General features: G+C 37.4%; 2 protein-coding genes and 1 long non-coding RNA gene across 3 annotated transcripts; 1 reads left to right on the top strand and 2 right to left on the bottom strand.

Moving 5' to 3' along the window:
* The first annotated feature begins 2,651 nt into the window (after positions 1-2,651).
* On the top strand, positions 2,652-9,734 carry LOC134743372 (uncharacterized). Its single transcript, XM_063676764.1, has 2 exons — positions 2,652-2,847; positions 9,016-9,734. Exons 1-2 carry the CDS (start codon positions 2,652-2,654, stop codon positions 9,732-9,734), a joined length of 915 nt encoding a protein of 304 aa, XP_063532834.1.
* Positions 9,735-45,425: 35,691 nt separating this feature from the next.
* Positions 45,426-105,602, bottom strand: LOC134743439 (uncharacterized). Its single transcript, XR_010128011.1, has 3 exons — positions 105,360-105,602; positions 56,875-57,081; positions 45,426-45,435 (listed from the first exon to the last, which is right to left on the bottom strand). It is a non-coding gene; the product is annotated as an uncharacterized LOC134743439 (long non-coding RNA).
* A 19,683-nt stretch (positions 105,603-125,285) lies between these two features.
* On the bottom strand, positions 125,286-136,192 carry LOC134743430 (uncharacterized). The gene is made up of 5 exons (XM_063676825.1): positions 135,994-136,192; positions 134,870-135,074; positions 126,540-126,632; positions 125,775-125,885; positions 125,286-125,448 (listed from the first exon to the last, which is right to left on the bottom strand). The coding sequence occupies exons 2-5, from the start codon at positions 135,050-135,052 to the stop codon at positions 125,326-125,328; spliced, it is 510 nt and encodes a 169-aa protein (XP_063532895.1). The 5' UTR covers positions 135,053-135,074; positions 135,994-136,192; the 3' UTR covers positions 125,286-125,325.
* Between the last annotated feature and the right edge of the window lie 7,987 nt (positions 136,193-144,179).

Here is a 144,179-nt window from a genome sequence, read left to right as displayed (position 1 = left end):
GTTTTGTTTTTTAAGCTTCATTTCAGTGTGATGTACCAAATCGTAAGGACGTGTATTTTATACACATTCACATGTCCAAAAGTATAAAAATTATATAGATATATATAGGCATACTTTATAATCACCGGCACAGTCAAGTAGTGATACTTGAGATGATAACACACATTGGTGGGGTTAGTGTTAAACATAATCCCAAACGACGTAGACGACAGCAACCTCATAATAGCTGTAGCGGTGGTGGTATAATAAATAGTTTAATTAATAATCTACCATTTGAAGTGCACATACCCGGTTACAATTATTGCGGTCCCGGTACTAGATTGAAGGAGAGATTGGCTCGCAACGATCCTGGTGTGAATCCGCTTGACGAAGCTTGTAAATTACACGATATAGCCTACTCGCGTGACAAGACATTGGAGGGACGACATCAAGCAGATTTACTATTGGCCAAAGCTGCTAAAAATCGTTGGCTTGGTGGCCACAATCGTCCAATTGGTGAACGTATTGCCGCGTTGGCGGTAGATAAGATTATGAAGTATAAAGTTAAACACGGTATGGGCATGATTCCCATATCAAAAGTCATAAAAGCAAGTCGTGATGCTGTAAAGAAACACATTGCGAAAAAGAAGGATACAACTACTAATACACTACTCAAAGTGGGTGTAAAAGCGGCAAAACATTTTGTTAAAGGAAAGATTGTCAAGGGACAACACAAACAGCGAGTCATCCCGATACCCAAGAGAGGCGGTTTCCTGCCAGCTTTGATACCGCTACTGGGTGCTTTAGCCGCCACGGGAACTTTGGCCGGTGGTGTTACCACTGTTGCTAAAAATATTTATGAAATGGTAAAGAGCAGAAATAATAATAATAATAATACCGAAAGCAAGATTGTCGGTAGAGGTTTATATTTAGCACCTTATAAACGTGGAATGGGACTCTACATTACACCGGCTAATGGAGGCGATGAAAAAAAAAAAACAAGAAATTAAATTTACCCCCAATGGGTAAAGCTCTCACCGATGTGGACATTGTGAGATTTGAACGTAGAGTGAAAATCCCCTACTTTAGAGGTGTTTTCATGCGAGATAATCTCCCAAAGAAACCTCACTATTATGAAACTGGTATTATCAATTTGGACTCTCAGCGGGGTGAAGGTACGCATTGGTGTGCCTATGCGAAAAAGGGTGATTATTGTCTATATTTTGATAGCTTTGGTGATTTGAGGCCACCTCGAGAGTTTATTGATTATATAAATGATGTCAAACAACAACAACAACGCAACGTGCGAATAGAGTATAATTACAATCGATTGCAGAAATTTAATACTGTAAATTGTGGACACTTGTGTTTGGATTTCCTATATACCAATGCTAAGCGTTTGTTTTAAATAAATATCATGAGCATTACATGTGTAGTTTCATTCTTACATTAAACGTGGTAGACGTCAGCAGGTATCATCATCATCATGTCTATGACATCATTCACAATTAGTGTGAGCGGTAACGAGCCTGTGTTGAATGTAGACTTTCAACCGGCTCTAGAATTGGACATTGATGGTTTTTACGAGTGTGCTCTTGATAGATTATATTGTTAACTAGCTTTCTATCAAAGAATTACGTTGTGATTAAAAATGGGTAGGTAGATTTCTTTTACTTGACATTCCAAATCAGTACAATACAAATACTATTTTTAGTATACCTTTTTATAAATACTTATGATTCCTGGATGTAAATAAATTATCGAATTTCCATATCTAAAGTAAACTATTGTTGTGATAATTGCATTTCAAAATGTAGCCTATTTTTATAATATGTAGTAAATACAACGACTGACAAGTCGACTGTTAATATTTCGGTTTAGTGTCATATTAAGTCTAAGTATAACTTCATGATATTGTAAAGTAATAAAAATTAAGGATATTATTTTTTAATGTGATTCGAAATAGAATGATAATATTTATGATTAAGTTTTACAATGTATTTATTTTGAAAGTTGCTTTGCTGATAACTAGCTTGATTGCTCTTTGCCACTATAAAATGCCAGGGAGCTCAGTTTGCAGCTCAGTTCGTTTCCAGCAAGCTACTAGTAAACAACAGGTATGGTCCTGCCTTATTAATCTGTATTTTATTGTGTATAGTTTTTATTAAATTTCTGCAATTGATTTATTTCTGTAAATAATTTCAATTGCTATCCTCAGTAGTTGCCTTTGCTTTGCTAATTATAAATAAATGGTCTAGGCATATTATGAATTGAAATATATGAGATTCTCGGCCTAAAAACCGTTAACCACTGTTTAACATAAAACATGTATAAATCTGGTTCTCATAATTATACTAGTAATATTTTTCTAATTAAAATACCTTTCAGTAATTTACTTATTGATTTGTTTTGAAACCAGGTATATACAAAATAAGACCCCATTTAGCTAACTATTGTTGATGTATAAAGTTGTTTAGAACAATTGTTTCTAAAAGAGTGTAAAATATATAAATACCCTAGATCCTATACTTTTTATTTGATCATTTGAAATAAAACAACATGATTTATAATTCATTTCTTATTATTTTCTATACCTATTTCCCTATTAGCTAACATCAGAAGTGTTGGAAGAATGAACCCTTGTGCTAATACAATTTGAAATAAGTTTCAGGATGAAGTCAGAAGAATTAAAATCTTTCATCAAGGCCATCGCGGATGCTGTATCCAAGCGTCGCCCAGACGACGACGTGGCCCTACCTGTCTTCGACCCAGCTACAAGCGACAATGGCGCAGAGACCTGGTGCAACAACATAGCTGAGCTTACAGAGGAGTTTGGATGGAGTAGCATCGCAACTGTCGCAAAAGCCGGTAAGGCCCTGAAGGGCTCTGCTTTAACTTGGTTTGAATCGTGGAATCCGACTGGTGGACGTACTTGGGAGAATTTCAAAAATGACCTTACTGATTTGTATCCTGAAAAACGTAACCTTGCTGAAAAACTATCCAAAGCTGTTGCTTATACATCAGATCTTGCAGATTCTTACTGTGAATATGCTAGAGAAAAGGTTAGGTTGCTACGAAATACCAAGATAGCGTTTACCGAAAGTCAGTTAATTGATATTGTCTGCGGAAGTATCAGTGACGTGAGCGTGAAAATGGCATCCCTCAATAGCGGCGCTAAAACGACAGCAGAGCTTATTTCTCTTTTCACTGCTTATGTAAAACCCAAGAAAAGACCTTTAGAGCAAAGCGTGTCAAATACTAATAATAACAGCCCAAATAGATTCAAACGCTCCAAATTAGATTCTCGTGGTGATTCGATACTCCAATGTTACTCATGTGGCAAGTTCGGTCATGTAAAATCTCAGTGCTACAAAAACACAAATCAAAGTACTGATGTAAAAGTAAAAAGTGAGCCCTCGGTTAGTAAAATTGTACAAAAATCTTGTGAATTTTGTAAGAAAATCGGTCACACGGAAACTACATGTTTTTTCAAAGCACGTGCTTCGGCGAACCCAAATCAACGTACCAGTACCTCTCTTGCCAGTACGTCAAATCCTAGTCAGACTGCCGATTCAAAAACTAGTCAGGTTAATTTTTTAGGGCAGAATTGAAGTTAACAAAAGCGTCAATTTACGATATGATTGTACAAACTTTAATTGATACAGGAGCTGCTTGTAGTATTATTAAACATTCTATTGTAAATAACCTAAAAATAAAAATAGAACCACACATCTCCAGAATAAGCGGACTTGGTGATGGCATCCTTGAGACCATAGGTACAGTTAATATTCCTGTAAAGTTTGACGATCTGTGTCTTGAACTTGACGCTTATGTTGTACAGGATCACAGTTTAAGTTTTGATTTTTTGATTGGTAGAAATATTTTACTACACTCTGGGATTAAAATAATCGCCGATATTGACGGCAGTAAAGTTGTCCGTAGATGTTGTTCAAACTCTAATTCCGAGGTTAATTTTATTGAGAATATTTCCGATAGTGGAATTAGTGAACTAAAGACAAGAATCGAGAATTTAGACGTAACATTACAAACACAAATTTTAAATATTTTTGCGAAGTATCCTAATGTTTTAAATAATAACGGATGTGTCAATACAGGAGAGTTAAAAATACAATTAAAAAATAATACTAACGTTTATTATAGGCCGTATCGATTGTCCCCCCACGAAAGAGATAAAGTTAAGGCGATAGTGCAAAATTTGCTAGATAATGAAATAATTCGCGAAAGTGATTCCTCATTTGCCAGTCCAGTTCTTTTGGTACGAAAAAAAGATGGAAGTGATAGACTTTGTATTGATTATAGGTCATTAAATAAAAATATTGATAAGGACAGGTACCCTCTTCCTTTAATTGAGGATCAAATCAACAAGCTTGGGAATGCCAAATATTTCATTTCGATAGATATGAAGAATGGGTTTCACCAAATTCCAGTCTCGACTGATTCAATTAAATACACGGCTTTTGTAACACCGGACGGACACTACGAGTACCTAAAAATGCCCTTTGGAATTTGTAATGGTCCGTCCGTGTTCCAAAGAGCAATATCAAAAGCAGTGAAAAATTTGGACTTCCTACTTGTATACATGGATGACATTCTTATACCATTCACGACTATTGAAGAAGGTCTAAAATATTTAGAGCAGACAGTAGCAACCCTTAGTTCAGCTGGATTTACCATAAACCCCAAAAAATGTAAATTTTTCGTTGATAATATTGAATACTTGGGTCAGCACATATCACAACATGGAGTAAGACCTAGTGACGCGAAGATATCTGCGTTAGTGAATTCTCCGATCCCTCGTACAGTCAAGCAAGTACGCCAGTTTATGGGGCTTGCAAGCTATTTTCGAAAGTTCATTCCCGATTTTGCTAGCCGGACATCTTGCATAACTATGTTGACAAAAAAGAATCAAAAATGGTTTTGGGGGCCTGAACAGGATTCCGCTAGAAAATATGTTATAGATCAACTGACATCTTCTCCTCCACTATCCATTTTTGACCCTAATTTATGCACTGAACTCTATACTGACGCTAGTTCTTTGGGATATGGGGCCATATTAATACAAAAGCTTGACAAAGAATCAAGAGTTGTTGCTTATTTTAGTAAACGAACCACACCGGTAGAGTCAAAATACTGTTCCTATGATTTAGAGACCCTTGCGATTTATAACGCCCTTAAACATTTTCGTGTTTATCTACTCGGAATCAAATTTAAAATAATTACAGATTGCAATGCTATTAAAGCAACAATGTCCAAAAAAGATTTATCGCCTAGAATTGCACGTTGGTGGACATATTTACAAGATTTTGATTTTGAAATTATGTACAAAAAAGGAAAGTTTATTAGCCATGTTGATTTTCTGAGCAGAAATCCTGTTGATGAACCCACTTCACATTCAACACTCAATAATACTGTTAATGTAATCCCCAACAATAATCCAGAGTCTTGGTTAGAGGCAGCACAGCACAGAGACCCCGATACTCAAGCTTTAATAGATAGAGTACAGACAGGCGACCTAGACCAAACCCAATATATCGTCAGACGAAATTTGCTACATTATAAAAATAGCCCAAATGAAGTACCAAAACTATATATACCAAAAGGAAGTCGTCTTAATATTCTTCGTTTATTTCACGATGAACACTGTCACGTAGGATATGATAAGACGATTGGTAAAATTCGGGAGCACTTTTGGTTTCCAGGGATGGCAGCTTTTGTTAGAAAATATTTATTACATTGTTTGGTTTGTGTTGAACGAAAAAGCCATCATGGCCCAAAACAAGGTTTTTTACACCCAATCAAAAAAACTGCCATTCCTTTTCACACTGTCCACCTAGACTGCACAGGTCCGTTTCCACAATCAAATGAAGGGTATAAATATATTTTATTACTTGTTGACGGATTTACAAAATTTTGTTTACTGAAACCCATAAAATCATTAAATGCTCGCGAATTAGTACCAATCATACGTGAAATAGTCACAACTCTTCGAACACCTACCTTAGTAATAACAGATCGGGGCACAAATTTTACATCCGGTGAAATTCAAGCACTTTTCAGAGATTTACATATTGAGCATCATTTAATTGCTACGGGAATTCCCAGGAGTAATGGCCAGGTCGAGCGATATGTCTATACAGCAACCGATATGCTCAGTACTATTTGTAATGATTTGTCAGATTGGCCGAACGAATTGTGGAAAGTCCAGCAATCAATAAATACGACCGTTCAAAAATCTACTGGATTTTCCCCACTTCGGTTACTCATAGGAATTGATGCCAATATCCCATCATTGCAAGCTCGTTTAGATGGCATATTAGATGAAAACCCTCTGGCTTCTCTTATTAACACACAGGCAGATAGAGCTTTAGCAGCACAACGTCTTGAGGAAATATCAAAAAAATTTAAAGACCGGTTCGATGCCACTCGACGTAACAATTTGGCTTTAGCTGTAGGTGATTTGGTTTATGTTAACCAAGATCATAGACGTAATAATAAATTAATGCCAAAATTTAAAGGACCCTATGAAATAACCGCACTTTTACCTAACGATCGCTATGCTCTGAGAGGTCTGGGAAATTTAAGAAATGTTATAATTGCAAAAGAAAAATTACGTTATTGGCCAGGAGAATTTTTGGACGATGAGGCAACAACGTAATGTATCTTTCAGTAACCAAGATAAATAAAATACAATGTATGTTAATCCTTATGCAAATAGTGATTATGCGAAGATAGTGATGCTGATTGGTCAAATCGCTAGTATTTAAAGTGATTGATTAAAGTTTGATTATTTTGTCAATGGTTGATTATTTTCGTGACGTAGTCGGTATAGCAAAAAAAAAAAAAAAAACGTCGAACACTCGCTGGTCGGCCTTTCATTTGATGTTTTTCTGTCTCACTAGCAGCGAGTGAATGAGATTGACATGTCGAGATGATTGGCAAGTGTTGAGGCTTGAGGCAGTCAAAGCACTCCGCTGGTCGGCCATTTGTTTGGTGTTTGTCCATTTCATTAGCAGCGGGTGAATGGGACAAACATGTCTAGATATCTGGCAAGTGGTCAAGTTAATATATTTTAATCAATCACTCTCCTATGATTATGCTAGGGTGTACTTTATTTATTTATTATTAATATTATTGATTGTGTACTTCGAGAACGAAGTACTTGTCAGTATGGCCGTGATAGATTATATTGTTAACTAGCTTTCTATCAAAGAATTACGTTGTGATTAAAAATGGGTAGGTAGATTTCTTTTACTTGACATTCCAAATCAGTACAATACAAATACTATTTTTAGTATACCTTTTTATAAATACTTATGATTCCTGGATGTAAATAAATTATCGAATTTCCATATCTAAAGTAAACTATTGTTGTGATAATTGCATTTCAAAATGTAGCCTATTTTTATAATATGTAGTAAATACAACGACTGACAAGTCGACTGTTAATATTTCGGTTTAGTGTCATATTAAGTCTAAGTATAACTTCATGATATTGTAAAGTAATAAAAATTAAGAATATTATTTTTTAATGTGATTCGAAATAGAATGATAATATTTATGATTAAGTTTTACAATGTATTTATTTTGAAAGTTGCTTTGCTGATAACTAGCTTGATTGCTCTTTGCCACTATAAAATGCCAGGGAGCTCAGTTTGCAGCTCAGTTCGTTTCCAGCAAGCTACTAGTAAACAACAGGTATGGTCCTGCCTTATTAATCTGTATTTTATTGTGTATAGTTTTTATTAAATTTCTGCAATTGATTTATTTCTGTAAATAATTTCAATTGCTATCCTCAGTAGTTGCCTTTGCTTTGCTAATTATAAATAAATGGTCTAGGCATATTATGAATTGAAATATATGAGATTCTCGGCCTAAAAACCGTTAACCACTGTTTAACATAAAACATGTATAAATCTGGTTCTCATAATTATACTAGTAATATTTTTCTAATTAAAATACCTTTCAGTAATTTACTTATTGATTTGTTTTGAAACCAGGTATATACAAAATAAGACCCCATTTAGCTAACTATTGTTGATGTATAAAGTTGTTTAGAACAATTGTTTCTAAAAGAGTGTAAAATATATAAATACCCTAGATCCTATACTTTTTATTTGATCATTTGAAATAAAACAACATGATTTATAATTCATTTCTTATTATTTTCTATACCTATTTCCCTATTAGCTAACACTCTCGTGTACTTTAAGACTTTCAACACTATTCCCAATGTTGATAAGAGCAATAATCTGTTTCACTATGGGGATGATATAATCGCAATTCCTGAAGGTTCATACGAGCTTTCCAGCATAATACACTTGTTGAAGGAGGAAATGTCAAAGAGGACTAAAGGGTCAGAGGGTGAAGGAATGGTGGCAGTGGCAGACATCTTGGTAAATAACAATACCTCCAAATGTATGATTTTCTCGCCAAAGTATGATATTCACTTTGACAAACCAAACAGCATAGGGTCACTGTTTGGTTATTCACCGAAAAAGCTCAAAGCAAAAACTGCACATTGGTCGGATAAAACAATTAACATAATCATAACAAACACTATAAGAATAGAGTGCAACATTGTGGAGGGCTCATTCGTAAACAACAAGCCGTCACATGTTTTACACGAGTTTTCACCTGACGTCCCGCCCGGCTATCAAATTATTGAACAACCCACCAACATTATATATCTGCCTGTCAAGAAGAGTAACATTCGCATACAAAACATTGGTTTGCGCATTGTAAACGAGCACGGTGATACGGTGAATTTTCGAGGTGAAAGCATTGCACTTCGTTTGCATATTCGTAAAAAGTAAAATGATTATTCATAACAATAAAAGCCCTGGTAACAACACCTCTACAATTAGTCGAGATCTTGCTCTCGTTGAGAGAACTACTACTCTTCGTCCTCATCGTCATCGTCGTATTAACAAGAGACAGCTGCACCAGTCACTACAGAAACAACAACAACAACAACAGCCAAAGAAATTGACTAGAGAAAACAGTGCATTTTTACAGAGTATCGGTTTCAAAGTATGTCCTCGTCATCTATATTAGACATTGGTGAGAAGGTGTTATTCGACGATAGTATAGAAAGTATAGAATTTCACCCATACACTCCGTATAATGACTCTTTCAAAAATAACGACAACATCCACATTTGTATCAACCGTCAAGATCTAATTCTACTGCCGAGTCAGAGTCAAATATTAGTGGAGGGCACAGTGGAGAAAGGATGTCTACTGGTGAACAATGGTGCTGCATTTTTATTTCAAGACATTCGTTATGAATTGAACGGTGTGGAGATTGATCAAGCGAGAAACTGCGGTATCACGTCCACCATGAAGGGACTAGTCTCCTACACCAAGGAAATGGATCATAGTCTTCAGACGGCGGGGTGGGAAGTTGGCGCCAAAAAGATACATGACAAGTTTACTGTAACTATACCACTATCTCATATCTTGGGTTTCGCCGAGGACTATAAGAAGGTTATAATGAATGGGAAACACGAGTTGATATTGAATCGCGCCAGTACAGATGTAAACTGTTTAGATTTAGCAGCCGTTGATGCCAACACGGTACCGCAACCGCCGGTTCCAAATGGTGAGATTGAAATCACCCGTGTCACATGGAGGATGCCTGTCATAAAAGTATCAGACAAGGAGAAACTGCGCTTAATGTCGTATGTTGAGAGAAGCATACCGGTTCAGATAGTTCCGCACGTGGGAGCTGTATGAATACCCCATACTACCTGCCTCAGAACGTCATATTTGGTGCATCAAGACGAGTACTCAGCTGGAGAAACCTCGCTATCTCATTGTTGGTTTCCAAACGGCTCGTAGGAACGACAAGAGCAAAGATATGAGTATATTCGACCATTGTAATCTCACCAATTGCAGGGCGTATTTGAACGCACAGTATTATCCATACGATTCCTTTTCGGCTGAATTTAAAACAAACAACTATGTGCTTTTATATGACGCATTTACCAATTTCCAACTATCCTACTACAACCGTGATCATACCAGCCCCCAAGTAAATTATGCTCATTACAAGACACAATCTCCATTGGTAGTCATCGACACGTCAAGACAGTGTGACAGCTTCAACTCGGGAGCTGGGGCTATTGATATTAAATTGGAAATGGAGTTTAAAGGGAACGTGCCGGCTAACACCACGGCATACTGTCTCATTATCAGTGATTCACTGTTTGAGTACAACGCACTCACCAGTACCACGCGTAAAATCATTCAGTAGACCATTGACCGTCTTCACTTGTAAACGTGTCTTGGAGCTTTAAAAAAATAATAATTAAAAAAATGAATTATTCAAACATTTTTTCACCTTCTTACACACCGTCAATTGATTGTTCCGGTGCTGCTGCTGCTGCTGCTGCTAATGTTGTTGGTTTCGGTTGCTGTGAGCTGAGCAAGAGTGTCTACAATCTTAAACGCTGTCCTGCTGATGCAAGTGCTCTGATTGAAAATATCCATGTATACTTAAAGTTGCAGTTTATTGAAGCTAAAATCAGATTAGATACCTGTGTCAGTTTTAATGGACAATATGAACTCACCTGTGAAGAATGGAATGCAATGTTTGCGGAAAAAGTTGATGTAATTGGAAACTACTTTCATAACCCAATGAGTGTTTCACCAGAGCTGCTTCAGTGCGATCGTCTTCGGATGTGTATCTCTCCAGTACCGTTGCTTTTACTCACATGTGACGGTGACGATGATGATGAATCTATGACAAACTCACACCCCTTGGTGATTAACCACATGGAATGGAGTCTTATCGAATGTGTTATGGAGTGTATTAACGCACGTATCGGATACTTGAACAAGATAAAGTCTACATATGAGAACCGTCTCAACTTTTTCAAAAAGCATTTCAAGATATATTACCCCACCAATATTCAGCAGGCACGCAATATTATAAGTAGTTTGTGCAACGTAAACGATATTGTCGACTCTGAAATAAAGTGTTATGCAGCCGATATTTTGTGTAATACCTATATTTTCATTGAATAGATTAAAGATTGATGAAAATAAAAAGTATCAATAACTAACCAATTTTTTTATTTTAACATAAACCCTTATTATTCTTTAAGCAAAAAAAAAATGCAGTCTCTTCTTTGACTTGTCTTTGATTGATGATGCAATAATCACAATAATAATAATATGTGCGTGGGCGGCACCCGCCGTCCTGCACCTGCCGTCGCGACATTTGTGTGTGTGTGTGTGTGTGTGTATGTGAGTGTACCAGGCAGTGCCAGCGCACCTCACCGCCGCATTCCTGAGTTACGTCATCTTTCTAGACACTTCCACGTCCCCCGCTCCCCGCGCCCCGCAGACGCACGCCCAGTTGCCTGCGAGTCAGCCGTCACGTGGCACGCCCCGTACCTCGTAAATAATTTCCAGCTAATAATAATTTCGTCAGTCTGAGTGTATGTAGATGTGTAAAAAGTAAACATGGTCATTGTTTGTGAATATTGTAACCAAAACTTTACTCGGAAAGATAACATGCTTCGACATGTGGTTTACTGTAAGAAACATTTAAAGTCGGATAAGTCAGCGTGTTCTAAACGTGATAAGACCTTTCCAAAGCAAGATATACCTGCCAAATGTGAAAATTCATATCAGCGGTTGGGGGAGAAACGCAGTCGAGTTAGCGATGAAGAGCTACCACTACGAGCTAAAGATGACGCATCAACCTCCAAAAAGCGAAAATGTGATATATGTGAAACAGATGTCACGTCATTACATAATCACCTGAAGAGTGCAATGCATAAACAGAGTCTAAAATGTGAGATGTATGATGGAGATACGGAAATAGTAACATCCGCTTTCAAGAGCCGGATAATCTCATATAGACTGTTTTCGAAGGATGAATATCTCACTCCTGAAGATTTCATGGAGAGTGTACGCCTGCGAGTTATTAACCTCATAGAGGAGAACATTTCTAGGGTTAAGAGCGCTGTTAAGGTGAATTTAGAACTCTTCGGACGATACAGTAAATGGATAAAGGTTAATGATAATGATCAGGAGGTGGAGGAGGTGAAATCTTTCAATACTAAGAATAAAGTGATTTCATTAGATGCTAGCAAAATAAATAAAATATATCAATCGTTTATGGAGGAGATCCGAGTCAAGGCTGAAGACTTTCAAGAACGTGACAGTGGGTGGGCTATAAGTAAAGTGTTGCATCTAGAAGTGAATATTAATAAGTATCAACCCTTGCAAGGATCATCGTACATCCCCCTTCCAAAGTGGGTGCAAGCGAGGAAGGCCTGTATTAATGTTAAAAATGATGATAACGCATGCTTTGCGTGGGCCGTTGTTAGTGCTCTCTACCCTGGTGATAAACATGTGGATCGCCCCACATCATATCCCCACTATAAGGAGATACTAAACCTTGAAGGAGTGTCTTTTCCCATGTCATTGAGTGGGATTAAACGTTTTGAAGTATTGAATAATATAAGTGTAAACGTATTTGAAATCATTGAGGAGTCAATAGCGGGACCTGTGTATCATTCGAAAAAACGACGCGACCGTCATATAAATATGCTTATAATCGAAGATGGTGAGAAGAAACACTTTTGTTGGATAAAAAATTTAAGTAGATTGATAAGCGCGCAGCTTTCAAGACATCATCATAAGATGTGGTTTTGTGATGGATGTCTCTTACCTTTTTCTAATGAAATTAAATTCAAGCAGCATATAAAACATGACTGTTCCCATGTTAAAACAATTATACCAAATGATGGGGATAATATATTAAAGTTTAAAAACTTTCGAAATCAATTACGAGCACCAGTTGTCGTGTATGCTGATTTCGAGGCTTTATTAAAGCCTATAATACCTACATGCTCGCCGTCTCAATCTTCCTCATATACTCTAGACTATCAGTCACATGAACCGTATAGCTTTGGTTATTTTATTAAATGCTCATATGATGAATCAAAATCGAAATATGTTACATTTCGCGGTGAGGACTGTGCGAAAGAGTTTATTAAATCATTAGAGACAGAGTTAGTGCCATTTGTAAACAAGATTAATACTATAGAACCAATGCGTTCTCTTACACGAGAGCAGCAGGTAGAATTCCAATCTGTTATAAACTGTCATATTTGTGGGGGTGTGTTAGGAGATGATAGGGTACGTGATCATTGTCACCTCACAGGTGAGTTTAGGGGCGCTGCACATTCTAACTGCAACTTAAATTATAAGATTATTAACGCAATCCCCATAGTGATGCATAATTTCAGTGGGTATGACTCACACTTTATAATTAAATCATTGAAAAAGTATGATAATGTTAATGTTATACCTCAGAATAAAGAGAAATTTATATCACTTAGTTTAAAGAGTGAGGTTCTAAAGTTAGATCTTAGGTTTATAGACTCTTTTAGATTCATGGCATCCTCATTGGATACATTAGTGCAAAACCTTCCAAAAAATCAATTTAGCATTATCACCTCGCATTTCCCTCATGATAAAATAGATTTACTAACGCGCAAGGGGGTTTTCCCATATGAGTATGTACGAGGGTGGGCCCAGCTTGAGGAAACTTCACTACCTCCTGTGACTGCCTTCTATAACAGCCTCGCCAGCTCCCCCATTTCCGATGAGGATTACCAATATGCCCGAGATGTTTGGGATGCCTTCAATATCGGAACTCTGGGGGAGTATAGTGACCACTACCTTAAGACCGACGTCATGTTATTGGCAGAAGTTTTTGAGAACTTCCGTGATGTTTGTCTTAAGACGTATAAGCTTGACCCGGCTCATTATTATACCGCCCCCGGACTCAGCTGGGACTCTATGCTAAAGCATACTAAAATCGAGTTAGAACTACTTACTGACATATCTATGATAAAATTCATTTCATCTGGAATACGAGGGGGGCTGAGTCAGTGTTGTGGGAAATATGCAGTAGTAAATAATAAATATATGAAAAATTATGATTCGGATAAACCTTCCAATTACATCGTTTATTTAGATGCTAATAATTTATATGGATGGGCTATGTCCCAGTATTTGCCTACAGGAAGTTTTCGCTGGCTGTCTCAAGAGGAAATCATCAGTTTCGATATGAGTACATTATGTCCTGAAAATGATAAGGGTTACTTTTTTGAAGTAGATTTAGAGTATCCTACGAGCTTGCATGATTTACACAACGACCTCCCGTTTTGTCTTGAAAATAAGGTTCCATCGATAGGTATGAGTAAAACAAAGAAATTATTAGCTACACTAGAAGATAAAAGCAATTATAAAATTCATTTTATAAATCTGCTACAGGCTATAAGACATGGATTGAAAGTAAAAAAAAATCACCGCATCCTCGAGTTTACTCAACGTCCATGGCTTAAATCGTACATTGATCTCAATACAGATAAAAGAATACAGTCTAGAAACAAGTTTGAGAAAGACTTTTATAAATTAATGAACAATGCAGTCTTTGGTAAAACTATGGAAAACGTTGAAAAACGACAGGATGTTAGAGTTGTTAGTGCTTGGGAGAGTCAAGGAAGACGGTTAGGTGCGCGCGCTCTAATCGGTCGTCTTAATTTTCATAGCTCATGCATAATCAGTGATGATATCTCGATAATACAAATGACTAGAAATAGTATAAAGTATGATAAGCCTATATATGTAGGGTTTACAGTCTTAGAACTAAGTAAAACCCATATGTATGATTTCCATTATAATTACATGCTACCTAAATATAATGAAAATATACAGCTATTATACACAGATACAGACTCATTCATCTATAACATTAATACTAATGATTTCTATAAGGATATCAAACCGGATGTAGAAGGTAGATTCGATACATCAGATTTGCAAATTGATAATATTTACGCTTTACCTAGAGTTAATAAGAATGTATTGGGAAAAATGAAGGATGAAGTTAGTGGGAGAATAATTTCAAAATTTATAGGGATAAGATCCAAATGTTATTATATAGAGAAATCAGAGAATGCTTTTATGGGGGAAATAGGGGGTAGAGAGAAGGAAGAGGAAGAGGATAATGTTATTAAAAAAATCAAGGGCATAAAAAAATATGTCATAGCTAAAACTGTACGAGGTGAGGATTTTTACAACTGTGTAATGAACGCTCCACCTCAATATAGGAACATGAATGTTATACGAAGTAAAGGTCATCAGTTATATTCACAAACTGTCAACAAAATCGCTCTAAAGAATTATGATGACAAGCGATTCCCAATCCCATCAAAACCACATCAAACATTGGCATTAGGACATAAGGAGATAGATGCATATTATAGTTTATTTATAGATTTATGTTAGATATTATATTCTAATTTTACACGTGTTTGTTTTAGATTTTAATATTTGATAATATTTTTTGTATTTTACATATATATGGTATAAATTTAGTTTTAAGTCTATTGACTAAATAAAAATGTTTAGTGAGTGAATACATTATTTTATTATGCATCCAATCACCCACGTGGAGCATGAACCACGCGATCAAAACGTCGTAAAATTCATGAATTCCACGACGCTTACACGTTTATGCCCCGTGGTTTCACGCGCCCCGCTTCCGTAACGACACAAGCGCCATGAATTTCTTGACTCCTGATCACCTGCGCGCCCACGCTGTAGATGTACGTATCCACTGACGAGGCATTAGCGGCATCTATACTACACTATACATTTCATAGCGGATGTTTTTGGAACTAACTAGCAGCGTCCACTGACGAGGCGGCATCTATATATTTAATAGAGAACCTTTAAGCGAATCGATAACTAACTTACCGTGACCCCCCTCTAACTAGCTGCGGACTTTTTTAGAACTACTCGGACGGCACCTCATCTATACCTTTTTGTAGCGGATGTTTTTGGAACTAAAACTTCCACGTCCACTGACTCTAGCGACATCTATACATTTCTTAGCGCACTTTTGAAACGTAGCTTCCTCTAACGGATCTTTGCCTAACTAGCTGCGGACTTTTTTAGAACTACTCGGACGGCAGCTCATCTATACCTTTTTGTAGCGGATGTTTTTGGAACTAAAACTTCCACGTCCACTGACTCTAGCGACATCTATACATTTCATCGAGAACCATTAAGCGAATCGATAACTCGCATACAAAGTGGCGCCATCTAGCGGTGATCATTGCGGAACTAACAAGTGGCGCCATCTCACGGATCTTTGCCAAACTAACTAGTGGCGCCTCTGGCGGATTTTTATGGAACTCACAAGTGGCGCCATCTAACGGATTTGCTATGAAAATAACAACAGGCGCTCTTACACATACACAGTGGCGCCATCTAGCGGGGATCATTGCGGAACTAACAAGTGGCGCCATCTATACATTTCATAGCGGATATTTTTAGAACTAACTAGTGGCGCCTCTGGCGGACTTTTATGGAACTAGCAAGTGGCGCCATCTAGCGGATCTTTGCCAAACTAACTAGTGGCGCCATCTGACGGATCTTTGCCAAACTAACTAGTGGCGCCCCCTAGCGGAAAAGTTTTGGTCTAGAACGGGAGGAGGAGGAGGGGCTAGAACCGGCACAAACTAACTACTAACGTCAGTTACAAAAGAAGAACTTTTCATAGGCTTTTTTGGTACCTATATACCTATACCGCTAATGATAATGACAACCTCATACCTTCAAAAGCTGTCATTAACACCGATATTTTTCCTCCATTAGATCCCTCGAAGTTTTTGCGACGCGTTAAGTTTCAATTCTCCTGTCATTAGAGTTGTCGTAAAAAATGTGGGGGGACAATCAAAAATACGTTTTCTTTGATTGAGGGGTGATTCCACCCTTGAAGGCTGGATGGGGCTTAATGTTTCAAGTTTTTAGGGCAGGTAGCTTTTGAGTGTTGATAAGTGGTCTTGTGAAGAGTGTAAATTTGCTGCGTTAGATTATTATCTCAAGATTAGTGAAGTGCATACTTTGTGGCATTTTTTTGGGATATCCTTTCTGATCTATATACTGGCTAATAAATGGTTGGTGTTTAATTATCACCACACCACCCGTTTATTCATTTAACTTATTTTCTGATAATGAGCGACTTAGGCAGGGACACTTTCTAGACTGTTGACTTGGACTGAGAACTTATGAGTTGAAGTCACATATTGAGTATACTTAAATAAGTAGGTACCTACTAAATAAAAAAAACCCAAAATTATTTTTTAGCTGTATGCGTGATTCCATTTATTCCGTTTTATTAGCCTTTCTCCAAATGAATTAGTTTTCAGCTAGATTATCCATATACAAATTATTCAGCTAGATTATCCATATATAAATATTCATCGAAAATTCGTGTCCCGAGTTTGATACAGCGCCCATATGTTTTGTTTTGTAGCATCTGAATTGTCAAAGCTTAAGTTTTTCTGCATTAGCTTTCCAATTCGAAGTACTTTTATTATATACTAGTTCACCTAATGTAACCTTATTTTCGTAGTTGCAAGTTATGTTTAAGGGTCCTTCTGAGATAGCGTTCGTCCCTAGCTCAACAGATGGCGGTTAAAAGGTTCCCTAAAATATTAGTGCAAACATTTTGCGTAAGAGGAGTGTAAATGTAGGTAGTCAAAATTATTAATAAATATATGGGATGTGGGTATTCGGCTTGTTCGCAAATAAATGGCGTAAGAACGGACGTGCTTGTTATATTACGGCCTTGGATTTTCTGCACCTATTCTTACAATCCATGAATCTTTATCTAGTCCACAACTAAACATTGACAAATACAACCTGTTAATACCTAAAAGAAGAGTCAGAATTAGAACAGAGCAATCGAAAAGCGATAGACAAACTTCGTTCCAATAGATAAACACGTTAAGACGAAAATAAAAGTCGAATAAAAACAGGTACAAAGTGAAATTGAATAAGAATTTTTTACCTCGAACAAATAAAGGAGAAAAAAATAGAGAGGACCCTTTTATTAGGGGTCTATTAGGCACGGGCCGGGCATCGAACGCCGGGAATTGGCTAATAACTGAGCTATCAGGTGAAAGAAATTCACTTGGCTCGCTTCCCTTCTTATCGTTAGTGATGGGCGGCTGCGATGTCGATACCAAAATTGATACCAAGGGTTCGATAACTCGAATGCAATGAGAGGCAAACCATAAAAGAGTGCTCTTGGATAACGTGTTTGAGATCTAGAAGTCATGGTGCAATTGATTAGTACTTGCTAGTCTTATTTTTTGACTGCCCTTTACGCGCGGCGCTGATAATCGGAGTGATCAAGTCTTTGTTTTCCTTTTTGGCACCTAAGTACTGGACTTGAGAGGAAGTTAAAACTGGCTAATCAACCAGTCACTACTATGTCAAGATAGTATTTTTATTTTGCTGGTTATAAGTTATCTTGGATCTGTTTGTTGTATCATTACTAATGGCAGTCTGCATTTTCGCGTCATCATAAAAGTTGTTAGTTGCCAAGCGGACCCCAGGCTCCCATGAGCCGTGGCAAAATGCCGGGATAACGCGAGGAAGATGATGATGATAAAAGTTGTTGAGATACCTATGTTATTTCAATAATACTGTAAAGCGAGCTGCAAAAGTGCACTTTATGATATATAGATAGATAATAAAAAGAAATAAAAGAGATACAAAAAGCAACATTGACAAAAAACAAAACAAAAAATAAATATGAGTGAATTACATTTATAAAGGTAATGCACTTTTGCGGCTAAGCTGTGTTCGGAAACTTATATTTATATATGGAGATCGAAATTAACTTCCTTTTAAATTTTTCTGAAATTTCCGAGATCTTTTCCAGCTTTTTTGATACTTTTCGCAACTTGCACAGCACATCTGCAGGTTAGGTACAAGTTTGTCACACTGACAATCAATATGAAAGTTGCTAGGGACCCCTCATACTATTGTCACTGTGACAAGGTACGACATGGTACTGAAATTAAACTCCTTCACCGTACAGTTTTATTGGTACCAATATCGTACACCCCACCCCACATACACCCCATCCCTAGCCGTTATCGCTTCCTCGCAGGGTTTGTCCACCTTGGCCGTTTGCTTCACACCGACGTTACTACGCGTTTACTGCCTTTTCATTCACAACCAACTTCGTCGCAGACCAGCTTACTCTGAACTTTGAAGACGTAATCTTTCTACGAAGCTAGGGGTCTTATTATTTAGTTAGTGTTTTGCGAATAGACTGCCCTAGTGCCGATGTCGTATTTAAGCTTTATTTCTTACGCTACGTGAAACTGCAAGAAGTTTTAGTTCATTTCGTTTAATCATATTCTTTAAGCTTACTCTTTTGCAGGCATGTTTTTAGGTACCCAAAGGGTAAATACGGGACCCTAATACTAAGACTCCACTGTCCGTCTGTCTGTCACCAGGCTGTATCTCATGAACCGTGATAGCTAGACAGTGAAATTTTCACAGATGATGTATTTCTGTTGCCGCTATAACAACAAATACTAAAAACAGAATAAAATCAATATTTAAGTGGGGCTCCCATACAAAAAACGCGTTTTTTTTGCCGTTTTTTGCGTAATGGTACGGAACCGTTCGTGCGCGAGTCCGACTCGTACTTCGTACTTGGCCGGTTTTTTTAACAGTTGCTTTCATAGAAAAGCTTGCACTGCTGGTCCATTCAAATCAGAAAAAAATGTCAGTCTTACTTTCCTGCAATCTAAGCGATTAGTGTTATTAAAGGACGCTATTTTTTTATAATAACGGCTTGAATAGTGTCAAGTTATTAAACCAACGGCGCGATTCGTGAAATGAATTAGATATTCACTAGATATGAAATAGTAAAGTGAATCTCTAATTAATTTCTCGAATCGCGCCGCAAGTTCCATGTAGAAAACTGTTTGCTAGCTAGCCAGGACAGTCTGGTGTTTGACGTAGTTAAACACCAAAATGTCCGTGGTCGCGCCATTACCGTATTTCAGCGGCCATTCGTGCGTCACCTGCCTCCGTGACGCATGTCGCACCCGGAGCGCTATTCTGAACATACGGTAACTGATATAACAAAACTGTGGGGTCCCTTTGTTTGACATAATTATTGAAAGTCATAATGTAATGATTTTATTTATTTTATTTTTTATTCATTACATTTCACAGCATAACAGTGATCCAAAGCACTGTGAAACCAATAGACATTTCATACACATAGTACACAAATCTAAATTAACATATAACAGAAGAAGGCCGTTCATTCCTCGTCTCGCAGAACCTCAAGCATTCATAACACACGTCCAACCATCCACTCGCAAACACATCACAGTTTGGTGCTGATTCGAGGAGCGAGTTTAGCAGGTGCAAGGCTTGAACAAGCGGTGATTTACGGCGGGACACAGTTCGTACTGGTGGCAGCGCTAACAAATAGCGACAACAATGATTGTCATATTATCATTAGTCATAATTCTGAAACCAGTCGACGGCGCCGAGTTCGCTGAGGTCTTTCTGCACTTCGTCTCTCCAGCGGTACCTAGGGCGTCCACACGGTCTTCGGCCACTTGGTACTCCAGAGTACGCCCTCCAGACTGCGCGATCTTCCCCCATCCGGACTACCTGCCCGAGCCATCGGAGCCTGGCGGCTTTCGTTTCAGAAACGGCTTTGGACAGAGTAGCATGGCGGTCTTTGGTGTCGGAGGCCAAGATCCACTTCGGGTCGTCGCGCCACAGCAGTAAGTATAATTCTGAAACCGTTAACTTTTCAGGATTTTCCTCGGGTTATCCTATAGATAGATTAGGTTAGGAGGGGATAGGTTAGGTTTGTTTTATGGCAATCCTCAAAGTTACGCGTTTCTGAGAAAAACCAAATTATGACTAATGATAATATGACAATAATTACATTATGACTTTTAATAATTATGTCAAACAATAGAGACCCCAAAACTGTACCCGTACCATGAGTCACTGACAGTGTCAAAACTGCATGTACGCTAACGTCTATGTAATTTACTTTCTATACATCTCACTCGCACTAATAGCCGAGTACGAGCGAGATACAGAGAGTAAGTTACATTCTCGATAGCGTTTAAGTATGTCAGCGCTAAACTGGTGGTAGCCATACAGTAGGCTTATTTTGGCCTATTATTTGTGATGTTTTCAATTAAAGCTACCACTTTGTCGCTTACCATAAGGACATTGGATTGTATCTTTATACGAATAACCTGTCAGAGCATCCTTATGGCAAGCGACAATGTGGTACCTTTTTGATTACAACACATTTATGACCGATAGCGGTACTCATTTCAAGAGCAAAGGAGGTCTCCACTTTCAAACACTTCTTTTCAGAATGCAGATAAGTTTTTAAAATTTTAAACCAATCAATTATCAAAATATTTATCAGTACGGTTTTTACTCACTATTATTTTTAGTCGCTTTCCATCTGCGGACTGCCCCGCGCCCCCCGCCCCCGCTCCATCAGCGCGTGCGCAACGAGCGACGAGGCGGGCGGCGCGGGCAGTGCACGACGTACAACCGCCGCGGACACTCGTGCCTGAGGATGGATTCCCAAAGAATCCGAAACATGTCGCCAAAGCGACTAAAAATAATAGTGAGTAAAAACCGTACTGATAAATATTTTGAAATATGTCTCACGATAGTTTAAGTGCGTTCAATCAATTATCATATACACAGATATTATTACTTTTCTTTAATAAGGGGTATTACTGCAATGTTCTGCCACCAGAGCGCAGTAATAGCCCGCTTAGTAAACCATAGAGTAACTTATACATACTGTACCTTTAACTGGTTTTTGACAAGTTTTCAGAGATAATAAAATATGACATTGATGCACCAAGGCGGTTTGTTTACAGAGGACCTACCGGGAAACGCGAATCCGAAGTTTCGCTGTCTGCCTCTAAATCGCTCGAGTTACAGAGATGTTAGATAACGAAATTTCAATTTTCTTGTTGTGCGATAGACCCTCAGATTGTGGTAGTGGCGCCCCCTTCGCAGTTTCGCGTAATATTCCCTATTAAATTATAAAATACCCATCGTAAGTTATCATTCGCCTGTAAAATCTGCTTTCGAGATTAAAAGTCAGCACTCGCAGCAAAAACAATAACCAAAGAGCTCGTATAAATTAATCCATCAGAATCGGACTTTTAATGTAGCCGGTAATGTATAGCGGCCGGTAATGTACGTTTTACGGCCCGCTTGACATTATGCACTATGCGCCGAATTAGTTGTTATAAGTAACAGATGGATCGGTAGTTGTCCGATGACGAATTACCTGCAAGTTTGTGAACTCGGGCTGAATTTCTAGTAGGTACAGTCGCCATCAGATATATCAGAGCGGTCAAGGCGCTCACAAATATCTGAACACACCTCTATTGTCAAGGCGTTAGAGCGCGTGTTCAGATATTGTGATCACCTTGGCCGCTCCGATATATCTGATGGCGACTGTACCTGAATTAATATTTAATGATGACACCGGGTACTTACCGGGACTATTAAGTACTTATAGATACTTATCTATAAGTACTTAGTACTTATAGATACTTATCTATAAGTACTTAATAGTCCATTAAAAGTGCTGCATTTTGAGATTAAACTCTCACACCAGTGAATGGATTGGGTTTGGAACGTAATAATATAAAAAATATAGACATCACAGATAATAAAATTGTGTATCTGCACATTTAGTGCCAGCCGGCGCGATTCGGGAAATTAATTAGAGATTCACTAGATATGAAATAGTAAAGATATGTGACGTCCCGCGGGTAAAGGTACCTTATGGCGGTTGGCGCTTACGCTAATTATTAACGCCGCTCCAATTAATATTGGATGGCGCTTACGTCGCACAGCGCAAGCAATAATTTGTGGCGCTATGCGACGTAAGCGCCAGCCGCCATATGGTACCTTTTGCCGTGGAACGTCACATATCTACAGTATGGGGGTTCTTCAAAAAAGGAGTGTACAAGTTTTTAAAGGGTCGGCAACGCGCGTTTAATATCTCCGGTGTTGCAGGCGTCCATAGGCTACGGTAACTGCTTACCATCAGGCGGGCCGTATGCTTGATTGCCACCGACGTGGTATAAAAAAATATATCTTTACTATTAAATAGTAATTAATTAAAGATTTACTAGATATGAAATTTTCATATCTAGTAAATCTCTAATTAATATTCCGAATCGCGCCGTGTGACTCGCCAGGGGAGTTCTCATTTCGTAGGCGCTTTTCGCTACATACGGTATTTCCCGTGTTATCGGCTACGCTCGTAGCGCGTAGCCCGGGTTGGCATTAAAATGGTGTCACGCACTGAAAACTCAGTGGCCATGTATCACCCAGGTAAGTGATGCTCGAAACCTACTGATTTACGATAATGCGGTGTCGACCACCACGCGTGCATGTTTGCTGCAATTTGTGTAGTTACAGTCACTATTACAGGTGCAAGATACAGCCAACTCATCCTAGCTAGAGAGGGCAACACAAAATACTGATGAAAAACTCACATAACAGCAATCAGAAAAAAACATGTACACAAAGTTTAAATTCGATGTTTACATTTCTTCAAAACTTCTTACAACTTGTTTTCTAAATTAGGTTTTAATTTGTCATTTAATCTCGTGTTCATAGCTACTAAGGACGTGAATAATAGTTATTTGTTATACAAGGGTGCAAAGTTGTATTTTACCCGCGAGTGTGGAATTGAAAGACGAGCAAGCGAAAGGATTCTATAGTTGAACCACGAGCGAAGCGAGTGGTTCTAAAATAGAATCCTGAGCGTAGCGAGTGTTTTAACGCACGAGGAGTAAAATACATTTGCACCCGTGTGTAACACAAAACTTTTCCCCTCACTATAGCGAGGAAAGTGCAACATCCACAGGCGTTAGATCATCTTCATCAACTGGAATCACTCATTTTTTTATGATATTATAACAAAAAACTCGGAAATTCTGTACTATTACGTGAGAAGTTTTTAAGTAAAATTTTTGTTGACAATGTTGACATTTCTGACGTATGAAATGTCAATGATGCGTTTTGAAATTGCATCGACTTAACTTGTGCGTTCAGAATTATAGTTAACATAATTATTAAAAAACAATCGTTTATTATGGAATTTTAAGGTTTATGACTTAAAATCATTAAATAAAGCTAAATCTGGTATTTTTTATTAAATTCTCAAACCATTTATTTAATGATAATTAATATCGAACGAACCATTATTATGAGCGTTTTACGTTTTGTTATCTGTCAAGCTACTTAAACACGCTCCATCCAAGGTCCAATTACTTTCCCCACTAGTGGATAAAATGCGTTTTTCCCCGCTTGTTTTAAAGGATAAAAGACGGCTTTCCGAACTAGTGAGGGGAAAAATTCATTGTTTCGAATATTTCATGATTATTTCGTTTTATTGGGTCTTTTTTTGGCATTTCTCTAAACTTGTGTGTAAATAAGTTAATATTTCATTGCTGGGCAAAGGCTTCCCCTCATTTTGTATAGGTAAGTTAGTCTAGACCACAGTCTAAAATTATCTGGGGGCACGGTAGTGCCCCCGCCAAGACGAGCAAAGCGAAGCGCAAGGGCACTACCTACCTTTTCTCGAAGCGCTTCGTCGTTTTTTTGAACCCTCATAACTTCGGTTTGGATTACAGCAGTCAAACAAAATTCTCGGGATATGATAGTGGACTTATTAAGCATAAAGATTTTCAATTGCATAGCTCTTATACTTTAGATTTTATTTATATCTAAAAAAACCACGATTTCGTCACTCGCTTACTCACTCACTCACTCACTCACTCATCAAAACCTTTAAGGTACTACCTGAAGCCCTAGGAAGCTGAAATTTGGTATGTAAGATAGTCTAAGTACACAAACAACAAAAAATTAAAAAAAATGAAATTTGGTTGCCAAGCCACATATTTCGACTAAGGTGTAGAGTTTGTTAAGTTAGGGCTTGTAGAGTTAGAAGCTTGGCTCTACAAAAGATCTTATAATTTTTTGACAGAGCGAGCCTTATTGTTTCGTCTTGGTAACATTTTACATGAAATGTTATTGGTGGGATATTTAATACAAAAAAATAGTCTCTAGAAACTCATTAGCACGAGCCAAGATTTGACACAATCACCTGAATTAAAAAGTTAAGGTACTTGCTCTTCTTAAACTAAAACAACCACCATAAAATTACCATTTTTAAGCAAATAAAGAATTCTCTTATCTTATCTTAAGAAAATATTTGCAGCCTTCCAAAATGACCGCTGCTAGAAACATCCACATAAAATTGAACAACAAAAGGTAAACAAGGAAACTATTTACTCAAACGTAATTCCGAAAAAACAACTGACCATCACCATTCTTATCTAGGGTAAGTCAATTTTCTCCACTCTGCCTTTCCAAACCACTTTACCTTTATGAATATTTACAGGAACATAAGTCTAAGCGTGTGGTGATAAGGATTGTGGATGGTGCAGGTGTAATGTGGTAGTAGTAACATTGTCCGACCGGTGTTACGTTGACAAGGTGGAGGCAGATCGTATAATCCTCATAAAATAAGGTAGCAAAAGAAATGAGGGGTGATGTACAGGGAGCAAGATGTCAGCGGAAATAGTTATTTACGATACAAGTTCGGAAAAGAGGAAATTCGGAACGAGTGGCGAATTACCTATTCGCACGTGTATCGTACAACGTTTTACAGTACATATGGCCCTTTAAACTTTCGACATATGCACGAAAAGTGCTCTTTTACGCACTAGTGCGAGAAAGTAGCACCATATGTACTGTAAAAATAATTATTTGTAACGTTTATACACTTAATAAGTAAATAAATAAATGTTATAGTGTTAGCTCACACCCACAGTAAGCTCAATAAGGCTTGTCTTGTGGGTACAGTCAAGGGCATAAATATATATACTTTCCCAAAGTTTCAAAAATATGTGTACGCTCTTACACCTTAGACAATAAAGTCGTGTTCACATATTTTTGAGCCATTTGTCTGGATCGATAGTTTTGCCTTCGACTATACTAGACGACGATATAGATATATAATAGATAGATAAAGATAAATACTTAAATACAAAGAAAAACCCAATTGCCAAAACCGACAATCCAGGACCGACGGGCCTGGCGCAGAAATGTGAGAAGACCCGACCCCAGATAACGGGAGCAGGGACGGACAAAGAAGAAGAAGAAGACTTAAATACAAAGAAAACATCAAGAAGAATATTTATGTAATTTTTCCTTGGTGGAAAACTATGACACTTTTATCCGTTTTGATATTCTATGTCGATGCTCATTGGTCAAAATGGTAACTTGTCAAGCGGACCCCAGGCTCCCATGAGCTGTGGCAAAATGCCGGGATAACGCGAGAAAGAAGAAGAGAGCTCAAAATAGGGTTGATTTGTAAAGTTCGAATGGGATTCTGGAACAGTTCTCCCTGTGCGTCGCCGGCATCCCATAATCCGGATGCTATCGTTCCGGACGGACGGTCACGGTCCGGACTCATCGCTTTCCTATAGCGGGCTGAGGTGTTCCGATACCATACTTAACGGGGGATGCATTTATGGTGTGCCGTTTACATTGACATACTAAAAGTCTTACAAAACTGGGACAACGCAAACAATTGGCATCATGGCTAGACCCCCAGTTCTCAGACTTCTCACTGCCTTTCTACATTAAAGAGACATAATCGCAGTTAAGTGAGAGTTGAATCCAACTAAATCCGATATTTAACCTGAAGTAAGATAGTTGGAGCTGAAGTCAATCGTAATGGCCCTGTCCGAAGATTGCCCGCGGGATTCATTGGGGACCCTGTCCATTGCCGCCGACACAAAAAATTGTCGAAGTTACCAAGGGTGGGGTATACACTATCTTTCTGTCTGACTTCCTAACTTTCTTACTATTCACCCGGCAACATACAATTCTGCAACCTATAATTTATGTGCCGACTATTTGCTTGAAAATCCACACGCAACAAAAATATAGATGATTTTTCTTTGGAAAATGGTAAGGGTTCTCAGAACTTTATTTTTTATTTTTTTATTTATTTATTCACTTTAAATATTCATATAACTTTTGCTAGCATGCCACTATTGTAAACCTCTTTGGTTTATGTAATAGTTGGCGAGTTCGCGCGGTCCGATCCGCGTTTGCTTAATACTATTAGGTATACAATTATATTATACTATTATATATATATAAAACTAATCTATACACATCAAATCTCTGCATCTATTTTATACACTATCTTTCTGTCTAATAGCATGGACATTAACGCTGGCGTTCCGCAAGGCTCTGTGCTATCCCCAACGCTGTTTTTGCTGCACATCAATGACATGTTGTCTATCGACGACATTCATTGCTATGCAGACGACAGTACTGGGGATGCCTATTACGCAGGCCGTGCCAACATCCCTCGTTCCGTGGTGCTAGAGAGTCGTGAAAAGCTTGTGTCGGATATTGAGGGCACTCTATCCAGAGTTTCGGTGTGGGGCCGGGACAATTTAGTGCGATTCAACCCCACCAAGACACAAGTTTGCGCGTTTACCGCTAAGAAAACCCCATTTACTGTGGTCCCACAGTTCGAAGGCACAGCCCTTACCATGTCAGGGAGTATTGGGATCCTCGGTGTCGACATCTCCAGTGACGTCCAATTCCGTAGCCACCTGGAAGGGAAGGCTGATCTGGCTTCCAAAAAACTCGGTGTGCTCAATAAAGCACGGCGATACTTTACTCCGGGGCAAAGACTGCTGCTATATAAATCGCAAGTCAGACCCCATATGGAGTACTGCTGTCACCTTTGGGCAGGAGCACCTGGATGCCAGCTTGGACCCTTCGACTCGGTCCAAAGGCGCGCTGTACGAATCGTCGACGATCCCAAACTCACAAGCGGTATCGAACCTTTAAGTCTAAGGAGAGACTTCGCCTCCTTGTGTGTGTTCTACCGCTTGTACAATGGGCTGTGCTCTGAAGAATTGTTTGACATGATGCCAACGGCCGCTTTCTATCACCGCACCGCTCGCCATCGGCAGGGTGTTCATCCTCACACCCTAGCACCTAAATGGTCGCGTACTGTGCGGTTTAAGAGGAATTTCCTCCCGCGTACGCTTCGGCTGTGGAATGAGCTCCCTGCCGAGGTTTTCCCGAGGGGCTACAGTATGGGGTTCTTCAAAAAAGGAGTGTACAGGTTTTTAAAGGGTCGGCAACGCGCGTGTAATATCTCCGGTGTTGCAGGCGTTCATAGGCTACGGTAACTGCTTACCATCAGGCGGGCCGTATGCTTGATTGCCACCGACGTGGTATAGAAAAAAAAAAAAAATACATTACTCTAGTGGACCGCGAGCCAGGCGCAAATTTCGTCAGTCATCGCCTCCCGGGCGAAAACTCGTATAGCGGTTAACGGCTATGTATGATGAACCCTCGTGAACGTCAGCTGCCGCTGCGTTGGTGGTATGATTCTACTAATGATATATTAATTTATTATTTTTTCGCAATTGTATTAAAAAACGTCGTTTACAACACGTGTGAAATGTCTTTTTACCACTCGTACCGAGTCTTGTCATACTTAGGTAGTATTTTTTTAGTCTTGGCATACATCTGCCGTGGTTTTCAACAATGTTAACAACTTACTATGCATTATAATGGTTATAACCTCCTTTTGCTTCACCGTAGTCCGGTAAAAAGGAACTTAAAGTTATCAACTTGAGCCTATTAGTTAGTCTAGTTATCATAGAGAGAGCCCAAGATAAGGCGTAGAATGAAGGAGCCTTACACCCACGTGGTTGAGAAAGGGTAAGAAGTAGAATAGCTATTGGTAGGTCCCACATCTCCTTATTTATAAAATTTGCAGTACCTAGTCAAAATGTGTCGGAAACATTGGAAAACGCTCAGTAGCAATAGCGCTGTGAATTCCGCTCCGAACTAATCTTGGTTGTTACACCTCTTTGTGGGGCCATAAGAAGCGCTTGTGACTACCCATAGTGTATAAATAGTGGCTAGAAACATAAAGTGAATGTGAATGTCGTTTTGTAACGAATGTTAATTAACATTTTATTCACTTTATTACATACATTTTGGTATTTAAAAGTAACTTAACACTACATAATAAAACTAAAGAAAAACACTAAAACTAACTAGAAAATACACATTATCTTTACTAAACATAAACCCCATTCCGACCCCCACCCTGTCCAAAAGTGCCAAAAATACTTGCGGCATTGCCCCGCTGGATAGCAAGCGATATTTGTTGGACCAAGTAGGAGCCTGAACGGGGGTCGCAACCTCTATCACGCAAACGCCGCCCCAAGTCCCTTACCAACTTCTTCGCTTCCAAGCACCACGGCCCAGCCGTCTCCACCGCGACCGGGACAAAGTCGTACGCCGGTTCCAGATTGGCGTATTTGGAGTGCTTTAGCCTCGCGGCATTTTCAGCGGCCGCGCCTGCTAGCCTACTGGCGGGAGCTAGGTGAGTAGGTGCAAATGTACTCACGCACGTAGCGTCCCACAGCAGGCAGCGGCCGCTGCAGCGGCAGTAACGAATGTAAATAATACCACTGGTTTTAATCCTACACTATAGCCCCGAGAATCTTCTGGAGGCTGTGGTGGTGGTGGTGGTTCAACGTTGAAAGTATTGTATTTTCAAGTGATTTTTTATAGGTATGAGCAAGAGAGAGAGCAGGGAACACTAATAAGACCTACGCATACTCAGATAAACTAGGTATATAAATCTAGCGAGACATTCAAACAGATATTAGTATCGCATATGGTCACACAACGTAATATTTAGTGTAAGTAAGCGATATATGCACTACATATTCAGATCTTTAAAATGTTAATGCTGCTTCTCCCGATATTTGAATAATATTGGAATCACATCAGTAAGCTGTCATTCAAGCGTTCATTTCGCTCTGACTTGTCCGTACATGTATTAGTCTGAGCGAGACGCCCGCGCGAATGACAGCTAACTGATATGATTCCAATATGATTCAAATAGCGGTTTAATGTCAGGTGCACGTTCGAATTGGCCTATGTGACAGGTTCGTAGGCTCGTAGCACATCGACCGCCAAAAGCGGAATTTAAAAAAGATAAAAGTTATTTATTCGTAACCATCACAAAACATGTACGAATCAGTACAGACAATAAAAACAGAAAAAAAAATGATGTATGAAATAACTTTGATTCCCACTGTTCTCCTAGCCCCAAATGGTTCGAGCGCTTCGTCTCAAGTCCGATCCGATTGATTCAAGATCAGTCCGATTGAGTCCAGGCCATTGACTGGATTAGAACACCTTGTGACGTCGGCCATGTTTATGCCGACCGTGTGTTCTGAATTTGAGATTGGAAATGAGGAAAAGGTTCGCGACGCCTGCCTTTTGTTTTTGAATAAAAAATTGCGGCGAGTTCTATATGCAGGGATCGTGAATATTTTGCTGATGAAATTTGATGATGTGGAATTTATAAGCTGTGGAGTGCAATTCACGGCCGGTGCGTTCGATCATAATCGTCTGTTTTCAAAATTTATTATCTCGCTGGTTTACTGGCCCCAATCGAACCATTTGCGCCACATCTTTAGTCCGAGCCGACAGATTCAACTGGCCATTGACTGGGCTGTTGCGGCAGATGCATTAGACCCTAATGGTATGTTTTTAAAACTTCATATTCCGCTGGCTTACTGGCCCCAATCGAACCATTTGCGCCACATCTTTAATCCGAGTCGATTGATTCAACTGGCCATTGACTGGGCTGTTACGGCAGGTGCATTAGACCCTAATGGTATGTTTTCAAAACTTTATATCCCGCTGGTTTACTGGCCCCAATCGAACCATTTGCGCCACATCTTTAGTCCGAGTCGATTGATTCAACTGGCCATTGACTGGGCTGAGTTACGGCAGGTGCATTAGATCCTAATGGTATATCACTCGCGTGTCCTCTAAGAAATAGCCCAAGTGTTTTCAATAGTTGCTAACTGTAGAAAAAAAAAACATTTTATTAATGCCACGTCGGTGGCAAACAAACATGCGGCCCGCATGATGGTAAGCAATCATCGTAGGTAGGTGCAACAAGGTTCTTTTGTAAAGGCAGGCTCGAGAATTTCAAGACCTACATAATGTACCGTTGCACACGATATTTTTTCTAAGAAAATAGAAAAAACCCATCATGATAAATACAAAAGTAGATACCTTTATAATTTGTTTTGTAAATTTTTGCCTAGAAGTAAGCATTTAAAGAAATATAACACTTGCACTACATTGTATGAATATTCATAACATGACTGCTAAGCAGTTATATTATGTTGCACTTCAAATGAAATTGATTTAGATATCACTGGCAGACATTTAATAAAATTATGTGCTGGAGTAGAAAAAAATATTTACATTATAGCCCAGTGACATCGAGTCGCCAGTATTCGCAATCTCCCCTCATTTTCGTGCAGGTGCACGTAAATCTTCCGTCTAGACAACTTTACGGCCTTTACGCACTGCCACAGGCCAGGAATCTAAACGACTTATGTCTATAATGATAGCAAATAAGCTTACGTCATTTTTGATATCTGTGGGAGGGGTCGATTCGAAAGTTGCGGTATCATATTTGATTTTTTGTAACTTAGCGATGTCACTGAAAAATTAAATACTATTTGAAACAGTTGTAGGTATTTAAGGTAAAAGGAATCATAATCGAAGGAATAGCGCCAAATGTTTTGTCGATTTACTTACTGTAATTACTTACTGTAATTTACTTACTGTTAATACGTCTTTCAATCAGTGCTGCCGAATAACATTAATTGTGATTAATAAAGGACTAGAAATAAGGTCAATACGGGTAAGTGTGGCTGGCCTTGACATAGGAGCCCTTTTATACATACATTGATAAGTTTTTATTGTGAGTTCATACATTTTCTACGCCACTAGGTACGCCATTTTATAACCTTTTAATCATCATATTCCTCGCGTTGTCCCGGCTTTTGCACGGTTCGAACCCACGACCTCCGGATTGAAATTTAAAGTTGCACGCTCTTACCGCTAGGTCACCAGCGCTTCCACCACGCAGTGATATTATAACCTTTTAATAATTATAATAACTCCTAACGTAGACGCCACAAAATTAGTCATATTCCAAAGTAAAAATATAATAACACGAATACCGGTCCGTATTGTATTACTTTATTATATTGCTATTGTGGATTCAGGAATGCGATGAACAAATTTTTGATTTTCGTTGTCTCCTGGTTTCAATTTTATGAAGGAATTTACTACTTGTTTCAGTTATGAGGTTTTGGTCATATAAGTATAAATTGATAGTAGTATTACCTATTCATAGAATTAAAGTAATAAATGGAAGAAATTATTCACCGTGCCAGCTCGTAAAGGCTTACTTTATTCTTCAAAAACTAATGAAAATGTAGAATTGTACCCACAAGAGTAGCAAAGTAGTAGCTAACTAACACGCCAAAATATACCAAAATGAAATCATTCGTAAGGGTAAAGTATATCTTTGCTCTAAAAATATTTTCGACAACTTTAAAGAGACTGACTCATATCGTTAACTACTTTAAATTCTTTAAACTAAAATTATTTATAAGGACAATGACCAAAATAAGGAATTCTAAAAACCACTTGACTTATAAAATTTTAATAGTTTACACCATTTTGTGAATAAAACTAAATATTGCTTTCCATAAACATAAACTTATTAAACTCAAGAGGTAAATCATATCACCTGAAAAATTGTAAAAGCACATCTGCATTGAATCGCACTCCACAGCTTATAAATTCCACATCATCAAATTTCATCAGCAAAATGTTCACGATCCCTGCACATAAAACTCGCCGCAATTTTTTATTCATAAAACCCCGCGAATAGCCAAAACAAAAGGCAGGCGTCGCGAACCTTTTCCTCATTTCCATTCTCAAATTCAGAACACACGGTCGGCATAAACATGGCCGACGTCACAAGGTGTGCTTTATAAAAATAAAGTGCGATTTATTAAAGGGTGTCCTCATTTGGGCCCCGGTCACGTAGCAATGCCCAGATTTGAGCCCTCGCGAAGGTACGCCGCTAGTTTCTTTGATATAAAGATCCGGTCTTTCTTTCTATATTGAAATCGTAGGGAAACTATTGGGCATGTGATTTTGCCTGATATTCGGTTTTATTGCGTTTGACCGGTGAAATAAGTCCGTTTGTTTTGGGGTTGAGGAATTGTGGTTTTAATAAAATGTTACTGTTTCAAATCAAACGTTGGCAGACGTAAATAACTGTAAAACAAGAACTTAGTGGCATAAAATAACAAGAATATTTAATACCATTAAATTAAAATAATTATATTACATAAACATAATAAGCCTATATCACTTCCACGCATATCTACTATGAGTATGTATATTGTATAGTAAACGACCTAACACTAGATAATAAAAAATTTAAACCTTTAAATAATAAATTCTTGTACATTATATACCTACTTATACCTATATTTCGGGGATCTCGGAAGCGGCTTTAACGATTTAGATGAAAATGCTACATGGGGGTTTTCGGGGGCGAAAAATCGATCTAGCTTGGTCTTGTCTTTGCGAAAACGCGCATTTTTGAGTTTTTATATGGTTTCCGAGCATAATTACATATGCAAGGCAAGTCAAAAGAAACATTTATTTGAAAATGAATAGATATATTGCCGGCGCAGGGAGTAAAATTATCTAAACGGCGATTTTAAGTGAATCAAATAACGCAGTGTTTTCCAGAAAATGTTTTATTAAGATAAGATAAGATAATTTATTGACCATGTAATATACATTACATTCAGCACGTTATACATTATTGTAAAAATTATGGAGATGTTACTTACTTAGGTATGGTATACCCACAGGTTTCTGTGGGTATACCTATATGGTAGGAGCACCTACTATTTCTAAATAGCATAGTTAGATAATACGTATAAAGATTAACACTTAACAGCATAAAATAATCCCACCCACTCCAATCTCCCTAACCTTTGCCAAAGCCAAACAAAACGTAATAAATTGATTCCCACAATCGAATCCCATACTATCTGTCAACAGCATTATCTTAACCCTTATACTTACGCTCATCCCCGTACCTGATGCCGTGGCACGTCGCACTTTGAATGGCAAATCACAACCTTCGGGGCCTCCGGGGCCCGTATGAAAATAAAATGATTGCGGAGGGTTTGTATTAAAATATTCCCGAAGGTTGGGGACGGCTGGCCGCACCTGATGTTGACTGCGTAAAAAGATCGCAAGTGCACAACTTACTCCTCACATCTGAACACAATTGTACAACGCTTTCAATCGAAATCGGACCTAAAATGTATTAGTATAAGATTTGAAATGGAGAATTAGCAGCTTTAGTCATAGGTCGTTTTTTAATTGAGTGTGCAAATATGTTCCATTGACGCATACGTGATTTTTAGTAGGTAAAGTCAGGGGTGTTTATTCGAAGTAAGCGATATTGAGGAGTCATTTAAAAGGGGCATGTGTTATAATGGTTTGTAATGATGGACGGTGTTAGAAATATTGTTGTTGGGCAGTTTAAGATAAGATAAGATAAAAAACATTTATTCGTGACGATCACAACACAAGTACGAACGTGTACAGACAACAACAGCAAGAAAAGAAGACTTTCGCCAGAAGTTGCGGAGATATTGATTGGATTTCTTGACGAATATTCTCCTTTAATTCTGCTGTGGTTGTTGGATTATTGGAGTACACTTTACTCTTCAAGTAACCCTACAAAAAGAAGTCTGCTGAAGTTAAGTCAGGGCTCCTGGGAGGCCAAGCAATGTCACCTCGCCTCGATATCAATTTTTGAGGAACCATTTCACGCAAAACTTCCAGGGTCACGTTACTTGTATGGCAGGTGGCCCCGTCTTGCTGAAAACATGTGTTGTTGTTGTAACCATACGATTCGTGAAGTTTCGGAGCCAGGAAATCTCTTAACACGAAAGTCTTGTTAAGTCTTTGAAAATGTACAAGCAAGACTGGAAGAGTGCCACAACCGCTATGGACGACATCTTAATGATTTAATTTTTAAAACGTAAAATTTATTTGTTTATCCCAAATTCTAATTATAATTTTTCTTTAAAAACATAAAAAATTATTATTTATTAATTTTTTTAAAATGCATTTATGACTGGCCCTGTACTTGCTCGCGACCTCATTATTAAGAGGCAAGATAAGAAGACGTGCTAATAGAAACCAGTACTTGTTATTTCAATTAGGCAATAAAAGGTGTACAATTTCACCGACTAAATCTATCAATTTTACATTTTTGCGACTAAAATCGACACCGGCCTCTTAAGGCGTGACATAATGATAATGGCATACATTGAAGATAATATTTAATTTATATAAAAAATAGGCTAATGTTTCCATTCCCCTTATCTTAATTTATTCGTACCAAATGTTTATTTGTTACCTTTACTAAGGTGATGTTGTAAGTTGTAATTAAGTTAGCATCAGATAACCGATACCGACTGCACACTCAGGTGGCGAAGGGTTGCATTAGTTAGCATGAATTAAGATATCTGCTGGATTAATGAAGATCTTGCACTCTTGCCGCTATACAGGCTGATTTCAAACAAGTAAGTCCCAAAATTTGTTTGATAAACTTTTATTGCTGACTGTGCTTCTCACTTTTGACTGCTACTTTGCTTTTTACAGTCATAGGTTTACAGGGCGTCCCAAGACTATGCGTCATGTAGGGAAAGTACCTTAAATATCGTATAGATATAGGGTATTTTGCTGAAAGAAGACTATGCTTTTTTTTTTATTTGTACTGTAATCATATGTTGTGAAATAAATATATCTAATCTAATCTATGTTATTTTTAAAAGTTAGTTATACTGCATTCAAAGATTTTCTAAAAATTACTTGCTTCGTCTGGGAATCGAACCGAATTAAATGTGAAAAAAGAAAGAATGGACAAAAAATTATAATTCTTCTTAAGTACATAGTATCTTAAAAGAAAGTTTTTTTAATGATATAGGAGGCAAACAAGCAGACGGATCACCTGATGGTAAGCGATTACCGCCGCCCATGGACACCCGCAACACGTTGGGGGGTGTGTGTGTGTGTGTGTTTGAGGGGTTGTAAGTGCGTTTCCGGCCTTTAAGATGTGTGACACATAGTTCCTCGTCGTCTAACGACGCACGAACGTGCACGTGAAATCAAAATGATAAGTATCTAACGTACGTTCTATTGTCCTCTAAGGCTTAAGGTGCCCACCCATTACCACGATATCAGCCTGTGAGTTAGAACAAAAATTTGACAGTCGAACAACTGATAGGCCGATATCGTCCAGCAGATTGGTAATGGGTAGGCCCCTTTAGAGTCTAAGCCATAGTCGTAGCGTAGTATGGGTTTCCCGGCATGCAGCAAAAATAGTTCGTAGTGGCGAAACGGCAATGTGTCGTGATTAAATATGGCACTCAATTCTGATTTTAATAACAAGAGGGTTTAAAGGACGGAGGAGGGGGGAGGGTCTAATTGTTTTATAACTGTAAATAAACTGATATCAAATTTGAATCATCCTCTACACCTCAAAGGTACCGCGCTGTATAAATTACTCCAAATAATTCCCGGATTAACATTTTTAATCTCCGAGTCGTGTCTCCGGAATAAATTACCTCCAGACAGATAAAGATAACTGCACTTTAGGGCCTAACTTATAACTTTATTTGTTTTGACTTTTTAAATGGTATCTATACTCTGGCCAGCCAGCTTTGTCAGTAAACGCGGCAAATTTGTAAAAATGTAGGCACGAAAGAACGATTACCATGCAAAATTATGAATTTCACGCCCTTTTTCTTCTGACAAAGTTGGCTGGACAGAGTTTTCGGTACCCAACAAACATACCGTGTATGTATTGTTTTAGTAGGCAATGTAGACATGTTTGTAGGTACAGAAGGTTCACTCTCTAACAAAACGCGTCTATAACGACAGATATGACCGCTAGGTGGCGCAAGCGCGAGCAGGCGTCCGTTCCGTAGCGGTGCGCGGCAGGCAAAATTGGTGTGGGCTGCATGTACTTGTAGCGACGCGACTAAATCCCGGAGTGAGCCACGCCTGACATAATAAAGGATATCTTTCAATCACGAAGTCCTTTACTTCCCCACATTGGCTCTGTAATAATTAGGGTTCCGTACACAAAGGGTAAAAACGGGACCCAATTACTAAAACTCCGCTGTCCGTCTGTCCGTCTGTCTGTCACCAGGCAGTATCTCATGAACCGTGTTAGCTAGCTGTTGCCGTTATAACAACAAATACTAAAAAGTACGGAACCCTCGGTGGGTGAAGCCGACTCGCACTTGGCCGGTTTTATTTATTTATAATGCTGAGTCCACCTATTTTGAGCATCAACACTCAAGACCATGGCTTACTTTAATAGTATAACAGTTTCTACAAAAATAAACCCATTTTAAAATCTTTTGAGTATATTCTGTATACAAATATTTAAATGCGTGCCGAGAGAGAAAATTTATCTCCGAAGCGATTCAATTTCGAATGGTAGCGGCAGGTTAAAGTTCAGGAAAGTTAGACCTGCACAAGTTGCTTAAAGGTCCTCCCACATGGCATGCTTGTAGCTGTAACAATTTATTTAATGTTGAAACTCTTTCACGAAAGCGTAAGGCAATTTCCTCACTGAAGCTATTTATATGCCAGCTGGTTGATATCATAATTTTCATCATAACTGAACTGAATTGGTATTGATTATGTATTGATGGAATAACAATATATAAATCCCATCAAAAACATTACATTTAAAAAGATGCAAGTCTCGCAACGCAATTCTTCTACTGCAAAAAAAATGTAAGATGTAATGCGAAACCAAGTCGGTTATTTTAGTCAATGTCAGGGGGTGTTAAAACTAAAACCGTATCAATACAGTTAACTAATATTGATACGCGATATCTAAATATCTTGAATTTTTAATTAATGACATAAGGATCATCGTAAATAATTTTAACGCTAATCACATGCAGTTTGTGCATTACACATATTTACGAGTACTGTACGAGTAAAGCATTATGTGCGATCGCCAAGTCATTATAAGTATGTATTAAAAAATTAGCCCTCCCCCCCCCTCTCTAGGGCCCAAGTGGGGGGGTTAAGGTAACGCTCCGTCCGGCTTCATTCTAAAAATTCTAGCAGTTCCTATTGCAGGTCTTCATGAGCAATGGCATTTGCTTACCATCAGCCGATTCGTCAGTTCGTTTATCTCCGATATACATAAAAAAATTGCACTTATGAAGCTGCACCTTAATGCGAGTTACCTAACATCACAACATGTAATGCTGGCACCACACTTCGCCTTTTGTGGCAAATATTAGTGTTGCATCTCTTTCCTTTGACATACAAAGCAAAAGGGATGCAACACCAATATTTGCCAAATACAGCGCAGTGTGGTGCTGGCATAACAGTTTCAATCGGATCGGGACGCACCACGCAGGACTGTTGCCAAAGTGAACACTTGTCTATCGTGTTGTTTTCTGGTTTTATTCTAGCAAGTTTCCGTTTAAAGCAGTTTAGCTGTACCCCTAGTGACGTGACGTATGCACGCGTTTGCTGTATGTGTCATTGTCTGGACTTGATTCAATGCATCATTGTATTCATTGTCAATTGCTGTGAACGTCTAAGCAATTTGTTTCAATTTTGAAGCACGTTCCATCAGCATAGATAACTGTGTTTGTTCTGGTTCGGTTTCTGGTGGTACTTGTGTTCTGCTTTCTTCTGCATGTTTTGAACACAACTTCCGTTTACGTACAACTGAAGCCTGTTGGTTAATGGCTTGTTGCCGTTCTTTTGTTTGGATCGTGGCGTTGTTTTGTAAGATTGGTGACTGAACGGTCGGAGAAGGGTGTTCTGGCACAACTTGGTTAATGTTTGCTGGTTGTTTAGTCTTAGATTTATTGGGGTTGTTTTCCTTGAAGGTTTGGATTGTGCTGTTGACTGACAGGGGTTGGATTGTAGAAGCGATTGGCATTGATGGCTCATCATCATCGATGCTGAATGCGTGCTGCCAATTGTATTCCACTCGTGCGACCACTGCGTGCGTGCACTGTATCATTAGGAAGCAGCACATTCATTGACTCGCTGGGTGGCAGCAACTGATCCCCCACCAGCAAGAGCAGTGGCCCTTTCATCTTTGTTACACGCCGCACGCGGCCCGCCAGCCAGCGCACTTTGCGGGCACGTCGGGGCACCCACACGCGGCATTGGGCTTGTGCGTACATGAAGGCGCTTAGGTCCACGATTAGTAAGAACCCGCCTTGTTTGGAGTCAGGCTCGTGTTTAGCATCATTTTCTGTGTTAGGGTCGCCGGCTCAACTTGATACACTTGTCGCCGCCATTCTACTGGTCTCAAGAGTTTTAACTTAGTTTTTAAAGGGTAATTAATGAACAAACGCTTGAGTTATCCGATCTTCTTTCTTCCTTAATTCCGACAAAATTAGCAACACGTGCGATCTCAGAGCCAAAGCAGATTCCGCGTCTTGTTGGTGGGGGATCATGTCCGACCTCGTGGGCCGGCACAATTTTTTTGGATACAGAAATTATACAAAGTTGGTTCAATGTGCAAAAGATGGAGATTTTATTGCGAATGAAGTCATTTTGTTTTCTTTTTTTCTTAAATCTAAACCGAGCTGTTTGAGGTATCAATAAAAACTTAAGACAATACATATAACGCTCAAACAGTCATTTTGTATGAGATTTTGACTTTCCAAAACGTCCCGCTTGGTGCGCTGTTCAGAATATCATACAAAAATAGACATAACGCAAACGCGAACGCTCGTCACGCTATCAAATTAAATTTACACTAGGTGTTCTGATATAAAAGTTGATATGCTAAATAAATACTATCACCTAGGTACAAAATACCTACCTATATGATGAATAAAACACACCGAGTTAAAGTATTTTGGGAATCGGCTCATAACCAATTTTCAGAGACACGAGTTAATTTTATCTTCACTACTAATTTTCTTACTCACATTTCTAATAAATTATTTCACTTCATTCTGCTTTCACTGCCCTGCGTGTTATTTACAATCCACTAAAAGCAGCGGAAAACAATCTAACCTACCTAATTCCCATCCAAACTTGCCGGTAAACACGTATATGGACGATTAGAAAACTTTGGGAGTCAATAACCGAACGCCTAAACTTTTTCGATTAGCACCTGAGCAGTAGGGCTTCACCCAAAATACACTATTTTCAAAAGGCGCTTAATTATTAGGAAACTCTTATACGCTTACGACATTTTTGAAATAAAGATATCGTATAGTAAAAGAGCTTAAGTGTAAAGGAAATAGTGATGCACTTGTGTCTTTTTTATTGGATCTGTTCATCGTCTTAGCACTATTTCCAAAAGGCGCTTAGTGTGTAGTATATTCGTAAGCATGTATGACTTTATTAAAGAACGGTACCTTTAATTTAAAAGATCGTAAGTGTGTAATAAATAGCGGTATATTTGTGCCTTTTTTGTTAGGTGTATCACACAGTGGAGAATGTAGTTTGAATGTTAATTGTTCTGCAAGTTTTGGGTGTTTAGCGGTTTGCATACTTACAAAGTGCGATCAGCTTTTGAAATTGATTTATTATTGTGTGGTGTGTTATGTTACAGGGGATAGGTTGTAAAAGGGAGTACCTAGTTATTAGTTGCTACTTTTATTTAGTCCCACGGTAAGCCCAAGAAGGCTTGTGTTATGGGTACTCAGACAACGATATATATAATATATATATACTTAAATACATAGAAAACAACCATGACTCAGGAACAAATATCTGTGCTCATCACACAAATAAATGCCCATCGGCTTCACAGGCAGGGTCACTACCGACCTAGGCCAGACCGGTCGTCAAATTAATTATGCCTAAAAATTCTTAGATTCTGGTCAGAGACCAGGAGATCAGGGGCAGGGCAGGGCAACTGCCCCACTTTGTCCCACCGTGGCTACGCACATGTAACTTAACGTATCGAATTTGATGAAGTTAAAAGCGCTAGAAGTTTAAAGTTAGACTAGTGTTATAATCGTTGTTGAAATGGTGATAGTACTAGTATATCGCATTAGTAACATGTCTCGGCGACACAAGTATACAGGGTACGAAGCGTATCAACGTGGCAGGTTACTTTGGCGCTGTGCCACTTGTGATAGGTGAGTCTTTCCAGGCACATTTCGATGCGTTACAGAAGGGATAATATTTTTTTATAATATACTAGCGACCCGCCCCGGCTTCGCACGGGTAGTTCAACTAATTTACACAAAACATTTACAAATTATACATATAAACCTTCCTCACTCACCACTCTATCTAATAAAAAAAAGCGCGTCAAAATCCGTTCCGTAGTTTTAAAGATCATACATACATAGGGACAGACATACAGACAGCGGGAAGCGACTTTGTTTTATACTATGTAGTGACTTAGTGAGGAGGCAAACGAGCAGACGAATCACCCAATGGTAAGCAATTGGCGACAAATGCAGAAATACATTTCCGTAGCCACACAGGAGCGATGACGGACTAACCAGTGGTAGAACTACTGTCTAAAACCATCAACGAGTGCTGAGGCCTTCTAGAGGAGCGCCGTAGGATCACTATTTTTTTTTATTTTTTTTTATGATGAATAGGCAGGTGATTGATTGATCATTCACTATCAGCATTGTGAGCGCTAGTTGATCAGGCATGGGTCTTTTTTGTCTGGCAATAAAAGTTTCAATAACATTTGAGAATGTCCCTACTGCATTATCACAATGTAGCAGCGTCGGACCGTCTTGAGCAAATAAAGAAATTTCCCTGCGAAATTTATATGCTCCGGAATAGTCCCGTAATGTCGCTACTGAACAAAATTTGGATTGTTTGTAAAGCTTTTATTATAGTGTTCTCGAGTGATTTATACGATGGATATCTAGGTGTGAGAGGAATAAGAATGGAGAAGATACTAAGTCGAGAGGCTATTTTGAAAAACTAAATACAGATAGGTACCTAATAAGTACATAAAGTGGACTAGGCATGGGATTTATTATAATTTCTTCTCTAAAAGTACTGTTCGGATTCCTTTAACCTAATCTAAAATAAGAAACAATTGATGATCAAACGAACTTCTTGAAGTGAAGTTCGACTGAAACTATATGAGTTACTTTATTTGAAGATATAAAATATTAACCATGTAGTTTCCCTATTGTACAGGTAGCATCGCACACATAAACAGCAACTGTTTTGATTAAAACTGCCAAAGCAACTTCCAGTTACCGCTCACCGGCGCTCCGCTGTTCATTATTTTAGAGTAGACAGAAACCAAAACTTATATCAGGGTTCTAGGGCGAGAGGGACCTTATATTATATCTTCGAATGATGTGACTCATATAATTTCGATCGAACTTCACTTCAACAAGTTCTTTGATCATATTGTCTTCGGTTACCGCGATAGTTACTCATGAAATAAAACTATCACCCGTGTCACCCGTTGACCACGAACGCTGTAAAGAGTTCGAAACGTCGGGATGTATTATAAATTCAATATACGCGATATAATCCGTTTTCATAGTTTTATTTCATAAGTTCTTTGATCATCAATAATATTTCGTCACTTCATTTTTCAGTTATAAATTTCTATTAACCATGTAGATGTTTAGAGATGTTTTGGTTAAAAAAAGATAAAAGTTTTGGTTGTCTTTTTCTTTTCTTTTTCTTTTATTTAATGTTTGGTCTAAGTAAAGAGATTCCTCCTAACTATTGCATGGACGCGGGCTATCAAAGTTGTGTAGACCGCGCTCGGTCTACCCTCATTCGTGCGCGTCGGTTGCGTTCTCTTTCAACGTTACCACCAGAAAACGATACAGTAATCACGGTCCATATCCCGGTCAATATAAGTCCAGCATGTATTACCGAAAAATATTCCGCGGCCTATCAATTTTCAAACCCTTCTGGTTCTCATGGATCCTCCCATCACTGGAATTATTCTTAAACACATCAAAGAAAATAATATAAATCTTTAACGGCTCTACACTTTCTGGTATGTACTTGTGATCTTATATATATTGTTCATTTCTTATTTTTCTCCTTATGTTGGCATGCTTCTTAACTGTCAAAACTGTTCCTGTTCCCACTCTTTTTTTTAAATGTACATAATGTCCTGTATTGTCTGTGATGTCCATAACAATAAATGTTTTTGTTCTAGGTTCCCATCATAATTCCTTTTATCAAATCAAAATTAATTATTCACTGAACATTCTCTTCGTGCGTTGTACGTCATAAAACTTCGTCATTGGCAAGATCTCTCTACAAGAGCGGAAAGCCATTAAAAAAAAGTCTAGCAAAAATAAATTGACATTAAACCATATAATGAACAAAGATGCGCATAATATAATCTTCATCGATTTTCACTGTATAATCGTTTAATAATTACCAAAATGATTGGCACCCTTTTTTGAAGCACTAAAGGAGAGCCGGCACGAATCATTTGGTAAAATTATCAATTACCAGTGTATTTATCTCATGAATGGTCACCAAGGCTTTATTTATAAGGTGCTGTTGATAATTAAGAACCAATTACAATCCAATTCAATACTTGTTAACGAGATTCCAGAGTGTAGTGGAGCCACATTTGCCGTATACAAGATATGCATAAATAGGGCATATTGCGCGATAATCACATTAGCATATAAATATTTATCGATTTTTTTTATTGGTATTTTTCGTAAAGCGAAGGTTCGGTTTTGCTTTATTTTCCGACGTAAGTCCGTAACCTGCCAAAACTGAAACCGTAACTTCGGTCGGATACTACCGAAAATACAGTTTCGGCGTGGCCCAAAAGTTCGGTAGTTTTTGGGCCGAAACCGAAGCTTTAGCCGAAACGTGATTTTTAAGTCGGAACTTGCCGAAATCGAGATTACACAAGAGGACGGTAATTTCATTTCATTTATTTATTGGATTCCATGATACTTACATACAATATGATTCCAATATCGGTTTGACATTGCTCATTGCTCTCGACTACATTGCTGCCTCAAATGTCAAAAATCCAGGCAACAACATTGATTTCATATATTTGCGGCAGTAATGTCCCGCTGCAATACTACAGTAAAAAATGCTGGTGTACATGGCCAGGATTACACTTGTAAGTATTACTTACGTAAGTAGGGACAAAGCTATTTGCTAGAATGAGATAACGATATTCATATCTCATTCTGTAGTATAGCTGTGTCCCTCTCGACTACATTGCTGCCTCAAATGTCAAAAATCCAGGCAACAACATTGATTTCAGATATTTGCGGCAGTAATGTCCCGCTGCAATACTACAGTAAAAAATGCTGGTGTACATGGCCAGGATTACACTTGTAAGTATTACTTACGTAAGTAGGGACACAGCTATACTACAGAATGAGATATCAATATCGTTATCTCATTCTAGCAAATAGCTTTGTCCCTACTTACGTAAGTAAAACTTACAAGTAAAAGACACTCACTAAAACTCCAAATTAGTTTACAATAGATTATTTATTTTGAGTTTTCTATAATTAAAACAATACAAATCTCTTATCCAACAACTTGCGTTTTTCTCTCTCTGTCTTAACTTAATCTCCTGTCAATGTCATTATTGTCCAAAACCGCGGCAAACCATCTGTCACTTGTCAGATATTTAAAAAATAGAACTAAAAGACCGTTTGAGATATCCTCAACATCTAACACAAGTGTAATCCTGGCCTAAGAATCCGAACAGTTAACACGTTCGCTTCGCTAACCATACTTTGCACGGGGTCTTTCCACCCCCTACCGCAGTTCTATTGTTTTAAATATAATTGGATTTTTGAATCATTTACCCATTGAGAGATCCCCAACCCACCCAAGAAGGCAACATGAAGGCAGGCATACTCGTAAGTAACATTTGGTGGCTTTTTAATGACGCTATGGCACAGGCGTTTTCCATTGTCCGTCGCCCGTTAACCTTTATGATCAAATTTGGCAGAGTCCAGCCGCCACATTCACACCACTCTCGAGACCATAAGTTTGTATCCATTATAAATTGACCCCTAGATATCTAACCAGTCTTCAATAATAAATATTTATATACGTAATCGCCCCGAATGGAGTTACATCACCCCGCGGCGGCAGATTGACTTCAGGAGCCCATTTCTCGAACGGTATTAGACTAATATTATTAGTGTGTTGCCATGGAGACTAATGCGATTTGACAGTTCTGGAACTAATAATATTAGTCTACTACCGTTTGAGAAATGGGCCCCAGGTTGGTAGAGGCCTACTAGTGATCAATTCGAAGAATATAATGATCTAACATGTATCGGACATGAGACAATATGAGATGGTTCCAATCTCCTTTAGAGGACTTGCTGAATTGCCCATTGCGGTTGACACCTTCAACCAAAAACGTCACTTTTGAGATCAGCATCATATTGGAATAAGATCTAATAACTAAAACTCGAATCCAGAAACGTAATTCTTAACACTGACAGATCAGCTTCATATTGGAATGAGATTTAATAACTAAAACTCGAAATGGCTTGTCAGTTTGATTAGCAACCGCACTGCTGGAAACTTGAAAGGTGCGCGGCAACTACTACTATGGCTAGACACCAACATTGGTGTGGGACGCATGTACTTGTAGCGACGCGACTAAATCGCGGAGTGAGCCACGCCTGACTTTAGTAAATAACAAAACTGTGAATATTAATATTCACCGACCTATTATGTTAAAAAATTTCAACTAACTAACCTAAGGAACTTATACACACACATCACACACGCGTGTCTTGCTTAACCAATTTTCGTACTATGGCGTGTAAATATTGTGTTTTACAATATAGAAGGTCAACAAGCAGACCGATGGTAAACAATGACCGTAACCCATGAACATCTGCAACACCTGGGTTTGAAAGTGCGTTGCTGGCATTTATTTATTTATTTATCGTATGCCATATGTACATATGTCACTGGATTATATTTTAAAAACAAAACTTATGGTTAGTTATAATTTCGCCCTTCCCAGGTACGCGATATTAAAGATGGTAGTACTCTCTTTTTAACAGAGAACACATTTAAGGGGCCCACTGATTACCAGTCCGCCGGACGATATCGGCCTGTCAGTTGTTCGGAACTGTCGAATTTTAGTTCTAACTGACAGGCCGATATCGTCCAGCGGACTGGTGATCAGTGGGCCCGTTTATACTGGTAGCTAAAGCGACACGCAGTTATAAGAAGAACAGTGAAACGCATTTGGCAGAATGCCGCGTCGCAGGTACAGGAATGGTCTTTTGGAAGTTTCTATTGCATTTCAAGTAAAATGATAATTAAATTATGCTAGACCACTTGACGGTGATCGGATTTGTTTTTTAATTAAGGTGTGCAATAAAAAAACCGGACAAGTGCGAGTCGGACTCGCCCACCGAGGGTTCCGTACTTTTTAGTATTTGTTGTTGTAGAGGCAATAGAAATATATCATCTGTGAAAATTTCAACTGTCTATCACGGTTCCTGAGATACAGCCTGGTGACAGACAGACGGACAGCGGAGTCTTAGTAATAGGGTCCCGTTTTTACCCTTTGGGTACTTAATCCTAAAAAGTAATATTGATGGATCAATAGTAGCGGATATATCGGAGCGGCCGAGGTGTTCACAATATCTGAACACGCACTCCAACGCCCTGACAATAGAGGCGTGTTCAGATATTGTGAATCTTAAAACAACCACGATACAGCCTTTATTTAAACATTGTTGCTTTCACAAGTAGTTTGCGCGCTTAGACACAATGGCTGATCGCTCACAGAAAAGAAACAATGGCTTTTGTTTAAGGCCGTTCCCTGAGCCAGAAGGCGAAAAATCTCCTTATATGATCATGTCTTTTTAAGAGGCGTTGATATTCGTAGACGTGGAAAAAATATATGTAGTTGTTGACTATATTATCTTTAATAACATAGCTTCCGATACACGGATTATGACACTTCGCTCGATACAATTAATTCCCAAAGTAACCTCTAACTCGGACTTTTAATCAAACTTTACTCGGTTATTTATTATGTGTAAACAAAAAAAGAAGAAAAAAATAATCTTAACTCAAATAGTAATTTCATAGCTTTCGAATTTCGATATTATAAGGTAACGTTTTTAAAATAAATAAAAATCGACAAAATTCGATCTTTGACACTTGGCGCTCATGATCTTTCCCGTTCTTTCTTGCGAAATGTGACAGTGACAGCGGCAAACCGATGGAACGGCCTTAACAGATTAGGCGTAAAAATTATTTAAGAAAATTCATACTATACACATTTTGAAACTGTCATAGTGACTGTCATTCGACGCGAGAGCACAGAATAAGTAATAGTATTATCATACAGAACGGCCACGCACCGCCCCGCCCCGACTCGAATTACCTCGCCCCGCGACACCAAATTGACGGCCGTTTGCCGGCCGCTCAGTAGTATTTTTAAGCAACTTACTCACACTATGACGCATGACACGTGTACAGACGTGCCGTTCACTCATAGAAACGCAAATGATTTTTGATGTATAGCGTGTCCGCCCTGTGGCGAGAGTTAGGTACCTATAGTTACAAATATGTAACATACAAAGTAAATCACCCAATTCGCCATTGCCAACATTTGGCAGGGCTCGCCAACCTTTCATCAGCCGTCTGCATTATGCAGGTGTTAGCACGGGGCGCACGTCCGCTGTAATTAGATGAGGCTCATTACGGCCCTCAGACTAACGCGGTTATTGGGGCATTTGCTTGTTCCGTTTTATGAGGTGTTGGGTGAGGTGTCTGGAAGAATGGGGAAAATAAAAGTGGCATAATGCAATGTAAGCATTTTCCTCTTTATTTTTGATATGTAAGCACTAGGGATTGGTTTGTCAATGGTGTTTTTTATTTTATTACTATATCTTCAGATTACGACTTAAAAACGTAGTAAGCAGCGCAGCGTCTGCTCGTGAAATTACAATTTATAACTGAAATGAAAATAGAAAGATTTGAACGTGCGACTTTTCGGAAGATCGGTTCTATTCACCAACCAATAATAATAAAATTAAATATAAAATGTGTTAACAGAAACATAATTATATGTTAGACCAGACATCGTTTGTATAAAAATCTTGTTCTACATTAACGAAAAGTAATATAATAAGATATAATATTGTTCTAATTATGAATCAATTGCTTAGGCTTGCACTGTTTGAGAAATTTTAAAGCCAACTTGGAAACATTTACATACGCAAAGTAGAAACGACTCACCTAGACTCTTTAAGTCAGGTAATTTGTCTTCGACCCACACGACAATATAAAAACGCACGTACCTAATCCGAACCCGCCGTGATCCATTACGAGTTCCGAAGCAAGACAGCGACCCTCGCCTTCCCATCACAGTAGTTTAAGCACCCATTACACCCCAAAAAAGGCAGTATATCTCGGCCCGCATCATCAGACCCCTCATTCCCTTCTTTCACCAAACACTCATTTAAGAAAAACCAGTTAATGTATGCTCTAAGATGACGTAGATTTCTTAGGGATTGATATTCCACCTTTTACTGGTTTGGGAGATAGGAATGCTGGGGAATACAATGCCAGGTCCAGTAAATCACGCACCTGACCGAAGGCACTTGTCTCGGACATAAATCTAGCAGCGACCCCTAACTCATAAATATTGAACTATTGACTCGGCCTAAGCCGGCTTGTTAATGACGCCGTGATTTAAAGGTTGGCGAGACCTGGATTTGGATGTTTGATTTGAGTGTTTTATTGCGCGAGTTTTCAGATTATGGAGTGAATGTAAAAGTTAGGTGTACTATTTTGAACCGAGAAGAGACAAAAGGGTGAGTTTCTAAATACGACGCATACATTTGTAACCAAAACATGATTAAATAATTATTATGGTATAGTGACATTACTTGCAGTGGATCCCGCTCACACGAATGCATAAGTACGAATAAGATACACTATAGCTAATATGAAATCAGGAGCACATTCTGAAGTTTGATAGCATTTAAAATATGTATGAGCTACAAAAAGTCATTTAGTGTTCATTTAGTAAATCAATCTGAAATTCAGTTAAAATAATTGTTTCGAAAGTATAAAAAATAAATGAAAAACAAATAAATTATCATACAAAAATCAATTCAAGCACCATTTTTACCATGCAAAAGTCATATCCACCCAAAGCAAAAGTGTGCTAAGTGAAAAATTGCAATTTTATGAAATTGTCCTCAATAAAACATGGCCGCCGCTCGTCGGCTGTCACCGGCGACGTGACGAATTGTAGATAATAAAAATTACCACTCGGGGTTGAGAGGTAAATCGACACGACGTAAATTACTCTCAGGCGTTTTAACTTGTCATTTTTAAGCCTGTCAGGCTGTTGAGCGTTATTTATTAACCGATTTCAATTTTTAGATGTATCAGTTGGATGATTTTTAGTGATTTAGCATTTTATGCGGTGGTTGAAAATGATTTGGTTGTTTAAATATAGGTTACAAAAATTATTCTTATCTTCTTACTAATTTTGTGAAAATGTTAGACTAATAAAAATATTTTTATACATAAATAAAACTATGATTAAATTTTCTAAGACAGCGAGCGTGCGAAATATAATAAAAAAATTCTGAGTGGAATTTGCTAAAAGATGCTAAAAGATAATTATCAATTTTAAACCTACCTATATATTTTTTACTCTTTTAACTTATCTTAACGTCAATATAACTTTTGTAATTAAAGTCCACTCAGACATGAATATACAAATACAACAAATTGTAAGTATGTACTTGGCAATTAATTACACCGAATTTCTAATTATATCAAATTCATCTCTTATTTACTAACAGGCAGGCTATAAAACTGTCAACCTGGCAACCCAACACAACGCGACGCGCAAAATACAAAATTCCATTTAAAGCAACATGTCACGTCACGTTCGCGACAGGTAACGTCGTTCCGCCAATTTTTAACGCGGCAACATTTAAATTAAATTCCCGCCTAAGCGCCTCACCGCACGTCCAACACGTTCATTTAAGCAATTTCAGATAAAATGCTTATCTTACTTATGCTATTTTGCTACACGGCGGCTAATCCTTTTTGTGAGCGCATAAATATAAACTTTTTGGGGTAGGTAAGTTTTTTGCTGACGCTTTAAGTATGTACTTAGTTAATTTGTTTGTTTTGGAGGCCTATCAATCTTAAAGTTTTTTCCTTAGCATTTACCTTTACGGGAAGTAATGGGATGTTGTGCTGAAGGCACATTTCGTTGACTAACTATAACGTCTCTTTCATCAATACAAATTTTTCGTAACACAACATTTTATACTTAGTTGTTTTACGAAACTGGCCAAGGGAAAAGCGAAAATGGTTGCTGATTTAGGGAGTATGAGATTATTTAAATAAAAAAATTATTGACTATACAGATGTATTGGTTAGCATAAGAGGATTTTTTATTTAGAAAAATAATCACCTTAGATACATCCTGCACCAATGCCGCCTTATACATCAGTTTATTTGCTTAGACAAGTTCAAACACATCAATAAATTAATACCAAGTATTATCTTTTTAAATTGGATGCAAGTTAGACACCAAAGTAATATTAGCTTTAGCGCATCTAGGGTTGGGAAAGTCATCCAGTTACTTAGGTATAAAATGGACTAGAACTTTCTCCATAAAACCTAGGTCTTATCTTAAATGGGGCTAAATCATACCTGGCAGGTAACGGCCCTGGGACGCGGTGAGCCGTGAACTGATAATTTTGCGGAGGAGGTTACTCGATCGTGAATGTAAGGTATGGCGACGGTTGGAAATTAGGTTTTTTTGGCTTTGTTCAGTTGGAAATGAATTAGATGGTTTACAAGACTTGTAAAAAGTACGTCAGCAAAGTTTGAACGTCAACAAACTATACATATTTGTATACGTACATATCGTTATATGTGCTAAATGACACAGGGAACCTTACTGTATTTTATGTAAATGCGTACGCAATATTTCTAGTAATACCTTCGTACTGATCCTGTGCCGCTCACAACCACCGAATTCCCGCGACCTTCACCAGGTCATCGCTCCATCTCGTTGGAGGCCTACCGGCAGTTCGTCTTCCGGTACGAACTCCAGAACCTTCCGGCCCCACCGGCCCCGCCCACTGCCACTTAAGGTTTGCAATTCTGCGAGCTATGTCGGTGACCCTAGTTCTACTGCGGATATCATCATTTCTGACTCTATCACGCAGAGAAACCCCGAGCATAGCTCTCTCCATTGCCCTTTGCGTGACCTTGAGCCTTCTTATGAGGCCCATTGTTATCGCCCACGTCTCAGATCCGTATGCCATTACTGGCAACACACACTGGTCAAAAACTTTTGACTTAAGACACTGCGGCAATTTGGACGAAAAGATACTGTGGAGCTTCCCGAACGCTGCCCAACCGAGTCGGATTCGACGAGTGACCTCTTTCTCGAAGTTGGACCTACCTAACTGGACTGTTCAACCATTGATTATCGTGAAATACAGGCATTAATAAAATTTATTATGGTTGAAATGTGTTAGAAAAAAAAAACAAAAAAAAGGATCTGGCCTCACTTCCTATTCGGACCGGTGGTTTGGGCATTCGGCGCGAGGGATGGGAGCCGCGTATAGTATGAAGTTTCTCAAATGATTTTTACGCCTCACACTCTGATCTGTTAAACAAAAGCCTTTGTTTCTTTTGTTCAGCGGTTACCAATGCTACCGCTACTGACTGAACGGGAACAAACTCGTTTAAAAAAAAAATACCGTCCTATTTATATGGTTCAATTTTATGTAACAGCTCATTTTGCGGCCACACACAGGCAACTGATCGTCCTTCATTACCCAAACTCGTCGTTACATAAATTTGAACCTTGTTACTATCACGATAGTTGCTTTTTAACTACATGGTTGCTTGGCACGCGCTCGGCACGCGACTAAGGCGTCTCTACATAAAAGAAACAAAGACTTTTGTTTAACGGATTAGGGTCTGAGGCCTACAAATCATTTGAGAAAATTCGTACTATACCATCATCCGCTGGTTCCTCAATATGCGTCTTTGTTTTAAGGCGATTATAAATACCGCAAAATTGACGTTGTTTCAACTTGCCTACGTTTTCTCACCTCGGATGAGCGGATGAGCGAGTGCCTAATTTGGAAATTAATGACAGCTGACAAAATCGATCAAAGGCTGTGCAAGAAGTAAGAGTAGGTATGTATTATAGTTAGTCAAACCAAATTGTCAGTAAATAAGAACAAAAAAAACTATACTCATCCTTTTGAGTGCTAGTACTAGTGTTAGACAAAGATAGTATGATTCTCTCTGTCTATGTTTGAAATGAGACAGTCCTTTGACAAACTATACAAGTCGAAATTAAACTATCGTGAGACCTATTTCAAAATATACCGCCGCGAGCAGTCGTGCCTGAGGAAGGATTTCCGACGAATCCGAAACACGCGCCAAAAGCGATTAAAAATAATAGTGAGTGAAACCGTACTGATCTTAATATTTTGAACTAAGTAGGTATACAAGTGCAAAATTTCTTAATCAATAAAATGTTATTAATCAATTCACGTAGATATATTCTTGCTACACGCACAATTTTTAACACTACTTTGCTTTACATACATACATACATACATATAATCACGCCTATTTCCCGGAGGGGTAGGCAGAGACCACGGATTTCCACTTGCTACGATCCTGACATGCCTCTCTACTTTCTACTTTGCTTTAGTAACATTAAATAGCTTTTCAGATTGATGAAATGTATTTTTGTTACTTTTTTAACTGACGAACAATGAACCAACCTAAGCTAAGGTAGCTCCAAACAAATCAATTACACTCTCATCTGCTAAAAAGCACACCTCGTGTGTTAACTTCAAAGGGCAAAGCTGAAATATGATGTTTTCACTCCACACAACCCTTTCCATACCATCTATCCACCCCAATTTCAACCCTATCTTTAAGCACATAAAAGTGTTACGGACTGTAAATAAGCTTGGTACAGCAGTGGACTAAACACCAATCCAATTTGAACCTTAATAATAAACACATAAGGTTGATAAAGACTGTAAATGAGGTTGGTACGTCTGTGGTCTAGACGCATTTCCATCTGAGCAATGAGGTTATTCCGGTGATAGGTGCGGTGCTCGACGGCAGAGATATGAGGGGTCCGAGCGAAGTTACCTGTGACTAATAAGTCATGTTGGTGTGGAGTGAATTCCTGTACAGTCGGCCAAGGTGTTCAAAAATATCTGAACACACCTCTATTGTCAAACCGTTAGAGTGGGTATTCAGATGTTTATGAGCACCATGGCCGCTCCGATACATCTGATTCCGATTGATACTTTATTATAAGCTATATAAGGTGTGTTACATGTTATGCGCATGTACCCTTAGATTTTTAGACATCCACAGGCTTATGGTGACCGCTTATCATCAAGCAGACCATATGCTTGTTTACCATCGAGGTAAACAAAGTATACCATAAAGGTTAGGTAGAATAACCACTTTAACAAAGCTCTTTTCTAACAGTATTTGACTTTCTACAAAACTTTAACTACAAACTACAAAGAACTTCTCCAATTCTATATCTTTAATTTCATAACGAATAAGTGAAAATACTCTCACCGAAGAATACTTTCCCACAACTTCCGGATTAAGATCCTAACGACTTTCAATATATTCAATATACCTAGACGTGAAACTTAACATTATCTTGGACATTTTGAAACCTCGAACTTACAACTGGTCAAGATTTTAGATTCCTTTCCTTGAATTTATTAGGTAATAAGAACTACTTAGCTTTTATTCATAGCTTTGTCTGCTATTCTTTATATTTTAAATAGCCTCTGTTTGTCTGTATTGGAATTGTAAAATTATTAAAAATAAAAACATCATCAACATCATCTTCCTCGCGTTGTCCCGGTATTTTTGCCACGGCTCATGGGAGCCTGGGGCCCGTTTGGCAACTAATCCCAAGAATTGGCGTAGGCATTCGTTTTTACCTTCTAACCCAGAGGGGAAACTAAGCCTTGTTGGGATTAGTCCGGTTTCCTCACGATGTTTTTCTTCACTTAAAAGCGACTGGTAAATATTAAATTATTTCGTATATAAGTTCCGAAAAACTCATTGGTACGAGCCGGGGTTTGAACCCGCGACCTCCGGATTGCAAGTCGCACGTTTTTACCGCAAGGCCACCAGCCCGTTTTTTTGTTGTTGTATGTAAAAAATAAATACATACAACAAATTACGTAAGACTAGCAGTGAGTTGGTTCCTTTAAAGCTAAAAACCGCGGGTTTAACGCCGCTTGGATATAGGTTGTTAAATTCGAATTCAGCCCTTGTTTAGGTATAATAGAAAGTGAAATTTATCAATTTTTTATAAAAATAATCTGGTACAATATCTATATATTTCAAATGAAGACAAATCACACGAAGTAAACTCAACGCAACGCGATCCTCTCATCCCTGACCACTCACACTAAGAGGTAACAAACAGTGCATTTTGGCAAACACGGTGGCTGCCAAGTCGTAATACCTTCGGTAAAAAGTGGATATTGGTCGGACGTCTTAATTGTCCGTCAATATTGAAGAAGGGTTAGTTTCACGGAGTAGAAAACTTACTTATAGGTATGTACTTATGTTTGCTAGCTGCGTATGAAGCGGGATTTACATTACGAAATTAGTGGCGTGAAATTAATGTCGTGACAGTAGTTTTACCAACAGTTTCACGTGTAATTTATAACTTTCGTAGTGCAGGCATAACTTTCGTAATGCATGCATTACGAAATGCCAGGGAGGTTTTGGGATTATAGTGACCAAGTTTTACTATGGAACCAATCCCGAAATTGCGAAAAAAAATTTGGCTGTTTCATACATTTTGGCTGGTCCATTTTTTATGGGAGGGTAATTTTTTTTCTGCGATTTCGTGGTTGGTCCCATAGTAAAAGCTGCTTAGTATAATCCCAAAACCTTCCTGTTAACGGGAATGCACTTATTTTTTAGCCACCCTGTATATACTGACAAGTAGTAAGTAAGTAAGTATTTATTTGCAAATAATAAGTAGTTACAATAGTGTCTTAGGTGGTAAGTGACAATTGGTTGCTTATTCTGCTATTTGTACTATACAGGTTGTACTATAGCATTCAAAAATCTTAAAACTAGAAACTACTACAAATCTGGCTGTATATCTTGAGAAAGGAAATCTTTTACACTAGTGACGAGAGATGTGATCTATGGGATGAATATTGGGCCTACAAAAAATAATAATTAGGTAATTTTTATAATTTGTTTCCATTTTCTTGTTAAGTAAAAACAAAATGCTCTCATAAACGTGCCTATTCCCGCCTTTCAACCCACTTTTCAGCCACGTGACGTTCTAAACGCGCCAACACGTCGCCTGTCACCTGTCACCTGTCACGTGTCGTGTGATCATGTCGCTAGCGTGACACGACAGCGTGTGGCGTGACATAACTGTAGAGAGCTTTAGCTACAGGTAAAAGGCTTTATAAAGTGGTGGCTTTAAAATATTACACTGCTATTTTTAGGGTTCTGTACCCAAAGGGTAAAAAAGGGACCCTATTACTAAGACTTGGCTGTCTGTCTGACTGTCCGTCTGTCAACAGGCTGTATATCATGAACCGTGATAGCTAGACAGTTGAAATTTTTACAGATAATGGATTTCTGTTGCCACTATAATAACAAATACTAAGACAGAATAAAATAAATCCGCGCGTGCGGCGGGCCGCCATTTTTAATATGGAAAACACGACGCATTGCGGCTGCGCGCCGCACGGCGCGAAAATTTAAAATATTGCTTTGCCGCTCGAGGGGATATTTAAGGGGGCTCCCATAAAACAAACGCGATTTTTTTGCGGTTTTTATATATATAACGGTACGGTATAGATAACGGTAACGCCCCCTTTAGACTCTATTCAAGCATTCGCGTGCAATATTCTAATATACATTGCTGTCTTTGGCCGATCAACTGTATTAATTGTACTCTGTAGTTAGCAATGTACCTTTTATTGAATATAGTATTATGGTTGTTGCGTCGTTGTCCCCGCCGCTGTATCTGTCAATTTCATTGACAAAATGAGTGACGACCTAAGTACTTACTTATAATCAATACACATAAAATCTATTCAACCTTGATTCACAGGCCTAAAATAATATGTTATATTTTAGTCATACTTCTGGATATAAAAAAACCGGCCAAGTGCGAGTCGGACTCGCGCACAAAGGGTTCTGTACCATTAAGCAAAAAACGGCGAGAAAATCACGTTTGTTGTATGGGAGCCCCACTTAAATGTTTATTTTATTCTGTTTTTAGTACTTGTTGTTATAGCGGCAACAGAAATACATTGTCTGTGAAAATTTCAACTGTCTAGCTGTCACGGTTCATGAGATACAGCCTGGTGACAGATGGACAGACAGACATACGGACGGACAGCGGTGTCAGTAATAGGGTCCCGTTTTTACCCTTTGGGTAAGGAACCCTAAAAACGAATTAGTGACTTCGTAATCGGGGAAAGGGATTGTGATACCTACAGACACGAAGTCCTAATTAAAACACATACTCAGAAAAGGCGCACGAACTAAGCTAATCAGAAAAGCCAGGATTCTCATCCAGGTTAACTACAGCTATAAAAGAGGTACCGTCCCGCGGGCCTCATCGTACCTTTTCGTTCTAGAATTGTTTGTTTTGCTTTGTTGGTAGGTCTTATTTCACTCTTTATGGCGGTCTTGTTTTCTGAAAATAGTCGATTCAAGAATTAACGCTTTCCTAGTGCCGTAGATTAAGATCCTGTCGAATTTAAACTGTTGTGAGACATACTAACATTAAATAATTTCACGGTTTAAACTCACTCGTTTTAGTCACTCGCGCGACGCAATACACGGTCGTCGTGAACGCTGCTCGCACTACGAGTATTAGTGCTTGAGAAAGGAGACCAAGGCTCTCCGAAACATAAATAAATAAATAAATATTATAGGACATTCTTACACAAATTGACTAAGTCCCACAGTAAGCTCAAGAAGGCTTGTGTTGTGGGTACTCAGACAACGATATATGTAATATACAAATACATAGAAAACACCCAAGACTCAGGAACAAATATCTGTGCTCATCACACAAATAGATGCCCTTACCGGGATTCGAACCTAGGACCATCGGCTTCACAGGCAGGTTCACTACCCACTAGGCCAGACCGGTCATGTCGCGCGAGTGACTAAAACAAGTGAGTTTAAACCGTGAAATTATTTAATGTTAAGATCCCGTTTTTCGTGTGGCGGAAATTCTCCAAAATACAACCAAAAATTTAACATTAAATACCTAACTTGAAAGTACGGGGCGTGATCATCACTTTGCTGGCCCTTGGGAGCTAGGCCCGCAATGTTGTATACAAATTCATAGCAGGCGGCTAAAGCGCGCGTGACAGTAGGTTTCGCAGTCTATTAATGCGAATATGGACAATATTTCTAATTACCCACCCACCCACTTACCCACTTGTTAGAACCTGACAGGCATGGTGACAGGTGATAAAAATGCTACCGTGCTAAGCCCGCTGCGGGCTTTTGTGAAGTGCGGAAGTGACAGGCATAGTGACAGGTGATAAAAATGCAACCATGCAGACACCGCAATTCTTTTTCTGAATAAATCTTTACTATTTGGTAAACTAGTGTTCTACGCAAGCATTCAGCTTTCGTTTAATCTGAAACTCCGACACTTTATCAACGAAATTGGCTCCAAAGTTCAACAAAGTCACCGAACAGACCTGGAAACTTATTTAGTTCACAAGTTCAGATACCTAGTCAATTAACCCTAAACTCCAGATATTGTCCACAGTTAAATGGCAAATTTAAACCTTATTCCAAAGGCATAAGGTCTACAGATGGTCAGTTCAGTGTTGCTGTTAGTATATAAAGGTCATGTCTCTATGAAACTTGTTAAGAGATTCGACCATTCGCGTTTAAAAAGGCAACTTTTGGGTTGTTATTGGTGCCGCATAGAGCATTCGAATCAGAAAATCAATTTTAAAATGAATTCTCGAAAACTACTCTCAGTATTTTGATAGCATTTGCCATACAAAACACTTAGTGTAAATTTTATCGATAGCGTGACGTGATGTATACGCGTTTGCGTTAAGTGTCATTTTATATGGGATTTTGAACGTTTTGGAAACTCAAAACGGCACCTGACCATCCTACTACTAGGGTCCCGTTTTAACCCTTTGGGTACGGAACCCTAAAAATTACAAAACGCTTAAAACAATATAGTGTCATTAGATTATCTTGTCATATTTCGTTGATCGCATTCCGGGGGCACTGCATAAAAATGATAAAACAATAGCGGAAGCCGCTCGACCCCAATTTCAAAGGAATACCGCAAATCGATGTACAGGTTAGCCGTTTGGCACACACATACTAGAGGCCAAAACAAAATTTTTGACCCACAGTTCCTAAAAAAATTTCGCTGCGGGGGGAGTGAACATTATTTTGTTTGTATGGAAAAAAAAATATTCCAAAACCTATCGAGTGTGATATCATACGAAAGGGCTTTTTAAGGCGATTCTAAAAATATATCACATCATTACATTTCGGGCATTTTTTTTAAATTAAAACAAAAAGAATTTTCGAAACATACCAAGTTTGGGCTCCTCCAGACACGATATGGCTGATTTTTTTTTTGTACAATATACCACAAATGATACGTGATATCCTCATGTCTAACCCCAAGAAAGCAATTTTGAAAAAATTATCATTAGCAATTTTTTTTTAATTTTTCAATTTTACAAAGTGACACAGTTCTACTTCAATACCTATTTCACGAGACTTATGGAACTATACTGCAGATACGGTACATATTAATCATAAAATGATACGTAATATCCATATATCCAACGGGAAATACCTCTTTAGCCCTTTAACTGCGCCTTTTCATCAGTTGGTATAATTTGTTTAGTTATTGACACAAAATATCAAGGTTGTATCCTCCAGCTACGATATACCTTACTGATTTTTTTTTTACAATATACCACAAATGATACGTAATATCTTGATATCGAACCCAAAGAAAGCAATTTTAAAAATAATATCATAACAGTTTTTTTTTCATTTTTCAATTTTACATAGTGACACAGTTCTACTTCAATACCTATTTCACTAGACTTATGGAACTGTACTGCAGATACGGTACATATTAATCATAAAATGATACGTAATATCCATATATCGAACGGGAAATACCTCTTTAATCCTTTAACTGCGCCTTTTCATCGGTTGGTATAGTTTGTTTTGTTTTTGACACAAAATATCAAGATTGTATCCTTCAGATACGCAGTTAAAGGGTTAAAGAGGTATTTCCCGTTCGATATATGGATATTACGTATCATTTTATGATTAATATGTACCGTATCTGCAGTATAGTTCCATAAGTCTCGTGAAATAGGTGTTGAAGTAGAACTGTGTCAGTTTGTAAAATTGAAAAATTAAAAAAAAAATGTTAATGATATTATTTTCAAAATTGCTTTCTTGGAGTTAGACAAGAGGATATCATGTATCATTTGTAGTATATTGTACAAAAAAAAATCAGCCATATCGTGTCTGGAGGAGCCCAAACTTGGTATGTTTCGAAAATTCTTTTTGTTTTTATTTAAAAAAAAGCCCGAAATGTAATGATGTGATATATTTTTAGAATCGCCTCAAAAAGCCCTTTCGTATGATACCACACTCGATAGGTTTTGGAAAAAAAAATTTTTTTTCCATACAAAAAAAAAAATGTTTTACCACCCCCCGCAGCGAAATTTTTTTAGGAACTGCGGGTCAAAATTTTTGTTTTGGCCTCTAGTATGTGTGTGCCAAACGGCTAACCTGTACATGACACGACTTGACAGTTTCTTATAATAATTGTCATTGTGAATAGACCCCCTGGTCTACTAAGCGAATATTCGGTATTCTTTGGCAATGCCACATAGCTTGGAGTTATTTCTTGGCCGCGCCGTTGAAAAGTTCCCCACATGACTTAACCGAAGGTGGACAAAGTTTGTAATGAGTTTGCGCACCGTGGACAAGCTAAAGTGACATTTTTGACTGGTGTAGGTTTAGGAGGTTTATGGGAAAACATTCGATTTGGAAGATTGGATTGGAGGTAGAAAGAATGAAACTTACGAAAAAACCGACTGACGGGCCAATTCGAACAATGATCTAGATATCCACTAGATATGAAACAGAAACGATAACGAGATATTTAAGAAAATCAAGTCAATTTTGACATTTCAGCGATTCCGAATGTCCACTTGAACGATCTCTTTAAGATTTGCTTAAGATATTACTTAGACATCCAATGGATATCTAATGGATATCCCAGAACGTCACAATAATTATAGCGTGAAATGACAATTTAGTTTCTCGAATCGAACTGCAAAAGATAACTAGTTGAGAGCTAAACTATAACGTATCTATTAGATCTCGTATTGTTCTCGTAATTATCACGTTGCTCGAATTGACCGGCAAGTGCTTGAATGAGTTTTCAGTGGGCAAGCTGAAGTGGCATATTTGACTTATGTAGGATAAGAGAAAACAGATTTGATTTGAGTAGGTTTGGGAAGTATTATGGTAAATATTCTATTTGGAAGATTGACAAGTTTGAGTTAGTTTGGTAGAGGAAAAGGAGAAAATCCAGAAAAGTGTTGGACTCACGACACGATGGAGAATTTCACGTTTTGATATGATGAGGTAAAGCGTTGAAAAACAAAATTAAGTATCATTGCACTACCTCTCCCAGCGATGATGATATCTCTAAAGGGCACTGACTATCAGTCTCGACGATAACGGCCTGTCAGTTAGAACAAAAATTTGACAGTTCCGAACAACTGTCAGGCCGATATCGTCCGTCGGACTGATAGTCAGGTGGGCCCCTTAACAGTTACATTTTTATGGAGTAGCTGAACACGTAAAATGTTTGTAGATATTTTTAGGGTTCCGTACCCAAAGGGTAAAAACGGGACCCTAATTAAGACTCCTCTGTCCGTCTGTCTGTCACCAGGCTGTATCTCATCAACCGTGATAGCTAGACAGTTGAAATTTTCAGAGATGATGTATTTCTGTTGCCGCTATAACAACAAATATTAAAAAGTATCGAACCCTCGGTGGGCGAGTCAGACTCGCACTTGTCCGGTTTTTTGGAAGTAAAGTACTTTCATTTATTTATAATCATTTAAGTATTTAATGAAAATAGGGTAAAAACATAGTGTTATTATTTTTTATTTAGCCCAACCATGAGATTTTATGGAACTGTTATAAGGACTAACATTGGACGTGAGATGTAGATCAAGGCATGTTTGAAGTAAAACGTAGAATGCGCTATACGATAGACCCACTTCATGAATCACGAGCAAAGGTTGAATTTTCAATATAGATTTTTTTATATATATTGCTTTTGCACTATTGTCATCTAACAATTTTCCGTGTATAAAACTCAATAAAATCGATCACACATTATGTACTACATGTAAGTACAAAATACCGTGTAAGAACGCTTAGAAATTACAAAGTGGTAGCACGTGGGCATCGAACTCGCGATCCGATCCCCGTAAATCATTCTAAGCTTACACGGCCCCCGTATCGTCTAATGCCTCTCTTTTCCAAGCGAGCACACTCTAAAATCAACCTTATATTATTGTATATAAAGTTGAAAATTGATCGATTAAAAGCAAATAAAAAGTGCTTACATGATTGCGGTTGATATACCATCGTCTGAAAAGGTAAGTGATAGATTGTGAACCTTATTTTAAAGGATATAAGGGCTAACAATGGTTAGTGAATTGTTGGTATTTGTACCTGAGGATTTATGTGCCGATTGTCGTATTAGTGAACGTTGATATGGTGGGAATGGGAAAATAAAATGTTGGGGACAATAAGAGTGTTGGTTTCGATTTCGTTTGTCGTAGGTATTTGTTAAAATATAGGAGAAAAGGAGCGTGAAATTTAGCGTATATATGCGGAAAACGTACCTATGCGGAAAATCTTAACTAGCATGATGAAATACAAAATGAATATACTCAAACAAAAACAAGACACATACCACGTTCAAAATATCTCTATAGTTTAAACTGTGTCACTAGTTATTTATTAATAATTAATTAGGTAAGTACTAACTTTCGATTATTTCATTATTTTCCACTGTTTTTTGTTGACGTGATCAGGTCCTGGCAGAAAATCAGTGCTTTTCCTAATGGTTGAAGCGTATAATACTGAGCCAGAACCTTTTTGTTTTGCTGCGACGCACACAGGATTTTTATTTGTATAAAACAGTATTTTTTATGTATTTTTTCCTTTTTCTCTATTATGTTAAAATCTGTGTGACTTATTTGTTGTTGAAATTTTTATTTTTTTCTGAATTGTTCTGTGTACCTATGTCATTTCTGTATTTAAATATTTTGTGTGTATTGTGACAAACAAATAAACAGTTTATCTATCTATCAAAACGCTCTAAAATTAAATTCTAAACCAATAAAAGCTTTTAAAAATGAAATAAATTAAAGGCATACATCACCGGGTGAACAAAACGGCTGACACACACTTCATCGGCACCATTGCATAGAATCAATCACTCCCATAGACTAGAGCTGCTATAAATTCCCTTTTCAACTAGGGTTACCACATCGAAATTCCCATTTTTGGGATCAAAGATAAAGATAAAAGACATTTATTCGTGACGATCACAACGCAAGTACGAACATGTACAGACAACAACATCAAGAAAAGAAGAGATCATCAAGTGTGCATCACGAAATGGACCCAACTCAGCATAATGCTAGCTATAAAGCCAGCGCTGGTCTTCCGTAGGGCCCATTCGGTGATGCCACGACAGATCAAAGTATCAAAATAAATAAATAAATAAAATTGGGGATTCTAGGGATAATTCGTGACCAATTGTTCCATTCTCAACCAATTTCAATAAGGCAATAAGGCGCTATTTCCATATAGCTTCAATTTGAAATCAACATTATCGACTAGCGACAATGTGGTACCTTTTGGTTGAAAACGTCACAATTACCGACCTAAAAATAATAATTCCTTATCCAGGAAATAAAAAAATTGTGGACTAGTTCTAGTGACCGAAGATATGGCGACGTAATGTAATACAACGGGTGAATAATTATAGTCTGCCAAACAATTTTGTCAGTAGAAAAAGTCGCGAAATTCAAATTTTCTATAGAACTATAAACCTTCGCGTCTACATTTTTTAAATTTGCCGCTTTTATCTACTGACGGAAATGGCTTGACAGACTAAAGTAATGGTAAGGTTAAACCTCCTTAATCCCGAGTAAAAGGACAAAATCAAATCTCATTTTTCAAATTCTAGGATTCAAATTCTGGCACAGGCTATATTTAAAGCTTAAAAGGAGGTTCCAACCACTAACTTTAAGATGATGAGACTGTTAAAGAAAATAAACATTTTTTTTTTCATTTTGAAATTTAAAATTGAAAAAATACTCTGGGACTTAGGAGACTACATTGGCCTATTTTTTGGGTATTTTATATTGTTTTTAACGTTAGATAACTTTGTTTATTTTATAATTATTATTTTTAGTGTTATTTCATTTATATGTCGATTTGTAATCAATAGCTTTTTTATTTGTTTGATATTATTTTATGTACCGATCAGTAAACATTAAAAACTAATACCTTATTTCTAAATTGTTAGAGCATGTCCTATTTCATTTTTAAAATCTGCATGTCCCGAAAAATTTTAGAACATCTGGTTACCCTTTCCGTCGATTTTCCAGCTGTTTACACCTCGACCGCTTTCGCCATTTTCGAATTTCGTGAAATGTCATTGTGACTTTCGCGCTTTTGTTTTTTAATTGATGTTATGGGATAACGAGATCGTGATTTATTTTGTTGAAGTGTTTTATTGCAGTAATTTTAAACTGCTGAGTGCTCTTTTAATATAAATGATATGGGAGAATATTCAATCATATTTGGGCAACGAACTTTGCTTTGCTGGCACCAATATTCCTTGCTTCATAGGTACAAAAAGGCATTTATCAGCTTACACAACGTGTATACATACTCTCTATATTTGATACGTACTCTTTTTGATTTGTCCTTAGTTTATTAGTTTTAATTAAATGAGCGACGAACGAGCCAGGCGCAAATTTCGTCAGTCATTGCCTCCCGGGCGAAAACTCGTATAGCGATTAACGGCTATGTATGATGAACCCTCGTGAACGTCAGCTGCCGCTCCGTTGGTGGGTTGAGGAATGGCAGCCACCGAAACGCGTAACACGGTCTTTCCACCGCGATACAACCGGCTGACGATTTATTTTATTAAAAATAGCATCTAAACTATCATCTGACAAAGTATCAAACGGGAGGCGATGACGCCGATGACTGAAAAGAATTTTCTTTTTACATGTTCATGTGACCAGCTGACTGTCTTTCCGCAGCGATACAATCGGCTGACGATTTTGTTTATTTACCATAATAGCATCTAAACTATCATCTAACAAAGTATCAAGCGGGAGGCGATGCCAAAAAATTTTTTATAGGCTTTATTTGCTGCCATTTCTCAACCCATCAACGGTGCGGCAGCTGACGTTCATGAGGGTTCATCATACAAAGCCGTTAACCACTATACGAGTTTTCGCCCGGGAGGCGATTGGTCATGGAAATCTGTTCCTGGCCCGCGGTCTATTAGTAATTTACCTAAACCCATTTCTACTTGGGTGAAATAACTTTGTAAATAGTTGTTATCAAATATCGTCGACCAAAGTATGCAGTCTGGGAGCACGACATGGGCAGAGGCAATCACTCAATAAAGTGTGATAAACCTCTACCTTCTCGCCAAGGAAAAAAGATGTATTCCCAGAATATTAACAAAGAGGATGGCTTCTCCAAGTTCTCTCTGTCAGCTTGGGATCTAATAGTCCATCTGGGCCTTGTTGCATAATAAACTACAACTAATATTACAAGAGGAACTTCTTTACTAACAAGCGGAATTAGAAAAGGAGTTCCACTTGTAATATTAGTTGTAGTTAATTGCAACACGGCTCTGATACAACACATAGGCATGGGCTGATAGGGCCAGTGCCCCAGAGCCATAAGTCTCGTGGCCTAGCCGGTAGTGACCCTGCCTACCAAGCTGGAGGCCCCGGGTTCGAATCCCGGTAAGGGCATTTATTTGTGTGTTTATCACAGATATTTGTTTTCTACCAATGTATTATTTATCTTATGTAATATTACATATCCCTACCTATATCGTCGTCTAGCACGCACAACACAATCCTTATTGAGCTTACTCTGGGATTAGATGGATTTGTGTCTCACCACGCCACCACGTTTCCAACTTAAATTAATTTCAATCGATTTGTATCGAAGTAATCGTATAACTTTTTATCATTATTGTGATTATGATTTGAAAATACACATTTGAACTTCAAGTATAGCATCTTATTTCGTAATTACAACCATGCACGAACCTACTGACGACATATTTATTTATAGAGGAACAAATCAGACATAAGCTTGTGTTGCTAGAGCGGCGGGCAAGTGCACTTTCACCATTTTTCTTCACTTCAAAAATTCAAAACTTTTCACATCCCAAACTTTTTCGAACCCATAAATTTCGGCCTACCTACATTAAACCTGACCCGCCGGTAAACAGCTCGAACCATTTGTCTCGCCACCTTCACAGCTATTCACAACCATTTCTCTTTTTAAAAACCTTTAGACACTTCCTTTTCGTTTTTCAATCGCCGGAGCTATCGCGATAAATGCTTTTGTTTGGGCTACGGAGAATATGTTACGAGAGATGGTATTACCGCTTTGTGGTATTTGTTTATAAACTTATACTTATAATTACTTCAGCCTGTATAAGTCCCACAGCTGGGCACAGGCCTCCTCTTGCGCGAGAGGGCTTGGGCCATAGACCCTACGCTGGCCCAATGTGGGTTCGGGACTTTTTTTTTTATGTGATAGTCAGCAAACGAGCAGACGAGCCGCCTGATGGGAAGCAGTCATCGTCGCCCATGGACGTAAGCAACATCACAAGAGCCACTTAAGCATTGCCGACCCTTGAGACCCTAAATACCCGCTTCTTGAAGAATCCCTGAATTTCTTCGCAGATGTAAGTATGCGAGTTACCTCACAATGTTTTCCTTTACCGTAGATATAGTGTAAGTAGTTACATATTTAATATTATAGTGGTTCATAAAATTGTGAAATTTAAATAAAATGGAACTAAAGGTATGTATGTATGAGGTAGGCTTGTCAAAACAATCACTTTTTGACATCGCTTTAACAAAAATATTCTTGAGTGATAACTGCGAACTGGACACAGCAAAGGGAAATCGCTCTGTGAGTTGGACCGACGATCTGGTTAACATTTCATACAAATTTTAAGAGCTCCGAACCCTTATACTTAACAATTAAAAAAAAAACGGCCAAGTGCGAATCGGACTCACACACGAAGGGTTCCGTACCATTAACTATAAAAACGGTCACCCATCCAAGTACTGACCCCGCCCGACGTTGCTTAACTTCGGTCAAAAATCACGTTTGTTGTATGGGAGCCCCACTTAAATCTCTATTTTATTCTGTTTTTAGTATTTGTTGTTATAGCGACGCCGAAATACATCATCTGTGAAAATTTCAGCTGTCTAGCTATCACAGATTATATTAACAAATTTTTATATTGTTAATATCCGAAGATGAAAATGAGGACTAGGTATAAAGAATCGGTCAAGTGACTTCGTCCCCTTTCGTCATAAGGAATGACTATGTCAAGCAGTCCTTCTGCAGAAGATTAACTGAGTAACCTCTTTTATTGGGTGCTACCCCCTTAAAGAGTGTCCCGTGAGCCGGCATGGAGCGTTGAGCCGTCCAGACAGGTGAATGGATGCCTCGACCCGCCGCCACTATCGCTACCAGCGATAGCCTTAAGCGGATGCTCTCTCCTGACGTTGCTGCCAAGGTCACGCCATACTATCAAAATCGTTTGAGTATAGACACAAGTACACATAGTGTATACACACAAGTATGTGCAAATTGATTGACATGCGTGTTCCATAAGGCAGTCAGTTGAACATAGCAATATGTAAGTTGCATAACGTTCTCAAAATTTTCGAAAATTTCTGAAAACTCATGAGAATGTTATTCACGTGCAGATAAAAATACCGAATATGACATGCCATAGGAACTTTGAAATTTTTAAATAATTTCTTTGGCACATTGCTAGTTGAATATTATTTGGAGTAACCATTAGTTATGGACATTATGGTACAAGAAAAAGTTGCAATTTACTTGAAATGTTGTTATTTACTTGTTGACTTCATCCGTACTTAACACAATGCATAATCCACGGGCATTTTGAGCTTGCCGCCATCGTGTAGCTAATCAAACTAAGATTTTATTAATCAACAGACAATCTGCTGCCGTAGAGTGAGGTACCAGAACCACATTTTGCATATGTTTCTGAAAACTCTATCCGCTTCCTCCCCTCCCTTACCCTCCATTCCTCCGTCTATTAATCAGAGCTGATGCTTACCCTCCTTAATTGAATGCTCTCTGTCCATCGCGATCATCAATACTGTTCACAGATTTCCTTTTTTAATGACGCAACTTCGATTGGCATTTGTCTTGGTAATTTGGTGATTTTTTAGCGTTTACGTAATTTATGTTGCTGCAGATGGCTACTTTTATGCATTTATGTACAACTTGATATTAGGTATGTATATGTCTATCGTACCTTTACCTATGTACATCATTCGTTTGTAGATTTTTGTCTTGTAGTAAAAACACTCTAACTCCGGATGGAAGCTGGACAGTCCTTGGGAACCATGAGATTGAAGACCTAGTGGCTGAACCTAACATCATGGGAGAGACTTAAGCTCACAGGCTCCGTTGGTTGGGCCATCTTGAGACAATGGATGAGGATCGGAACGTGAAAAGAGCATACCTGGGCCGCCCAGCAAGAAGACGTCCTATTGGACGCCCCAGGTATCGCTGGTGCGACATGGTGGAGGCGGATCTGCGCGAGCTTCGAGTCACCAATTGGCGAGAGGTCGCACAGGATCGAGAAAAGTGGCGCTGTCTTGTGTCGGAGGCCAAGTCTCATTTTGGGTCGCTGAGCCAACGGAGTAAGTAAGTAAGTCAAAACACTGCTTACTTAATGGACAATAAGTATACCTAGACCTACATATAAGAGAATGCCTTAAGGTATTAATCCCTCTATTTAAACTTATGATTCTTGCAATAAAATTTATATAACTACCGAAAACTTGCAATTGTTACCGTAAATGTGAGTATACTTGTTATATGTATTGGGGCAGAGTAGACTTTTCTGTATCGCTCATGTCTTGAAGGTAGGATGAAGGTTGAGAGAGAGAGAGAGAGAGAGAGAGAGAGAGAGAGAGAGAGAGAGAGAGAGAGAGAGAGAGAGAGAGAGAGAGAGAGAGAGAGAGAGAGAGAGAAAATTTATTTAACATCACAAAACATTATTAAACATAAAATATGTAGGTTAATATGCACGCACAGTTGAGGACTGCGAACCACCTAAGTGATAAAGATGGAAATGTTGTTGCATAAGTAGAGCGAAGGTAGACAGAAGCGAAGCGATTAACTGATAAATGAAAATAGTTTTACCCTCTTCTACACAGTAATCTCCCAAATACACATAGGTAACAGAGCACCATCTATCAACCTCAAATCTCCAGGTTTCATGCCAACTAACCCCGCACCGCATCCCACAAATAGTTTCCTCCAACTCGGAGTAAACTCGGGGCAGGTAAGCGGAAGAAACCATTGGGTTGAGAGAGATAAGATTTCTCTTTAGTTTTTAGACGAGTTTTATGAGAAAGAGTTTTTGAAGTAAAGTTTTGAAGGATGATAATGCTGGTGGAGTTCTTTAAAAATGTTTAGGAAAGAAATCTTTAGATATATAACAGTTCTGTTACTTATATACTGATAGATAATGCATAACCTTCACTGTAGAAAGCAGGATCTTGAAATTCGAAGCACATTCTCGTCATGTTCTAATAATGATTTTTAGTAATTGAACATCACCTAGTTGGACAAATGTAGATTTAGATTATAAACTAGTTAATAAATGAACAGTGTAAAATAAAATTGCCATACGATAAATAAATAAAGTAATTAAACGACTAAAGTGAAAACAGGGTTGATCTCAGGGCTACAGGTTTGGCGGTGGTTTTTTGGCTTAAGTGAAAACATGATAGACCTCTACGTGCTAGTAAAAAAAAAGTAAGTTTACAGTTTACTTTGTCATATGCTTGGAAGCTTTGCTTCAGGAAGTTCTTCATGAAAAATTGCATTATTTTAACAGTGGCCCAAGTTCTACAGTTGCAATTCTGAAGTATATTTCAGCGTCTTAATTTATCTTGCCAGCCATGCAATAAAAATGTGACTCTAACTAACAAAGCCAATAATTTTAAAAACAAATTAAACCCTTAGCGCTACTAAATATCAAACAGTATCTTATTAATTCCGGATACAGAGCAGGTAAGTTATAAGTACAAATGCAGTACACATAGTGGAAAATTAAGTATTTAAGTAATTTTAAGAAGTGAGAAAACTTTTAAGTAAATAGTCTCAAATCTTTTAAATAGGTGCCATGTATTGTTTTAAATGGTAGGATTTTTAAGTAAACATAGCATAATGATTGTGAAAGATATCATTGTTAGATAGGTAATTACCCGGATTTTTTTTTCAGTATTCCGTAGCAAAATTAATAGAAGCCAGATTTTTTTCTACAATTAAGAATAAGCTTGCAAAAATAATACCTTCGTGTATTTTAACAATTCGCTAACGAAAAACGTTTAAAAAGGTTGTGATTTAGAAATATTTATTTATCTACGCACATATCGTTAGTGCTGTAAAATGCGTTCAGAAACTGTAGGAAATGACCAGCATTATTACAACCAATTTTTCTATGAGAAATTTCTTATCTGTGGTAGTAGGTAAAATCTGTACTTTAATGTTATTACATTATAGATTTTTGTAAGGTTATGAGTTTAAATTTGGAACAGCGGTCGGAACTCAAGTGGGTCTCTATTATAGTATCCATAGATATTACAACAGTTATCGATACGAAACCTCAATTCAGTATGTTCTTTTAATATAAACCGCACGACATCTCGAGTGTCATGAGAATAGGGACTTCATTCTTTTGTCTATAATAAAAAAAAACTTGTCTTGACGGAGGATCGAATTGCCGCCATTACTGTTGTCATTTGTTTGTTGGTTTTTTGCTGTTACGAAAGTAAACTAGTGAAAAGTTGTTTGTAATTTACATTTTAATTGAAAATATGAGTAGTTTGTTTCTGTATTTGTTCAAATTTATTTTTATTGCATCATTTTAATATCTATATAGTCCATAGATATTGTACAGGTAGCACTAGTAGCAATGCAGGTCATTTCCCTACGGCTTCTGAACCTATCTATTCTTAGAGTACTAATGATAATGTGTGTAGATAAAGTAGTGTATGCAACTGTACATAATTAGGCCTTAAAACACTCGTGTGATTCTATTATGAAGCTCGCTAACGCTCGCTTCATAAAACCACACTTATGTTTTGAGGCCTCTCATTATGTATCAGTTGCATAAACTACTATAATATTACAATCCCTTATTATCCAATGAGGTAAACGAATTGCTTCAATCTAAATTTTTACGCTATATTGCTTACGTTACACAGACAGTATTGCAATTATTTTCAAATCCACACACGGCAAATAAAAGGCACATTTTTGGCCGGCACGTGCGTGGAATCCAATCATTTTTTTCTTATTTGGGATTGATTGGGCGGTCATTTTGTTCGTCGGCAAACAGGGCAGGTGGGCTTTGCGTCCGTGAAATTCGTTTGTTTTGGGCGGTTTTGTGAATTGATTTGGAATATCAATACGACATTAGGTTTAGCTGGTGTATTTTCTTGCTAGACTAAAGTACGAGACTTTTTAGTAAGGTAATATACCGGAAAAGGAATTGTGTAAAGGGAGTGTAGGTTTCGAAAAGGAGGTAATTTCGAACGGACATTTGACATAAAAAAGATGTCATTTAGTTTTACTACGCGCGTGCAATTCGTTTGTACTTGGGCAATCATGCATTGGCGCGAGCGAGGCGCACGGACAAATGTTAACGAAAATACATCATATAGATATCATTTAGATGTCAAAATGTATGTATCTATCACCTCAAGGTCGGTAACTTGCAAAACATTTATTACACATTGATATTAGGTATTTCTTAAAAATATACTGTACAGTTCTATTGTATCTATTTCCAAAAATATCAAAAGCTCTCGGATTGGATTCCAACCTTTTCACGAATTTTGCATTAGGTAAGGTCCTTGGGTTGAATATTAATATAGCTAATTAACCAAATGAAATATGGTCGTTTGTTCTTTCATGTTTTAGACATGAAAAAACAACGTGAACTTTATTGTGTACCAGCAAATTTAAATTATGTAATATTTAATCAATGTAAAAATATTTATGCATAATCTATTCTTTCCTCTGTCCTCAAGTGTAACTACTAAGAAACTGTCACCACTAAGTCAGCGGCGTGCCGCGACTACAGACTGCATCTCACCTATTTCTCAAAAACTCCATTCTGATCCATAATTTCATACCAAAATTAACCTTGTTGTCATCATCATAAAGTTGATACTCACATCAAGCGATACCACCAGTTACGAGTTTTAGACGGAAATTGTTAGATTTCTTCCTGCATTCGGACTTTCGTGGAGTCGCTTTGAATCTTAATTGCTACGGTTAATGAAGGTGAAGGTGTATGTCTGGAACACTAATTAACTTTTGGAAAGGTTTTGCAGAACGAGAAAAATATTATAATCGGAGTTTGCTTTTTGATTTTTGGTAGTAAACAATAAAGTTTTTTTGTGTGTTTTGTGACATTTAGAGACTGGATACATCTCTAACAAAGTATCTAATATTTCATTGATTCCATATTTTTGTAATTTTTGGTTATTTTTATAAGATATCATTTATTATATACAACACATGGTTCATGATCAGCAACACAGGCTTCGAGTGCTTACAACAATAAATCAGCTACAGGCTTCGTCACCTACTAACATATGATATAATATGGAACAGGCTTTGTCAATCTTAAACACTACATTTTTATTGCTTGTAAAAATTTGACATGTATAACTGTGGGCCTATTTGCTGAATAAATGTTTGATGTTGATGATAGGTAATGGAGTGACATTTAGCTACTTGAAATGAAAAATTAAAGCAAAATATTGGTCGGACGTACAGAAATATTTTCCTCTAACGTTAAAATTTGATTTGTCCGAATGAATTCTTTTTAAACTGGAAACGAAATCTTGATAGAAATCATTATCTTAGATAAGGCTAGATTTTTGGTCCTTCTGACAACATCCCCAACTTTTACTTCATTAAAATAAAATTAAAATATAGGTACCTAGTCTCTTATATGTTGACTTGACACTTGCTGGGAATTCAATTTTTCTCGTCCATGACCAGTGAAATATTGGAATTACAGACGGTTAAAATTTGCGATCTATTCGATACCTATAAGATAAGATAAGATAAGATTTCTTTATTGTAAAGCTGTGTTGGTACATAGGTCTTATACAGATCATTTAAGTTCATTAGCTTGCCCATTTCGGGCAATTATAAACTTATTATTAAGCACTTATGTAAAATGCTATAGTTTTAAATACAAATTCTCATTGAATTTCATTTAATTTTTCAATTTTATTTAATTTTAGTGTGTTGTGTGTAGTTTCTCGACGATACGATACCTACTATCTATTTTCTTTCTCCTTTAATTCTCATAAATCTTTTCACTAAAACGCGAACCGGTCCTTAGAGTACAATAAAATAAGAATTAAATCCATTAAACATCTTCCCACGCACAAGAGGCTGATTCGAACAAACAAATTGTCAATGTGATTTATGTGATCTCATTTTGATTCCATGTGCCCGCTCTTACTCATATTCATATTCTTTATTTGTATTGATCATACATTTTCATAGATGCGTAATTTACATTATTACTCGTATAAACAATAGGTATATCAGAAATATAAACAATTAAAATTAGGTAGGTATAATTGTAAACATTGAAAAAGTAATAATAATTAAATTGTCTACGGTTACCGCGATAGTTACTCATGAAATAAAACTATGAAAACGGATTATATTATTCAATATACGCGATATTATCCGTTTTCATAGTTTTAATTCATGAATAATTATATTGTCAATAAAATAGCTACACCCGTTTCTAATACGTAATATGTTAGGGCCTACCACGAAAATCGAAATTTCTTTATCTGCTCTATCACTTGAATATGACAGAGAAATATACTTACGTACCTATAAAATTTTATTAAGAAGTAGTATATTCAAAATTTACTTATAGTTAATGGTCTAAATAAGGAAGGATTTGTACGATTTTTTACTTATTAAATATATTAAACCGGGTCACTCACGTTTAATCATCAATCATCATCGACTTAATACGTGAGTGACCCGGTTTAATATATTTAATATATCAGTGCCTCACGGAAGTTTTGTTATTAGAATTTTTACTTGTTTACTTTAAAATATCTGCTTGTTATGCGACCTATTATAAGTAGGTACTTATTTTACGACAAAGTGTTTATTACTTGTTTTATTTATATGAGCCTAGAGTGTCCTACATGGGCCTACTGCTGGGCAAAGGCCTCCCTCCTCCTTTTCCACGTATCCCGGTCTTGACCCGTTTCCCACCAGTTCCTGTCAAAGGCGTCGAGGTCATCTCGTCAACGCCGTCGAGATTTGCCGCGACCTTGGGTTCGATTCTGTGGTAAATTTAGCCCACAAGTCATCTGGCATACGGCAAACGTGTCCCGCTCCGTCCCACTTCAGCTTGGCAGCTGTTTCAGCCACGTCAACTATTTGGGTTTTTTATTACTTACAAAACTTAAAAACAATAAAATTCAATTCACAAAACCGAACTCCGCCGAAACTGAAAAAGAAAACCGATAACGTGCAATCGGCAATTACCGGTTTTATGCCGAAACTACGGCCAATAAAAGGGGATTACCGATTCAATAACTCCGGCAGATAAAAGTTCGCAGGTGCACCCCTTTGGCCCCACGTTGGGCGCCAGTTTTTGCTTTAGTTGAGCGCGATTCGAAGTTTAAAATCTGTTTTATTTCATTGATATAAAATAATTTAAGAGGATTATGTCACTCAATTAATTTTAAATACATCTCTCGTTTTTTCTAGCAAGGGATAGACTGAGAAAAGGTAAAAGCCTGTAAACAGTAGCTTATTTACATTTCTATCTGATCATCATCAGTAACACGAATACTGTTAATTTTACATAATAATGTAAAATTAACAGTATTAAAAAAGAATATTCCTCTCAGATTCCACCATCTTTCTTTTAGAAAAAAAAACGGTATTTACCAGTTCTCGTCAACTCAGACAGGTTTTTAATTAACAAACCCCAAACACTGTCCATAGATGACCTCCCATAAATTTCGCATTACTATTAAGTCCGATAAAGCACTTTCAACCCCTCTGGTGTAATGTTGCGAGTATCCATGGGCGACGGTATTTGCTTACCATCAGGCGATTCGTCTGCTCATTCTGCCTGCCTCCTCTGTCATAAAAAAATACAAAACCTATGATAAGTTATTACTATGATCAAAATGTACATATACACGGTTTCATGACCCACTGAAAACCTAAAAACAGTTTGTTCAGAATCGATAGGAGAATCGATTGCGCGATATTTTAATGGGGGTAATTTTTTATTACTTTTTATTATTTTTAAATGCTCAGTCTACAAGTTTGTAATGCAACAATATCAATAACTAGCATTTAACACGTTATTTGTCAATGAGGAACACCCTTAACTGGCCATTGGTAAACCTTATCTCGTTGCAGTAAAGTAAGGTATGCAAATGGTCAGTAAACAGTGTTTACGATGGTAACTAGCAATTGTTTGATGTCACTAAAACGACGAAGTATCTTGTGTAGAATTACCAGTCTAATAGAATTGTTAAGAAAACTAAACAACGAATATTATTTTAAATATTTATCGGATTAAAGAATAAATACTCAAGATGAGTTTAAAATAAAAAAATCTGTTGGGGTGTCTCAGGTTTTCAGTGGCTCAAGTAACACCGTGTATATTTTGAATAAATGGGCACACAGGTCTGACGCAAGTGAAATGAGCGTACTACATACTAAAAGTAAAATTTCATTGATTGTGTTTGCATGACGCGGGAAATGTTATGTGTCTGAGGCACCAATTTTCAGCAAAATAGTCTTAATTAAAATTGAACCACCTTAGATTCGTACGTTGTAACCCCAAGTCGTGTAAGACGACTCGACGATGATGAGATGAGATGCTCTATCTAAAGAAAGTGATCTGTGTCTTAGACCTTAACGAGTTTGCCGACGCGTGGAGAATTCACAAGGAAATTTCGAAAAAAGCAGTTAATCTGCCTTGTAATTAGTCGCACCTTGTAAATAAAACTATTTGGAAAAGTGTCAGAGATTAATTAACAGTGGGCCTGTATTAGACACGCACTAATGTTATAAATATCTGAGCAAGAAAAATTATTAATTGTCCTTTGTAAAAATAATGAAAAACAAGACCGAGTGTTGATGGTTGATGCCCTACCCAAGAGCGATTGATATGTACCATTCGCTTTTTGGTGAATAAAAATATTGTGAAGGAACTAGATTAGAATAAAACCTAGTTTCATTAAAAAAATGAGAACATAAAAACAATCTCATTGATATTGATGATTGAATCTGATTGATATTGATGTATTTTTTGGATTGAAGAAAACTCATTTCACTAAAAATACCAAGCAAGCATAAATGATTTCGTATTCAAATCTGAACTAAAGCAACATTAAATTGTAATACGTTCCTATAACGTTACAGTATTTTTTTAGGGTTCCGTACCCAAAGGGTAAAAACGGGACCCTATTACTAAGACTCCGCTGTCCGTCTGTCCGTCTGTCCGTCTGCCAGTCTGTCCGTCTGTCCGTCTGTCCGTCTGTCCGTCTGTCCGTCTGTCCGTCTGTCAGTCTGTCCGTCTGTCCGTCTGTCCGTCTGTCAGTCTGTCCGTCTGTCAGTCTGTCCGTCTGGCCGGTTTTTTAACAATTATTGCACGAATTGGACACAAACTCACCTGCGACGGATTAGCCCTGATACAAAATCCTGTGTTGATCCGACATGCCACTACCCCTAGTAATTAAAATACACTTCCAGAAACCTTTCCATTCACACTCATTAAGCGAGGTAATCTAAAATAGGACCAGCTATCCTTAGGTATTTACTCTTTCTTTGAGGTTTTACTGAAAGTAATTAAGTTTATTTTCGGGTCAAAATATCAGACAGATGTATTATTTAACCCCTGGATTCATAAAACTTTACAAGCTTCAATTAGTTAATTAATGTTTTGTCTCTATCTTAAGGCCAGTTTTAATGTATTTATTTTAAAAGAAACTACCGTACCTTAGGTATATGAAAGCGGTTGTAATGGGTCACTTTCTCTAGATAATCCATAAAAAATGACTCACTTTCAGTGGAGCAAAACATACTTGATTGAATCCATGAAAAGAGACACTATTTGAGAACCTTTTAATAACAAAGCTTTCGTGAGGCACTGACATATTAAATATATTAAATCGGGTCACTCACATTTATAGAGTGTTCTCGACATGTTTCCTCGCTATGGAGCGAAACATGTCGAGCAACCGGCGACTTGATAAACGTGAGTGACCCGATATTAAATTCTCAAATATTAAATATATTACATCGGGTCACTCACGTTTATAAAGTCGATGCTTGCTCGGTACAGTTTATAGTTGGAAGGTGTTTTATGAAGGCCTCACAACAGTGACTTTTCTATGTTTACAGCCAGTATTTGTTAAAAGCCCTATTGGCATTCCGGCGGTTAACCCGTTAATTGCCCGCGGACACAATAACACTCAGTTTATTCCCCAATCCCTCTATACATTTTTATTGGACGGCACCTTCGCGGACGTGGTGGGAATAAAATAGTATGATCGGTTTACAGCGGGCGGTTTGAACGCGGCGTTTAAAAGTTTTGTGGTTCTGACTTACGGATACTTCAGCACTGTTAACTAGCAATTGTGACATTTTCAACCAAAAGGTACCACATTGTCGCTTGTCAATCAGGTTGATTTCAAATTGAAGCACTAAGTACCCTTTTGATTGAGAATAGCACAATTGTTAAACCTTTTTACATAGATAGGTGACCAAATACAAGAATAATCGATGACGTCACTAACACCATACATGCGGTAAGATGTAGGGCAGAATTGCTTAGAGTGGCGGAAGCTGGGCGGCCTCTATTCGCGAAGAGGTCCAATAATCATAGGTTAGACAAAATTAAGTCAATAGATTATTTTATAAAGTGAATTAAGGACATAAGCTAGCTACTGTTTTTTTTTTTTTATCATTGTTAATAGTGGAATAAAAGGCTTATTATTATTAGTTCGACAGCGAATTGCTGGGCAGAGTAAGTACTGCATATGAGCACTTGAGGAGCATAATTTAAGTGGTCTAAAGTTCATTATAATTATGTATGTAATATCGAATAGAACTGGAAGCATGTTATGTAATGTAAGTAATGTAATACGTCAGGAAAATTATTGTTCTAAATAACTATTTTTTGGTACAATCGGTGAAAGAAGTGGTTATTGGACACAAGTCACACGGGTGGGAATGCTGGCCACGGTATCTGGAACGCGGCGTTTTTAAATTCGCCTCGTGTAAACCCGGCCATGCAACCAGACTGGCGTTCAACGAGGCATTCGATTCGTTTCCGATTGTGTCCGGGGCAGGTAAACACCACTTCATGCCCAATGTGTTGCCATTTGGCCACAGTGTACATAAGGAAACGTATAAAATTGACTCGTGTAAACCAGCCATTTCACCGGACCGCAGTTCAATATGTCACTCTATTTGTTTCCGATTGTGTCCTGCGGTGGCAGCATGGTTCCATTTTTATCTCCTGTCACTATGCCCGTCACTTTCGATCTTACGTACTTGTTAGAACGTGGCATGGTGACAGGCGACAAAAATGCGACCGTGCTACGGCCGCTGGGCAGGTAAACACCACTTCACGCCCGATATATTATGTATTGTTATTAAATAAATAAATATTATAGGACATTCTTACACAGATTGACTAAGTCCCACGGTAAGGCAACTTGACATACGCACTAGTTTATACGAAAGAGATTGCCGCATTTTACAAACTATTAATGAAAATGAAGATAAAACTGAAATCATTTTTAACGAATAACAATTAAATTTAATTAACTTGATTTTTAAAATACGATAACAATTATAGTTTTGAGTGATTCACGGTTAGTTTCACTATAGACTTATATTGACCGGGATATAGACCGTGATTACCCTTTGTATTCTTTTTGAACTCTCAATATTTCGATGCATGATGTAACTACGTCATGCATCTTGTTGACGGGTGACTCAAAAACAATACAAAAGGTAATCACGGTCTATATTATTATGCTTCAAAAGTGATGTTCTTATTAGTAAGTACAAAAGGAACGTGCAATAATAAATGACATTAAAACACCCCAAATCGTCCAAATTTAATCACGCCTCGATAATCAGCGTACCTAAAAGGTGGATTACTTGGCATGAGGGATTGTGGGATCCACTCCCGACAGTGATGGATTCACCTTACCACCGCCGAATTGTATCGACGTCTTACCTTGCCAACTTATTCGTGTACTGAATTAATTGAAAATCAACCTTATAATAAAGCTGTTAAAGGTGAGAGTAATAATAAATATACGTTGGTAATGGTCCTACGAACCGGATAGTTTGAAACGGATTGATATTGAAGAGGAATTATGATAAGCTGGTTTTATACAATTTTTTGTTTGGGATTGTAAGATGATGTATTAATATTTGTCATAGTGAGTTTTCTTTTACGTATGTAATTATAAAATCGCTTTAGTACCTAATTCTGTTACTTATACAGGGTGATTTTGTTATCTCCGACCAAACTGAGGGGTGAATATGTAGGTCGTCATACTGAACAACTTTTACTAAGGGGCCAACCCCGACATCGCGAAAAAGCTCAGCTGTTCTATAGAAAACATTGACTGATTTACCGAAATGTATGAGACAGCAGTTTTTTTCGCTATTTCGGGGTTGGCCCCATAGTAAAAGTTGTTTAGTATGAGTATGACCTACATATTCAATATTCACCCCTCAGATTTTGGTGACAGATAACAAAATTAACCTGTATAAGTGTACAGGCAAACTCAAAATGTCACGTAACATTATTTTGCTAGAAAAAGCTGAGGCACTAACCTGACTTATAACTAGTTCATATTTTTACAGTACATATGCATATGGTGCTACTTTTTCGCACTAGTGCGGGAATGAGCACTTTTCGTGCATATGTCGAAAGTTTAAAGGGCCATATGTACTGTAAAACGTTGTACGATACACGTGCGAAAAGGTAATTCGCAACTCGTGTCGATTTAAAACACTCCCTGCGGTCGTGTTTAAATTTATCGCCACTCGTTTCGAATTTCCTTTTTTCCGCACTTGTATCGTAAATAACTATTTCCTAGTACTAGTATTTCCTAGTATAGAAAATTATCTGCATACTAAATTCTAATCTTTTTCATTGTTTTTAAGTAATATAGCAGAAGTGACGGAACCTCCAAGTAGGTAATCAGTAGTCAATTCAATATAGGTACATTTGATAATTATTTTATTAACACCTGTAAGATGCTTAATCAATAGGCAAGACGACCGCGATCGAGTTTTATCGACACCCTCAAACCGTGACTACCACATTAGTATTTTCGCTACGAACACCAAAAGTTGTTTTTCAACAACAGACTTACCTCGCTGTACATCGTTAAACAGCATTGTTTACTTACAAGAATTAATCGGATTGTTAAACCAGTTTATTCAACCTCAAAAAAGCTTAAACACTTTAACTGTCCCACCTACTTAAGCCCTTTTCGAATATGAGGAAGATTACATTGGTGAAAAAAGGGTGCAAGTTGATTACGTTTAAAAGGTAGTTAAGACTTCATGGAATGGAATTGTGATATGAATAATTCAGTGGCGTGTTCAGGTAACTTTTGTTTTACATGAATAAAGATGCAATTGTTTAGGTTTTTAGTGCGTTTTCATGCAAATCGTGCTCGAGAGAGATGTTTGACACTTCATATATTTCAGTGCCTTACATTCATTTATAGGTACTATGAAAAAGACAGTGATCTAAGTCCACATTGCTGTTTTCTACCTATAAACAATTGTCCCTAGGTGTCCCGGAGCCGCAGCCAAAACGATGAAATTGTTCGACAAAGGTCAATCAAACAGTAACGACGTTGACGACCTCAATATAGATTCTTATAGATTGACGTAATGACGTGAATGTAATTTGTACTGTTATGGTTATGTTGAGAAATAAATAAATCTAATCTTATATATCGGGATAACAGATGGAACGGTAAAGTATTTTAAATAATTAGAGAATGAACAACCATACCATGACGTATAGTTTTATTTGTAGGTACATGCATTATGTATTTATTATCTAAAACATATTTACAATTTGGGCGCTTTCAGACGAATCAAATCTAGCAGATATAGGCCAGGAAATGAATGCTCAAAAAAAGTTAGAGGGAAATGCTAGGAACACAATTTTTGACTCGGTAACTTTGTTTTTTTATAATGACTTTCATGTATTTATTTCAATATAAACTTACAGTGTGACACCAAAACGTTTACATGAGACTATTACATAATATATATGTACCTATATCTAAGACATTGATATATTGATCATACAAAAAAATAGAAAATAAAAGAAATAAACAATGTCAGCAAAGGATAAACAAATTGATAACCATTATACATTGCAATAAAAATCAAATAATTTGGACTAGGTAGGAGGTGAACATATCAAAAGTCCCCGGCCGTAGCCCTGGTAATAATACCTTCTTTCTTGGCCTAATAGTATATTTGCTAAAACCTTCAAACACTAGTAGCCAATCGTAGCCACAGAATTTGACAATAGCACTCGATTGAATACGCAAGAGCGGAGGTAAGACGCTCAATATAAATGTAAATCTGACGGTCACTCCTGAGCAAAGACTAGACGAAAACAGAGTGCACCAACGACTAGACGATACCCACGTCCTCTCTTACCTATCTAGCAAAATCTTAACATTAGGTACATTACAACTTGGGTGCCGGTAGTTTTGACAAATCTGATAATAGCAGTCGATTGAATAACTACGCAGGAGCGGATGTGAGACGCCAAATCTGACGGTCACTCCCGAGCAAAGACTAGACACGTAGAACGTATATTAAGTAAGAGAAGTACTTCGTAGAATCAGGTGGTTGTATCAAAATAAAATACAAACATAAATTGATAACAGCTCTTACAGAATCTCAGACAAATATTTGTTATGAGTACATTTGATTTTGTACCGTAACACAAATAAAATAGTCGAAAACACGAAGCTCACTATCATATTGAAAAAACATTACCCTCCTCCTTTGGCAGTCGGGTAAAAATTATCAGTCAATCACAAACTTACATCTAGGTTACCTAATAACTTACCTATCAGTGGACTCAATAGAGCGCCGGGCCCATAGACTCTTTGGCGATGACCCATCTGTCAAGTCAGAGCATACAGAGCCTTGAGCATCGCCGTCGAGTCGCTTGCCTATCGGTGTTCTATCGGATACATTTCGGGGAGTGCGCACAGGAACTACACGACCTGATCCCACCTTCCCCTTTCCATCATCGGACATCCAGGCGCGGGGAGCGAATGCACCCGTTCGTGGTCCACATTCCATTCGTTCGGACGAAACGTTTTGCCTCCTCCTTTTTAGTACGGACGGCTAAGGAATGGAATGCGCTCCCGCCATCTGTATTCCCTGATCAATATGACCTCGGTCTCTTTAAAACAAGAGTGAATAGGCTGTTACTACCTAATAATTGTACTTTTTTTTCGGAGCAAAGGAATTTTGTATTAACTATAAGTGGAAACTCTTTTGGCCTATGTTCTTACTATATCTTTTACCTTATTGTATTATTATGTGCTGTATGTTTCCCAAATAAATAAATAAATAAATACTGAACCGGTGAGCTCCATCTTAGGCCCTGTCTTCACTTTCCATCAGGTGTGACTAGGGCCAATCGCCGATCAGTTTATAATAAAAAAAAAAAAAAAGTACTCACCATCTCTACAAATCTCATACATTGCACCTCTATCTTCATAATCTATCCCCACATACCGCCACGCGTTCGGCATAACAAGAACGTCCATGCATGAAGAATTCTCTATCTATACCCGCAACGCCCTGGCAACACACGGGCAACTTTCTCGCAACACGGCACGCTAGTACAGTTAGCATCAAAAATAGTGGATCAGACTACGCGTCAAGAAATATGTTTTTTTTTTATACCACGTCGGTGGCAATCAAGCATACGGCCCGCCTATGGTAAGCAGTTACCGTAGCCTATGGACGCCTGCAATACCGGAGATATTACACGCGCGTTGCCGACCCTTTAAAAACCTGTACACTCCTTTTTTGAAGAACCCCATACTGTAGCCCCTCGGGAAAACCTCGGCAGGGAGCTCATTCCACAGCCGAAGCGTACGCGGGAGGAAATTCCTCTTAAACCGCACAGTACGCGACCATTTAGGTGCTAGGGTGTGAGGATGAACGCCCTGCCGATGGCGAGCGGTGCGGTGATAGAAAGCGGCCGTTGGCATCATGTCAAACAATTCTTCAGAGCACAGCCCATTGTACAAGCGGTAGAACACGCATAAGGAGGCGAAGTCTCTCCTTAGACTTAAAGGTTCAATACCGCTTGTGAGTTTGTTGTCTATGTAAATAGAACAATATACGCTGTTACATATACTTTTGAGCGTGAACTGTTATTATATCATTTATATCTGTCGCAGCACACTGTTTAAATTAGCCAGCTAATTAGATGTAATTGATGGCTGAAGAGTAAAGGATGACTCACGTTATACCGGGCCGTGTCCGGGCCGGAGCTTCCGGCGCTTACTTTTCTATGACATGGCAGGTGATCACGTGATGCTTTCCATAGAAAACGAAGCGCCGGAAGCTCCGGCCCGGACACGGTCCGGTCTAACGTGAGTCATCCTTAACTAGCCAAGTCATTGATTGCTACGTTTAACGAGATGGCTGAACGTCGTTTATTTAGTTAAATTGGTCACTGATGAATTTATGATGTTCGTGAAATAAAACTATGAAAATGGATTATATCGCGTATATTGAATTACGCGTACGCGTATATTGTATATTGAATTAATTGGAATATACGCGATATAATCCGTTTTCATAGTTTTATTTCATGAGTAACTATCGCGGTAACCGAAGACAATATTATGATGTTCGGCGGTTAGGTTATTTTATTATAAATTTATTTATTGACTATTTGTTTTATTTTGTTACTTCATTTTACATTTAAATTACTTGGCTGAGTGAACCAGCCGTTTTCAAAGAGCTGACTTTCACGCCACCATGTTGTTAAACGTTGAGAGACTATAATTCAATTAACTATCGGCCTAGGCATCAAATTGGATGCCAGCGTATAATGAATAGCCTAAGCCACTAATTAGCTGGATAATTCAACCAGATGGCTGCGACATCTCTATTTGGACGAGTATTCTAGAGTGGCAGATAACTTTGGCGCGTTCTTTAATCCGCTACTATGAATGCTGACTGTACTAACATCAAAACTTTTAACTGACCTTAAATGTACCTTAATTCGTTGTAATAAGGTTGAAGAATTGTCAGTTATCAGGTACGACGGTACCACCTGCACTATCTGAATATTTTATATCGATAGAAGATCGAAACGTGACTATCGGTACTTGAGTCTTGGTTGCAATGACTCAATTTGGTATAGAGTTTTATGTCTCCAGATTTCTTGTGTACTGTGGACAACGTGTATAATGATGAGTTCCCACGAGTTTCTTGCACCGGTATTTTCTCGGGACTGTGGTGTAGGGTTAGAACCGGTGGTAGTTTCTGACAATTATAACTTACTAACTTACTCCGTTGGCTCAGCAAATGAGACTTGTCCTCCGACACAAGACAGCGCCACTTTTATCGATCCTGTGCGACCTGTCGCCAATTGGTGACTCGAAGTTCGCGCAGATCCGCCGCCACCATGTCGCACCAGCGATACCTGGGGCATCCAATAGGACGTATTCTTGCTGGGCGGCCCAGTTATGCTCTTTTCACGTTCCGATCCTCATCCATTCTCTCAAAATTGCCCAACCAACGGAGTCTGTGAGCTTTAGTCTCTCCCATGATGTTAGGTTCAGCCACTAGGTCTTCAATCTCATGGTTCCTAAGGACTGTCCAGCTTCCATCCAGTCTTATTTTGGGGCCCAGTATCTTACGGAGGATCTTGCTCCCGGCCACTAGCAGCATATTTTCATCCTTGAGTGTCAGTGTCCACGCTTTGCATCCGTAGGTTAGAATTGGGCGACAATTATAAGTGCATTGTAATATGTAAGGTAAGGTGGGGTAAGACTATCACCGGGATAAGACTATCACTTGACTTATATCGACCAGGATATAGACCGTGATTACCTTTTGTAGTTTTAGAGCTCCCGATATTTCCACGTATAAGTCTAGTGAAACTTACTGCGAATAATTCAAAACTGTAAGTATCACTTGTATGGAATCCTCATACTGTTAGTTTTGCCCCGAGCGAAAGAAACTATGTTAGTCTTACCCTACCTTACCTTATATGTGTGTAGTCCCCCTCCGCGTCTGTCTGTAGGTTCGCGATAAACTCAAAAACTACCGAACGGTTTTCACCTATCAATAAAATTATTCTTGAGGAAGAGGTTTAGGTGTATAGTTTCTTATGGTTTTGTGTCAATTGGTCTACCCGTGGAAAGCCAGGGCGAGTCGCTAGTCATTTATATACTACATTTTCTATATTAAAAACAACCATCATCCAGAGATATCTTCAACTTACATTCAAAGGAAGGAACCAACAATGACAAAGCGAAGTGTAGCTGTGAAACTAGCTAGTACCAGCCATCCTGATTTCTTTATTACTGACGTAAATATCATTCATGTGGTAAAGGAAAACCTCTATGGTATTCTAAAAATTAATGAGCCTCAAGATCAGTAACACAACTTGCACTTCCAATTTCAAAATCCCCCGAGAAAAACTTCCAAGACACTCCAAAAACTGTAATTAAGTCAACAACAAACCGCGACTCAAAATCTAATAAAGTTCCGAATTTAAAAGCGTCTCCTGTGTCCCACCTGCCCCGTTCCAACTTCGTACCAATTACAATGAATTCTTTATACGCCCCGAAGTTAGTCAGTATCCATGATTTTTATATTACGAAGTTTCTGCATTACCTATGCATTGTCTGTGGATGCTTATTTAATTTTAAGGAGGGAACAGATGCTGGCAAAAGTATACCAAAGCCAAAGTGACATAAATTCACGTAAATATGCATGCAATTTTGAATCTAGTGTTTAGGCAATTAGAAATATAATCGTGGATTGCAAAATGGAGTTAGATCATTTTGGATTCGGGGTGCTCAAGTTTCCGGGTGGTTGTTCGATTTTTAAAAGAATTGTGGAAGTATTTTTGAGTTTGTAATTAGGATTGGAATGCCGATACGATGTAATATTATTGATGGAGTTTATTGAATCTGAAACGATATTTCTATATGAATAAAAAATCTTAATTTTTTACACTTGATTCATGCTTGATTTGTTATATTAAAACTGTGTCGCGGTTGTCTTGCGTTTGGGGTGTAAGAGGTGTGCGAAGCATATCGATGCATTTGTGGGGTCATGGTTGAAGAAGATGGTCACCATGGCCTTAGCTGCACGAAGTGCGCCATCCTGCCATCAATGATGTCATCCGCAGGGTTTTGGTGTCGGCCAATATTCTGGAGCCTCCAGGGTTGTGCCGCACGGATGGCAAGAGCCCTGAGTTCCATGGCAGAAGGGACGATGCCTCTTATGGGATGCAACGTGCGTGAGTACATTTGCGCCGTCCCACTTGAGTCTCACTGTCAGGTCTGCTGGAAAAGCCGCGGAGTATGCCGTTAAAATAAAGCATCCCAAGTACTCTGCCCTGGAACCAATGTACGACTTTCTGCCAGTTGCAGTTGAGACTGCGGGACCTTGGGTATTTTTGGGACGAATCATGTTGCTGATTTGCATTTATAGCCACCGGACGAAGCCTGCGCTGCGGATTTCTTACATATCTAGATTATTTTTGAAGATTTTGTTTTTGTCGGGTATGGATAAATGATTTTTTATTATTATGATTATAATACATTTATTAAAATGACATCAAATGAATGTAATGATGATTTTGAATGATACATATTTAATAACATTCATTTTGAATAATAAATTAAGTGTAAATAATTCTAATTAAACATTAAGTTGAAAACTTTGACATGTCAAGCGAAGTCCACATGGTCTTTATTTGCATGATATGGAACATTATCTATAATTTGCCACGGTCTCATGATCCCCGGTCATAAGGGAACTATGTGAAATAAGAATTACTGAAAAAGAGAAAGACAAGGTACCCAATATAACCAGATGAGCCTTCCAACTAGGTTATTATTATATTACTTGCAAATTTAAAATGTTAAAAAGACTTGTTTAATAATTTGAACAATGTCAAAATAAAATTCGGCTTTATAAAATTCTCAGAAAAAAAACTGTAGGCAGAGTAGGTAGTTTACGGCACATAGCAATCGTAATCGATACAGTGAAACGCTTCCAAAAGAATAGTGTTAAACCGAAGCCCATTCAGATTGGCCTCTTAAACAAAAAAGGAATCAGTCCACAATCCACAAGGGTTAAACAAAACCTATGAAACACGGGTACATCTGAGATGAATCTTTTAATATCGGCGTATAAGCCCCGCTCAAATATTGGGTTCAGGAACAAAAGGGCGCAAGCCTTTATTGAAATCCGCAGTTCGGTGCTAGCCCGATCATACCTAATAACGAGATCTGGTGAGGTGTGTGGAGGCGGCTTTACTTTGCATTTAATTTTGCTGCAAATAAAATAACATCATGACGATTTACAATTATTTCTTAAAATATTTTTTTTAATCCCTAATAGTAGTTATATTGGGAGATCGTGCGAAGAGTTGTGTCCGCCTCTACTACCGATGCGGACGCTTTAACGTGACCACGACCGCTCTGTCAAGAGCGATACGACAGAGAAGAAGAAGAAGTAGTTATAACTTACACACATATACTTACATTATTTACATATATTTGCTTCACAATCTCGCTGTTCGACTACTGGGCTCTTTTTTCCCCATTTAACCCTGTCATTTGTATTGCCCCACCACTCTTCGATGTATCCAAGTCATCCCGCAGTCTCCTTTTCGGTCTGCCTACAACCCCGTCTATAACTTTTGTGGTGTTCCGTGCGTGCGGGACCACACATAAAACAATTTCCATCCAATCCCAGAAAACTTTTACCTTTCATCTCCTGTCTAATATTTGTGAATTTGTCACGTTTCATAAACTTTGCATTATTGTAACGGTTTTAAAACGTTGAATCTAATCGCAGAGTCCATCTCCACAGTGAGCAGCTCATGCAATCGATTGACGTTTGAAAAAAGACGTCGTATCAGGAAATGAAACAAAGGTACATTGCAAGTGTCGTGATTACACCACGTGCTGCAAGCGTTCTAATAATGCCTTTGTGGCGGGGTTATTATTACACCGTTCACAAAAAGATCTTTAACTAATCTTTTACAAGAACATTTTGAATCGTACTAAAAAGCAAACTTATCAAGAAATGAAGTATGTCCAACATCATGCAAGCGTTTTGAAGTATTTTTGTGTTATATTATTTCGTGATGCTAGTTGTTGGCGCCCAACATGGGGCCAATGTAAGGTTTGATTAGCTAGACAAAAGACTTGTTTCTTTGAATCTCAGGGTATGTAAGTTTCACGTTTGTATGTCACACTAAACGCCCATGGCTACTAAATGGGAATTCTCAGGATAAAGCAGAGTTAAGACTAAAAACAGCTTAAGCAATAAATTTACAGTGAAGTTACATTAGAGAGAGAAAGAGAGATGTTGACATTTATTTTTTATAAAAATCTGCTTGTGCTATTTTAAAGTGTAAGTAGATTTTTCAAGGGTTTTTTTTTATAAAATTTATCTCTTTCTACTTCTGACTACATTTTTCTCCTCATGCTATTTTTATTATCCTTCTTTTCTTTCTTCCATCTAAGTCTAAACCAAAACATTATGTCTAAAATAGAAGTAATGCAAATGCTAGCAATAATTTTGACCGGGCTGTCCTCGAAGCACTTCTGTACCGGAACTGGAGTCCGTTAACGGTTTCTAATGCTACACCTTGTTTATGAAGTTTGCTTCTGATATAATAAGCAAATAGACTGATATACCTACTGTTCTAATATTAGAAACTTGGTGGGTATTGTAGAATTAAGTATAATTTTTTTTATTGAATCGGTCGGAGTGGCGAGCCTTGGGGGAGCATGTCCAGCAGTGGACGTCTATCGGCTGACATGATGATGATGATGATGATATGTAAGCATTTGACCACAGTCTCGCCTAATGGTAAGTGCCGATGCACCAATCAGCGTGATCGATATTCAAGGTCGTATCAAAACCAGCTCAAAACCATAACAAGTTGTTCAATCTGAATCGGACTCCGGGTTATTTCCTGAATATTTCCAAATCCCACTAGACTCCTATTTCACGGGCTCACTAAAACGGTAGCCATTAATAAATCAATCAATTGATCGCCGTTTACGTCAACAGCAGAAACGATTCAAATTCGCCCGTCAGCCGGTAAAAAGTGCGTTCCGCTCAGCGAGACGAATCGGAGCACTGAGACGAGTTAACAAGGGCATTATTCCTCCGTTTGCTGGACCATTAGTCAAGCCGGAGTATTAATGACGGACATCTTGCCTGACTTACCTTAAGCAGGCACAAGGCAAAGAATTTTACTCCACTCGCTTTGTTCGCTCAGTTTCACCTAACACGCTCCTCCTCGCTTCGCTCGTCGTCGCACTTGTTTCTTGGCTCTGGCAAGATGCCATGAAAATTAGTTTTAACTAGTGAAAACGCGTTTTTCACTAAGGTGATACGGGAAATTAGTTTTAACTAGAGAAATGCGTTTGCAATAAAAAGAGGTTTTTATGGTGACGTTTTACCTATTAGTAAGGTGAAGATGATGATGATGTTCCTTGCAAAAAATAACTCGGATCCTGACGCAAAAAGAGGAGTGTTATAAATTTGACTACTATATGTCTGTATCTATGTTTTTGTCTGTCTGTCTGTGGCACCGTAGCTCTTAAACGGTTGAACCGATTTGGATGAGGATTTTTTATTTGAAACTTTTTAGCAGCTTTTCCTAGCGGTGACACTTAGACATGTTTTATCAAAATCGGTTCATTACGCGTAAATTACTGCGAATTATCATTATTGTAACTTAGAAAGCTGAAATATATAACTCAGTACGTCACTGTGTACTCATTATGAAAAAAAAAACTCATTTAAGGATATCTTATATACCAAATTCTGAACAATATATTCGGCAGAAGTTGTTTGCCTACCCAATTATAAAACATCGCTTGTGACTTAACCCTCAAGGTGCTCCCACAATATTTCCTCCAACTTTGAACCCTATTGCCACTCACCAGCGGTCCGGACTCTGACACAACAATGGTTTCTAAGCAGGTTGTTCGACCATTCGTTACAATTTTTCTTTGTCACAAAAGGGACGGATTTGGGTGGAATTAATTTACCGAGTTTGAGTTATTAAGAGCACTCACAGGTGTTTACTCGTTGAAGGGAAGGAATAAGGGATTTGGGGATTTCTTTTATCCCGTTAAAGAATGAAAGTGTGATTAATGAACAATTTGGGATTTACCCGCTTGAATTATTACTGGCGCAGTCGGTGGGATATTGGAAATAAAAGGTGGAAAGCGATTTTAAATTACAAGGTATTCTCAAGTACAATTTAAATTGGTGTTTAATGCTATGTTATTCAAAATAGGCCCCAGGTCATGTTTTGTTTCATAGTACTGTGGGGTAACAGCACAGATGCATCTCTTTTTATACTGCAGAAAAAAGTAATCGCATTTCTGTTCAACCTCGATGATTCTATATCTTGCAAAACTTCAAAGAATATAAAGTACTCACATTGCCAAGTATATATATACTAGAAATATGCAAATTCGCGAGAACTAAGTTATTATCGTTCAAAAAAAGGGCAGACTTACCTATAACACACTTACTACGACATAAAAACCGGTTTATGCACCGGTATGGGTAATATTATGGTGTTCGAAATATCCTAAAATTCGAAAAACATTATTAATTACAAAACAAAGCGGGCTGTTCTCCAAAAATTCGAGACTACACAAAACCTTAACTCAAATGAAGAATTTAACAGTCTATTTGCGATTCTGCCGTCGCCCCACACAGGTACTGTCTGCAAAGAAGATACAATTTGAGCGCCAACATTAGTTAAGATTGTGGCAATCGCCATTATGTATACTTAATTGTAGTTTGTAGTTTTAAGATAATTTTACCTTTAGGCCACTAGTTGCCTGAAATAAAGAATTTTCTTTTCATTTCATAATCATATTATTACGAGTATTTAGAATATTGAGTCCTGTAGATATATGAATTAGGTATATTGAACAGATGAGAGAAAATGAGAAAATAATGGGGATCATTATTCTGTCCAATGCAACATTTAATATTTTAGTAAACAGTAATGATATAAAACGATATAACAACCTTTCAGAAACGTTGTCTGTAAGTAGTTAATAAAATACGTCACAATAAATATTATGCTTTTTAAAAACAATATCTACCCAAAAAGAAAACGCCCTTTCACTGCTCAATGCGCTCCTGGCATCGACGCCTGAGTGCGACCTATTTGCGTGGCGATGGACGGCAGTGTATAATGAATGCCTGAGATTCTGTGAGGCGATGGATGCTAGGTGCTCAACTGTTCCAACATAATTTGTCTGTCTGTCTATACTAATGTTATGTGATATTATTGTTGTTATAATTGTTGCTGTTTTATGTATGTTTGCTGTTAGTTTTAAGTTTCGTGACGCATTGGTTCAACTGTAATGTCATGTAAACATTCTTATCAATAAAATAAAATAAAATAAATAAAATCAATCAATCAATCAATCAATGTTTTTATTTGTTAAACATAGGTACATATGTGTTACAATAATTACTTAGAAATAAAATGTTATTTTAAAATTTGCGCATTTCTAAAGTAAAATAACATTTATTTATCTGTTTTCTAGATTTGAGACATGTTCTATCAACGTCTTTGTGTGATTGAGAAACATCATCCTTCCACATTTATTAAATTAGTCCGATTTTTGTTTAGCTCTATACGGAATTGTACTATGCGGACGGTACAACCGACAAATAAAATTAATTGTATATTCACAGCCTCACCTGTCGCCGTAACGAGACGTCTTCTTATTTGCTTCATAAAGAAACCCTAAACGAATTACTACCGTAGTCTGGATGAACAGAAATAGTATATACTTTCTCTAGATAATACGTGCTACTTGTATAATTTGTAACCGACGCGGCATAAAAATAATAGCGCAGTCGGATGCCGACTGCAGCAGTGTTACTGTTGCGGCACTATTACTGCTGTGCCGTTGAAGGTAAAACGGGACGACGTTTTAATCGAGTCAACTCCAAGTTTAGCACATGTTGACTTTTACTAGACTTATATTGACCGGGAAATAGATCGTGATTACCTTTTGATTTGTTTATGAGCTCCCGATATTTCGACGCAGTTACATGCATCATTTTCACGGGTGACGTTGAAAGTGAACGCAGCCGACGCGCAAGAATGAGGGGGAGACCGAGCGCGGTCTACACAACTTTGAAAGCCACCCAAGATGCATGTAACTGCGTCGAAATATCGGGAGCTCATAAACAATTCAAAAGGTAATCACGGGTTATATCCCGGTCAATATAAGTCTAGTGAAACTAACCGTGAATCATTCAAAACTTATGTTGACTTTTGTCGTGTCAAAAAAATAAATCCTGTTCTTTTAAAAAAGACCCTCAACAAAATCCACGCTTGACCAACCACGACACATGTCGATGATATCCCTGCCCGTAATACATCAAGATGGTCCTTAATCTCACCTGTATCCTGTATGGGGTTGTCCTGTCGCAAGTGGGGTGACATGCGTTCACGGGGAATTAACGATAATACCGCCAGGCAGGGTTTTGTGATGTTATTTAGTGGAGGAAAGTTTTAGGATGGGCTTACGCGTTGAGCTGCTACAAGGATGATTTTTTTGATAAACTTTGACGGAAGACGTAAGTACCTATTTAATTACTAGTGATCTTGTGTTTAAATTACCCGATTTTGCATGTGGACGTTTTCTAAAATAAATAGCGAAAAACCTGATTCTCACAGACCCTGGTGTTTTTTGGTTCTTTCAACTATCAATCACTAGCATATTCAATCCTGATGATAAAAAAAGATGTCCCAAAAATTTGTATGAACTACGTCAGGCACAAATAAAAAAAAACACACTTAAACGTGACATAATGGAATGGACATTTTGGGACATCTTTTTTTAATGGCAGGATGGAGAATGCTGTCGATTTTGAGTGTCCAGATTTGAATGAATCAGGTTTTCAATATTTATTTTTAAAAACGCCCATATAGGTACAATAGAACCTAATTAGGTAACTCGAGTTAGTAGAAGTAGAAGCCCATCATATTTTTTCCACTTAGGTTCCGGTTTTTTTTAATGGCGGATACATTAGGAGTTTGTGAGGATTACACCTCCCAAATCGACTATGTATAAGTATAGATATAGCAAGTGAAATAACCTACAGACCTACACCATACGTAACTCCCACATGCGATACGGATACGGACGTGAGTATCCCGCTTAGTAACCTGTGCCGCGCCGCAAGTCCGGCTCTGATCACGATTGGGGATTACCAGCAATGAGTATATGACATTTTAAACTTACATGTTAAATTGTTGACAGAGTGAGTTAAAATTATTTTCCTTCTTTGTCGTTTCATGACAGAGTAATCAACATTTTAGCAATTGTGGTGGCAAGAAATCCATTGAAGCTTTGCTGATCCGTCCATTTCATTTGTGTTATTCTAGTTAGTCGCTTCATTGTTAAGCAGATTGTTTATTACTTTCAGTTTTATTATTTTTATTGGTATTGTAAAGTCTTGTAATCTAGTTTTCTACTTACATTAATTACATCTTATATATTGTTCGTTTCTATAGTCAGTTTAAAATTGTCCTGAGTGTCCTGAATACTACTATATTGACTAAGGCTGTAATTGTTATCTAGCTAAATAGGTATTGCAGCGAATGTGTAGCTCATCTAGTTAGAAGTTATTTTACCGCCAAGTCTAAGAATGCCAGTGACATTTCATGCGAGCAGTTATCAAAGCTATGTCTAATGAGAGAAAAAAAGATGCGTTGGAGAGCAAAAACTTGATTTACTGTCAAACTTCTGTTTTTTAGACAATGAGACAGTGGCAATGCTTCTAAAAAATTTCAAGGCAAGCCGAAGCTAAATTCGCTTTTGCGTGAGTTATAATGAGAATTGGTAGTGTCTAAAATTAGGAAAGCCGGTGGAAATCGATTTTTAAGGCCGTTGCAATGAAAATTCTGTAAACAGTACTTACTATTTTTGTTTTCTGTGGAAACGTTTTACGGGGTTTTGAAGTGTGGCAGTGGAGTCAGGTGGACCGGTATAATCCGGCCGGAGCTCTAACCGGATCAAACACCAGACTTAGAACTTTGAAGGGTCCCGGCGTTACGGTGTTTTGATCCCATCGGGACAATTTACGAGCTCTTCATTATTGAATGATTGAAACTTAGCATCCATTACTACTCACAAACTGTTGTAAACTAAATCCTAATAAAGTTATATGTTTCACTTTTGGTTGACTTAATGCATGCGATTGTTTTATCTTAAGATTCTAGTTGATTATGAAACAAAAAATTTGCCTTGCATACCTACTATGATTTATCGACCACAGTTCATCTCACTAGAATTTTAACTTTAGCTTTCCTGTCCAAAGGTTCTATCAAAGGGTCTATAGACTGAAAAAAAAATTGGCATTTGAATCTTGTACCAGTACTTGACTACGAGTATATTTGGATATATTTAAAACTTTGATTGGTGCAGTCTGGTAAAAGGTTAGCTTGGTTTTGTATTGTATTATATTGACCATAAGTCTGAAAAGTTATGTTTATAAAATTAAACATTTTAATTTAAGAAATCAAGTAGGGTTTTTCAAATACTTACTTACTGCTGTGGCGCAACGATCTAAAGACCGCCATGCTTCTCTGTCCAAAGCCGTTTCTGTTGAGGCGACGGCGCCGAGTTCGCTAAGGTTTCTTTATAAGGATTTTTCAAATCAAGTAACTAATCCATAAATTACCCAACAGGCGATTGATAAAATTTTGTTACGCTTGCCATCATTTTCCTTCCCATTCTCATGGTAAATATTTTCTCTAGAGATCACCTGATATTCTCCGGATGTCTGTCAGCCCGGGGCCAACAAAGTTGTATTACCACCTGTTCCAACTTTGGGACTTGAGATTAAAATCGGTATGAATATTTTGCAGGCTTTGTGTGACGTGACATTTGTTTTGAACTCATGAATAATCTTCTGTTTTGTGTATTTTCTCAACCTGATGCTTGCTAATGGTTTTAAACAAGCTTTTTAATGTGGGTCAAATTTTGGAAGCTAAATTTGACCCACTGTTTGGGGTTGCTAGAATTTTCTGAATGAGTATTTTGTTGCCTGTGAAAAGAAAAGTACAGTCAGCGATAAAAGCCTATCAAAAATGAATTTTTTGCCAAAAACTCATGTACTTCTCCTTATTATTTTACATCATAAGTTAATCCTTATTATCTTCTTTAACATGTCATACATTCTGTTACATATTTCCAGCTTCAATTAACAAAGACTCTACCCCTTATATCCGCTTATTTAGCCCTTTAGGGGAGACCGGGGAAAAAAGGGCGCGTACCTGAATATTCCAAGTAATTCATGCAAACGAATGCAAGCCAATTAATTAGTCGACTGAATCTGCTGCCGTCGGCTCAGGCCGCCATAGACGAGGCGGTGCTGCGATTTCTAAAGGCCGCTACATATTAACATTTACCGTTGCGTATCTTGCCGCTTTTATGATAACCTTTTGGCAAATCTTTAAGGTGCAGTAAGCTTAGATCTTTTTCCGATCGCAGCTCCCTACCCGGGTTCGCGGATATTGTTGTTATTAAATTGATATTATTAGTTATGTGAAACAAAAAACGTAATCGATGTGTTCGATCTTGAATAACATTAAGCATCTTTAGAAACAATTTACATGTTAATAGCTTTGTGCAAAAATAGTCACTAATTTTTAATGGTTTTTAGACCTATTTTCCTTATTTTTTTCTGTCGAGTGAAAGATGTTTTGTCAGGTTTCGAGTCGATGAATTTACTAGAGAAAAGTTTCATAATTGCTATTTATATTTTTTGGCAATCGTATTATGATCTAAAAGAGTGCTAGGAAAACTCTCTTAACTGAATCCACTGCACCCTAAACAAAAAGAAACGTGCCAAAATGTATATAGTGACTGTTAGCAGAGTAAATTAATATTGGTAGAACCGATGATATCACGAATAGACTCACATACAGTATGTAACTGTAAGCTGTAAGTACTGAAAGCTGACCCATACAAAGTCACTCCCAAGCCACTACAAAAGCTTGTTCAAAATGCATTAGGTTCCTATAATTTATAATATGTATAGGTTGAATCGAATTTACCTAGTTTAATAATATTGACAAAAATACATTGATTGAGTAAGATGTGTAAAATCTGAGACAATTTCGTGCTTCGAATTTGACGGCTAAACGAGATGGCGCTGTATAGCTCCTTATATTTTGCGGTACGTTTGACAATTCAGTGACTACAAAACCATGGAGACTATATAAAGGAGCCAAATCTCTATGTATGAAAAGTGTCCATCAAAAAACAGTAATTAGGCGGCGCCACCATACACCGAAATACTACCAAAACCAACCTACGTAATTTGGTCGGGTTATTTGTTACCTTATATGGTTCATGTTATACTCATGTCCCAGAGCCTAACTAGCGCCACCGGAGAGATTAGGAACTATTATTTAAAGCTGAAAGCGGTCACTTTTGCAACAATTCTGCCATAAGAGATGGCGATCCTTTCTATACCATCCATATACAAAACATATAACGCAGTACAGCGCCATCTCCTGTTTTGGATGTCAAACTAAGGGGCACATTTTTTTCTTAGACTACCTCTCCATTACAACCAATTTTATATATATTGCTGGTGTCAAATATAAAGAAACGATAAATTTCATAGTTATGTCTATGATAAGACTAGTTGAATAGAAATAATAGATTTACTTCTGGTTTTTAATACGATCTTCATTAATCGTCTGCATATTCAACGTGTGGCAATGCCTTTATTCGGATAATTAATTTCCGCAGCGCTTCTACAATTAGATCTCGTAAAGATTAAGGTGTGCATTTAAAATGAAAAGTATCCGCCGTCCATTTCTGTAACAGCTCGATTTTTTTTACATAATTACCTCTTACGTTTTGTTCTTTGATTTTGACAAAGCCAGATATATTTTTCTTTTGCAATTTATTATTTTATTTATGATATCTATTTTTGTGAAAATTTCCATACGAAGTGGCCTGGTTTGCTCTTGAATGAAGGAGGTACAAAATACGGTCGTTAATTACCGTTGAGCCGTTTTAAGAGGATAGTGAGGGCCGGCTTCTAAATAAAAACATATTCTCCGTTTTCGTCTATGGATATTGATGTTTTGAGAAATATTTTATGCAGTCTTATGTACCTCTATATTAACAGCTATGCCCTCTCGTTTGTTTTTAATGTATTTTTAAATTTGTATAAGTATTCGGAGCTTTAAAAATCTTGTATGGAATTAGTTTTTTTCTCCTTAATCTTATGTTATAATACATTAGTTAACCTGAAATAAAATAAAAATACAATTAATTCATTAATTTAATAATCTATTTTATCTCTAGTCTGTTCTATAGGGCTTCTACATTGTTATGTGACAATCACACCAATAGGGACTATCAAAAAATTGAGGCTCTTCATAAAAAAAATATTCACTCCACCGATAAGAACTTCGCGAGAAATTACACAAAAGAAATTACCAAACCGTTACACAAATGAGAATGTTTAGAAGTGTTGTTCAAATATGCGAAGGTAATGTGGGTTCGCCTCCCGAACTTCCCCTCGGCAAATTGAAATTATTTTTTCATTAAAACTGCTTCAGGTGAAGTTGAGAAGTTTTTAAGAGATAAATGGCGTCGTCTTGGAATTTTAATGATATTGTTAGTTGGTTCTTTGAAGTCTTCAGATACCTAGGTTTTGAAGATAGTTCTTGTGGAAGGCTCATTTTAAATATTATTACAGCCGCAACGCTTGAAGAATTTAAAGCCTGTGACCAGTAATATATGATCACGCGCCATATTACTGTTTTGGCTTATGTATGTATTTAAGTGTAATTATCTATATGTGTCATCTTTCGCTGTTTGTTTCCCATTATCAATAAATAAAAATAAATAAAAATATTGCGGAATTTTACTGGAACTATTTTTTTCATACTAAACTGAACTGTTATCCTATACATGGGAATAACAGTGCCCTCTTGACAATGATCATATATTACTGGTCAGGCTTTACTTAAGTTTTATTTGGTCATTATAAATACATATAGTCTGGCAAGCTAGATTTGTCAATAGAAAAAGGCGCCAGTGCCAGACTATATCTAGCTTATATTTTATTTAGGTTTATATATATTTAGGTTAAGTTATTAAATAAAACTATAAAAACGGATTATATTGCGCATATTGAATTTACAATACATCCCGAGTATCCCGACGTTTCGAACCCTTTACAGCGTTCGTGGTCAACGGGTGACTGAAGAAAAGCTACAATGTGCAAAAATACCCACATAATAAAATAATGAACCATAATAAACCATAACAAACTATACACTTATGTCTTAAAACTTCCTCAAAAATAACTCTATCGATAGGTGAAAACGACCGTGTGGACGCCCTAGGTACCGCTGGAGAGACGAAGTGCAGAAAGACCTCAGCGAACTCGGCGCCGTCGACTCAGAGAAGCATGGCGGTCTTTGGTGTCGGAGGCCAAGATCCACTTCGGGTCGTCGGGCCACAGCAGTAAGTAAGTATACTTAGGTGAAAACGCGCATGAAAATCCATTCAATAGTTTTTGAGTTTATCGCGAACATACATACAGACAGATGAGGCGGGGGACTTTGTTTTATAAGGTGTAGTGAAATCGCTTTTATTACGATGTGATCATTCCTGAAGGACATAATACAGACTGATAGAAAAACGACCATCAAAACTAAAATACCCTAACATTCCGTTGAAGTATTTCCCCAAGTGCAGCGCAGCAGTTCGTGAAATAAGAGTGAAATCGTGTGTTTAGAGAACCGCCCGCCCCGCTGCGAAGCATTTGTCACATTCCGGGTGTAGGACTGACGCAACATCGATGTTCACTTATCGATGTTTTGTGATATCGACTTGCACATGCTAGTTACACATGTAACTAACCAGTGAAATCGTGTGTTTAGAGAACCGCCCGCCCCGCTGCGAAGCATTTGTCACATTCCGGGTGTAGGACTGACGCAACATCGATGTTCACTTATCGATGTTTTGTGATATCGACTTGCACATGCTAGTTACATATGTAACTAACGAGTGAAATCGTGTTTAGAGAACCGCCCGCCCCGCTGCGAAGCATTTGTCACATTCCGGGTGAAGGACTGACGCAACATCGATGTTCACTTATCGATGTTTTGTGATATCAACTAGCACATGCTAGTTACATATGTAACTAACGAGTGAAATCGTGTGTTTAGAGAACCGCCCGCCCCGCTGCGAAGCATTTGTCACATTCGGGTGTAGGACTGACGCAACATCGATATTCAGTCTTCGATGTTTTGTCATATCGACAAGCATAATGTAACTAACAGGTGGCACTTTTAACGTCTTATATTGTGGTCATCACTGTCTAACAATATCAACTTGAAGTTTTGTGACACGGACAAAATGATTGTTGATTTTGATTTTTAGCCGGTTTTTTTGCCATACTAACTTATTACAGAAGTTATAGAAGCTTGCACACATTATAGAAGTTGTTTTTTTTCTATAGGAAATGCTTCTTTGATCGAGATGTGCAATAAAGATTCCGGGTAGGGAAATCGTTGTAGACTTTTCTTGCTCTAACTCTATAATATAATTTTAACTTTATTATATTTAGGTAAGTGGACGTACCTGTATTACTATTAATTGTGGAACAAAAGATTAAAAATCATACCTACCTACGCAAAATCGACACTGACTTAACCGTCCGTGTCCCCGCCCTAGCGACACACGTTGAGTTATGCAGTCTGGCGTCTAGCGAATATCGATGAATTATTGAGCTATTTACTTTACATCACTATGCTCTGAAATATGCCGGTTCCCAAGCCCACCTGAGCGGAACGCTGCCAGCGACATTTATGATAGTTTTGCTATGAAACATGAAGGTTGTTTTTGAGAAAAGTAGAATTGGAGTTTTATAATAATATTCCGATACAAAGCGGGTTGCATACAATTTTAACCTACTTTAAAATATCAATATTCTTTTGGATTCCTTGAGTCGTATTTTATTTTAAAGTCAATATTTTTTTTGACGTGACAACGTCTTATAAATCGATGAACACCAGTAGTATGCACGAAAAAGTGTCACGTTGTGACAGATCTCCATGGTAACGTTGTGGACAGATTTCCATGGTAACGTTACGGCCTTTTCATCAATGTTTTCTTATGTCGTTATCATGCAAAATTATCGCCCGTAAACCGACTTTACAGAACCATATTTTTTTGATGAGCGGTTATTAGTTATTTATTAAGTTTGAATGAGTATGTTTAATAAACTACACGGAATTATTAAGACGAAACTAGAGGACCCGCGTAAAGTCGGCTTTTCATACAAACGTAGGCCTCATTTTCCTCTCTGGATTATTGAAAATATGTTGACACAGTTTATTGTATATCAACCACAGCTATGCCCCCAATTGATTTTTTTTTTCAAATTTTGAATTATTATTAGAGTTAGGAGCATCTAAAAAATTGTATAATAACTGTTTTTCGTTCATAATTTGTACAATTATAAAAAAACCGAAAAAAGCCAAACGTAGAGGCATAGCTATGGTTAATTTACATCAAACTATGTAATAAATATTTTCCATAATGTCAATATCCAGGGAGGAAACTGAAGACTACCTTTGTATGGAGAAGCGGCCAGCCCTTTTCCTCTTAAAACATGTTTGGAAATATAAAACAGTTCATGTTAATATTTATCTCTCAATTTTTTTACACAGGATGCCAATGAAATGCCATACTAATCAAAACTTGAAGACTGCAATTAACTAAATAGCGCATAGAACTAATTGTTTAAACGTCTTCCAAATTTCTTTTTTGATATTTAACATTTTTATCATCTAATTGAGTAAAAAGTGAAGTATATTAAGTAGCTATTTTTGAAATCGCTTCATTTTTAGGGTTCCGTACCCAAAGGGTAAAAACGGGACCCTATTACTAAGACTCCGCTGTCCGTCTGTCCGTTCGTCTGTCCGTCTGTCTGGCTGTCTGTCACCAGGCTGTATCTCATAAACCGTGATAGCTAGACAGTTGAAATTTTCACAGATGATGTATTTCTGTTGCCGCTATAACAACAAATACTAAAAACAGAATAATATAAATATTTAAATGGGGCTCCCATACAACAAATGTGATTCTTTTGCTGTATTTTTCCGTAATGGTACGGAACCCTTCGTGCGCGAGTCCGACTCGCACTTTGCCGGTTTTTTCACTATAATTTACTTTAATGACAGCGTGATCTAATAAAATCGATTATTACAGACAAATATGTAAATAGCCTTGAATATAGGTACTTTTTCCGTTAATTTCAATATACTAGTTAGCAGTAGTATAAAAAATCCAATTCGATTTTTTATGTACAATATTGTATATTGTTCCTCTTTTTTTACGTAAGTTAAGCAGCAACGATTTTATTTTTATCCCCACATCCTTTAAACCCAAAGTCCAATCTCAAAACACGTAAAACATCAAGGTAGCTGAATAAGACGGATGGCGGAGATAACTTATCTGATGCTATATAATGGAATCCAGGAGATGGGTTTTGTTTTGATGGCCAAGGTAGAGAGAAAAAGGGGAAAATGAGTTCATCACTCACCCTTACGGATGGAATCTACTAGTAATTATTGGAACTATTTTGTGCATGCATTTTAATAATTAATATGTTTGACTACATCTCCAAATTCGCATGACTATATGCTATAGATTTTCAAAAAAGAGATCAGAAAATTTTCCCACTTTTTCTCACGGTTTAGATTATTTTATTGAATATTTGTTATGGCAGTATCAGCAAAAAGTTTGTGAGTTTAATTGTTTAATTGCAACCCGTTATTAGGCCCCACGTTGGGTGCCAATTATTGTAACTTTGTGAATAAAAAGTTTATTTAAAGGTATTTAGGTAATATTTTGGGATTCGAACGGAGTGAGGCCCCATCTACTGTAATTAAAACAGACTATAATATATAAAAATCGGCCAAGTGCGAGTCGGACTCGCGCACCGAGGGTTCCGTACTTTTTAGTATTTATTGTTATAGCGGCAACATAAATACATCATCTGTTAAAATTTCAACTGTCTAGCTATCACGGTTCACGAGATACAGCCTGTTGACAAACAGACAGATGGACAGACGGACAGCGGAGTCTTAGTGATAGGGTCCCGTTTTTACCCTTTGGGTCCGGAACCCTAAAAAAATACACACTTTTTCCAGAAAATTGATTTACAACACATTCACATTATACTTAAATAAATAAATAAATATTATAGACCATTATTACACAGATTGACTAAGTCCCACGTTAAGCCCATGGAGGCTTGTGTTATGGGTACTCAGACAACGATATATATAACATATAAATACTTAAATACATAGAAAACACCCAAGACTCAGGAACAAATATCTGTGCTCATCACACAAATAAATGCCCTTACCGGGATTCGAACCCAGGACCATCGGCTTCACAGGCAGCCAAACAAACACCAAAAAAATCCAAAATCATACTTGGCTTTCAGAATATGCCATCCTTACTTTCTATAGCTCTCCCAATCCCTAAGTAGAGGTGTAACAGCAAAATCACGTTCGGTCCCCACGGATTAGTATTATAGCAGGTAATGTAAGTGCACTTAATACTGAGAGTTATGGTCGCCATTTCAGTTATGGCTTAAGTGGGTTCAATTGAAACTTTGGGGTTTGAGTAGATTTTGTAAGGATTGGATAGTTTAGTTGCGGCTAAAACTGCCAGGAGAGTTATGGTTTTATTTAAAAAGTATATTTTTTTACATTACGGTCAGTCTTGCTATCATTTTACCTACTTGTAAACGGCAAAATCCAAGTTACATTTTTCAAAACTGTTATTTTTCGCAATTACATTAGTGACAACCTGCTGATTTTCCATGTTGATATATAATACGCTTAGCAGAGGTGGATCTTTTTGGCCTTTCTTTTCCTTTTATTAACCCCCAATGCAAAAAGAGGGGTGGTATATGTTTGACGCCAATGTCTGTCTGTCTGTGGCATTGTAGCTCTCCCACAGAAGAACCGATTTCGATGCAGTTTTTTGCGTAAAAGCAATAGTTCTTAGTTATGTTTGATAGAAATCGATCCAACTTTGGAGAGTATCAGCTATTTTCCAAAATGATATAAATTATGTTTTTTTTTAATGGATTTTTTGGCAATGTAGCGTAGGGGATTTTTACATTTTATTTAAATAGTTATCTGGCGGTCTAGCAAAAGTTGCGTTCTCGCGCGCGAGTCCATACTTGCATGCTATCCGGTCAGAAGGTCAATTGCTTCTATTAAGTTTTATATTATTCCCTTAATTTACGATAATAATAGGAGTTGTCTGTAAAATCGTCAGTAACTGTAAACAAGAGCGGAAACGTGGGTGTTCGGGGCTTGGATTCATCATCCGCCCACACCGGTCGTAATTGATTCCTACATTTGCGTCTATTGTCACGACCCGGTAATGTTCCTCTTTTCACTTAGGTACTATTAGCTAAATAGTAAATAAACATTTTCCTCTTAATATTCTGTCCTATATCTCGTTTTGTCGTACCGACTTAGGACCTAATATAGGTATTTTATTTACTTGCCTCGGGTGAAATGGCTAAGCTATCATTAAACAAACTTCTATTACGAAATAGTTCTGCAATTTTTTTCAACCTAAACTTGCAACAGAACTATTAGCAAGTAAAACCATGCTTCTCTTCTAGGAAAATTATTTTTCTTGGCAACACTGAAGCATTCTATTTAGGTAATAAACAACAATTAATTTCAAACTTCTTTTATTTTATTTTTTTTTATCTTCTGGCCCGTCCTTCGAAGTGCAAAGGGGAGTAAAACAAGGAGATCCGCTATCGCCGAAACTTTTCACCAGCACATTAGAACATGTCTTCCAGAAGCTTGCGCCGCGTTGGGGAGACAAGGGGTTGGTTGTCGGAGAGAAAAGGTTAACCAACCTTCGCTTCGCCGATGACATTGTCCTTTTTTCCTCAACGGCATCCGAGCTACATCATATGCTAGAAGACCTTAGCTACGCAAGCCTCGAGGTTGGACTGAAGATGAATATGTCAAAGACCAAAGTCATGACTAACAGCACAAAACGTAGGATTGAGGTAAACGGAGAACACATTGCATATGTCCATGAATACCTTTATTTGGGCCAAATAGTCTCTTTCCAGGCGCGACAAGAAAAAGAGGTCGACAGACGGACCGAGAACGCCTGGAAGAGCTATTGGTCCATGAAACACCTCATGAAGGGAGACCTACCTCTATCACTCAAACGTAGGCTCATGGACATGTGCATACTTCCAGTCCTCACCTACGGTGCTCAGACTTGGTCTTTGACGGAAGCTCAGAAGTCCAAACTCGGGGTTTGTCAGAGAGGTATGGAGCGCAGCATATTAGGTGTGAAACTCGGGGATCGCATCCGGAACACCACGCTGCGCTCTAAAACCCAAATAATAGATGTAGCTCGGAAAGCGGACAAGTTAAAGTGGGACTGGGCTGGTCATGTCTGCCGCATGCCGAATGACTTGTGGGCCAAAATAACCACAGAGTGGGTGCCCCATGAGTCAAACCGGGGATCCGGCAGACCTCGTCGGCGATGGCGGGATAACTTGGACTCCTTTTTTGAGCGACTGGCCAGATGTAGCTCAAAACCGGGAGGAGTGGAAGAAGAGGGGGGAGGCCTTTGCCCAGCAGTGGGACACAATAGGCTCGTAATAATAATAATAATAATTTTATTTTATTATTCAACTATTCATAGCAACAAGTAGGTATTTATGTTATTTTTTCATGGCATTTTGAATGATTCTAAAAGTAACATCATGAGATATTAATTTATTACACCAGTAACAATAACATTTCTTAGAAAAGATAAAAGATTTGACTTTAAACATAATAAATATTATTAATCATTAAAATCGTGAAAATAACCCTGCTAATTTTGTAGTGAATAACAATTCAAAAGAAAAAAATTATAGTGCAAAGTTACCAGACCCAATAAGAGAAAAACACCGTTTAACTGTAAACCGAGAAGGGAACCGGATACCACCTTTTACCGCGTGCAAATACGGGCTCAGGTGTTGGAGGGATGTTGGAAAAAACACTCACCACTCTTGGTCGAATGTGCATTACATTATAACAGTAGATAAGACCTGTTGTGTTGGAGAGATGGAAATAATGCTCATCAATGTAAGTCGAATGTCCATTACATTAAACTAGTAGATAAGACCTGTTTCGTTTGAGTGAGCAAAATTGAGGGCAGGTTATCAACTTTCTGTGTGCTGTTTTTAAGTGTTGTGCTTGAAAGATGAATTGAAATTTAGGTTACGGAATTTTTATAAAGTCACGATTATCAAATGAAAATGGTATAAGTTTCCAACAGACAATTAATCCGAAATAACCGATTTTAGGATATTTTTTATGAATATTGCCTGATTTCGCATACACGACCGCAAATGTGAACTTCTTTTATACCACGATGGTAGCAAACAAGCGTGCGAACCGCCTGATGATAAGCAGCTACCGCAGCCTATGGGCGCTTGCAACTCTAGTGTAGTTACACGCGCGTTGCCCACATTATACTCTGTATCTTTAGGTATTTAAATAAAAGTAAACAAAATCAAAAATTTGAGGGTAGTTGAAAACATTACATGATCAAATAATGTAGGTTAAAGTCAGGTCGTTCAGTGACAGACCCAAGCGGTTTTGTATTTGGTTGTAATGGTATGGTAATGTTATAACTACCCGAAAATGTACAAATTGTTTGTTTACTTTTATTTAAATACCTAAAGATACAGAGTATATTAGAAACCTTACTTACCATCAGGAACCCAACAGTACGTACCTACACAGTACTGTCACTATGGTCTTCTATAAGGTGAGATACCTCCACAGTTCGACTGCTGCAGATTACAAATAATAATAATACTTTTTTTTATATTGAATACGAATGTAGGCGAGTAATTGGATAAGTTAGTAGTTTTAATTAGACAAAAAAACAATGTATTTTGGGCTAACCTGTAAATACCATTTCAGATTGGACAAACTGGCATATATAAGTCACTAGCTTTTGCCCGCGACTTCGTCTGCGTGGACTTAGTAACAGCAGCTAAAGTAAGTATAGCGCCTGGAAAAATTCTAATAGCAATCATTCAATTTGAGCATATTATGCACACAAATTTTATTTTAGCAGGCACTTCATTAATTATCTCAATTCCACCCCGCTTTTTACTTTCTTAAGGGATGATTTTCGGGATAAAAACTATCCTATGTCCTTCTCAGGGACTCAACCTATCTCTATGCCAAATTTCATCTAAATCGATTCAGCGGTTTAAGCGTGAAGAGGGAACACACAGACAGACAGACAGACAGACAGACTTTCGCATTTATAATTATTAGTATGGATGTTATGTCCAATATCAGCACAATGAGATTGATATTAGATGTGTCACCGCCACGGTTCGTCGCGGGCTCCGGGTAGCTCCATCACTGTCGCTCTGATCGATTACTTTAATTATTAAACTGCTTATTATCCTTCTTATGGGCCTGAGGGAATGTATAGTAGGCAGTAGGCTCAACACTTAGTTATCTCAATCAAATTTTCATATAGGTAAAAGTTTTCTTAACGATAAACTCAAAAGCGGTAACAATATGGATTCTCTTTCACATGTGTTATGTGTTAACCTAAACATAGAGTATGTAAATCCAATACGGGAAATAAATTAAACCAGATATATAGGCAACTTTTTATAATGCAAAAAAAGTGTATTCGAATTTTAGCGAATGTGCGTATACCGGATAGTTGCCGTCCGTACTTTGTTAGTTACAAACTATTAACACTTCCCTGCATCTATATCTTGCAAGCTGCTCTTTTTGTTCGCGAAAACCCTCATTTATTTGAACTAAAACAGGATAAGCAAACAACTAGAGCACAGTACAGAAATAAATTGCAACTACCTGAAACGGTACAAATGTGTAGAAATGGTCCACATTACAAATGTATTCTAATAACTAATAAAATTCCAGACTTGATTAAGCAAGAACCTCAAAATGCGATCTTCAAAACTAAATTAGAAAAATTATTAATAGATAAATGCTATTATTCAGTTAGTGACTTTTTTAATGATAATTTATAATTATTACTTTATTTTTAATTATTACGTACTGACTATTTATTCGTTTAATTTCAAATGTGTAAAATTTGTAATTTAAGTGACAAAAAAATTATTATAATTTTAACATATTTTAATGCATTACTAATTTAGGAGACTTTGTAGATTGGTTAGTTCGCATGATTATTAATTAATTTTATTTTATAATGTTTAGCCTAGATTACGGTCTAATATATTGTTGTATGTCCTCACAGGACGTCATGGACTGACTTTCAGAATTGATGTAACACCTTAATTATAAAATGTAAAAAAATAGAGATGCGCGTAATCACTAAGACGATCGTCAAGTATCAAAACCGTAATAGATCGTTAAATCTGAACCAGGCTCTTTGTTTATTCGCTAACTTTACACTCAAAACCAGCTCACGGCATCGGCAACCACAAGTGATTTACTTCAAACAAACTTACCTAATACCTTCTACCGGTTCACTTCCGAAACTGCCCTCACTCCCGCACGTACACCATTACCTCAAACTAAACGATCGCCGGACCTCATTACCGTCTTACCCCCCCTAGGGTAAGGGGGGTAAGTGACTCCGAACGGAAATAAAGGTGCATGCGACTGGAGGTAATGTTAATTGAATTTCTGCAGACGCTTGTGGTTAGGGATGGGGGGGTTCGATAGATTGGTTATTATCGTTAGAATTTGGATAGCAGGTCAACTCAAACGTTAAATGTCATTAGAATGACATAATAATATCATCATAACATTGTAGTTTAATCATAATAAATAACACATATTATTAGAATGATATTTTGAATCATGTTATTTAGTAATTGTGCATCTCACCCGCGCCAATACCTATACGGACAAGTACGAGCGAAATAAACGATAACTAAAATAACATTATTCAATTATCATTCTGATGTCAATGTACGTTCGAATTGACCTGTAGTTTGCAAGTTATTGTGGGATTCAAAATTACAAAAATGTTTTTAAAATTTGGCTAAATATTATTTTCTTACTAATTATGCTAAATTGAAACCTAATTAACGGATAAGTTTGTTCCTATATGGAAAAATATTTAAATCCCAATTGTATGAAAAAGCTAAAAAAACACTGAAACGCCTGTCGAAATCAAAACATTTGGATACAATATTGCTATGGGTGACGGTGTAGCACACTTGTGCGACAGTTTATGAACTTACCATACAATCTACATATAACATAACAGAAATCAAACACAAGTCACACATAGACCTTAAAAGTTTGAATTACCTATTATTTGTGTACCTGTAATCATGATTTCGTTAAATTACGAGACCTATCCACAACCATATAAATAACCAAGGGGTTCAGCCGATATGAAAAAATATTAAAAATAATGTGCTTAAAACATCGATATACAGTATCCCCAACCCTACCATCAGGCGGCAAGTGATACCCACGGCCGACAGGTTGTACGCAAGATTAAATGTCACAAACCTTCGGATATTTCTGCCAGAGGACGGCTGCCACCCCACCTATGCACCCTCATCCATCCTTTTCCCACCTACTTAAAGCTCAAAATCGTTTAGCCCGGTTGTAGTAGTCAATTTGCACGTCAACAATTCCAAAGCAATTAAGCTATCCTCTATTACAAAACATTAAAGTTTAAAACGGTTTGTTTAAATGGTAGTAGCGGTTTGGTCGGCCAGCAGTCACCCGCAGCGAACGACTTATGACATCGCCTGTAATTTTTAAGGACGAAGGTAATTTCGTGCCTGTAATTGTTATTGTTAATTGAATTTATTTTTTGGTGAATAAGTTCCTGGTGGTTCGGAAAATTAATTAAGGAAGTATTTTAGGTTTTAGAAATTTATTTCCAGGCTTTTCTTTTTTAAAAGGATTTTTTAAAGGTTTGTCGACTCTTTTGTTTTGGTACCTTTTTGTTTTTTGAATGAATAAAAAGTATTAATCTCCGGAATTGTGACTTCTAAATACATAAATTATATGTAATTTACCAGAAATTGGGTGTACTTTTTGATTAAAATACCTACCGTGTATAGTATATTGTGGAGTTACATTTTTTACTACTAGTTAAATATATTTGTTGTGGTCGTTCTGTACAAAAATTAGGAGGGGCACAAACAACCATCCTGGAACGTTATCAAGTTATATTCTATATCTTATTCTTTTTAAACCAACTAAAATTATAAAACGAAATTACTGTCATAATTTGGCGCCCAACGTGGGGCCCAAAATAACAAAGGTTTCATATATTTACTATATCAAATTCGTTATGATAAAATTGTCCTGGTCAGATCTTCAAATCCGACGTTATGTAATCCGAGTCGAGATTAATTCTTTTAAACCAATTTAAGTTTGAAACTTCATTATTATGTTAATGATTTGGCGCCCAACGTGGTGCCAAAAATAACAAACGTATACAACGTGTATGATATTACTCAATTAACAAACGTATTTGAACTATTATCGACCTTACATTTTTGACTTTTCAAATGAATCATAACTGAAAGTAGGAAATAAATCACACAATAAATCAAGCGCACTCACATTACCTGCTAAGCCACTGTTACGGGCGAACGTGACTTGGTCGTAACACCTCAACTTAGGACTGAAGGAATTCTACGTCATAGTTATAGTCAGTAAAGTAAGTAAAAAAACATTTATTCAAGTAGGATTTTACACTCTTTTGAATCGTCAAATATACATTTAAATATACATTAGTATTTTAGTTGGGTTTGTACAAATTTTCCACAACGCTATTATTTTGCTAATTGAAGCTATCACAAATATTATTTATGCTGCAAAGTGAAATATTTTAGAGGTACATCGTACTTGCTAAAATTTGCATGTTTATTTGCGTCTAAACCAGATCTCATGGATAACTGTGGATACAATGTAGAAAACGTAGAATAGTGAAGAATAAAATAGTAACAGGACAACGGAATACCATACAAATAACAGTTTAAATAAGATGATATTTTCAGCGTTAGGGCGCAGTAAGTAAATTATTTCTACAGCATCACTATATATTATTGAATTCACGTCTTTATCACGCTTGAGTTCAATGAGAATAGTGTCGTATACAATAAATAACCAACTAAGATTTTTTTAACACTTCATTAGCTAATAAGTTTTTCTACTGCAATTTAAAAGTATCTATAGTAGTAAGTAGTAGGTTGTAACAGCCTCCGCTTACGACTAATACAAAAAAGAACATAAGTATAAGTAAAAAGTGCAAAAATAATGGCGAAAGGAGGTATGGACCGAGGGCAATTTCCCGGCGAGGTAACAAAGTCTAAGGGAGTGTCCGGCCCCGATATATCGAAACGCTGGAACAACGAAAGAGCTACGAGGATGTGACGAAAAGATTTTATGTAAGTATTAATTTAGGTTTTTTAGGGTTCCGTACCTGAAAAGGACAAAACGGAACCCTTATAGGATCACTCGTCCGTCTGTCTGTCTGTCTGTGTGTCCGTCTGTCACAGCCTATTTTCTCCGAAACTACTGGACCAATTAAGTTAAAATTTGGTATACATATGTAAGGTTATGACCCAAAGACGGACATGTAGGTAACGTAAACAAATGAATTTTAAACACGGGAAACTTTTGGGGGGTAAATGAGAAAATTAAAAAATAAAGTTTTTCAAACTATATCGTGTTTCGTATCAAATGAAAGAGATCATTATTATGAGAATCTCAAACATATATTTTTTATAATTTTAGGATAAACAGTTTAGGAGTTATTAAAGAAAATAGGCAAAAAATGACCATTCCCCCCTTTATCTCCGAAACTACTGGGTCTAAAATTTTGAAAAAATACACAAAATAGATCTTTACCTATAGATCACAGGAAAACCTATTAGAAATGTGCAGTCAAGCGTGAGTCGGGCTTAATTACTTAGTTTTTGATCCGTCCCCTACGGGTTTTTTAAAGATTTCACTCATGTTTCACATAAAATATACATTGTTTAAATTGTGTAATGTACGGAACCCTTGGAACGCGAGTCCGACTCGCACTTGGCCGGTTTTTTCTATTGCAGTTACTAATTAAGTCTTTCCATGTTATGGTTTTCATAGCATCAATTTGTAAAAAACGTAGCTACGAGTAAATTAGTCATCATCACTACCTAAATACTTAACCAAATCAAATAATCATTTAATTTAGAAGTATCTATATGCTTTGCTAATCAATCAGTGCTAACCGTTACACTTACTTGCGTATTATACATGTTTCCACTAAAAAACAACACGCAATTAAATATAACAAACCACCACCAAAAATACAAACTCGACACGTGTTTCACCTCTCTACGAGGCATCAACAGTATCTACTGTATCAGCATCTGCTGGAGATGTTGACGATCTGACGTCCGACAGTGAACTGACACTATTCTAATCATCCATATTCATATTCATTTTATTTGATAATATTTAATTACATGTTAACATTAAGATAAAATATATTACAAATAGCATTCTTATTATTAGAGCGTCTTACACTATGTATTAGAGAATAACTCCCTATGGTCTTAAAACGCCTGCTCGAGAAGCCATTTTTTGAGCTCAGTCTTAAATATAGGAGCACTTGGTGCAGCAGTAACGTCAGCCGGTAGGTGATTGAGAACCGTACGACCCGTGACGTTCGTAAGTTTCATCCTGGCCCATATGATAATAATTTCCTTCGTCAATATTTATCAGTAAACATGTGAAGGAAAATATTATCAGTATGTCCTTGGGTTTCTTACGTGTCTTGGGCAGTAATTGGAGCTATCAGCGTCCCTTGGTCGTAAAGAGGTAAGCCGAGGTGCGGCCGATACCGCTGGAGTTAAGTGTTCTGAGGAAAGAATAAAGGAGCATCCTGTAGGTGTACTATACTATACGTAGGTCTAGTTATTTATTTAGTTATTTACTTTTTGCGTCCCTTAAGGGGCTATTCGAGGTTTTCATCGATTTTTGACAAGTTTTGAATCGTATCTCCTACTTTTGTACTACATATAGAATTATAAGACAAACGGCTATTGTTTCTTCAATCTTTTATCTCAATTTTTGTATACCGGATTTTGAAAGAAATGAATACTTATTTATTTATGATTCTTTTAAACATTGTCTAAAAAAACACTTGTTTCGTATCTCGATTGCTGTGAAGGGTTTTACAGATACGAAATCTACATATTTGGGTTCGTCTATGATGTCTCTAAAAATGTGTCTAAGGTTTTAATTTTAAACTAATTAACCCAAAAGTTATGGCCAGAAAACCAGTTTTTTGGCCTAAAATTGTTCAACTTTGATGCCAAATATCTTGAAAACAATGAACTTTGAAGTAAATATGGGATACTATATTGCTTAAAGCAATTGCTGTTATTATAATAAGCTACAAAAAACATTAGAAAACTAAGGGCTTCGGATCGAAGGTCATTGGGGCATGGGATCCCCTTAAAGATGTAGTGTGAAAAAATTAGTATTTTGTTATTTACTTACTGTGTTTTATATATCTAGTTACTTCTTTTGTTATGTTACTTTTCTTAGAGTTACCAACGCTGGAAAGATGGAAATATTCGAAAAATTAATTAAAAGTAGATATTTACTACATTTTATATAGGTTATTTTATTACTTTCACATTTTAGGGTGCTGCTGATAGCGGAATAGTTCGGTATTTGTTTCACAAGGGGGCAAAGTTGTTCTAATGAACAACAACAGCCTCTAGTGCTAATATTGATACCCGAGCTAGCGAAAGATTCCAAAATTGTACCACGAGCGTAGCGAGTGGTTCGAAAAATGGACTCTTAAGCGTTGTGAGGATTGCAAGGCACGAGGGTTAAACAAATTTTGCCACATAGTTCCTTTATGATACTGCTGAAGTCTCTGTTTAGATTGAACGTAAAATGTAAAAAAGTATCTTAATATGCGTTGAAATCCTTCTTCGATTACTTAAGAGCTCTGCTCTTGTCAGTGGAATAATCGCCAGTCCTTTCTAGCATGTGTCAATGATTTGATATGAAGCATAGGTAATTTTTCACTTGGCTATATTATAGAGATATGTAATGCTAGGCTTTCCTCTGCCTTACGTCTCTTCTATCCTACTTTCCAGGATGTTTGAGAAAATAAATATTTCCTGTATCTATCGTTGCGTTGGTTAGTCATCGGTTAGTGTATCAATGCAATGTGATGATTTAAAACAGTCTTACCATCACTTTAACTCGCAAGTCGCATTAACATATACGCCAAGAAGTAACATACGATCATAAATTCGGTCCCACCTTCGTTTGAGCGCAAGTAGCAAATGTAGCGTGAAAGAACCGTATGAATGGCTATCAGTGGCTTGGTCCGACCTGAGCATTACGTCCCTTGCCGTATTTTATGATCATTCCATAGGGTTGACACATGTATAAAAACCTGTAGTAGTTACCGTGAAAAAAAAAGTTTTCGAAATAAGACATTAATTGTATAGCGAAAATATGAGAGCCGTAAAAATAATGTACCGTAAGAAATAGCAATGATTTGAAATAAAACTTGAGTTAAGCTGTAAAAATAATATACTGCAAGAAATAGCAATGATTTGAAATAAAACTTATTATTTACTGTTTTATGAAAAATTGCAATTTTGTATTATTTTTAATATTTACTGCAATTTGTAATTCAACTTGAGTTTTCTATAACTACGAAAGCAAAAGAATTGAAACAATTTATGCACGTACCTAGGACAAACAGTCCAGTTAGGTAGATCCAACTTCGAGAAAGAGGTCACTCGTCGAATCCGACTCGGTTGGGCAGCGTTCGGAAGCTCCACAGTATCTTTTCGTCCAAATTGCCGCAGTGTCTTAAGTCAAAAGTCTTTGACCAGTGTGTGTTGCCAGTGATGACATACGGATCTGAGACGTGGGCGCTAACGATGGGCCTCATAAGAAGGCTCAAGGTCACGCAAAGGGCAATGGAGAGAGCTATGCTCGGGCTTTCTCTGCGTGATAGAGTCAGAAATGATGATATCCGCAGTAGAACTAGGGTCACCGACATAGCTCGCAGAATTGCAAACCTTAAGTGGCAGTGGGGCCGGAAGGTTCTGGAGTGGCGTCCGCGTACCGGAAGACGAACTGCCGGTAGGCCTCCAAGGAGATGGAGCGACGACCTGGTGAAGGTCGCGGGAATTCGGTGGTTGCGAGCAGCACAGGATCGGTCGGAGTGGCGAGCCTTGGGGGAGGCCTATCTCCAGCAGTGGACGTCTATCGGCTGACATGATGATGATGATGATGATGCACGTATATTTTGCTATTATATATATTTATATATTTTGCTTTTTACATTTAAAAACTCTAAAAATATCTACCGGCAACCCTCCAGCAACGCTAAAAGCCGTTTAAGGGTAGCGTGCGATTTGTAGCACAATTGACTATCGATGAATTTACCTTGCGGTCCTTTTTGCGGCATATTCACTGCGCTCGGCAAGAGAATCCAGTTCTCCTCCAATAACGTGACCTTTGGATATGAAATAACTACTTAACTTACAGCATACTAAACTTAATCATAATTTAAAAAAATACTCAAATCTCAATAGTTTGGTTGTCGACTCAAAGCACATAAATCGTATAAAATTCTGACAAAGTAAATTTCTTGGGTTAAAATTAGGTATAACATACAATTTTTAAACTGATATCATTCCTAAAATATACAACACACCCAAATAAATTGTACAAAAAATAGTTAAAATATTTAATTATAATTCAATAATGTAAACAGGGGTTGCATCCCCATATCCCTTAGCCCATATTATAATGTTAAAATATAAGATTAGTGCTAAGCAAATTTATAATTTTGTTCTCCATGAAAAATAAACAAAAAAAAATTTTTTTGTTATATTTTTCAACAAAATATTTTCTCACTGATCTGTAAGTGAAATGAGTGGCTCATTATAAAAACTATCAGTATTACCCGCGCATGCGTTATGGAAAAACTCACTTATGTTGGTTTGACTGAGGTTTTGACTCGAAGAAGGCTTTGGAATGAAAAGTCCGGATTACCTTCATCACCTCATTGACTTTGGCATTTGTTGAGCTTTTACTTTGGGGTTAGAAATGTGTTTTATGTGGTACCGTGCAAATGGAGGTGTAATGGTGATTGGTTGAAACCCGGTGACGTTTGTACTAAAAGCCTTCTTATTTCAAATTGAAGCGATGCTGTAAAGGTTTTCAAAAAGTGTAAAAGGTGGAGTGGGTGACATTCTCTTTTCGTTTACTAAGTCTTGATCTACTGACCTACTGTCTGCGCGCGAATTCCGTGCACGGCTGAGGAATGTTAGGAATGTTGGGGGTCATGACAGAGTACCTAGTGTCATTTTGTACGTACGGGCGCGGCACACCCTTCCACTTCCTCGACCTCCGAATGCACGGAATTCGTGTACAATTTTATTAGATTATTATTTTGTGAAAAGCTAAATAGTCAATATTTAAAAGGAAACTTCTTTTTCACATTAGAGTAAACTTATTTTAAGCAGTTGAGGACGAATTTGTGCGTCATGTTTTAGGTTGTTTTCTCTAGTTACAAATTTTACAGAATTCAGCTACATGTATGTTTAAATCATTTTACGGTTTAGACTCACTTGTTTAGTCACTCAAGTCAGTCAAATGATTTAATGTTAGTATGTCTCATAACAGTTTAAATTCGATTACATGTATGTTTGTTTGGCTTTAAACTTGCTACATAATTTACTAGTGATCAGTACCAAATCTCATTACATTTCAAACCAAGTTGAGTTGAAGGAATAGATATAAGTAAATTCGAATGATTCGGTATGTTTAATTAAGTTACATAACTTCACTTAAACGATACTCACTTTATAAATTATTACAAGCTACATTCGTTTCAAAAATCCGAATATGAAAATGAAAATGAAAGAAAAATTGAAAATAATTTATTTGAAACAACACACAATCTTAAAGTTAGGTTAGGTGAGGTAATAGAAAGTCTGAGGCAAAATAAAAATATTTGTAATGAAAATAAACAGTTAGAGAAAATTTCAAGACATGGAAACTAAACAAAATGTTAAAAAAAAAAGTACTTAAGTAGTAGGACTTTCCTCTACGGTTTCTCTTGCTCCTAGTAAAAAATACTATCTTTCTCTTCCCACCTGGCCTTTACTGTAGGTATCCTACATTTGCCGTATCAAAATATAAAATTGCAATGTATTAAACGCATTAAAAGATTAAATCTCACAATACCCTAACAACAATAGAAACCTGCATTGTTACCCTCGACATTCCATACACTAACCATAAACCAGCCATAGCCATTGTCAAGTTTTCTTTATCCGTCATGGCCGATTATTTGAGGAAAATTCTACTTTTTCAGTGACATCTCGTGATATGAAATAAAAATAACGTTGTTGACAGCAAAGAAGAGGGAACTAAGTTTATAATAAAATGACTGTGAATTTAAAATACGAGAATAATGTATGGTTTTGAGGATAGAGAATTAAGAGAATGATAAAGTTTTGTAAAAAAGTGGAGACAGGTTTTATAAAAAATTAAGATTATTTACCCGAAGCCTCAAAGTTCAGAATATTTTTCATCAAAAAAAATTGGAGCCTATTCTGTAGCATTGGGTTAATAAGAGCAGATACGTGATATAGCTAATATATGTTCATAACACATCAATATATGCCGTCACCATTGTTGACCTAGCTAGAATTGGCATTTTGAAAAGCCTACTGTGACTCACTGTTTAAAAATACATAGTTTAGGACCAAGCTAACTCAGTACAAACTTTGCAAGACAAATGAGAAAGTCATCATTAAGGTACTATCAGTATGGGCAAATTTAGCTGTTCATAAAATAAAACTATGAAAACTGATTATATCGCGTATATTGAATTTATAATACATCCCGACGTTTCGAACCCTTTACAGCGTTCGTGGTCAACGGGTAACTGAGGAAAAACTACAAAGTGCAAAAATACCCACATACTAAAAAATAATGAACCATCATAGATCGGGATCGGGATCGGGAAAACGTCGGGATGTATTATAAATTCAATATACGCGATATAATCTGTTTTCATAGTTTTATTTTATGAGTATCTATCGCGGTAACCAAAGACAATATTAGCGGTTCATAGTTTAAAAAAACATCATAAACATTGACCAATTTATTTCGTCCATGTCATGAGAGCTGTCAAATATAAAAAGGCGCCCTTACAATAACACGTCTCGGACATATATCGCCGACTTCCTGGACAGTATAATTCAATTTGGCAAATTAGATTGCTGGCTACCTGCGCCCCATGATATCTCGTGATGAAGAGAAAAGATATTACCGACAGCCAATGTTGGGCCAATGTTTGGCAGTTGAGCCAATGTTTGGGATTCTAATGTGTGATAGTGCAGCTAGGTTGGATTTTTTTAGGAAGTAGTATGTACTTCTTGGTTTGTAGTTAATGTATAATTATACAGAATGTGTATAAAATTTAATTACTTAATTGTCTTGGACATGTTGTCTCTGACACATGGCGTATTCTCTATTAACTTATTTCAATAAATAATCAGTAAATATGTCTTTTTGCTATTTTATTTAGATGTATTTAAATGTCTATTTACTAGAGCGTTACAATGATTTCAATGAAAGAAAAAGTTTGCAGTATCTATAGTCTAACCACGACTCCCTTAGTAGTGTCAGATTTACTTTCTATAAGTACATCTCGCTCGCACTAATATTGTACGAGCGAGATGCATAGAAAGTAAGTTAAGTAAGCACACGTTAGCGAATATGTCAGTGTCAAACTGTTGGTAGCCGTACTTAATCCGGTTGTCATTTTAAGCACCTCGTATTCCTGTCGTCTCCAACTGTACATTTGGCAACATTGGCCCAACAAGGGGGCAAATTAGATTGCCGGGTCAAACGACAGCAAGTGGACAATGGAGGGGGAAATATGAAATTATTGCGTCTCCAAAAATAGCCGGGATGTCGTCGGGTTCGTTACTTATGGTATTGCCGTGGGTTGGAATGTTTTCAAACTTGAAATAGTTTTACTATTTGAAGAGTTCTTGAAGATATAAATATATATTTTTTCTAAAATTTCGGATATATATTTAATGAATAAGTCATCCTAGCTTTTAATCAGATGTCTTTAATAACCTTAAAAGTTTAATTATCAGTTTTTACCTACCGCATTTTTTTTGTCATCCGGTTTTTCGACTTCCTGAATGTGGACGAAATCTGCTAAAATTGGTGCTAACGGATCAAATGGCTAATAGATCAAGTGACTAGAAATGGAAAAATTTATACGTAACTTAGGTCCTATAAATCGATACAAGTATAAGTTTACATAATAAGATGGGCTCACTAAATAGTCATTTGATACCTGGGTCAAAATTCCTTTCGTTGTTTTGTTTCTGACCACTTTGTCACACTTCTTTTTTTGTCTTTTATCAAATTTTTTTTTAGTGCTATTGCACGTCTTTCTAGCTGTAGATTATAATTCTCTTGAGAAAAATTAAAAACTTAATTTCACCCCACACAAAATGCTCCACTCCGTCACATTTTTGGGGACAAAAACAAGAACGAAAAAAAATTTTACCCACCTATTAGCACGTTATTCTGGTTGCGCTTCAAATATCCTTCCTAAAGGCTTAAAAACAATAAAATGTATATAGTGCATTGGGGTAATTTCGGAAATAGCGTAATCCCGAAAATTATTTAAAACTGACTCATAGATAGATAGATATATTTATTTCTAATTGGCAATTACATGTTATTTTCACTTCAAAATATTACAAATTCGCAAAAAGATCGTCAAATGTAAACCAAAAATAATAATAAGCAACAAAACAAAAAAAAAGATAATCATACAAAACAATAATGTGAACAAAAAAACATATAAATAAAATAGTCCAATTCTGAATTGAAGTAATTTAAATATGAAATGTCAATGTTGTATATAATTCTAGGGCATCCTAGTTAATCTAATGTACGAAATTCATAAAACAATGTCAAAAAATCAATACAATACAATAATAAAAAATCAAAAATTTACAATTTAATATTAAACAAAAATAAGATATTAATATTTGTATTCTTCAACAGAGTACAGCGACGCGACGTCGATACAAACCTCAACGTTTGACGATTCGATATATCCCGGTCAATATAAGTCTAGTGAAACTAACCGTGAATCTTTAAATCTTTTAACGGTTTAGACTTACTTGTTTTAGTCACTCGCGCGACATGTTTCGGAGAGCCTAGGTCTCCTTTCTCAAGCACTAATAGTGCGAGCAGCGTTCACGACGACCGTGTATTGCGTACTGCCGCTGCCGCGCGCCGCGTCGCTCGCTGCGCGCGCGCCGAGAAAACCGGTTGGGGGAGGTCTTGCGCTATCGTTGTAGGCGGGCACAGTGGTGTGGCAAACTAAAGATTAGATACGGACGGCTGGTTCTGGTAATTATCACATCCGTAAGCCATGCCATAAAACATGTTTATAGACTTATATTGACCAGGATATAGACCGTGATTACCTTTTGTATTGTTTTATGTAAATATCGGGAACTCAAAAACAATACAAAAGGTAATCACGGTCTATATCCCGGTCAATATAAGTCTAGTGAAACTAACCGTGAATCATTCAAAACTGTTATGTTTTAGCCTCTAACACATTTACTGACTTTTAACGCTATAAACGTAGTGGTACCACCCTTAGGCTACTAGTATCTAACCACACGATTCATTTAAAGACTCCTGCTATAACCGCAGCATTTCTAAATCAAACCACGGCCCGTTACCCCCGAGAGTGACTTGCGGAAAATTGGAAAGCGAAACAAGGTGAAAAATATTATTAAGCTGAGCGCTCACCGGGAGAGCTGCCGAGGTCAAAACATTATTTACAGTATATTGACTCGTTGGATATACTCGTTTAGCCGGACTAGCGCATGATTGTCGCGACAGTATGTCGCCGCGAGATAGATTACCCGTTCCTCTTTAATTAATACAGTTAGAAAATGACGGGTAGCCTATCTCGCGGCGACATACTGTCGCGGCAATCATGTGCTAGGCCTACAGGAACCAAGAAGTCACGGTTTAGGGGGATTCCTGGGGTATGTTCGTTAGTCACTAGTAATTTGTTTAAGTTCAGTTCAGTTTAAAAAAAATGCTTCTATGAGATTGGAAAATTGGTGTCAGTATCGAGTTAGTGAGAGCAGAATTATATGATGATTTCGCCTCATATCATAAGTATGCTCTTAGAACAAGATCTTGTACGGTGATACTAATAAGCGATATATGGACGTTACAAACAGCGGCGAGCGTCTTTATAATTTCAAACTTACTCATTAGTTTCCTGCATAATAAGCTATCAATATTACACTTCATACAACATTAATAAGCAAAAATAAAATCACAAGACGCCATCACCAATATGGAGATCAACCTGAAGTCCCGTAGTTTGTTTTTCACTTAGAACAATGATTGTACAGTCAAGGGCATAAATATATATTCATTCCCAAAGTTTCAAAATATGTGTACGCTTTACATCTTAGACACTATTGTTGTGTTGTGTAAGGTCGTATTGTTGTCGTGTTCACATATTTTTGAGCCATTTATCTGGATCAATATTTTTGCCTTCGACTGTTGTGCAACTAATAAACTGTCCTACTTTCTTATTTCTTGTTTCTTCTGTTTCTATTTTCATCACCTTTACGTTTAAATTTGTATGCTGTTTTAGTTTTAGTTAAAATACTGGCTAATGGGTTATTTTTGGTACTCGTAGGAGGCCCGTGGGAGTCGGCCAATCGCAGCGTGTTGTTTAAGACACTGGCTTTAAATGTTAACTTTGTAAAGACTTTGTTTTGAGACGCGGAATTGATGGCGTTTGTGTCGTCTTCAGTTAGAGAATTAGTATCAATTTTAAAGAAAAGAGTCTAAATAGACAAATTCTTTAGTCAAATGACAAATGACTTAAGGCCGTTCCATCGGTTTGCCACTGTCTTTGTCACATTTCGCAAGAAAGAACAGGAAAGAACATACGCGCCAAGTGTCCATTTTATTTTGATCGAATTTTGTCGGTTTTTATCTATTTTAAAAACGTTACCTTACAATATCGAAATTCTAAAGCTATGAAATTACTATTTATGTTAAGATTGTTTTTCCTTCTTTTTTTGTTTATAGTATCACATAATAAATAACCGAGTAAAGTAGGATTAAAAGTCCGAGTTAGAGGTTACTTTGGGAATTAATTGTATCGAGCGAAGTGTCATAATTCGTGTATCGGAAGCTATGTTGTTAAAGATAATATAGTCAAGAACTACATATATTTTTTCCACATCTACGAATATCAACGCCTCTTAGAAAAACATGATCATATAAGGAGATTTTTCGCCTTCTGGCTCAGGGAACCGCCTTAAGGATTTGCCACACTGGATGCGTTCTGCGGTCAGCGGTCAGCCGCCCGCCTTATGTATGAACAACATTGACAGCAACCTTTGAAGTTGAAGTTTGACCTGACCGCTGCCTGCAGAACGCAACCAGTGTGGCAAATACTTTAGGATACAAGTACCCTGGGACAAGAGAAACACTTATGTAGTAAATAAACAATTAGAGATACGTAAAGATATTAAAAATTAAATTAAATGATAATACTAGAAATAAAACTTATATAAGTATCAATAAATTTAACTAAAAATACTTGCGTAGAAAGACTTTGCTGTGCAGAAAATGATACGTATCTGCACTAGAGCATTTTACGTTCGAAGTACGATTTTTTTTTAATTTTTTTACGATAATCAATTAAAATTTGAGTTTAAATACAGTGATACAGTGATACAGTACTTTATTAGTAAAAGAAACATATACAATTACACGTCAAATGAATTTGTTATACAATTTTCATTCTGATATTTGACTCTCCATTCCTCCATTCCATAAATGACGATACTTTTGTCTAAATTGTTAATTGAAAGTACCCTCAAATAATACTATAAAAATGTATACTTAGAAATCAGAAATCAGAAACATTTATTGTTCAAACTGTGTAGGTACAAGAAGTATATATACCTAGGTACATTTTTTTATGGGTATCAACAGTTTTACCCTTTTCGGGCATACAATTTATTAGTCATGTTTCTGCCTCGTACTATTGGCGCTCTCACTGCGTTCGAGCGCCAAAATACCTCGGCAAAAATGAGTGCCGAAGTGTGTTCATCCCTTGGTTTTGGTTAACAATCTACTATTAACATTGCACATATTTGCTTGAATCAGGGCTTACTATAACGTAAGCACTTGTATTAATTGTCCCCCGTCCCTCTACAGATGTAACCAAATTGGTTTTTTGCTGCGGTTACTTGGCTCGTCACGTGAGTTAGCTACAATTTATATGTAAATCAGCGAGGGTAGGTGTAGTCAAGGAGCTAGGGGTTGTAAACAGGCGTTGAGCAAGATTATTGTGTGAATATTTTCTGTAGACAAAGCTAGGGGTTTTGTTAAGGTGTAAATTTTCTTTATAATATTTTCTTGTAAAAAGCATTGTTATTTTTAACAACCACACATAATTTATGTGTACAAGTAAAGGTGAAAAGTAAAGATTACACCTTATAGTGCGGTTTTTCAGTCTGGTATTTAAGTAAAAATAATCCTTTGGAAACTGGCAATGTATGGAAATAAAATAAAGTCCTCACAAGTATTATATTGAGATTTTTATATATGCCCGCATGAAGACAAGTATGTCCTGCTTCTGGAAAAAATCCAAAAAGCCTTTCTGCGGTTCTTATATAAGAAGATTCACGGGTATTACCCATATTTGTACCCATCAAAGTTCCTGCTTGGCGTTTTGGGGTTTAATTCCTTAGAGGTAAGGCGTAACTACGGGCTCTTGACTACTGCATGTAATGTCTTACGGGGGAACTCGGACTGCCTTGAACTGGTTGCACAGCTCGTACGCCTGTTCGTTCCATCTATAGCTAAGGCCCAATTTAATTTACGACCGCGAAGTCCTCACCTATTAGCTGTGCCTAAAACGCGCACTATGTCTCATGGCAAATCACCACTTGTCCGCGCTCTACAGTATATCAACGCGCTCCTCGCATCAGCACCGGAGTGTGATTTATTTGCAAGTAGTTGGATGGATCTGTGTAAAGAATGTATGAAGTACTGTGAGGCGATGGATAAGCGTGAATCATCTGTTTTGTATTAGTTTTTCTTTCTTACATTTGTTCTGTTGTCCTTTCTAGACTGTATCACGTACCTAGTTGTATAAATACTTTCTATTATAAATTTCTCAGTGTATTAGTTCGCTGTAATGCTGTGTAAATTTTTTGAATTAATAAAATAAAAAAAATAAAAAAATATAACACAAATGACAAAATTACTTACCCTTGGCGGTTGACAGTCGAATTATAGCTTCTTGGAACATTATGAAAGGAAGCCGACTTACTAAATAAAGCCAAATAAAAATAACTTACAATTAAGCACTTACAACGCCTCTGGTATTGCGGGTGTCCATGGGCGGCGGTCACCCGGCATCAGGGTATCCGTCTGCTCGTATGCCTCCTATTTAATAAAAAAAACATGGATTATTTTCTACGCAATTTTCTTAACTAGCTCTTAGCCTATACGTGTCGGTCGCGTCAGTCTCGCGAGACATATCTAATTGCATTTCGCTGAGGTGAGCTGCACTCCGCCTTTTTCCTCCCCCGGCGACCTTCAGCAACAACCGATATTTAAATCCTGCATTATTATGCATGCAGAATATCCTGGGGAAGAATTATCGCTGTTAATCTTTTTGCAGGCGCTTGTTTTTTCGAAAAAAAGATGGTGTTTTACATATTTAAATCTCGTGCAGTGAAACAATTTAGATATGTTTGAGAATATTGTTTGTTTCATGTAGTAAAATAGTATCTTCAAGCTTTTGAAAAGGAGGAGAATCGGAAAGGGACACCACGTTTGCTTACCTTTGCTTATGACATTGAAATTTGACTTACTAAAATGGCCCAGAGTCGGACCAAGCTAACTCTGCAGGATTTGCAATGACAAAGTGCGGCTATGTTATCATTAATGTCCAATTTCTATCGAAATATTACCATTTTAATGACACAGAGTATCATTATAATTGTCATATTTTCATAGAAAACTTTGTCCTGATCAAATCGGTGCAAAATAGGGGATATTACTGCAATGTACTGCCACCAGAGTGCAGCACTAGCCTTTTTAGTAAACCATAGAGTAACTTATACATACTGTACCTTAAACAGGTTTTTGACAAGTTTTCAGAGATAATAAAATATGACATTGATGCATCAAGGCGGTTTGCTTACAGAGGACCTACCGGGAAACGCGAATCCGAAAATTCGCTATCTGCCTCTTTATCGCTCGAATATGCAAGGGTGACAGAAATGTTAGATAAAAATCTTGTTTTACGATATATGCTCAGATTGTGGTATTAGCGCCCTGGCGCCCCCTACGCAGAGTTTTGCATAATATTCCATATTACGAATATATAATTATTCAATAAACATTTATTTACATACAAGATATATACAGTGGTACTACGTAAACGAAATTAATAACTAGCTTAAATCTAAAATAGGCCCTTGAGGCATTGTACCAAGGATGCTGGCGGCATTTCCCCGCTGTATCGCAATGCTGATACGTTGTGCGAGAAAGCCGCCAGCTCTTCGGTCACCAGTTACGTCAACCAGACGCTTCGCGATTTCTGCAAACAACTTATGCGCGCTGGGACCCCATGGATCTAGAGTTTCAACTCCAAATGGAACGAAATGATACTCTCTACCAAGGCTCTTATATTTATTACGTTATATTCCATATTAGTTTAGACGGACTTTACCTAAAAACTTGTTATTTTATCAACTGACATTGCTAGTTCAGACTTATGACAGACTCAGGTGACATATGTCACTCTACACACTATCCTCGTCTATCTAATCCTATCTTACCCACTTCCAATATCACTTCTATAACGCCTTATTCCGTGGGTAGAAGGTATATTCTCGCTTAATTGGATTTACATAAGTTTGTAGTTATAAGCTAGGGTTAGCCATTAGTTTTTGTCAATGCTTTTGTTTGATACACATGTGACCTGGCCTGTATCATCCCTACTAATATTATAAATGCGATAGATGAATGAACTCTATCCATCCCTTCTGGCTTAAAATATCTCTACCTATACCAAATTTCATCAAAATCAGTTCAGTGGTTTAAGAGTGAAGAGGTAACAGACGGACAGACAGTTACTTTTGCATCTATAAGATCATATTTAGGTAGGATTTTAAAGTATGTTATTATTCTTGTAATTTAAATTTTCTAAATAGACGATAGATATTTTCTTATTCTTAAAAAGAGTAAGGAATAAATTTAAAATAAATTAAATGTAACATTAATACTTTAAGTAAATATATTGTTTAATTTACTACATGAATCCTACACAAAGTGGTAAACTTCATTGCCAATGTCGTTTTCCTTCTTCTTATCATCCATCAGCTGAACGCGCATGTGCGTAGATAACGGACCGTCTCGACGCGCTGAGAACGCACGGACGCGTACCTATAACACAATACCACAGAATAAGTAATAGTATTATCATACAGAACGGCCACGCACCGCCCCGCCTCGACTCGAATTACCTCGCCCCACGACAGCAGATTGACGGCCGTTTGCCGGCCGCTCAGTACTATTTTTAAGCAACTTACTCACACAATGACGCATGCCGCGTGCACAGACGTGCCGTTCACACATAGAAACGCAAGTGATTTTTGATGTATAGCGTGTCCGCCCTGTGACAATACTAATACTCATTTCTCGAATATATGATAAATAGGACAATTAGGGCTGAAGTCAATTTAATTAATATAATCAGCATACACCCTTACCTCATAAATAACGTTTAGTTTGATGCTAGGGACCTTAGTTTTAGAGGCCTGTGGTCCGTGAACTACGATCTCCCTGCCGTCTTTTTCTGGAGGTGTGTCGGCATCACTGATCTGGAAACATTATTAAACCAGTAACAACATTAGTACAATATTTAGATCACTACGGTTTCATTTTTAGTCGGTTTTGGCGACATGTTTCGTACTCTTCGGGAGTCCTTCCTCGGGTACGAGTGTCCGCGGCGAACATGTCGCCAAAAGAGACTAAAAATAATAGTTAGTGAAACCGTAGTGTTCTAAATATTTTGAAATATGTCTCACGATAGTTAAATTTAGAACATTAGCACACTCCGGCTTTTGGGGAGCTAGTTATTATTATTATTTAAACGGCATTGTTGCTTTGGCACGCGCTCGGACACGGTAGCCCACCGCTCACACAAAAGAAACAATGACTTTTTTGTATCAGCTTAGGGTCTTAGGCGTAAAAATCATTTGAGAAAATTCATACTATAATCACTAAGTATAGTATTTTTCAAACTGGAAGGGTATGCTGATAGATATAAATTCAATACAGTTTTGCGACATTTGGCATTTTTAGCTTATAAATTGTATGGAGACGACACCTATCAGCGTACCCTTCTAGTTTGAAAAATACTATAGCACTGGTCCACACTGCCACTGAACTGGTGCTGTGCTGTGGTAAAACTGGTGAACATGTTGCCTCCAAAAAACCGGGCTATGACATTAATAGTCAGTGACTGTTCATACTTTAGGAGGTATCTCTTCTTGAACGAGTGTTTTCACTCCACCTACGACCTCATATTTGTAGGTTTTCACAGGCGGTAGCTCCCAAACCTTGACCTGAAAAGACCAATACGACATATTTAATCAGCTATCACTGCTATCAGACCACAAGGAAGATTTGAACATTAAGAGCCCGGTTACGATTTTAGTCGCAAAAATGTAAAGTTGATAGATTTCTTCTGTGAAATTGTACACCTTTTGTTACCTAATTGAAATAACAAGTACTGGTTTCTATTAGCACGACTTCTTATCTCTAGGTTTATCAGATCATTTTTTTGAAAAAAGGCTTACTAAATTAGTAATGAATTTTTTTCTGATGGACGTTTAGGTAAACGCGTGTAAAGCACTGACTTTGATGCTCTTATTTGTAAATTTCGTAAAGTTTGGACTGCTAAAAATGGTAAATTTGTATAACACATATTCTGTACTCTAGGTTTATCAGATTACATTGTTGTTATATGACTTAGAGTTCGAGGAAATGAAAGTTAAACGAATTCAATTTTCTCCAGAAATGACCTCAAAACAAGTGACAATTTCTCCGAAAATCTACTTATTTTCGACGTAGATTGCATACTCAAATAATCTGCAATGTTTACTTAAACTGTTGCTGTACTTCATTTTATTTAAATTGCAACTTTTATTTTCTGACGATTTTTTAAAAACTTCCCCTTTTTCTGGCATAACATCGGTGACACGCGCTCGCGGCCTCAGTCCCGCGCGGGAGCTGGTAGAGGCAGGACGTTTGTTGATCGGCTCCGCACGTTGCATCGACGACGACGAAGTTATTTATCATTGTGTGCGTCGCTCGCCGTGTAAAAAGTTATATTTGTTTGCGTGTTTGGCTGTACTGTGTGCGTGTAAACTGCGACCAGAAACTTTAATCCTTGGGTTGTAAGTACTTGTTTATTACGCCTTCAAAAAAAAGGAGGTTCTCAGTTTGACCCGTATGTTTGTACGTATATGTATGTATGTTTGTTCGCGATTATCTCGCATTTGGCTAAACCGATCTTGATGCGGTTTTTAGAAAAGTGTTTGTTACATTCTGGAGAAGGTTTTAGTATACATAGAGCTGATCTGATGCTGAACCCTGGCTGTACCTAGTGGAACGCAGGTTTAGTGCAACATAGGCAAACGCTGTTTTGGTCTGTCTTGATGAGCAATTAGGAGAGCAGTACCCAAGATGGAGCTGATGCTGAACCCTGGCTGTACCTAGTGGAAATCAGGTTTCGTGCAACATAGGCACACGCTGTTTTGGTTATTCGACACGTCTTGATGAGCAATTAGGAGAGCAGTACCCAAGATGGAGCTGATGCTGAACCCTGGCTGTACCTAGTGGAACGCAGGTTTGGTGCAACATAGGCACACGCTGTTTTGGTCTTCCGACACGTCTTGATGAGCAATTAGGAGAGCAGTACCCAAGATGGAGCTGATGCTGAACCCTGGCTGTACCTAGTGGAAATCAGGTTTCGTGCAACATAGGCACACGCTGTTTTGGTTATTCGACACGTCTTGATGAGCAATTAGGAGAGCAGTACCCAAGATGGAGCTGATGCTGAACCCTGGCTGTACCTAGTGGAACGCAGGTTTGGTGCAACATAGGCACACGCTGTTTTGGTCTTCCGACACGTCTTGATGAGCAATTAGGAGAGCAGTACCCAAGATGGAGCTGATGCTGAACCCTGGCTGTACCTAGTGGAAATCAGGTTTCGTGCAACATAGGCACACGCTGTTTTGGTTATTCGACACGTCTTGATGAGCAATTAGGAGAGCAGTACCCAAGATGGAGCTGATGCTGAACCCTGGCTGTACCTAGTGGAACTCAGGTTTCGTGCAACATAGGCACACGCTGTTTTGGTCCTCCGATACGTCTTGATGAACACTTGGGAGAGCAGTACCCAAGATAGAGCTGATGCTGAACCCTGGCTGTACCTAGTGGAACTCAGGTTCATTTATTGTTATCAGAACTTCCACCCCCTTTTAACCCCCAGTACCTACTGCATGTTAAACGTGTGGTAGCTCTGGTCAGGTGCCTGCTTCATCTGGCAGCCCTCCAGGTGTTCCAGGTCTTGAAGAACTTAACCTGCCTACAGCATACTCTACCAACTTCAGATTAAAAGAGTTTTACCCCTGATCCGATGCGTCCAGCAGCACTCCAGGTGTTCCAGGTTTTGAGCTGTCTCCGTCATACACTACCCACAACACGTTGAGCGAGTGTTACCCACCCTTTGCCCTTGACCCTTTGTACCCAGCAGCACTCCAGGTGTTCCACGTCTGGAGCTTTCCCTATCATACACTACCAGCAGCACGTTGAGCGAGTGTTACCCCTGACTCTTTGCACCCAGAAGCATTCCAGGTGTTCCAGGTCTTGAGCTGTATCCATCGTACACTACACACTACCAGCGGCATGTTGAGCGAGTGTTACCCCTGACCCTTTGCACCCAGCAGCACTTCAGGTGTTCCAGGTCTTGAGTTTTCCCCATCATACTCTACCAGCGGCACGTTGTGCGAGTGTTACCCCTGACCCTTTGCACCCAGAAGCACTCCAGGTGTTCCAGGTCTTGAGCAGTATTCATCGTACAACCAACCACACGTTGAGCGAGTGTTAGAAGAGTGGAGAAGAGAAGAGGATGACTTTGGAAATAAAAATTATTATCACCCTTCCCAACGATTAAGACTATCTCCATAATATCAAATTCCATCCAAATCGGTTTTATTGGATCCCATACAAATTTCCATTACCCCCCCCCCCCCCTCTGCCCCCCGTTTCTGGGGTAAAACCTATCCTATGTCCTTCCCCAGGACTCAAACTATGTCCATACCTCATTTCATCTTAATCGGTTCAGCGTTTATTGATTCCCCATACAAATTTCCACCCCCTTAAAGGGTGAGTTCTTGAATAAAAAGTATTCTATGTCCTTCCCCGGGATTCAAACTATCTGTATACCAAATTTCAACAAAAGGCTAGTTTCCCCTCTGGGCTGGAACGTTGGAAAGTCAGATCGCAGTCGCTTTCGTAAAAACTAGTGCCTACGCCAATTCTTGGGATTAATTGCCAAGCGGACCCCAGCAGACTTCCATGAGCCGTGGCAAAAAGGCTGGGATAACGCGAGTAAGATGATTATATATATATAAGATATTGCCTTAGTGCAAATCATTATCATCATGCTATATAATTTGTATGTATTATATGAATACATAGGTAAATTGTTAAGAGTAATAAACGATTATATCAAATTTACCGAAAGTTTTATTTTAACCTAATTAAAGTTATAAAGTGACGCATAATGTTGCGAAAGTATCAATATTGTTTAGGCGGTCGCGTTATTTCAAGCAGCGGCCGGCGTTCGGTTACTGTGTAAAAGTCGTATCTTCGCGCGTTTTCAAATCGACTACGGGCTCTTAAAAATCTATACTAAACTAAACTGAACTGAAATACTCTGCCACGAAGTGCTGGAACAATATACCGCCACCTATTAGTTACATTTAATGCACATCCACTATTTGCAGACAGGGCATACTTCGATTCTTCGGACACGTGGCTAGAAGCGAAGATAGTCCTGAGGTACTGATAATGGTCACGTAGAAGGGAAGAGAAGTATAGGAAAACGCCTACCCGGTGCATAGATACAGTAAAAGCATATGCAGGACCCAAGGCCCAGGCTTGCCTGAAAAATGGCACAGGATAAAAATGGTGCTAAGCGTCTGTGGTAATCATGACAGCAATTAGGAAAAGACTGGAAAGATGTCGGGCCTAACAAGGTTAAGTGAAAATTCGTATTGAAAACCTTATTATCCACCAAAGTCAGTTATATATGTGTTTCTTTTAGTAAAGTTAATGAGCGTATATTTAAAACTAAATTATCCTCCGACCTTGTTTCACAAATAAACCAGAATAATTATCTTTTGTTCTGATTTATCTTTCGATCTACATTGTATAGATGGCAGAGGGCATTTGTTCTACTAAGTAACAAACTATGTACCTCCCGAGTTATGGTATTCTAGTATGCATTAAGAGCCAACAGGAGCCGAGACCAAACTCAATTTTGAGATTTGAAAGAGAATATCGTCGTCGCGCTGACGGGGGCGGTACCGCGTACCGAGGGACTATCCCAGTGTGTGTGGTGCACGCACACCGACGCGCACGTTATTTGCGCTCCTCGCCGGCCTCACGCCGCTCGCGTTTTTAGTAACTAAATTCAATATCCTTCTACAACCTGCAATCTAATTAACATTTCGAGTTACAGAATAGTAAAAAAACATAACATAACATGGACATACAAGAAAACATTGTTGTATAAAAACATACAAGATAACGGCTGTTAAATTAATCCAATTAAATATTTTTAAATATGATAAACAAAAATATTAAATTATAGTCGTGAGTATTTTAAAAGTAAAACTCCCTTATACCTTGATTTTAAACAAAGTATTTTACTTATAACTTACTTGGTTCGTATGAATTAGTGACATACCTAACTCCCGCGGGAACAATATAGGCCTTTTCCCTTCAGTACACCTGCATGAAATAAGATCTTTTCGAGCAAGCGTCTTGAAAAACAAATTTGCCGCTCTCCGGCTCCGTTGAATAGAAAAAAAGAAAGCCTCAGGTTAGATAAAATTATCATAATAAAGAAACATGTGACATGTGATATTTCTTACTTTGATGTAATTATACAGTTTTATTGATGGTCCGTTTTTTTATTTATGTGTCAGATTTTGATAAAAATAGGTATAAATTGAAGAGCTCCTAATTCTGATCGGAATAAATATGAAACCCAATAAATAAATAAATAATAATAAATATTAAATCAATATTATAGGACATTCTTACACAGATTGACTAAGTCCCACGGTAAGCCCAAGGAGGCTTGTGTTATGGGTACTCAGACAACGATATACATAATATATAGGTATAAATACTTAAATACAAATAGAAAACACCCATGACTCAGGAACAAATATCTGTGCTCATCATATCATATCATCGAACCCAGGACCATCGGCTTCACAGGCAGGGTCACTACCTCCTAGGCCAGACGACCGGTCGTCGCCCAATATTTTGGGACAATAGTCTAGTCTACAAAAGGTTCAAGGTGGTGAAAAAAATAGTGTAAGCTGTTCGCATAAAAAAACCGCAAATCGATGTACAGGTTAGCCGTTTGGTACACGTATATACTAGTCAAAACAAAAATTTTGACCCGCAGTTCCTAAAAAAAATTCCCTTAGGAGGGGAGTGCTGAAACCTTTTTTTGTATAAAAAAAACTTTTTTTTTAAACCTATCGTATACTTCTCATCTATCATACGAAAGGGCTTTTTGAAGCGATTCTGAAAATATACCACATCATTGCATTTTAGCCATTTTTAGGGTTCCGTAGCCAAATGGCAAAAAACGGAACCCTTATGGATTCGTCATGTCTGTCTGTCTGTCGTCCGTCCGTATGTCACAGCCACTTCTTTCCGAAACTATAAGAACTGTTGAAACTTGGTAAGTAGATGTATTCTGTGAACCGCATTAAGATTTTCACTCAAAAATAGGAAAAAAAAAATTTTAGGGGTTCCCCATACTTAGAACTGAAACCCAAAAAATTTTTTTTTTTCATCAAACCCATACGTGTGTGGTATCTATGGATAGGTCTTCAAAAATGATATTGAGGTTTCTCATATATTTTTTTTCTAAACTGAATAGTTTGCGCGAGACCGAGAGACACTTCCAAAGTGGTAAAATGTGTAACCCCCCCTCTAACTTCTAAAATAAGAGAATGATAAAACTGAAAAAATATATGATGTACATTACCTTGCCAACTTTTACCGAGAACTGGTTTGAACGAGATCTAGTTAGTAGTTTTTTTTAATACGTTATAAATCGTAAACCGCAATTTACCTTTCACTCACGTTTCACATAAAAATACATTGTTTAAATTGTGTAACGTACGGAACCCTCGGCGCCCGATTCCGATTCGCACTTGGCCGGTTTTTTCTTAAATTGAAAGAAAAAGAATTTTCAAAACATACCAAGTTTGGGCTCCTCCAGATACGATATGGCTGATTTTTTTTGTACAAATGATACGTGATATCCTCATATGTAACCCCAAAAAAGCAATAAAAAATTTATTTAGTTTTTTTTTTTTCAATACAAAGTGACACAGTTCTACTTAAGCCTTTAACTTGACCCCAAACTTGGTGTGTTTTGAAAATTCTATTTGTTTTAATTAACAAAAAAATGGCTAAAATGTAATGATGTGGTATAATTTTAGAATCGCCTCAAAAAGCCCTTTCGTATGATACCACACACGATAGATTTTTGGAAAAAAAATATGTTTTTTTTTTCATACAAAAAAAATGTTTCAGCATACCCCTCCTAAGGGATTTTTTTTAGAAACTGCGGGTCAAAAATTTTGTTTTGACCTCTTAGTATGCGTGTGCCAAACGGCTAACCTGTACATCGATTTGCGGTTTTTCTTTGAAATTGGGCTTGTACGGCTGCCACTAATAGAGATACTAACTCCTAAAAATACGTATGATACCTCATTGGATTCAGAATGATGTCTAGAAAAATGTATTCGAAGCGTTTATTCCCACATAAAAAAAGTTCAAAGCTATTAACAAAAAACGGCCAAGTGCGAGTCGGTTCCGTACCATTACGCAAAAAACGGCAAAAAATCCCGTTTGTTGTTTGGGAGCCCCACTTAAAAAAATATTTTATTCTGTTTTTAGTATTTGTTGTTATAGCGGCAACAGAAATACATCATCCGTAAATATTGCAACTTTTTAGCTATCACGGTTCACGAGATACAGCCTGGTGACAGACGGACAGGCAGATTGACAGACAGACAGACAGATATTATTTTAAAGGTATTGAATATTCTTTTAAAAATTAGGAAATAATATGGTGTATTTAAAACATATCATGGAATATACTACGGTTATAAATTGATATTATGTAAAGTAATTTTTTCAACAAGTTAGGCAATTATTAAGTAACCACATTTTTTTCGAACTTTCGTCTTTGTTGTAAATTAAAAAAAAAAGAAAATAATTGGCGTAAAAAGTATTTCGCCTCGTGGAGCCCCTTTCATGAGATCACGTCACAAAAGTTTTAATAAAATTAATACTTTGTTTAAAATAAATTTTTGAATAATAGTGAAAATTGTAAAATATAAAGCAATATAATAATACGTACTTAGAACTGATACTTTTCTAAATAAAGAATGAATAAACTAAATTGTGTAATTAATTTTTAGTGCAAATCACCACAATTTGCTTCTAAAGAGCAAATCTGTGACCAAAAATTATATATAGTTTTAATTTTTCGTTCGTATATTCAGACGTGTATGAAAATATGAAACTAATTTACACAAAATTTATACCAAATTTGATCTCATATCAAGAGATAGGTAGAAATAGAGGCAAACTGGACCGCAGAAGCCGACTTTTCCCCTCCCTTTTTGGGGGGTAGCCAGGACTTAATCTCGTAGCTAGTGCGTCAGCTCAGCTTTGTATGAACCAAGGAATAATAAATAGTGTTAAACGATATCCCCTGAGGCCAAAGTGCATACTCACTTTACTTACTTCGCCTACTAAGAGGCAAATCGCGACTTTGTTATGGTTTATCGATAACTTATCACATCACTAGATTATCGACTTTCAATGTCGACTATTGCCCATCACTTTTCTGTCCGTGTACGTATTTAGAAACTTGACCCCGCCCCTAAAATTAGTGCGATAAGGACAACTGCAGCTTAGGCGAAAAATCCTGCGTAAAAATCTCAAAAATCGAGGTTTCGTACTCGACTGTTTCCTCCTCCAAAACTTAAGCAATCGTAACCAAATTTGGAAATCTAAATGATTATGAAATTGTCTGTGTCGGACTGTTTTGATTTTTTGGCTAATTGATACCAGTTTTGAATACCACGCCTCTCATTGCGGCATAGTCAGTGAGGCCATTTTTGGCCATGTTTGAAGGGCTCTAGCGCCTTAAAAAACAAAAATATCAAAAAAAGCAAAACACACCGACACAGATATTGACAATATTAATCTGTGTTGAAAAAATCATTCCTCTAGCTTCAAAACCCAGGAAGGAAACAGTCGAGTACGTTTGTATGGAGAAATGACCACTCCTGTTGGCTCTTAAAGAGGTATTAAAAAAAAGTTAAAATGGAAAAATTACAAACAAAATTTAAAATAGCACTCTTCTGCTATTTCCCGGCCAAACCCGATTTTCAAACTGGCCCAATATCTTACAACTCTCACTTCTAGATATTCCAGTATTGTAGCATAGTGGATAACACCATACCTTATATCCCAAGATAGGTTCACTCAGATCATCATGCTTCACAGGTGCCCACTCAACTTCCAAAGATGGAGGGTCCAGGGCCGTCAGCACCAGAAGATCGGGTCGAGGAAGGCTCTTGGTTATCTGGAGAGCCAGACCCTGACACGAAGCCACAAAAGCCAGAAGCAGTAGACACTTCATCATGTACTCTGGTGTTAATGTTATGCTGCCAAAATAATAGGGTAAATGACACAGTTGAATTTTATAACTAAACCTAGTTAAATAGATAGAAAATGAGCAATTTATCACAATCAATTAGAAACTTAAAAAATATATGGGAATAATAATTAAATACAAGAGCTCAGTTTTCAAAAAAAAATTTTTTTTTAAACTTTTAAATAGGAAAAAAATAATGGTCTCATTCAATTCCTTATATTTTATCAAAAAAAAAAAATGTACGGCAACAATATACAAAAACGGAACATTTCACCGACAAAATCGCAATTTCCTTGTTTTCCATACATCGAAACGAATTTTTTTTACTTTTAAATAGGAAAAAAATAATGGTATCATTCAATTCCTTACATTTTATTGAACAAAAATATTGTACGGCAGCAATATACAAAAATGGAACATTTCACCGACAAAATCGCAATTTCCTTGTTTTCCATAGAAACGGCTTCTAAGCAAAGTGACACAGTGACGTCACGATGTGTTGCCATTTTGTTAGTAGTAAAGTGCGTGTGCCAGACTTTGACCACCATTTCTGACTTTTGTATTGCTTTAAGACAATGGGTCATACAGACATTTGATCCTCAAAACAAACCTGATCGAATTCGATCGACCATTAAAAAAATTGTCAACTACCCAATTTAAAGATCATCCTTATTTTGTGATCATACTTATCCACTCCTATGAAACCAGATTCAGATTCAACAATTTGTTACAGATTTGATCTTATTTTGATATGATCTTGACCTTGAAGACCAAAGACGCTCATTGGTGCATGCGAATTGAAGTGAAAGTCGTAAGATACGAGCCAATCACGTATCAAAACCAGTTCAAAACTGTAACAAATTGTTGTTAGAATCGTTCTCATGTTTGTTTCTGTCGTATATGTAGTATTATTTTAAACGAATGCTTACAAAATGGCTTCTCCAACTTAGATCTATTGGAATGTTGATGCTAGTGGCATCCACAGAATTACACAGAAATTAGTTTATGCACAAAAATGATTAATAGCCCAATCTTTGGATTGCTGAAGCCTACTCGTTCGTGGATTTGAAAAAACTTTATGCACTTTAGTGATAGTTTAGTTAAGTTAAACAAATACTTGTGTTTCGAACGGCGGTCGAGACATGAATGTCATGAATGGTGATTGAATGACCGAATGTTTATAAATAAACCGGTCGTGAACTGTTTGATAAGTGGATTATGGGTATAAAGGCTAGGTCAGACTGTAGCGTTTATGGTAATTCTCAATTAGGTAAATATTATTTTTTTGGGTACTACTACCTAATTATATATTTTAGAAATTTTGTTTTTTAAGGAATCTCCTAGTCAACATTAAAACTAGATGTCCAGTCATTTGTCTATGACTGGCCGACCGACAGTGTGGTAATAAATTCTAGGAGACTTTAATTTTAAACCCAATATAATCGAGCATCTTTCCTGTTAAATAGCGGGCTCCATTTTTTTTAGATAATCCTACTAATATGATGAAAGTAAAGTTTATAATGTTTGTTCTTACAAATGGCTGAATAGATTTCGACGAACTTTGGCTCAAATATACTTTATACCCAGCCAAAGGGTACAGAGGCTATTTCGCATTTCATATCTAATTTTATTGTAGGTGAAATAAAACTATCAAAATCGTTGCAGGCTTGTCTTGGTCTAGCTCTATATATTATGTGTGCTATCAAAATCGTTGCAGGCTTGTCTTGGTCTAGCTCTATATATTATGTGTGCTATCAAAATCGTTGCAGGCTTGTCTTGGTCTAGCTCTATATATTATGTGTGCTATCAAAATCGTTGCAGGCTTGTCTTGGTCTAGCTCTATATATTATGTGTGCTATCAAAATCGTTGCAGGCTTGTCTTGGTCTAGCTCTATATATTATGTGTGCTATCAAAATCGTTGCAGGCTTGTCTTGGTCTAGCTCTATATATTATGTGTGCTATCAAAATCGTTGCAGGCTTGTCTTGGTCTAGCTCTATATATTATGTGTGCTATCAAAATCGTTGCAGGCTTGTCTTGGTCTAGCTCTATATATTATGTGTGCTATCAAAATCGTTGCAGGCTTGTCTTGGTCTAATATGTTCTTAGGAATTATTTCTAGCTGTGGGTGTAACAAGCGAGTACTATCATAATCGGTTGATCATCAACAGGATGTGCTACTCATTCGTACATGTCTCTGCTACTTTAGTGATCAACTGATCATACATCAATGTCGGCGTGGGTTTGAATGATAATATACGTATTCTGGATAAGTGAGTTTCGTTATTCCCATTACATGCACATTACGGGTTTCCCATATAGTTTTAAGTCATAATGTATTGTTATCCACATTTTAGTTAGTCATAATTTGATTTTTCTCAGAAACGCGTAACTTTTCAGGATTGACATAAAACAAATCTAATCAGGATAACCTGAGAAAAATCCTGAAAATTTAACGGTTTCAGAAATATGAATAATGATAATATGACAAACATTACATTATGACTTTCAATAATAATTTCGAACACAAGGGACCCCGCACAATTACTCTATAAATCCGCTGTGATTACTCACATACCTATGTAATAAGAGTGTTTGGTTAAACAGGGATTTAAAGAAGTCATCAATGTCATAGAATTGAAGTAGGTATAGCAAACAGGTTGTATTTCAAATTCACCCACACACTTATAGTAATTTTCACATCATTCAATTTATAAACTTTAAACGCAATATGTATTGAAATGACATGGTGTCACCGTACCCAAGCTATGTGGAAAAATATTATAAGTTGCTTTCACTAAGTTTTTTTCAATGCCCCTAACAAAGTGTACCTATATTACTTCTATAAACTATAAAAAGCAATCAAATCGTTATTCACACAGATTGTCTTATTAGACACGAAACGACTGGCCGAAAGAATTTAAATAAAAAACAAATCGTAAACCCTGTAAGCCGGCAACACCGAACACATGTTACCGTCCTTCTGACATCGGTATAAGAGCTAATTTCCCTTAGCATTAGCCAAAGTTCCACACCTACTCGCCGTAAGGCAGCGACACACGATCAAATAAACGGTAACACCTCCTAATAAAAATTCCTGCAAATCAATACGTTTTTACGCCTTTCCGTATTGTATTTTATTTTGCCGTGCGACTTCGTATTAAAGAAACGATTGTCGCGTTTTCTAGTGTGACTGAACAGTTTTGGTCGTAGCTGTGAATTTACTTGAATGAAAGAACGAATGAATGAATGAATGAATGAAATCGTTTATTCACAATGAACATATGGTAATATAAGATCTTAAATTACAAGCATTGCGTCGGAAGCATTCGATCTAGGCAGACGTGTGAAAACAGTTGTCAGTGATTAGATCACTCAGTCATTTAAAATTAATTAATTAGATTTACAAGATTAAGTATAATTTAACATCAACTTGACTAAAAAATAAATCTGGATTTTAGGGCTTTAATCTATTCAGAATGTTAGTAATAAATAAAAGAATTAAATGAAAAATTCACCTCTTCGGGCAAGATTCGAACTTGCGACCTGCAATTTGATAAGCTTTGGTAGAATGGTAGCTCAGTTGGTTAAGAGCGATTGAACCGGAATCCAAAAAGGTCACAAGTTTGAAATTTGCCTGAAGCGGTGAATTTTTAACTTTTTTCAAGAAAATCAACTTTTAGATCTACTCTCCATCACATTGATTACAAAAAAAAACCTTTAAAATAAATAATTACTAATGAGTCTAATGATCTACTTGTGTCGACAAATCCAATGTGTAATATTTGTCTTTGTGCTTAATGTGGCAATTCATATGCGTTATCGATAACTTGCCTAAAATAAACAAGATATAAAGGTAGTTTATGGAAAACATTAATATTAAGCAATACTTACTTAATCACCAGCACACACGTAAACATTTTGACGCATAAGACTACTAAGCGTTGACTCAAATAATGTTGCAGGAAAATTACTTCTAGTTGATGATGGACCTCACCACTTACAAGAAAAAAATGCATATTTAATTCTCCAGATTTAGTTACCCCGGCATTTATACGAAGTATACTTTTGATCGTTTTAAAATGCACGCTTCTAATAGTTGGCCAGTATGGAAAGCAGAACAACATTTAGCAACTTTTAGTGGTCACAAATTACATTAAGGGTTTTGAAATGGTCAAACTTCTAGACCAGAGACAACAGATCTACAAGAATCAAATTCACAGTCAAATATCAAAATCGAAATGATGGCAAATGTCATTAGAAGTATTAAATTCAGAAATAATATGTGATTGCATAAATACACCTATTCCAAAATATAACTTTAGCACACTTCTGTTATCTTTAAAGGGGCCCACCTAGTTCGCCAGACGATATCGGCCTGTCAGTTAGAACAAAAATTTGACAGTTCCGAACAACTGATAGGCCGATATCGTCCGGTGGACATCAAGCTCTAGCTCCTTTCTAAAGTTTTTACCTGTTTGTTTATTCAAACTTTCCTCTAAGTTTCCTTAAAAAAAAGATGATCCTGATCCTGGCAGTTGCCTCATTTTTTTTAATAGTTTATATTGGTATTTCTGAATGCCCCCTTTTTTCTATTTTTATTCCTATAGAAGTTTAGATTCTTCAACCGATCAAGCATCTACAAGGACTGGATCAAGAACTGATACTGAAATTCTGCTCCCACAACCTTGATGCTGGCAAAATTGTCCCAATGGACAGCTGCCATTAGGACCAAGAACTGAACTGAACTGGTAATGGGTGGGGTGAGGGAGTCAGCGTCATTCTAGATCTGTGCCGTGTAAAGTATCAAGACACCTCATAAGTACAGGGACAGAGGACACGGTTCCCGTATCCTTGCAATTTGCATGCGGCTGTGTGGGTGCGATTGACGCTAAATGCCTCCGTTTGAACACTTAGAGTATTTATTGGCACGTACGACGGAAAAATTCCAATAAGAGCGAGGGTGCGGAATTCGGACGAAAAGAATAATGTTTAATTTGTCCGAACGATTTATGTTTGAATTAGGTTTGTGATTGTTTTAGTGTACGGATTGATTGGGTTTTGTTAAATACATGTTTGTAATAGTGTAGGTTTTGTTACTTATGTTTTATTCAATTTAAAAATAAAAAGATAAGTCGGTTTACTGTCTTCGGTTACCGCGATAGTCACTCATGAAATAAAGCTAGGAAAACGGATTATATCGCGTATATTGAATCACTCGCATATATTGAGTCGGTTTACTGGTCATTTTATTTCAAAATTGTAACTACACTTTTTTAAATTTGTAAATTTTTACATTGTTTTAACTCAAAATCATGAGCTCGTTGTCGCGCTGTACATTCAATGGCATAAATATATATACATTCCCAAAGTTTCAAAAATATGTGTACGCTCTTACACCTTTGACAATAGTCGTGTTCACATATTTTTGAGCCATTTGTCTGGATCGACATTTTTGCCTTCGACTGTACAGTTAAGTCGCTCGCGACACTAAATATTTCCGCGAGGTCATTTTTGAGCTCCAGTCAGATTTCTATAGTTAGTTCTAGTTCGTTTGTGCAGGATGCTCAGAGACCTTAAGGTGCTTCACCCTATGTGCTGCACGTGTGGAGTGACTTTAGTGGCGTTTTAGATAATTTTAGTTACTTATTTCACGATTCAAAGGTAGATACATACCAAATACATCATTAACATTAAAGAAACCTAATTAATTAACCGACATCATTAAACAAAACCAAACATTCTTAAACAACCTCAACAAACACCGTTAACGGAATATTCTAAATTCAAATTCGGAATTGCCGAGAGAAGGCCGTAAGGCCGTGTTTACACTAAACAAGCGAAAAGGTACGGATTTGTTGGATGTAAATCAAAGTAGATGTTTTATTAAACATTCGGATGTTCAAATTAAGTGGCGGTGGGTAGGGTTGTGTGGAGGGGTGTGTTTTTAATTTATTTTACGGTTTATTTATTTATTTAATCTTTATTGCACAAAAGAAAACCTTACAGTACAAAAGGCGGACTTAATGCCATAAGGCATTCTCTACCAGTCAACCTTAAGGCTAAGCAGATAAATTGTGGGCGGTGCTACAAATACAACAGCAAAAATAAAATAAAAATAACATATAATCACATATATACAAATATAATATACATATATACTATATATAATATATATATAAATAACGACGAGACTCATTATGAAACTAATAAAAATACACTAAGAAACTTTCTTTCCGCTAGCATAGAAAGCACGTAAGGATTTTTTGAACGCGAACTTATTTGGCGCATTTTTTATGTTAAAAGGAAGTCCGTTTTGGTCCGGTTTGGACTCGTGTTTTATGCTAACACTAGATAAATAAATAAATAATATAACCTTACACTTGAATGTTGTGTAATATCGCCAAATTGTTTAGTAGATACTAAACGTTAAATAAAATAAAATAAAAAATACTTACTGAAATTTAAAATGTGTAGAAAGTGGTGTTCGCAGCTCGGTGACACAAAATACATAATGAAATGGGAAATTTCTACGAAAAAATATTTATTTTACCAAGCATCGATGTCTTTGTCTTCACATATTTATTATAATAGCAATTTTTATGGAGCTTATTCAGATTTAGATCTTTTTGAAAAGGTCATTATTTTCAAATGAGAATCAAGTTTTTTAACATTGCTGCTAACAGTGCTAAGTTGCTATTATTAGCCAGTTGTGGTTGCAGCAAAATTTTAAGTAGTTACATAATAATAATCTTAGGTATTATTTCTGCTACTTACTAGATTATATCAATACTCAATTCATTTATTGCTAGTAATAAAAACTCCATATAGTAGTGGTAGTATACACAGTATCTAACCAAACATTAAATTCATTCAAACCAATTAAACGAAAAAAAAACAAAACAAATGTCAATAATAAAAATAAGAAACTACAAACACAAAACAAAAAAAAAACACCGTACATTAGACTTAAAAAGTCCGTCTCCACATTTACCAAACCAAGCACCCCGTTTCACCTCTTGCTCGCGATATTTACACGGTACTTTCAAGCGTCTTGGAATTATACTTGTTTCGTGTATTTCTTCCTTAATATTTCGAACACTCCTCACCACCCTTATACCTATCGATATAGGGATCAAACTCGTTTGATTCAGGTGTATTTTATGTGCTTCAGGTTTTATATGTAGTTAATTAAAGGAGCAACGTGTGCTGAATTCATTGTAATGATGATGTTTGTTTTTAACGTAGAGGTGCGGGATTTAACTTTGGATGTATAATATGTCAGGGGGGTTAGAACAAAGGTTATACACATTGTTTCTTACATACATACATACATATAATCACGCCTATTTCCCGGAGGGGTAGGCAGAGACCACGGATTTCCACTTGCTACGATCCTGACATACCTCTTTCGCTTCCTTCACTTTCATAACATTCCTCATACACGCTCGCCGGTTTAGGGTGCTCTTGACCTGGCCTTTCTTCAGGATTTCCCCGATCCACCATCCATCCATTGTTTCTTGGTTGTCAAATCATCTTTAACCAGAAGTTACGGGGGGTTTAGAAAAGTTTTTTCTAGTTTAAAAGGAAAACATCGTGAAGAAACCGGACTAATCCCAATAAGGCCTAGTTTACCCTCTGGGATGGAAGGTCAGATGGCAGACGTTTTCGTAAAAACTAGTGCCTATGCCAATTCTTGTCAATTAGTTGCCAAGCGGACCCCAGGCTCCAATGAGCCGTGGCAAAATGCCGGAACAACGCGAGGAAAATAATGATGATTAGATCGATTTGTATAAGATGTCCCATAATATTTATTTAAATAATGTGTTGTGTATGTGTAATATTAAATTACTCGCCATCGTACGGAAAGATTTTGCTTATTTTAAAACACTCATAAATACTGTGCTGTTTACACTTCTTTATTGCAGATGGTGCAGCAATCACAAAACTTTGAAAACTTACTTGAACCCGTTGCATAAACCCATCCAATTGCTTGAAGATAATGAACTGCAGGCATCTCTCTTCCTCATGCATCGGTGTTCTATCTGCGTCTCTTTCATCGCGACTGTCACCGGCGCTGTGACGTGAAATTAATTAGGGAGCCACGGGAATAATGGAGCGTTGTGATTTTTAGGAGTCCACGGGAAATTTAATATTCGTGTTTTTTTGTGTTTTGGTTAACATATTTAAGCAATTTTGAATTCAAGTAAGTACCTATATGCTTATTTTAGCCCAGCGGTTAAGACGTGAAATAATTTTTTGGTTTCCGTGACCGTACCAAAGGGTAAAAACGGGACCCTATTATTATAAAGACTCCACTGTGCGTCTGTCTGTCCATCTGTCCGTCTGTCAGTCTGTCGGTCTGTCCGTCTGTCCGTCTGTCAGTCTGTCCGTCTGTCCGTCTGTCCGTCTGTCCATCTGTCTGTCACCGGGCTGTATCTCATGAACCGTGATAGCTAGACAGTTGAAATTTTCACAGATGATATATTTCTGTTGCTGCTATAACAACAAATACTAAACAGAATAAAATAAATATTTAAGTGGGCCTCTCATACAGAAAATGTGATTTTTTGCCGTTTTTTGGCGTAATGGGAACTGGAAATGGAACCCTTAGTGCGCGAATCCCACTCGCACTTGGCCGGTTTTATGATATAGGAGCCAAACGAGCAGACAAATCGTGGGATGGTAAGCAACTACCATCGCCCATGGATATCTGCAACATCAATTGGAAATTTCTCATATTTTTGTGTAGAAATTGAAATTTTATTTCCCAAAATGGAATTTTCCTTTGTTTCTTGTGAAATTTCCCTAAAATTTCCGGAATCTTTATGGAAACTTTCCGCAACTCCCACATCTGTATTTATTTAGCGACAGTTTAACGACTTATACGGCAACGAAATCGCGTAAAGAAGCTAGTATTTAATACTTAAGAAGCCATTTACGGAACCCGCAGTCTCTTAGATTAAAACGTGCATACTTTAAGGAATCTATTCCGTCCACTTCATTTGTTGGCAGTGTTGGCTTCGTGACATGACGCCGGTGCGCCGTGTTCACCTTACTTCCCCTTTTTTTCACAATGGTGCTTTTAGAGCGTATTGCCTTTTATTTACATATTT

The sequence above is a fragment of the Cydia strobilella genome, chromosome 8 (assembly GCF_947568885.1).
Source record: "Cydia strobilella chromosome 8, ilCydStro3.1, whole genome shotgun sequence".
In the NCBI taxonomy this organism is placed as follows: domain Eukaryota; kingdom Metazoa; phylum Arthropoda; class Insecta; order Lepidoptera; family Tortricidae; genus Cydia; species Cydia strobilella.
Note: the sequence above shows the minus strand (reverse complement) of the source record. Positions and strands in the feature narration are given on the sequence as shown.

Bases quoted from the DNA above. Each gene is read 5' to 3' on its own strand.
- LOC134743430 (XM_063676825.1), bottom strand. From the start codon at position 135,052: ATGATGAAGTGTCTACTGCTTCTGGCTTTTGTGGCTTCGTGTCAGGGT. The intron at 126,633-134,869 runs GTATGGTGTTAT...TGGTCTTTTCAG, and splicing joins AACCTATCTTGGGATATAAG to GTCAAGGTTTGGGAGCTACC. The intron at 125,886-126,539 runs GTATGAACAGTC...TAATGTTTCCAG, and splicing joins AAGAAGAGATACCTCCTAAA to ATCAGTGATGCCGACACACC.
- LOC134743372 (XM_063676764.1), top strand. From the start codon at position 2,652: ATGAAGTCAGAAGAATTAAAATCTTTCATCAAGGCCATCGCGGATGCT. The intron at 2,848-9,015 runs GTAAGGCCCTGA...GCATTTTTACAG, and splicing joins CGCAACTGTCGCAAAAGCCG to AGTATCGGTTTCAAAGTATG.